This window comes from Agelaius tricolor, unplaced genomic scaffold (assembly GCF_023055355.1).
Source record: "Agelaius tricolor isolate 1412-34295 unplaced genomic scaffold, bAgeTri1.0.p SCAF_3, whole genome shotgun sequence".
Classification (NCBI taxonomy): Eukaryota; Metazoa; Chordata; class Aves; order Passeriformes; family Icteridae; genus Agelaius; species Agelaius tricolor.
The window spans coordinates 66,778,060-66,907,299 of NW_027269263.1; the positions used below are offsets into that span (position 1 = coordinate 66,778,060).

The 129,240-nt window shown below is 47.1% G+C and overlaps 8 protein-coding genes across 10 annotated transcripts in view; 1 reads left to right on the top strand and 7 right to left on the bottom strand.

Annotated features, from left to right (window-relative positions):
* Positions 1–11,989: 11,989 nt before the first annotated feature.
* Positions 11,990–24,734, bottom strand: RBM17 (RNA binding motif protein 17). 2 transcript variants are annotated; one of them, XM_071424163.1, is made up of 12 exons: positions 24,607–24,734; positions 22,831–22,971; positions 21,609–21,725; positions 20,588–20,754; positions 18,614–18,708; positions 18,034–18,090; positions 16,211–16,352; positions 15,149–15,300; positions 14,452–14,525; positions 14,007–14,105; positions 13,624–13,696; positions 11,990–13,478 (listed from the first exon to the last, which is right to left on the bottom strand). In XM_071424163.1, exons 2-12 carry the CDS (start codon positions 22,951–22,953, stop codon positions 13,375–13,377), a joined length of 1,203 nt encoding a protein of 400 aa, XP_071280264.1. In that variant the 5' UTR covers positions 22,954–22,971; positions 24,607–24,734; the 3' UTR covers positions 11,990–13,374. The 2 variants fall into 2 exon arrangements, with proteins under 2 accessions (XP_071280264.1, XP_071280263.1); XM_071424162.1 differs by having other exon boundaries at positions 18,614–18,711.
* Positions 24,735–43,624: 18,890 nt separating this feature from the next.
* On the top strand, positions 43,625–58,584 carry LOC139588580 (interleukin-2 receptor subunit alpha-like). Its single transcript, XM_071424164.1, has 7 exons — positions 43,625–43,889; positions 53,038–53,223; positions 53,442–53,564; positions 53,859–54,086; positions 55,839–55,892; positions 56,772–56,835; positions 58,075–58,584. The coding sequence occupies exons 1-6, from the start codon at positions 43,814–43,816 to the stop codon at positions 56,813–56,815; spliced, it is 711 nt and encodes a 236-aa protein (XP_071280265.1). The 5' UTR covers positions 43,625–43,813; the 3' UTR covers positions 56,816–56,835; positions 58,075–58,584.
* Positions 58,585–63,950: 5,366 nt separating this feature from the next.
* On the bottom strand, positions 63,951–69,349 carry LOC139588581 (endonuclease domain-containing 1 protein-like). The gene is made up of 3 exons (XM_071424165.1): positions 69,091–69,349; positions 66,720–67,041; positions 63,951–65,800 (listed from the first exon to the last, which is right to left on the bottom strand). Exons 2-3 carry the CDS (start codon positions 67,005–67,007, stop codon positions 65,255–65,257), a joined length of 834 nt encoding a protein of 277 aa, XP_071280266.1. The 5' UTR covers positions 67,008–67,041; positions 69,091–69,349; the 3' UTR covers positions 63,951–65,254.
* A 2,209-nt stretch (positions 69,350–71,558) lies between these two features.
* Positions 71,559–77,989, bottom strand: LOC139588582 (endonuclease domain-containing 1 protein-like). Of its 2 annotated transcripts, none has more exons than XM_071424166.1 (3): positions 77,725–77,989; positions 75,354–75,672; positions 71,559–73,382 (listed from the first exon to the last, which is right to left on the bottom strand). In XM_071424166.1, exons 2-3 carry the CDS (start codon positions 75,636–75,638, stop codon positions 72,840–72,842), a joined length of 828 nt encoding a protein of 275 aa, XP_071280267.1. In that variant the 5' UTR covers positions 75,639–75,672; positions 77,725–77,989; the 3' UTR covers positions 71,559–72,839. The 2 variants fall into 2 exon arrangements, with proteins under 2 accessions (XP_071280267.1, XP_071280269.1); XM_071424168.1 differs by lacking the exon at positions 77,725–77,989 and adding an exon at positions 77,225–77,361.
* Positions 77,990–85,285: 7,296 nt separating this feature from the next.
* LOC139587612 (endonuclease domain-containing 1 protein-like) lies at positions 85,286–91,578 on the bottom strand. Its single transcript, XM_071422010.1, has 3 exons — positions 91,488–91,578; positions 89,120–89,438; positions 85,286–87,128 (listed from the first exon to the last, which is right to left on the bottom strand). Exons 2-3 carry the CDS (start codon positions 89,402–89,404, stop codon positions 86,586–86,588), a joined length of 828 nt encoding a protein of 275 aa, XP_071278111.1. The 5' UTR covers positions 89,405–89,438; positions 91,488–91,578; the 3' UTR covers positions 85,286–86,585.
* Positions 91,579–99,238: 7,660 nt separating this feature from the next.
* On the bottom strand, positions 99,239–105,479 carry LOC139587613 (endonuclease domain-containing 1 protein-like). Its single transcript, XM_071422011.1, has 3 exons — positions 105,418–105,479; positions 103,048–103,366; positions 99,239–101,062 (listed from the first exon to the last, which is right to left on the bottom strand). The coding sequence occupies exons 2-3, from the start codon at positions 103,330–103,332 to the stop codon at positions 100,520–100,522; spliced, it is 828 nt and encodes a 275-aa protein (XP_071278112.1). The 5' UTR covers positions 103,333–103,366; positions 105,418–105,479; the 3' UTR covers positions 99,239–100,519.
* Positions 105,480–114,362: 8,883 nt separating this feature from the next.
* On the bottom strand, positions 114,363–119,386 carry LOC139587614 (endonuclease domain-containing 1 protein-like). The gene is made up of 3 exons (XM_071422012.1): positions 119,325–119,386; positions 116,955–117,273; positions 114,363–114,969 (listed from the first exon to the last, which is right to left on the bottom strand). Exons 2-3 carry the CDS (start codon positions 117,237–117,239, stop codon positions 114,427–114,429), a joined length of 828 nt encoding a protein of 275 aa, XP_071278113.1. The 5' UTR covers positions 117,240–117,273; positions 119,325–119,386; the 3' UTR covers positions 114,363–114,426.
* An 8,884-nt stretch (positions 119,387–128,270) lies between these two features.
* LOC139587616 (endonuclease domain-containing 1 protein-like) overlaps positions 128,271–129,240 on the bottom strand; it is a 5,272-nt gene continuing 4,302 nt past the window's right edge. The window contains exon 3 of the mRNA XM_071422013.1: positions 128,271–128,877. Coding sequence (XP_071278114.1) covers positions 128,335–128,877 — 543 coding nt within the window. The 3' untranslated portion in view covers positions 128,271–128,334. The remainder of the gene's footprint in view (positions 128,878–129,240) is intronic.

Sequence of the window (129,240 nt, forward strand, 5' to 3'; positions counted from 1 at the left end):
AGATCCTGCTGTGCTGGATCCTGAGGATGAGCAAATACCCCTTGGTGGCATCCCTGGGCTGGGCTGAGCCAGGAGCTTGGGAACAGCATCAGGGCAGTGTGTCCTCATCTCTGGAGCTCAGGTTGCAGCAGGAGGTGAAGGTGGAACATTTTAACCTGGCAGGGCTGTTTATTTGTACTGGGGTTCCTTTATGCCCTCCCTGGAGGTAGAAAGAGGCATTGGCTTGGGGGGAGCTCAAGAGAAACTCTTTGAACTGTGCAGGAGAGGACCTCATCTATTGTATTTGTGTTGCCTCCAGAAGAAGGAAGGAATGATGAATCTGAGTCCATGTTCTGAGAAGGCTCATTTATTATTTTATGATACTGTATTATATTAAACTAAACTACATTAAAGAATACAGAAAGGATACTTACAGAAGGCTAAAAAGATAATAATGAAAACTTGTGACTCTTTCCAGAGTCTTGACACAGCTTGGCCCTGATTGGCCAATGAGTCAAAATAAGTCACATGAAACCAATGAAACAATCACCTGTGGTAAACAATCTCCAAACACATTCCACATGTGAGCACAACACAGGAGAAGCAAATGAGATAAGAATTGTTTTCCTTTTCTCTGAGGCTCCTCAGCTTCCCAGGAGAGAAATTCTGGGCAAAGGGATTTTTCAGAAAATACTAATGCCACACCCATCCTTTCATCCTGGTGCTTGACAGCGATACCATGAGCTCCATGCTGTGCCTCTGCTCCCTGCAAAACTGCTTCTCCCTCCTGGAGCCAACAAGACTTTCCTCAAACCATCCCTGGGGTGCTCCAAAGCCTCCCCATCCATCTCCTGCAGGCTCCAGGGCATCCTCCCCAGGGCAAAGTCCACCAGGTTTGGCTTAACCCCCACTGAAGAAACCTGTTTGGGCCATGGGTGAGGAGCACTCCAAAAAAACATCCCCCAGGCTGTTTATGAGAGCTGTGACACCAACAGGAGTGGCAGGGACAGGGACATCAATGTCCTACATGGCTTTGCTGCCTCTGTCCTGCTCAGGGAGTGTTGGGTGCTGCAGGTGCAGCAAAAAGGTGAACAAAATTGTTCAAGATTTGGTGGCATGGGCTGCTGGGCTTCTTCCAGTGACTGGAACCTGTGACAGGAGCTGGTTTATGCCCTGCCCCTGGAAAACACAGCAGGACATGCTGGGAGTGTGCCCAAGCACACTGAGCAGGCAACCATTGCCTTGGGGAAAAAGCATCCCAACATGGAATTTCCCAGGATGTTTAGTAACCTCAAAGGACTGGGATGATTTAAGGCAGGTGGGTTGGACATCCATGTGCTGTTGCCTGACAGCCCAGAAGGTAAAGGGGAGTCCTCCTTCACTCCAGGTGGAAGGGAAGGACAGCCCAGCCATGCCCAAGGCCAGGGCAGCAGGACCCAGGAGTTCTTCTGGTCCACCTCAACTCCAGCCCAGTCCTCTGCTCTGGCAAACAAGTGAGATTCCTTGGAGTGATGAGCTTTCAAATCTCTACAAAACCAGATTTTTACAGTTTTATTTCCCAGGATAAGTGGGTTTAGCAGTTCATCTCCAGAAGGATATTTCCAGCACATGATTCCAAGGCTTAGGAAAAGAAACTTAATGCAATATACTCAGGGTTAAACCCAAAATGAGTGGTTTATGCATGAAAATCTATGTTTGGATGCTCATGTCCAAGTTTGCTGTCCATAACATCCTGCTGAGTGCCTGCACATCTTGGAAGGGGCTTAACTCCTCAGATGGTTTTTTCCAGCACTGATCCTGCCTGGACAATGCCACTTCAGCTCCAAAAGCTTCCCAGCAGGAGCATCCCAGAGTTGTGTAGTTGTGACCAGGTCCTGTACTAGAGGATGATGGTTCAGGTCCCCATTAAGGTGCTTCTGTCACCTGGTCCTTGCCCTGGGATTTGCTCCAGTTTTTATGTGCATTGACCTAGAAAGATCCCAGATGGGACCATCCTTAGTGTCCACACCAATGGATCTGCTTTCCATTTTCCAGAAAACTCCAGAATCCAGCTTCCAAGCTCCAGCCAAGGCCATCACAGCAGTCAGAGCATCATTCTCTAGATCAGATATTACTGAAAAGCAGAAAGCACCTCAGGCAATCTCAGTGGTGCCAGACAGTTTTAATAAGCAGAGAAGACTTCAAACATAGTCTGGGGATTTCTGGTGTATGAGGATCTTCACCCCTTACTCACAGCTCAACAGCATTTCTGTCTGGCATCTAGAAAGGACAACTTAAAAGTAAAAAAATAGTAATAATGTAAAAAAATGCTGAGAATCAAGCTGCTCCCAAAACAAGATTTAGATGAAACCAACCAAACTCTGGTCCAGCATGGTGAAATCAGAGCATCTCTCCTGGCAGAGCACAAATGCCAGAGAGGGTGGCAAGTGGCTCAGCATCACTTGAGGTTTTCAGAACATGTTGAGCAAACATGGTGGGAAGGGTTTCAGCCAGCACTGATTGTGCCCCAAGGCTGAGGGATGGTCTAGAGACTTCCTGAGATCTTCCCAAGCCCTGGTTTCTGTGGGAGAGGCACTTGGAGCCTCAGTGGTTGCTGCCAGCTTTCCCAGCTGTAGGAAGGGGTCTCCAAAGGAAGCAAAAGCTTGATTTAATTACTAATATATCAAGGGGGTTGTTTAGTTAGAGAATCCTTTTACCTGTCTCACAGGTTTGAAATCCTTGCATTTCATGGAAACATGGAAAAGTTTGGGTTGGAAAGGATCTTAAAGATAATCTAGTTCCAAATCCCCTGCCATGGGCAGGGACAACTTCCACTGTCCCAGGTTGCTCCAAGCCCTGTCCAGCCTGGCCTTGGGCACTTGCAGGGATCCAGAGGGAGCCACAGCTGCTCTGGATAACCTGTACCAGAGCCTGCCCACCCTCACAGGGAAGAATTTTCCCCTCAACTTCATCCTTAAGCTCAGAGAAACCTTTTTATCCAGGATGGAGGTTTAACTTGCCTTCCCCACCTTGCACAGCATCCATCAGTGTGCACAAGCAGGCTTTGCACCAAGGTGCAGGGGGATGCAATGAGCTGCCCTGCACATCCCTGCACATCCCCAGCCAGGAAATGAGTACTGAGCTGCTCTCCCTTTGCAGGCAGTGAGCTCATGGCTGGGAGCAGTGGGAGACAGGAATGTCAGTGCCTCCAGCCTGAGAAGCAGTCACAGGGATCTCCTTCACTGCAAGGCTTGTACTCTACAAGCAAATAAGAATGCAAAGAGCTCCTTTGAAATATTTATAACGTTTGGGATGACTTGCATGGCACAAACCCAAGGAAGAGGAGGGTGCTGGGAATTGCTGGGCACACCAGGGGACTTGCTTATGTGATTGATCCAGCTTGCAAAGTTCTGTTTGTCCTTTTATGAGATGTCTGAGTGCTCAGGCAGGCTCTCCTCCTCCTCCCCTGGGTTACACAGGTCCTGCTTTCCCTGTCAGCATCAGACCCCTTATCCCACTGCTCAGCTGCTCCTGGCTGAGCTGCTGTGGTCACACCTAAGCCAATCTTCAAGGTCACACCTCAGTGACCAGACAGTGACCATTGCACCTCTGCTTTCTGCCCATGCCCAGGTTTTCAGGGCCTTTGCTGAGCCCCCCACACTCAGCAGCCAGACACTGGTACCCAGCTGTTACTGTCATATTTTCTGGAAAAATCCCTTCACCAAGGTTTCTTCTCTTGGGAAGCTGAGAAGCCTCAGAGAAAAGGAAAACAATTCTTATCTCATTTGCTTCTCCTGTGTTTTGCTCACATGTGGAATGTGTTTGGAGATTGTTTATCCAACAGGTGGTTGTTTGATTGGTTTCATGTGAATTGTTTTAACTTAATGACCAATCAGGGTCAAGCTGATTTGTTCCTTTTCCTCCTTGACTCCAGACTCCATTATCCCAATAATCCTCGTCTCTGCAGAGTGTGAGTCTCCAGGAAGGCTGGAAGTGCTGAGACTTGAATCTCTCATGCAGGGAAGCAGAGAAATGGTCCTTTAGTGTGGGACTTGAGGGAATACAAGTTTTTTCCTGTGTTATTTGTATTCTTGGATGCAATTGTTTTATAAATCCACCATTTACTTGTGCTCTTCCTGAACTGCTTGTCCCCCTCCAAGAAAGAAATAATTGAAGAAATAATTTTCTGCTACATGAAAGATGTCTGATAGGAGGTAGAAATTGATATCTTGATCCTGGCTGTGCTTCCAGGTATTTATCAGTGATAATTTCTTCAACATTCTCTTGATTTGGGGAAAAAATAACCCTGTCTCTTCAGAAGTGAGGAGAATGAATGTTATCATACCATGAGATGAATGTAGATTTAAAATAGCAGCTGTGGGACTCTGGAGAGAGTCATGAGTTTTCATTATTCTCTTTTAGGCTTCTGTCTGTATCCTTTCTCTATTCCTTAGTATAGTTTAGTTTAGTATTCTTTAATATAACAATATACTAAAATAATAAATGAGCCTTCTGAGAACATGGAGTCAGATTCATCATTTCCTTCATGCCACGAGGACCCCAGAAAATACCACACCCAGCTCCCTTTCTCACAGCAGGCTCTCCTCATTCACATCTCCATTATATCATCTCCACACCTTTACAGAGCACCTAATCTCTGGGATACGAAGATGCCAGCACTAATACCAGAGGTTAACAAAAGTAATCTCTCTGGGTCACCCTAGGTAATCTCTCTAGATCTAGAAACTAATAAAAAATTAGCCTTCTGTAAATATCCTTTCTCTATTCTTTAGTATGGTTTAGTATAGCATTCTTTAATATAATAATATCATAAAATAATAAATTAGCCTTCTAAGAACATGGAGTCAGATTCATCATTTCCTTCCTGCCACGAGGACCCCAGAAAATACCCAGCTCCCTTTCTCACAGCAGGCTCTCCTCACTCATGTGCTCATCACCAGCCTGATGCTTCAGCCTTGAAAATTTAGCAGGGGAAAGTTGCAGAGGGGCCCCTGGCCTGGCCCTGCTGGAATGACAGACAGCACAACCAGGTCATCAGGGCTTCAGATGCAGAAGGGACTGGGAACAATCAGCTTTTGGAAAGTTTACAGCCAATCTCCCCCTTGTAGCCTGACCTAGAGAGATTACTTTTGTTAACCTCTGGTATTAGTGCTGGCATCTTCATATCACAGAGATTAGGTGCTCTATAAAGGTGTGGAGATGAGATTGGATTAGAGAGGTGCAGGTCAAAGACTTAGGACAAGGAGGAATGGCTTTAAACTGACAGAGGGCAGGGTTAGATTAGAGATTAGAAAAAAAAATCTTCTCTGGGAGGGTGGTGAGGCCCTGGCACAGGGTACCCAGAGAGGATGGCTGCCCCTGGATCCCTGGAGGTGTCCAAGGTCAGGTTGGATGGGGCTTGGAGCAACCTGGGACAGTGGAAGGTGTTGGAATGAGATGATCTGTAGGTCCCTTTCTAACCCAAATCATTTTGTCACCAGGTAGTCTTGGTCCCTTGCAGATCCCAGTCTCCTGTTTTGCACAATTTTCAGCTTTTGGGTTTTGGAGAGAAAGAACTGGACAGAGGTTCCCAGGAGTGATCTGCAGGCAGTAATTACTGCAGCTGTCAGGTAGAAACCTTCCCAGCTTCTCTGCTGCTGCCAGCTCCAGCAGGTTTCTAAATTTGATTTTGCTCTTTCCACGCAGAAAATTCACTTTCCCATCTCCTTTGATTTCTGTGGCTTTGAACTGCTACCACACACCCACCTTGCACTGAAGAGGAAATGTCATATTTGGAGAAACATCTGCATCCTTCTTCTGATGCATCAAGAGTGACAGATAATCAATTCCATTTCATACAGTCCAGGCTTGCTGAGGCAAATTCTTGCCGTGCAGTTAACTCCTCCTGGTTTTAAAACGGGGGGAAAAAAGGATGCATTGATTTTATTATGCCAGCACCATTATTTTTTAGCATAAATGCTGATAGCAGCCTCAAGTTTCCAGGCTTTTATGTTCCCCAACACTGCAGGAAAAATAAAAACCACCAGGCTTTGCCCATGAATAAATCAGCCTGCTGGACAGAAATAAAACAAAGCAAACTACTTGTAAATGATGAGGTAGAAATCCAAGTGAAGAAAGGGGAAGAAACTATGACTAGTATGCAATAGCTGAAGATATTTTCAAAACTTAATTTCCTTATTATCCCTAAATTCCTGGCTTCCTCAGAAGAGCTAAGTCCTTGCAGGTGAATGTGATACTTCTGGGACAGTGTCTTTGGGGGCAATGGTGTTGTGTCATAAGGGATGATGGGCAGGGCTCTAATGGTGCAGGGAGATGGATCTTCCTCTGAAATTTGTGCTTGAAGCAAATCTCTGAAGCCCAGTTTGAGTACACTTCATTGCCACAGGATTATTTTCCTTGAAAGGTCTTTAAATTTTGCTGTTCAAGTGCAACATCCCTTCTTGCAAAGATGGGATTTGCTCCAGCTCACATCCTGTCCCAGTGGTAACTGCATCCCTTCAGCTGCACAAACCCAAAACCACAAAACCCCACCAGTTTTCACTCTCCATCCTCCCAAGAGGAGCTCAGTGTGTTTTGCCAGAATATCATTTGAGTTCTGGTTCACAGTTGCTATACAAGTTTTACAAGTTGAAAGCAGAGAAGTCCAAAAGTTCTCCCCAGCTTTGTGCCTGCGGCAGAAGGTGGAGAAACCCAAGAGGAGTGGAAGACCTTTGTCTTGGCAGGACCATGTGGATTCCTGAGCTGTTGACTTGCTGCAAGCTCTCAAATGGAGGCCAGAGATCAACCCCATAAGAGACTGGGAGAGGAAAAACAACCCAAGAGCTGTGAAGTGGCAAGATGCTTAAAGGCTGCTTTGAAAAAACAACCCCATGCTCCTCCCAGAAGAGGACTAAGAAGCAGAAGGGAAGAAAGAAAAGGGTTAGGCATCTTCCTGGGAAAGATCTTGTTTGCCATAGAGCTGAGGGTGTCTTGGGCTTTAGGCATGTGCTGCAACTGCTGGGGCTGCCAAAGCAGGGCAGGGGGATGTCCTGCATGGGAGACAGGGCCTGCTGGGTGCAGGACATTTGTGCCCTATCCCCTGATTCCCACAGCTACAGGGCTGAAAGCTTGGGGTGGGTAAGGTTGTTTGGACACAAGACATAAGGCTGTGTTTTTACATTTCTGTACAAACAACCCTGTGCTCTGGGATTTCCTAATTTCCTGATGCTAAAAAGAGAAAAAGCCATAAAGCCACAACCATGACCTCAGCAGGAATCAGGGTGTGAGAGGAAACCTCTGCAGGAGCACACACAAACTACCCCTTCTTCAACTTACAAAATGTTTCCTTTGGCTTTCATTCCTGTTCTTCCATTGCACCTTTTCCTCTTCAATATCCATTTCCCCCCAGCCCCATTTAAACAAGACTTTGCTTACTAACATGGGAAGCTGTGTTTGCACCTGTGCACAAAAAGCCACCAGCAAGATCCAGCCCCACCTGACACAAACAGGCAGCAAGATCCCTAAAGGAGCACAGCTGGCAACAGGATCACTTTTGTATTTGTGGTCAGCTCTGGTTGAAGTACCAAACACAGGCACACAGACAGGGACTTTGTCATTCACTCCTGCAGACTTTACAGCATTTTTTCGAACTGGCTGAGTTGCACCTCGAGTGGCACAAAATATTTTTTGCAGTAAATAGGAGGTAAAATCACACTGGACATTCAAAGCAAGCAACACTTGTAACCCACTGACCTTCAGGAAGAGAAAGGCAATCTTACCAACCCAAGCACTCATTTAGGAAAAGTTTCAGAGTTAATAAATCCTTCAGTGAGGAGGAAAAAGGAGCAGTTACTCCTTTACTGCTCCTGACATCAGGCATGAGTATTTATGGTTACATCCAGGGCTGCCCAGGGGTTAAGGTCTGTCAGCTCTGGCTGATGTTATGAGCAACTCATATAATTACCAGTTTTTGCATCCTTAAAAAGTCCTGTCTTCCTCTGTGAAGCTGGAAATGTCACTTGAAGTCTTTTGAGGAAAAGGTTAATTTTTGAGCAATCTGGTCTAGTGGAAAGTGTCTCTTCCCATGGTAGGGGTTTGGAACTAGATGGTCTTTGAGATCCCTTACAATCCAAACCATACTATGATTTTATGATTCAAAACAAGGCAAAGCAGATGAATTCATCCTCTAAATTACATCACAGGTAAGAAAAAGCTGTGTTCACATATTAAACATAAAGTCAAGTGCCACATGCACTGCCAGGAGCTGCCTGATCCTCTCCAGCTGGACTTCAGAAGTACCTTCTACAGCCACAACCAGAAGCCAGTGGTGATGTGTGAGGATAAACCAAAGTGATGGATGAGAAAGGCACTGGGATGGCTCTTTAACTGCTCTGCAGCTTGAATAAAATCACAGCATCACAGGGCAAGAGGGAAGTCTTTTATCAAAAGTTCTGTCTACAGGACACACCAGGAAAATTCCCAAGCCCAGGTGCTACTTTCAAACCCATCTATGAAGAACCTGCATCTGCCCAGAGCAGCACAGCAGGAATCCAAATCTCCTGGCTGAGTCCTCTCATTGCTCAGCAGCAGCAAATGAACAGAGCACACACTGCTAGACACAATCAATCCCTGTTTGTCTTTAAGGATAACTCATCACCTAAAGGCAGGAATCCCCCTAAGAACTCATTCATTACAGTGCTGCACTTACTGTCACACAAAGTGCCTGTAAGTGACACCAAGTCCTCCATGACCACAAGCAGCTCCTGCTTTTTTGGGAACAGGAATGGGGTTAGTCTTGCACCCAACTAGGAGCACGTTACCAGTGCCAGATGCATCCATACATGGACCTCAGCTGTGTGGATGTTCTTGCTCTCTTCCAATTTTTTGAGAATTTAAAATAATTTCTACAATTCTGGGAGTAGCTAATCTAACAGTGTGTTTATGTTTATGAAGGATAAGAAAATCAGCAACAGTCAGCTTGGATTCACTGAGGGGAAGTCATGCTTGCCCAGCTTAACCTTCCACAATCAAAGACTGGCCTGGCAGGGGAGAGCTGTGGGTATTGTCTACCTGGATCTCTGTAGGAGTTCCAAACATTGTCACCTGTGAGATCCTCCTAACAAAGAAGCTCTTGAAGCTGCAGGAGCAGACACCAAAAGCTGCCTGAATGATCAGTGGCTCAGGGTCTGGCTGGAGGTCAGGAACTGTTGGTGAACTCCAGGGGTCAATGCTGGTCCAGACTTCTTTAACACCTTCATTAAAGCAAATTTGCAGATCACATGGACTGGGAGCAGTGGCAGCTCCCTCAGAAGGCCATGCTGCCACCCAGAGGGACCTGGGCAGGCTGGGAAGAGGCTGGCAGGAACATCATGGAACTCCATGAGAAGTGCCAAGCCCTGTAGCTAAGGAGAAGAAATCCCAGGCAGGAACATGGGATTAATTCAATGTAACACAAGGTGAAAATTACTCTTGCTCAAGGCCTCTTGCACCAAGTGCTGGGAGGACTGAAAGTTCTCACTCCCCCATTAGACTTCTGCTTGTGGAGCAAGAAGGATCTGAGAGTTTAAGATCCTCTTTGAAACCTCCCATATTTGTCTTTCTATCTTTAAGAGAACTGTATGATGTTACAACACATCTTTTCTCTTGCACAGAAGGGTAGAATACCTTGACATACTCAATCTCCTACAGGAGCCTCTCCTAAGGCAACCACTTACACAGACTGCAGCACATGAATTACATCTCCTTCTGAACTTGCTTCAGAATCCAAAGCTCAAGGCTAAGAGATTCTATTTTCTGTTGCCACAATAAAAAGCAGCTCCACCAGGAATGTGGGTTTTGGTTGCAGAGTTGCAAGCACAGGGGAATAGGGTGTAATCCCAACTCTCCAAACCACCTTCTGCATGTCCTTGGGCAAGATATTTCTTGTTCCTGCCTCTCTCCCTCCATGGCTATTTAGACAGAAAGTTCTTTGGGGCAACAACTCTCACCTTTCATGTCAGAGTGGCAAAGCAAACTTAAGATTTTGACAATAGTAATGTTAAAAATGTTCCCTGCAAGCTCCATCTCACATCAGATTTTAGTGACTTTACTGACCAGGCAAAGTGATAAACTGACAGTGAAATTCAACACAGGTTAAGTGCAGAACAGTGCAGGTGAGAAAATAAATCATAACCCATGTGCTTAATGATGGGCCCTGAAATAGCTGCTACAGCTCAAAAACACCTTGGGGTTTTAACAATTAGGAAGGTAATCAAGTCCCTAAATCCCCACTATTAATATAGTAGCCAGTGTTCTGAATTAAGAAGAGAACAAGGCAGTGATGCCACTGTGCAAATCCCTGTTCTTAAAACCTCAGGGTTGTTAATGCACCAGGTACCTCATTCAGCTCTGGGCTGACACGTCCTCCACGTCCCTCTCAGCCTCCTGCTGGCTTCAGGACACTCAGATCTCTCTAAGCAGGCATCTAATCTGAGTTCCCAGAAGCAATGAACTGTTCATCATACTTAGCCCAAGAGGAGATGCAGTTATCCAATGTATTAGAGAATCACAGCATTTACACAGGTGCTTAAACCAAGGAATTAAAGCTTAAATTTAGGAAATCATACCTGAAAAACACCCAGTGCTTCACATGAAGCACTATAACCAATCCTGCACTGCCAGCAAGGTAAATGTTCCTAACAGCTCATCATCCTCTTCACTTTCTGTGAAATCAGAACTTTATAGGGCACCGCACAAAAAGAGAAACAAATATATTATTATTGCTTCAGACCAGTCACCACAAAGGTACAGGACAGAATGAGGTGGGTGCACAATATCCAGGGTGTAAAGACAAACCACCAAATAAAACTTGGTAGCTGCAAAGAGCTCCAAATTAAGTGCTGCTGAGCCTTTGGAAAGGGCACTCACTGATGAAACAGAGGAGAAAACTGGATGTGTAAGCAGGAAAAGCTGGAGGTGTTGGATAAAAAGTTACTTGAGAAGCTACTAGAAATAGAAGTCAGTGGCAAGATTCCAGAGGAGGCCAATTCTCCAGCAGAGAAGTAAATTCAGAACCAAGTATTTCAAGGTATGCATGCCTGAGGAAGTCTGAGCCAACACACTGTGTTTAAAAACAGGGAGAAGTTGCATTTGCAAAAAATGCTTCCTGCTAAGGAGACAAAATCTGCCCACAGAGCTCAGTGAGTGTCTGAACATTTGCAGGTTTCCAGAGCTGTGCAGGTTTGGTTGCATCACCTGCTTACACACCTGGCTCCACTGTCACGTGTTTGTGCAGCCTCCACTACTCAGATGGAATTCAGGGGATGTAAATCTGCTCCAGGTTTGCTTGCTTCAGTGTCCCTATAAAAAACATCTCATTTATAGCATGAATCTCTACACAAAATACTAAATGAACAAACCCTCTCCCTTACATCTTCATGGATAAACTTTCCTCCTGTCTTCAACTACAGTAAGGATTCTCAGAATGAAATGGTTCAAAAGTTGCCAATAAAGCCATTCTCAGCAAATGGAAAACCTTCAAGTTATCAGACTGGAAGCTGAGAAGGTGGTGCTAAAAAGGAGAACAGCTGGTTAAAGGCACACAAACCAGGCTGTGTACCTCAGGAAATCCTTACTGCCTAGTCACCCAAGAGGCATTTGCAGAAATAAGAGCCATAAATATATCACATTGCTTAAAGCCAAGTCATACTTCAAGCTAAGTTCAGATCACACTCAATCTGCTACCAGTGGTTAAACTTTCTACAGCAGCCACCCAAATTATTTGAGTACTACAAGCAAACCTATGCTAATTCATACCAGGCTAATCTGTTTTACTACACAGCAGCAAAGGCCTTAAAGTGTTACTCAAAGAGAAAACAAAGAGCAGAGGCAGGAACAGAATCTAGATTCTGTTTTTGCCCCAAGTCCTGTGGTTTTGGTGTCATGGCAGTTCCTCACCTCTGCTGCAGTGAGGGTGGATCAGAGAAAATGCCCAACTCTGAGGGACTGCCCTGCACAAGACAAGAGCACAGTAAGGAAGCCAATGCACAGCAGGTAAAATACCAGGTTTTTTAAAAAATTGTGTTTTACAAGCAAATGTTTGTACAGAGGTAGGTGGAACACAAGCAGACAAAATAAGCAAAACACAAGACCCAAGGGTTTGTCATAGAAATCTGCAGCCAAAACTCAAAAGGGCAAGAACTGGAGATATTCACAGCATTGAGCTACAGGTCTGTCCCCCCTCCCCCCAGTCCATGTGTGTAACAGGAAAAAGACATCCAGCATCAGCTTTCAAACAGCTCAAATGCCCTCAGGGCTCACAGCCACTTCAGTATCTCCACAATTCTGGGTGCAATGGGGCACAGGGACAACTGCCACCATTGCAGAGTCCCCTCTTGGCAACTCTTTGTCACACACTGTTCCCAAACAAAAAGCAAACATAAAACCAGGAGCAGAGAGCTGTGTACTATTTCACATCAAGTTAAAACTAAAAGTAGTAGTGCTTAGTAGTTTGGTTTGTCAACTCTTCAGATTTTCATGAGAACTTCCCTCCATGGCCTCCTATTTTGAAAACTTCCACAAGCACTCCTTCCCAAAAGAAAGCCTAACTCTGATGGTATTTGACCTCAAATATAGAAATATAAACAGAAAGAGCAAATGGTTAAACAAAGTTAGTTGTCTATGTGTGAGTTAGAGAAGTGAGATTCTGACAGCTGGCCAGATACAGGAAGGAGTTTCCCTTCTCCCTGCTAATGACCTGCAATCAGTTATCCCTGGATATTCCCAGCACAGAGTTCCTGCTAAGAGTCCATTAAATTCCCTCTTTTCTCCATTTCCCTGGATTACAGATAGATTTTCTTTTGCTCTATGAAGACAGACTCAGTCCTTGTTATTTCAGTCTCCATTCTGGCACAGAAGCTTTGTCCTGGAGTCAGAACAAACCAGCTGCAACTGTCCAATGACCCAAATCACTGGTGTGCAGAGATGAGGACTCAGGAGAGCAAGGCTCTAACTCTAGGAGAGACCATCAGGGAAGAGCAGTTCACAGCACACAGTCCTTGTCCAAAGCTTCACACTTATTGTGGATCCAGCACAGGGACTCCATGATGAAGCACCAGAACAAAGAAAGCAGGAATACAGACAAAGCATCTCCTCAGCAGTGGGTTTTCAACAGAGCAAAGTCATCTGAAAGCTCAAAAAATAACCAGGATCCCCAGAGCAGAAAGCAGAAATGTGCAATTCAAAACTACACAGACGTGAATCTTACTTTCAAAGGGCTTTATATTACAAAAAACCATAAGTCACAACGAATGTGTAAAATCCATTCAATGAGGCCTGTTTCCAGTCTGCTAGGAAAGCTACTTTTCTCTTCTGAATTCCCAGCCTACTGCTGAAAACCTGATTGCCAAAACAATGACACCTCGAGCTAGATTTTTAAAATCAAACTTGCTCCGCCAGATCCAGCACTCTGAACTTGTCCAGGTTGTAGAAACAAGCCTTCACCACTCTGCCTCCAAAATATCTTCCATTTAGATCCACAACAGCTGGAATTGAAACAAAGAGCAGATCAGCAAGCAGCAATTCAATAAAATAAACATCTCTTTAACTAAACAGCCTGACCAGTGAGACTGTTTAATCTCTCTACAGAAGCTAGCTCTGAGCTGCATAGGACACAATTTAGGATCCTACCTTTGATGGCAGATTCAACCCGTTCAAACTCTAGAAATATTCTTACAGCTTCATCATCAGGGGCACCAGGGATCTGAAACAAAACAAAAACCCCAAACCACAAGTAATTAAAACAGCAGTGAGAACATTGTTTTCAACTGCTGTTCTTCACAAAGGCAGTGAAAGAACAAAATAAAAAGGTTCCAAAAACACAATACTCAAGTGTTTTTTACACAGTTGCTATTGTTAGAAGCTTGTATCTTACAGATACAGAAAATCCAGAATTGCAACACAGTAAAGGACCCTGAGAGATCTTCTATGTATGCCCCTCTTAGGCAGTAACACTCCAGTTGTGAGGGATGAGTGCCCAGAGAAGCCAAAAAGAGAGACAGATTATCTCTTACCTCAAAGATGACACATTTCCCAACCTTGCCATATTTCTCACATTCCTCCTTAGTTTCAACTTCAAGGTCTTCATCCACCTCCCCAGCACCAACCATGTTCTGAAAGTCAAAGAACAAACCCAACTCACTGGATGGAGTCTGTCAGGTGATTGTGTAGACAAATCACAGATGCTCTGTGAACTGTGACCACAAATACTTTAAAAGTTTAAGAGCTACAGGAGGACAGGAGGAGACAGTTCCTTGTCCCTAAGGCAAGGGAACTGCACAATTTAAAGCAGTGTTGATTTAAAATCACAGCTTGTACCCCAGGAAATCACATAATTTCTCCAGAACACAGAACACCATGGGTGCAGGCCAGAACCATTTGAACTGTGCAGAATTTTGTATCAGGAACAGAAGTTTAAACATTTCAACACCAAGACACATTCCCTTACTCCCAACTCACCCTCAGTAAGACCACTTTAGTTGGGCATTTCAGGATCTCAGTTAAGGGGTTGGAATCTGCCTTCTTGCCCGTTTCTGTTTGAAGACAAAACAGTGAATAATGGTATAATTTAAGATTAAAGCTCAATTAGGGACTTTTATCAGAATCTTATTGATCAAATGGAATAAAAGCTACAAAATGTACTTTCATATTGGTGAGGAATAGTTATTCACAATTTGTAGCTCCCTGGAATGACAGTAAGCAGAAAAATCAGTTCCAGTGGTGTGAATTAAGCAGTAACACTGACAATGTACTACTTCTTAGAGGGAAATAATTCCTAAGCTCAGAACTGTATTATAAGAACTACAAGACTCAAAGTATTCTGACTTCTGCCACTTGTGTTCAGAAGCCTGGATGTTGTCTCAAGATCAGACAGGAGCAGGGAAATGAGAGCAGTATCAACAGGATGTGACAGGGAAAAAAACATCAGGGCAGAGCAAGATCAGCCCTGGAAGTGAAGATGCTTCCCCAACACTACATGGCAGGATGAGCTAAAATAATGCATACAGGATTATTTTACAAAAAGAGAAAAATATATAAATTTCCTCAAGAACAAATATGAGTCATTTTTCCAACTCCAATGTTTTCAACAAGGACAGATGGCAAACAGAAACCCAGGAGCTTCATCTCTCACACACTTGGTGCAGGACATAATTACCTTTTTCTGTAGATTCACCAACAATGATCTTGCCACCCCTCTTGCTTGTTTTCTCTACTGACAGTGCTGTGCTGAGCCCCTGTTCATGTTTGCCCAGCCCCTGGCCCTCTCTGAATCCATACTTCTGCATGATTTTGTGAGCTACTGTCCCCCTGCAATGAAAAAAAAAAAAAAAATCAGTTCATAAAGGTTTCTTCCACAAAACATGAACACTGCATTTCTCCTGAGTGCTCAAATATCCTGCCTCCTAAAACTTCCTTACACAGGGGCAGAAAGTACAGGAGCTTCTACAAGTTACATCATTTTTTTTCTAAGTAAAAGGCTAAAAAATCTGGCTATGTAATGCTGAAAGATTAAAACACTAAGTCACAGAAGAAACAGTCAATTGTGTGGTCAGTAAGGCAGGTTAGGTCAGATTTTTAGCCCTTCCTTCAATGAAGTCAGGGTTCCATAGTACTACTAATTAAAGGTGGTAAAAATGCACAAGTTGGTCCAACAGTAGCAAGTTTGGTTATCTTTTCCTGGGCAATTAAAAAAAAAAAACCAACAAACACAAAAATGAGGTCTCTAAGCTGTTTTTAGCTATAAATTCACCTTAATTTGTTGCCACAGTTGTTAACACAAGATCACACACAAGGCAGGAAAGTAAATGGGCAGATTTGCAGCCACAGCTGCTACATTCATGCAAAATACACTCTGAATTTTTCAACAAAGCAGAGCTGAAATGATTTGAAATATCAATTTGCTGGTATGTAGCAAATTTAAGACAAACCTGGAAAAAAAATCTAGAAGAACTAACATGCCACCTGTGTTTTCAAGTACACTTCATTGCCATAAACACTTTATGCTGGAGTGTGGCTACAAAGCACAGCCTTGAATGCAACCACCTCAGGTGTGTTTTTCCCAATCCTGTCAATCCACATTTTTTCCTGTATCCTGCCAGTTTGGACTCTCTGAACTCAGACTGCTCTTCTCTCCTGACAAACTATTTCAAGCTTTTGGTTTCCACCACCTTCCAATGCCTTTTCCCACAAAATGTGCAGGGGTCACTCATTGATTTACCCCATGTTGGCAAGGAAGGAGTTGCTGGGTCCTGTGGGGGAACGAGGTCTCTCTGGCTCATCATACACTGGGGGAGGAATTGCTGCTTTGGAAGAAGGTGCTCGAGGTCTTGACTCTTCCTCATATGGGAATGATGCTACAGCTGGAGAAAACAGACATATTTGAGGTTTTTTCAGTAAAATCCTAACAGACTATGAGAAGGTTTTACACATAAATCCAAATCAGAAGAATGTTTCCTTTGCACATGCTGTTTTGACATCCTCTCACCTCCCTCTCTCTCTCTCTCTCTCAGAAACAACATCTGAGTTATTCTGGGTTTTCCTCATTGGATGTAATTTCCACAGCTCTAGAATGCATTTATTAACCTCTTATTAAATGGAGAAAAAGAACATTAAGAGACCACCTGCACTACAAAGAGATTATCCAGAGGACAAACTCCCATTCATCAGGAACAGAATTATGACAAAAATGGATCAATGCACACAACTCAAGGCCCAAGGACTGTAATAAAAATACACTGCACATTTGCAGAGAAATTAGTTCTATTAAAAAGAATGAATGCAACTCATCTCACTGGAAATTTCTGAACTGCAGCTATTCCTGGTGATGGAGATGGATCTGGATATCTCAATTACACTGGTTAGATTATTAAATCAGCTTCCACTGACAAGTCAAATAACAAAATGAAAATCAAAAAAGCCTACTAGAACACTAGAAAAAAAATTTTTGAATGGACTTATGGACTTTTATCAGACTGACCTGATTTTAGAATATTATCTTGTACACTAGCTCTTGTATCTTATCAAATAAAAGGTCAGACATGAATTTTGAGGATATAATATGAGGAAAAGTAATTCCTAGTTAAACAGCAGATGGACTGGACTATGGGACTTTTGCTACACCAATATTTTCTTGTTTTCTTCCAGCCTGGATTTGAGCACCAAGTAAGAAACAATACAAAGATTTCCTTGTCACATTTTAAAAACTCTCCCCTAAGGGTATTTCTACTATTTCCAACCTATATTTACTTTTCCTTGACACTGATCAATTGCTCTTAATTATTTACTCAAAACAATGTCTTTCTGTTTTGAATGTTTAAACATATCAAATGCTTTCACTGTATCATTCCCTTAAGTTCTGAGATACTTTCTACATTTTAATCTTGTCATAAATCCAAGGAAGACTCCCAAAGAAAATTTTGTGTGCGTAAGATTTTTTCTTCTTTGTATTTTTTAAAGTAGAAACATACTGGTAATTGCTTTAAATTTTAAAATTTACAACGGTTAGACATGGGAAAAAAAAAAAGGGAATGGTTTTGTTCCTATAGCAGGATGATGCCATCTTGTGGACAACTGAGATCCTCACACCAGCACTGCACACAAATCTCTTCAAGCTGAACTGCATCCTGGAAAAATTTATAAAATTCTGTCCCTAGTGCATAACTCTCGTAGAAAAGATATTCACTAAGTACCTCCTCAAGGAAAGAGCAATGGAAAAATTCCCTCTCCAGACTGTGGAGGTTTCTAGTGTACCCAGAGAACCCTGCCTGTGACATTTCTTTCACATCAGAAGTGAGTAGATGCACATGGCTGTAGTTTGCCAAGCCATTTGTCCAGCAATACATAAAGATTTCTTCAGAACAGAGATGTGAAGCAGGGCAGCATCACAGGTCCCCCACAGCCTACCCACATGAACAAAAAACTCCTTCATGTCCTGCTGCTACAAAGAATCCAGTAGGAAAAGCAGGAGGACTTAACTAAATAGAAAGTTGAGCAGGAAATGAACACTGCTGGGTTCAGAGAAGAGGATTTTGGAGTACTCACGTTCTTTGTCCTTCTCCACAAGAGAAGTGGGTGGTGCAATGGCAGCTCCTCCCATACCTATGAGCAAAATGGAACACAACACATTTGGAGGATACCACAACAGACTTGAATTATTTACTGTAACTTTGTTGCTGAAAGAGAATAAAGACTGATTTTGTTTATGCAAAGACATATTTCTGACCCACATCACCTGACAAGCCCTAAGGGCACTGATGGAACAAATGCAGGAATGAAAAGTTACAATAGTGAAAACTCAGTGATTCTTAGAGCCTGATTTTATGTCATGCCTCATCCCTTCCCTGGAACCTACACCATGCAGAAACTTACAACAGGTACCCAAACTAAGGTTAAACAGAGGTATTCCCACAAGTAATTTGGCTGCCACCTGCCTCCATGGAAAAATACCAGTATTCTACATTCTAATATGTTGCAATAAAATGCCAGATTTATTCTAAAGGCTCAGAATGAACAGTGTACTCATGTGAGGACAGAGAAATACAGAATCCATGAAATAGGACTGGGAATTCCCCTCCCTCTTTTTCTCCTCTTTCCACACCAGAACCATAAGCAGTTCCCTTACTTCTTTTCCGTCTCTCCCTTTCATAATCTTCATCTTCATCAGAATCTGGGTCTGGTCGTCTTGAAAACCCACTGGCTTCATGTCTGTCTTTACGCCTTCTAGGAGACACAGCAAGTTAGGATGAGAAACCATGGAAGTTAACTCTTGCTTTGAATTTGTGATCCCACCTCTGCAGGGTGAATTATTCTGCTCCATCCAACTGGCATTTAACACATTTCCCATGAAAGTGCAAGTTAACACCTTCACCATTTGTTTCTTTGCTTTTACCATCATGAGGCATTTTTGGTTAAACAGAAGATGGATCTAAGTCAAGATCATTTTTCACTTGCAAGTGAGCCAAGAAGAATGCATGGAAAGGAGGAAGCACCTGAATAAATCCTGTCAAAACAGACCAGAGTGACTGAATGAAATAGGTGTTGCATGGAACAGAGAGCAAGGTAACAGACATTAATTAATCAATCACCCTGCTTTGGACAGAATCCCTTTTACATTTCCCATCACACACTACACAGAGCAGTATCATTTGCTGAATAAAAAATATCCTCATGCTTAAACATCAGATTGTTGAGATGCTTGCTTGGCAATTAAAATAAGATTCAGGAATAATTTCTAATAAGAAGTAAGGAATGCTTCAAGATTTGTTTGCACTTCAGTTGTTCTCTGATGTGATCAGGAAAATTACTCATTTTAATACAACAAAAAGGAAAAGCACTTTTCCTCAAAAGTCAAGTGCACCACCTAGTGCACAAATCAAATCCCATTCCTAGCACAGCCACAAAAACTGTGCTAAAGGATGACAAAACCAGATCTACTGTGGAAGCATACAGAATTTCTGAATCTCTATCCTATGAAATCAAAACAAATGTCCAGCCTGAACTTCCAAAGAACACATCTGATGAAGGTTTGGCTGAGATTGTTTCCCCAGCTTAAAATTAGATTTTTTAATGCATTTTCCACTTATTTTCTCTAATGTTTATATGTATAAAGACTCTTGGCCCACACACAAGTCAAATACAACTAAAGAGCAGTCAATGCTGAAGCTGTGGGAATGACAACCCAGATTCCTGAGGTCTTGCATGCCAGCAGGACAGAGCCTCAGGCACTCCTTCTCCATCAAAACAACAAAGATATAACCAAGAGAAGACCCAGTGACTAGAGAGATAAATTTCCACAATCTAAACAGGGCAGCAGAACTGTAATTCCAGATGATTCATACTGTGATGAGGGCTGTTTATTCACTTCACTTGAAATGAGCAAATGTAATCTTCTGCTTGGCTGGCAGACATTTTACCACTTATAACAATCAGATACTGAATCTGCATTCAACTTCCTTACCATGATTACAGAGATCTCTTATTTCAGGGAATAGGCATTAAAAATAAAGCAGTATTTTCTTTTGTCCAGAGACAATAGATTAATAAACACATCATTAACTTACTTAATAATTAAATTACTGATTGCAGAGTATTAAAAAAGGACATGCAATTATGCCTCTCAAAGGCTGTACTAGCTACATTTAAAACTGAATGCATCCATGGATCAGTTTGTAGTTTTTAGAAGCAGAAAGGATGGTTCATCACCAAATATTGAAAAAGTTTTTCTGTAGTCAGGTGACAATGACATCAAATACTCTAAAACTCTTTGACCTGCAAGGTTAAAGTCTGCTAACGATGCATGATATACCCAAATATTGCTCCTATTATTGAAACAAAGTAAATTTAGAATCATTTTGACAAGGGTCTTTCACCCAAAGAGGCTGCAAAGTTGATAATTCTTATCATTTTTGCACTGTTTGGTGATTTTTCCCAAGAGCATTAAAACATATTAATTAAAACACTGCTCTTGTTTCTACAAGCACGCAGTATTCACAAACCCTCTAAGAACTTCCAAGAATGTAGAGAGATAAAATTTAACAAATTGACATGATTATTTAGGTAAGAGTCAATGTGTCAAGCCTCTAAACAAAAGCCTTACTTTTCTCTCTCTTCAATCTCCTTCTGCCTCTCCAGCTCCCGCTGCCGCTGCCGTTCCTCCCTCTGACGTTTCACCACCTTTTCGTAGTCATTTGGGAACATGGGGTCATACTCATCTGCCAGGGGAATCAACACATCTCCTGCAGAAAAACCACTAGGGACAGGATCCTGGAAAAAAGAGATTTTTTTTTTTTTTTAGCTGAGATCTGAAAACAACACCCAGTTGGAGAAGAAAAATTTTTAACACTTCTGATTCCTTCTGTAATGTGAGGTAATATCCTAATCCCACTGGTGCTGGAAGAAATCTTGGCTTTATTTAAACCTAACATTTAATCCAGTCTCTCATTACATGAAATTTTTCCCATGAAGAAAAACCACCCTCTCCCCTTGCAAAATGCAAAGCAGCAGCAAATCAGCATGGACAGGAATTTTTCAAACCCCACAAATGCACTATTAAAAGCTTTATTACATCTTGCTGCTGCAACCATCTGCCAGGGTCCTCCCACACAATCTCATCAGGGCTTTTATCAGCTGCTATTAATATAATACCAACAGAGGCACACAGACTGTTCTTTAATCTGAAAGAACCATTTCAGAACTTTTCCTTTGAAAAAGCTGCAGGGAGAGAAGTTTCTCTTGACTGCTTACCACGAGAAATTCATTTAAAAGGTTAAGTGGCTTTAGTTCTTTTATTTTTCAGTTGATTGTTATACAGGTCCAGTTCCAACACTGGTGCCAACACAATTACAGTCATTATTTAGCTGCCCAAATTGCTGTCTTTCCAAGTAATTTGAAGGATTCTAGGATTCTAAGATGTCCAGGATTCTAAGAACACTGTTTTATAACTGCACATTAACCATGGTAATTCCATGCTGTACCACACCTAAGTCTGAATAAAGTTGAAAGGTTAATTAATGAACTCTCAGCAGAGGAAGATATTCCCAGAAAATAATCAGGTTTTTGACCACTAGGAAAGATTCAACTTCCAAAACATTTGGAACTTTCAGCTGCCCTGGGCTTACCTTGAGCCCAGCTGCTACATGAGGGGGTGTGTCCACGATCTGTCTCTCATCAGAGGAGCTGCCTCGTTTCAGGTCAATCACTGGAGCAAGGACTGTGGTTTGTTTTGTTCTCTGACTCTGCAAAAACCACCAAAACACACAATGTCTAAAAAAGATCAAGCAGTTTTCCCAAAATCAGCTTGTTTGACATACTTTGCTGTGGTAGGTGAATGGTCCTAGGTTTTGACTGGGAGCAGAAACACTCATTAAAAATTCATCCTATCACTTCAGGTGAGTTTGAACTAGGTTAGTTTCTAAGAAGCTCAGATTTATTCCAAAGAGCTACTGTTCTTCCAATTTATCATCAGATAAAATATTTTAAACTCTTCTGAACTCTTGAGTTTTCTAATCCTACCCTATTCTTCTGCTGGGCTATGGATACACTGCACATCAGTCACATGGACAAAGAATATAACAAATACAGCAGTCAGTAAATTTAATCCATGCAGTTTGTTCCAATTATCAATTAAATCCTGCCCCCAATTTCAGCAGCATAAATCAGGAGTAATTTCAGTGAAAAAAATGCTGTGGTTACTTGAGTATCTGGCATCAGTGCTACTGCTTCTTCTTTTAATTAAATAATTTCACAACAGAACCTACACAGCCCAAAGAGCACCTGTGTCCTGCCTGATAAAAATATCAACATTGCTCAAAGAAAAAGGGTGAAATACAAAGAAGCAGCAATAAAAAGAGAAAATGGCCCTGTCACAGTCTAATAAGAATCAGCTGGCACTCCTCCTTTTCATCTACTCTGGAAATACTTGCTGTAAAATTTCTAATACATAATGATTAGCACCAACAGCCTTTAAATAACAACCATCAAATGATGTAAACATGTAAATAATTAATCACAGTGTGACCCCTACTTACATTAAAAAATAATTTTATAAAGCTGAATCTCATTATCTTTAAAGCTAAACTTGAATATCAGCTTTTGGCTCTGCAGTTAAAAAGTTCAGGGGTTTGCAGCACATACATCAGTGCTTCCCTCAGTTTTAATTTTGCAATGCTCTCTCTAAGAAAAATGAATTTTCCCTTTTTCCCCTTCAGCTTTGCCAGGCTCTTTGCTACAAACTCACAACAAATGCCAGCAAAATTACCTCATTATCATATCAGTATTCTGAGGTGACAAACACAATGCAATGAACATGAAAGAAGTCTGAAAAACAGGAAGGGACTGTACCTTTGCTTGTGTGAGAGCTGCTTTCTTCACCTGCAGCTGAGACTGCAGCAGTTTGAAATTCTTGGACCAGCCTTCTGTTTTGGAATCGCTGGTCTCAACCCCCAAGTCATCGTAAAGTGACATTTTCTCTTCAATTTAAAACTGAAAGACAAAAGGAAAAAAAAAACTCTAAATGACACCACAAACCTATTTCTAGGTTATTTGCTAATACTTTGCATATATGGGTACACCTCCTTTTATTTCACTTTTCTTACAGACAGAGAAAATTGATCTTTCCCTGGCTAGTGGTAAATATACATAACTAGAGCAAAGCTGTATAAATGTAACAGTTTGAAAGTTGACGAGAACTGCTCAAGAATTAATTTAATCCTGCAGTGGAATATGAAAAGTTAGGGCTCAACAGCAAGATGTTTACTGCAAAAAGAAAAGGTTTTGAAGATTATCTGGCCTTGGGATGAACACAGAGGTGGTTATAAAGGCACAGATAAGGACAGAGTGTTGTAGGAATTCCCACCTGCCACAGAGCAGTGGGATTTTGGTAGCAGGACTGATATATCCAGGGGGAGACAGCCTGCACTGGGGAATCACAGAATCAATCAAGGTGGAAAAGATCTCTGACATCATCGAGTCCAAATGGGTCTGAAGACCCAGACCAGAGAACTCAGTGCCACATCCATTTTCAACTTGGACACTTCCAGGGATGAGGACTTCACCACCTCCCTGAGCAGTCTGTTCCAAACCTTAACCACGCTTTGTGATAAGAAATTCTTCCTGACATCCAACCTGAACCTCCCCCAGCACAGCTTGATGCCATTTCCTCTTGCCCTATCGCTTGTTACCTGTGAGCAGAGCCTGACCCCCCCTCGGACTGTCCCCTCCTGTCAGGGACTTGTGGAGAGTGAGAAATTCCCCCCTGAGCCTCCTCTTCTCCAGGCTGAGCCCCTCCAGCCACTCCTCCTCAGAGCGGTGCCCAAGACCCTTTCCTGGACAACGGATGGAGGAAGGGAGGGAGGGAGGGATGGATGGAGCTGTTTTACAGAGATAATCAAAAACTCTACAACTTTGTGAAAGTTGTAAAGCCAGTATGTTTATTACAGCGCTGGACGCATGTGGAGATTACTGTCCTTGAAAGACATGCGTACCTCTGGGAACTTCAGGTCTCTTTTTATCCCCCTCTCAAATACATATCCATACAATTTCACAGTAGGTTCATACATATTCATTTTTACGAATTTCGCCGCTAGTTCTTCTTTATCAGAAAGAATTCTTAGGTCAGGTTGACTTGCTCTCAGCAGTCTCTCCGTCTCTCTTTATCACTTTCTGTCCCCCCCCTCCTTATCTCTGTCTTTCACTGAAGTAGTTTTTCTGAGCTTAGGCTTTGCAGTCAGGCTACATAGCTATGTTTTCTAACTACAGACTCAAAGATGTACATTTCACCTAAATCAAAATAGATTTCCACTTTAAAGAATTTCTACTCTGTTTCACAGGGATGGCACTGTCACCGCGGGGAAGGTTCAAGGCTGCGAGCCACAGGAGCTGTCCCCACGGTAAAAGGAAGGGCGCGCTGCGACCTCCGTCATTCTGAGAACAGAGGGGGCAAAGCAGGCCCTGACGCCCCCCCCCACCTTTCGCACAGGCCTAGACCCCTCCGAGGAGCCGCTGGCACACACACCCGCCCTGCCCTGCCCTGCCTTGCCCTGCCCTGACTCCCCACACCCCGCAGGGCCCGGAGCCGCCTCCCCACACGGCCGGGCCGGGCCCGGAGCCGCCGCTCACCCGTCCCGGCGCCGCCGCCGCCATGAGCCGGCGCTGAGCACGCCGGGAAGGGCCGCGCCTGCGCACTGCGCCCCGCGCCAGCGCCCCCCGGCGGCGGGAGGAGGGAGCGGCAGCGCCGCCATTGCCGCCCCTCACGGCCGTCCCAGTACGGAGCAGCGGGGATGGGAGGGCGGCACGGCAAATCCCGGGAATGGGAAGGCAGCACGGCAAATCCCGGGACTGGGAAGGCGGCACGGCAAATCCCGGGAATGGGAAGGCGGCTGGGAATGCAGGAGGCGGGAGGAATGCTGTCCCCGCCCCAGCTGCCCACGCGTAGCATAAGCCCGGGTTCCTTCGGGTTCTCACGGTGCACCTCGGTGTGATCTGCGCTTTCGGAGGTTTTATTTAATCATAGAATCCCTGAAACACGTCCGAAGGAGGCCACGGGGATGGGTTTGGAGAGGAAGCCTTGTTCAGTGCTCCTAAACATTGGCGTTGTTTAGGAGCAGTGAACAACCTCCCTGGCATCTTCAGCGTCCTCCCGAGAGCAGGCGGGCAGGCGCTGGTCTCTGGGTGACAGTGACCGGAGCCGAGGGCAGGGCTGGATTTATGCCCAGCACTGTTTGCTCTGGATGTTCTGTGTGAAAAATGCATGTATTTTATGATTGGCTTTTCGCAAGTATTAAAATGAATATTATATGTGGTGGGTTAGAAAGTAATGCTGTATTAATTCTCTTCAGTAGTGTGGTAAATACAGTTTTGGGTTATTAAAAAAATGTTAAAGTAGAAACTATGCTATGTAGGATACTTTTTTTAAAGAAAGGACTTGCAGCGAAATAGCAGCCACAGGACACCTGAATCTTTCAGAGAAAAAGAATTTATTGCCCTCTTATCAGAAGAAATGAACTTCTTTCTGCCTCCAAGGCGCTGTTAGAATTCGGAGGAAGATGTTGATGATGACCAGACAGAATCCTGTGTTTGAATGGAATTTATGCATCATGGATGAGGTGTATGAATATGCAACAGGTTATCGTTTTTAAGGGTTAACCCTCTGTTAACGTGGGTCCTTTTTCAGGCTCATGCTGCCCAGATAAAGGTACCCAAACTGTCCGTAATTCTTTGTTTCTATTGTCTCATATTGTCCTAATTCAAATTGTCCAAATTGTTAATTCTCTAATTGTATTACTATTTTTACAACCATTTTATTAATATTAAACTTTTAAAATTAAAAAAACCCAAGTGATTGGCGTTTTTCACATCAGTAAAACAGTCTCACTACTGTGAGTTCAGCAGCTTTTCATTAGAAGGCACAAAATGGCCAACAATCTCTTGGTACAAGGTCTTTTAAGACTAAACTATCCAATTAAGAACTGACACCTGGATTATTTTCCCTTTTAACCCAATAACTGATCCCAAAGAGCTGCAATGGGGCTTTTCTGCCCAATTACAAAATGCCACCCAAACCCATGAAGAAGAAGGGAGAAGAAGCATGAAGAAGAAACCCAGGATGACACCCTGTGCCCTCCATCTTGCTTCCATCCACAACACACTAAAAATCCCAAAACCTAAATTTCTCACCAAGTGATACACCTGCACTGCTCTCTATAATCTATTTCACACTTTTGTGGATTCCAGTCCATCTTGAAGTCTGGGAAACTTTCTCCATGAATGAGGGTCAAAGTCAGTGCTCCCCTGGGTCAGGGGACACCAAAGCAGACACAGAAATATTCCCTGTGCCTTGGGTTTCCACATCTGTGGTAGGTTATTCAGTGAGGAACCTGTCTCCACGGCCATTCAATATTTCCAGTTACTTACCAAGGGCACCTGAGATTTTGGTGGGGGGAAACAGAGACAGTGATATGAGACTCTTCTGAGTCTGGCAACACTGAGTTGTTCTCAGTTACACTGAGAAAGTTACAAAAACAGTAAACTTATTCCTCATCAAGTGTATTTCAAATAACTCTGTCTGTTATTCCAGCATGTTTGCTGCCATTTTACTGTGCCATCACTGCCATCACTGAGGTCGCTGGGTAATTGTTACTGCAAAATATTTGGCTATTAGAAGGTCTTGCTGCACTATGTCATTTGGGCCTGAAGTGGACTTGTTTGGTCTGCAGAGACAATTTTTGTTTTCTAAAGCAAACCTTAAAATTCTGCATCTGTCTGAGCCTGGAATTCACCCAACCATACCAATTCTCCAGCCCAATATCTTGCACTAATTATTTAATATCTTCTTTTTGACAGAGGTAAAAATGGATTTTCTTTTTTACTTACACTGGGCTGGTGTATCTCCAGCTCATACCAAGCACATGGAATAGATGAGCTGAGTTTTCTAAGAATTATGGCCCCTTGCACCACATGATGATGCAAATGAACATGCAAGACTGTCTGCAAAGCCAAACACAACCTCCAGCCCTGAAGCAGATAGATCTGGCACCTCAACCTCAACATTTTACAAGCACTATCTCTGTATTAATCAGAAAGTCTTTATCTCCAGCATTGCTTCTGACTGTGCTACTGTGCAGTTTATTTCCCTGTGGTTAGCTGAAAAAATAAATAAAATAAAGCTACTACTTCTTCTCCTACTTACGCTGCTTTCTATTAACCCAGTCTTTCTAAACACATTTACAGATATGTCTATTTTCATAATGACAGTGAAAGCTCCTTAAATAGAAGAAGAAATTATCTTAACTTTATTTTTAGAGGACCTCCTAAGCATCTTCCTATAGTTTTTTGCCTTAGCAATGCCTGCATTTTTTAAAGGAAGGATTGATGTAATTCCCACATCTGTAACCTCGTGGAAGGAAAAAAATATCAGCAAGACACTACTTTTACAGCATAAGCATCCCACTGAGAAAAGAACTATGTATCCTATGTTAAGGGAAGGAATTAAATAATTAATTGCATCAGAAGGTAGGGAGCGAAATCCCTGTGGGTTGAAATGTCACAGAGAAATATCACAGCATGACAGGCACTCAAAAGAAACTCAAAGGAGATTGAAGTCTGCAAAGGTGGAAAACACGAGAGCAATGGGAGATTTCCTCCTCAGAACAAGTCATAACAGGGAGGGTAAAGGTTGAATGATCAGACCTGTAAACAACTACCAATTTAAGCCAGGAAAATCAGATCACTCCCAAGGAGAGGAGCAGCTCGTGGTTAAGCCTGGAAAGTGCAGTAGGCACGGTCCAAAACTGATCCATTGCTGTAATAACAGCCACAGTGTATTTGTACACACCCCCTTAGGAGCAGAGGAGCCAAGAAAATCCTTCTCATTAAATCCAGGGAGGCTGCAGGCAGATAAAGAAACCTCACCCTGCTGCAAAGGTCCCAGACAGACTGGAAATAGAGGGGAAATATGTGAGCTCATCCCCAGCACTGTACATCTTGAAGGTGGGTTAGCTGTGGCTGAAATCTGCTTTTCCTCTGCAAAGGTGGGGAGCACTGGCCAGCTTTTTGCCTCCTACAGACCCTCACAGATGTTGAAGTCTGATCTTCCTGCTATTTTTATTTTTTTCCATTCATATTTCAAACCTTTCCATGGTGGTGCTTTTCCTCTTGAATCCCACCCATGATTTCTGGTGTCACCAGTTCTACCTCTCTACCTGCCTTTCTAATCTCTGCCTTTATGTTTTCTTGCAGCTCTTTTCTCCCAGCTTCACCATTTTCTCATCATTTTGAGATGAGTTTGATGGAGAGGAGAGGAGAGGAGAGGAGAGGAGAGGAGAGGAGAGGAGAGGAGAGGAGAGGAGAGGAGAGGAGAGGAGAGGAGAGGAGAGGAGAGGAGAGGAGAGGAGAGGAGGATTATGGAGATGAGATTAATTACAGGGAGGTCCAAAAAGCTGTGAATAAACCAATTTTCCCACTGTGAGAAGAGCCACCAGCCTTGCTTGGAACCCCTCATTGTACCAACAGGCCACCTGGAAAAGGTGAACAGCCAAGGTGGTGAAATCTGCTACAAATCCCATTTTTTTCAGAGTAATCAGCCAAAAGTTGGAAGCAAGAAGTTGCAGAAGGATGGCGTGGCACTGGCTGGGTGATGAGATGGCAGATGGGACCCAGTGTTAATGAATGCAAAGCAATGCACACAAGACAAAATAGCACTAACAGAACACACACAGCAGCAGCTCTAAATCAGCTGCTTCCATTAAGAAAAGAGATGCTGCATTCACTGGGGATAATTTTCCTGAAATGCCTACTTAGTGAAGGAAGGAAGCAGGAAAGCAAACAGGCTGCTGGGAAGCATTAAAGTCTTAAAAAAGGAGAAAGTATCCTCATAAATCCAACGTGCACATGCACGTTTGAGTGGCCACCTGCACTCCTGGGTATCTCATCCTCTCCAAAAAGCAGCAGTGCAATAAAAAACCTAAAGAAATCAGATGTGTTGAGTGAAAAGAGGCAGCTGAAGGGGACCCTGGAAGCATCAAGCACCCAAAATGGTCCAGAAAAGGTAAATTGGGAGTTCTCATTTTTCTCCCTGATGGTGATCTTTAAGAATGTGTAAAATAAAGCAGTGCTGAGGGGGGAAAAAGCAGCTATTAAATGTCTCATTTATGTCTCATTTCCCTAAAGCATTGATAGCAGTTTTTGGTGGATGTTGATGATTTGTTTTATGTTACAGATCTCCTCTGAGGGTGAGGGCTGCTAATATGCTAAAATGGCATTAGAGGGCAGTACATGGCAACCTAACTGGAGTTTTTTGGGGTGAGCTGTGAGAAACCACCCTTTAGAACCTCTGAGGATCGGGACAACAGAGCAGCTCCCACTCACACATGTGGGAAATGGTGGGGATCAGCACATGGCACAAAAGCAGAACATGAGGGCTGATCAGAGCAGTGTCAACCTGCTCAAAAAGCAATTAAAATCTCATTAAATGGTGGTTTCCAGCCAATGGTGGAGATCCCAAGCAGAGAACCAACCCTGCTACACACACCACACTTTTTGTGGTGACCCTGCCAGAACCTCCAAACCTTTCTGGATTTGATTTTCCTTTTTTCCTTTTTCCCAGAAAATGCTTGCTGTTGTCCTCCCAGTGATCTTCAGCTTTGCCCACAGGGCAAAATGAAATATGAAGAGGAAAGTCCCAGGGGAAAACTTGTCCTGGCTTGGGACGATCGGCTTAGGTTTGCTACCTTGGAAAAAACCAAAACCCAAACTTCAGGGAGTAGCAACCTGAAGGAATTGGAAATGGTTATAAAGGCATTTGAAATATTCTTTCTTCTACTAAGGGAACAGCTGAAAATGTGCCTGTGAAAGCAGTGAAGGAAACAGTGCCTTTTGCCATATATAGAATAACCCAAACCCCCAGAAAATTGTGGGGGTTTTTCCCTCTATTTTTTACTTGCTTCACAGTTTCACCTAGTTTCATACTTTGGCTGAGTTCCATAACTAAAATGAGTAAGAAATGTCTCAGAACAGAAACATTTCATCACAGATGAAGTTTCCAACACACATACTTCAATATTTTTGATGACAACTGAAAAAAACTCCATTGCTTTTGACACTGCAAAGGGAGTGTTTTTGTTTGGCCAGCCATGGGAAAAAAAAATCCATGCTTTAAATGAGGAAATGACCATTTTGTCCTACCACCATGGTCTCAAACTTGTTTGAAGAAGTGAGAAAACGTCAAAAACACAGCAGTGAAAATATTTCACATGACTAGACTCAGTACAGATGGGATATCTGCCATCACTGAGGAAAAAAAGGGTTGTGCTGCTCTGCTAGAGGAAGGATTTGGATAAGAAATTATTCAGAACTCCCCCGTGTTAGCCACAGTGGGTTTCTGTGCCAAAAATGCAGGTTTCTTACATGCTGAAAATCCCACTGCCTGAGAAACTGGAGGGATTTCAGGAGGTTTGTCTTTTTGGAATTCTAGAAGATCCTGAGTTGAAATGGACCAACAAAGATCTGGATTAAGAACCTTTGCTACGAGTTGGACTCAGTCACCCCTGTGTGTCACTTCCAGCTGAAAATGTTCTATGATTCTGTGATTTTATGAAAATGAGGGGGATGGAGGAGTTAAATCTCTGTTGCATTGGTCACCAGTTTTAAAACTAATAACTGAGAAAGACACTAAGCCAAGGCAAACAGTGAAGGAGGGTTTGAAAGAGGAGAAGAAAGTCAGCTTTACAAACATCTGAATGAAAGCTCTATCCAAATTTACAGGTAATCTTTTTGGACTGAAATAAAATTCTGGATGTGAGATTAAATTCTAAGAACTGTGGGTTGTTATCGAGCGGAGTGACAATGCTCTGGAAATGCCTCTGCTCTGATGATTCACAGATAGGTGAGGTTACCCTTCCTCTTGCTCAAGATTCATATCAAGTTCTTATGAACCACTGTTTTCAGCCCAATACAGCTGAGTCCAAGAACCTGAAGTTCAAAGAGAATTCTCTGATGTCCTGTCATGGTGGCTGTCATGACATTCTTGGTATAAACAGAATTATTTGGTGTTAGAAGCACATTAATGTGCTCTGAGATGCTCATGGACAGTAACAGATTGCCCAGAGAGGTTGTGCAGGTTCCATCCTTGGAGGTTTGCAAGGCCAAAGTGAATAAATCCAGGTGGGATCTCATTACCAGCCTTGTCTCCAATCTGAACTGTTTGATGAATCTGGGATTATTTCTATGGCTTTGTTTCTTGCTGTACTTCTCCAGAGAGATGGAGAAGAAGATTTAGCAGCCAGACTTGCTCTGGATTTACTCTCCAAGTGCTCTTACCACTGGGAAAATGTCAAAAGGAGTTCTCCTCCATTAGGGATCCCCAGCTTTTAAACAGAAATTCAGCTTCTTTTCCATGCAGAATTTTGTGCTGGGACATGGTCTTGTCTTCTTGTGTGGATTTCTTCCCATGTGGGTCAAGTGCAGCATCCTGGGCCCTGAAGCGTGTCCAGTGGCATTGATATTCCAGGTGAATTTTTGAAGCCAAGACAGATGTTCAGAATCTGTTGAATCAAGAAATGCTGGTTTAGGGTTGTTGTAGAGGACTTACATGCCAACCCTTCCAAATGGATTTTTCCACAGAGGTGTGTGATGCCAACAGAGACAGGAACACTGGAGCATCCTCATCCCTGACCAGTCTGGTCTAAGGGATAGGACTCTGATTTAGGATTTGGAACTTCTTCAAACACCAAGCAGCATTTTCCTGCTGTTTAGAAGTTATACTTTCCATCTCACAAGAGGACCATATATATGGATATATATATATATAGGGATGTTGTCTTATACAATTAGAATATAATTAATCTCATCAATTTTTATCTTTCTAAAATTGAGATGCCTAATATGTTTTCAGGCTGTGGCCAGGTAGTCAATCATCTCTAGAACACAATCCTTGGATCAGCACTTTCCTAATTTACTGAGACACTTTCCATATTCCACTTTATATCCTAGGGCTTATTTTTGGTCACAGTTTTAATTTTATGAAAATACATAATTGTTTGCCATGCAGTTTTTGATAACTCTAAAATTCACAAGACGCTGCTCGAGTAAGAAACAAAGAGCTGTGTGTTTATTCTGAGTCTGAATCTCATTCAGCACAGAAAAACTTTCCTAAGTTATAAAACAACCTAATGACTGGAAGTTAAAACAAGATTAGGAACAAAGGCTGATTATTCTGCATTTTTCTGGGCAGGATTTCTTGCCTCTTCCTTCAGAAATATTATCCTGATTCCTGAAAAAGGCCTGATACTGAACTACCCTGATGGGTAATGCAGCCCAGCCTGTTAACTCTTCTATTTCTTAAAAAAATAAAAGCAGTGTAGCCAGAGATAAAGGACTCTAAAGCCCTTGATGATCTGATCCCATCATGGATCTGATCAGTGTATTCTGGAAGGCAAATGATGGAAATTGAACACTGAGCTTTCATCTTTTTCAACCTGACAATGTTCACCATGTGCCTTGTTTTAGCTCCTACACTCATTCCAATGCCTTAACCATAAACGAGCAATGGCCAGGTGTGAGCATTGTCCTCCCTTCTGTTCCTGAAAAACAAAGAAGACATAAAAAAAAAACACCCCAAACCTACTCTTCAGGTAAACAGCATTATCTCCACCATCAGACCAGACCACATGCACGTAAAAGGATGTGTTATCAAAAATATCTGTAATGGTGACCTTAAAAAAGTACAAGCAGTGCTAATGAATTTCTTGTTATTTTAGAAAGGGACTTTCTTCTCCGTTGGTGCAGAGAGTTTCCTGAAGCAAAAACAAAAGAAGCTTTTCTCTCTTTCTTTTTAAATGTAAGGTAGAAACATTTTGACTAAAGTTCTGCTCTGTTGTTTTCTAGTTATTCAGAATTATGAGGAGATGTTTTCAAAGATCCTTCAGCCTGGAAAAGAGAAGGGTCTGGGGAGAACTTAGACACCTTCCAGAACCTAAGCAGCCTCCAAGAGAGCTGGAAAGGGACTTTGTATGAGGGCATGGAGTGACAGGAGCAGGGGGGATGGCTTTAGCCTGACAGAGGACAGCATTAGATTGGGTATCAGGAAGAAATTCTTTACTGTGTGTATAGTGAGCTCTGACACAGATTGCCCAGAGAAGCTGTGGCTGCCCCATCCCTGGAAATGTTCAAGGCCAGGTTGGGCAGGGCTTGGAGCAACCTGGGATAGTGGAAGGTGTCCCTGCCCATGGCAGGGGGGTGGAACAAAGTGATCTCTAAGGTCTCTGCCAACCCAAATGATTCTGTGATTCTAAGACAGAGTCCTGTCTTAGCTCAAAGACTGCTCATGGCATCAAGCAGGAGAACATAGAGACATCTCTGCAGTTAACATGAAGGTTTTTATCAAGAATTTATTGTAATCAAGAGTTTGCCTGTGTTGGGCAAGGGGAAAGGCAAGGAAGTGACTTGCCCAATCCACATTTGGAGTTAGTGGAGGAGCCAAAATTAGAACGAGGTGCTCTTAGCTGTCTCCTCAGATGGTAAGAGTTATTGATTAGTGCAAGATGGTAGGAGCAATTAACAAAATTACAGAGGAACATACACCCAGTGGTAGCCAATGCCTCTACCCTTTTGACCACACTCATGGATGAATTAGGGTGGTTTACTGTTGTAGACCTGAAGGATGCCTTTTTCAGCATTCCTGTGCACAAAAACAGCCAAGATATAAACCAACATATAAAGTGTTAGCAAATTCTCCTCACAGTTTAGTTAGACAAAACAGTCATTTTCCAGCCTGAGAACCAAGGACACCTTTGCAGCTTCAGGCCCAAAAAGTGTAAACAACAGGGAATTAAGGAGAGCAATCTGGGAGGATGGGATTTGATAACCTGGAGCTGTAATTAGACAATTAACCCCAATATGGAAATGCACCAAAACTTATTAAATTGTGAAAACTTTTGTCCAGTTGTCCATCTTGGGTGTAGCCACTGCCAGGCTCTTGTACTGCTCAAGATGTATCATTTGAAGGCCTTTTTCATAAATACCTACTTTATTCTTTTAACTCTCTCTAGCCCCTGTTCCAGGCAGCCTCTCAAGGCATCATGGGCTCCTTCTGATGCTTGTTGCCTTTGGCAGCCAGTCCTTCTCATGAAGCTCTCCCTCTCTTAGCTCTTCTGGTTTCCCATGTATTGGGAATTCTCATTTGTTGGTTTTGATTTCTCATTTCAAAGCTCCACACTGGAGCTGGATGTTGCCAGAATGGAGCATTCCAAGGGCAGAGCCAGGCTGTGCCACCATGGGGAGCCCACAGCAATGCCTGTGACAATCAGTGAGTGCCAGCAGCTCTGCTCAGACAATGTCACTTTTTGGGGAGTGTGAGAAGCTAAGGCTTGGCTGTGCATGGACATTTGAGATACCACAGCAACCAGGATGCAAACCCAGTTGCATTAAAATGAGTGCAGTTACTGTCTTTGTGTAAATATTTAATTTTTTAATTTTCTTGATCCCACTAAAGAGAAATGATACAGATGTAATCATCCTGGTGAATACTGAACAGCCAAGCAGGTGGATACTATCATTGTATTATGAATTTTTTTTCCATTTTATCTTTCATCTATTCTTTTATAATCTAAGCTGCACATATCTGGCAGAGCATCTGGAGTGCTTTCCACTTCTAACTTTGAATGACCTGACAAAAACACTCCAAATTGAGGAAGCTCAGTGTCTGGCTTTTATTAGTCACATCACATATTCAGGTTTTCCACTTGCTCCCCGTGAAAACGGCTAATGAGGCGTTTTTTGAGTGCCACTTTTTGTATCATGCAGGTGACAGATAAAATGAAGATGGTCAAGAGGGCATCTGAGCGAGGGGCAGTCTGGCTGATAGGAAGTAAATCAGCCCTGGAAATTGTCCTCTCTTTGTTCCTTCAACACAAGTGACATCAGCCTCTGTGGGACATGGGGACATGTGAAACTCTACCCAAAATATTCTCACTTCCAAAGGCTTATTTAATAATTCCCTATATTAAAAGTAAGCTGCAGGTCAAACTCAAGATGAGGGAATGCTGATCTCTGGGAACTAGAAATAAAGAAAATTAGGAGTTGGAACCGTCCACCTGAGGACAGAGCCTAAAATTATAAGATTGTTTCATGCTTTCTTCAGAGGACTGCATAGGGTTATGGTTATTGCCATGCAGGGATCAAAATAGACAGGACTTCAGAAGGGCTGAACTGTGATGATCAGAGGTATCAATAGAGAAGAGGGTAAGTGTACATCCAGAAGAGATATAAAAGATCTCACATGTTGGTTTTTTATCTGATCTCCTGCCTGCAGTGTCACTGTACCCTTTCAAAGCACAAGATCATCCCACACATGATGGAATTCTGCTGGATGAAGGTGACCTCCAGCAAAATCTGCACATTTTGTGCAGTTGGTAAATACCATCAGATTCTAAGCCAATTGCACTCACTGTGTGAGCTCAGCATTTTGGGGTGAGGACCCCTTTTCAGCACTGAATGTCCTTAAGCTACAATGAGCTTTGTCCTGATCTCTGGGAGAAAGCTTGAGGCCATTTGGCCCACATGAATGATTCCTCTGCAACTTCCAAAGCCAACCACCAGGCAGTTCCCTCAGTTGGATGGATGCAGGTGATGAAATAAGGTCTGGCTGGAAAACGTGGACAGTTTCATTCCTTAGGGTCAGAGGAGAACTTCCTCAGGGTAAGGGTACTTGTGAACAGCCTGATAAATTGCTGCTGTTTTCTTGGAAGAACAGCTCCAGGGCATGAAATATGAACTGCTTTATGGAAATAACTCCTGTATTTCATTAGCATGCTTTACTGTCTAGCTTGCCTTCCTCTTTCCTTTTCCTCCCAACAGTAGAGAGGCATTGACCATCAGAGGCCCTGAACAGAACAGGTGTTTGGACTCATGTGGACATCATGGACCTTTCCATAGTACAGATTTGCCAGCTGCAGTCCATTGCTTTCACCTTTAATTGCATTACCCTTCAAGAGTGAAACTGTCTAGAATCCAGCCCCAAACCTGCTGTGCTCCAGCATTTATAACCTGTGCACAAGAATCAGAAAGATGGTGAGGGTCTGGATCCAGGACAATTGACAAATTTCTAGCTCATCTGATTGAAGAGATTAAACCTGGTGGTAGGAAAGTTGTTTTTGCACTGGGAGGCTGTTATGGACACCAAGGCAACGCAGGACAATGTTTGGTGCTAATTATAGCAGGCAGAGTTTGTTCGTGCTAGTTGAATGCCAGGTGGGAGGTTTGGTGGGTATCCTCAAACCAAATGTGACATCTGCAGCATTTGGGTGCTCACAGCTCCACTTCACAGTGGAGCTCATTTCACCCTAATGCAGGCATCAGAAATAGGTCATCTGAGCTGCTGCTTCTCCTCCTCTCCTCTCACTGTGACAGCAGACGGGTGACTAACTCAAAAGTCTGGGTGTACACCTGTCTGGTTGGCTGTCTGTCTCTGTCCAGACACACATAGGGTGGTTCTGGGGTGGCCCAGCTTCAAAGGACGAGTCTGGACTCTTCAGTTTTTCGGTCTTCAGATTGTTTATTATTTCTTGTCTGCAGAATTTTCTTTGTGCCCAGCAGAGGTCTGATCTGCAAGGCAGCCAAGGGCACTCTGACCACCCACGGGGCGGTTGTGTCTTTTTATACTAAAAACTACATACATGATATTTACCTTTATTTCCCAATACCTTTCACCCATGTTAGCAAGTGCACCTTCACCATGGACCAATCCCCAAGTGCCAACATCACCACAGAAAATGGATGACAAGAAGAAGAAAGAAGAAGGATGAGACACGCCCTGATCCCTCCATCTTGTCTCCATAACCCCCCCTGTACCAAAACCCAAAATCTATATCTCACCCTGTAAATACATCATTCCTGCACCATTCATTCCCCAAGTGACTCTCATGTCCTCAAACAGGTGGCACATCCCTAGAGGGATCAAAGTCAAGCCACCAGATGCTCCTGGCAACATTCCAGGATTTCGGAGCCCCCCAAGGGTTCTGTCAGTAACTCTGGACATCCAGAGTGATGTGCTGAGTTCCCACATACACCAACATCTCATTAACTGACAAAATGTGAAAACCACCTTGTGGATCCAAAATTCTTTTCTCATCTTGTCTCAGCAGTTGAGCTCCCTCAGGAGAAAGACACAAAGTGCCCTGGGATCCTCCACAGGCCTGTCAAGTTACTCAGAGCTTTGCACCTCAAACATCCATCATCTCTTGGTCAGGGACACCTTAGAGCAGCATTCCAGTATCTAAAGGAGGCTCACAAGAGGGCTGGAAAGGCACTTCTGACAAGGGCATGGAGTGATAGGACAAGGGGAAATGGCCTTAAGCCAAAAGACAGTAGGGTTGGATTAGATATTAGGAAGAATTTCTTTACTGTGAGGGTGGTGAGGCACTGGAACAGGTTTCCCAGAGAGACTGTTGACTCTCCATCCCTGGAAGTGTTCAAGGCCCAGCTGGACAGGGCTTGGAACAACCTGGGGTAGTGGAAGGTTGCACTACCCACAACAGGGAGGTAGAAACTGGATGATCTTTAAGGCCCTTCCAACCCAAACCATTCTGTGACCCTATAATTGTATGATTTGATAATCCAAAGATCCCATCCCAACCCCACCCTTTTCCACTGCACAAACAGCTCTCAGTCAATGAAAATGGTTTTAGGTTAACTGCACCAAAACAGGCCATGGAGATCTGACTCAGTGGAAAGGGTACCCACCAGTGAGCTATTTATTTAATATCTCACCCATAATTTTCTGTCTTCAAGTGTCTGGCTCTGCTGAACATCAGTGCTCCCTCATTAATTCATAATTGTTCCATTTTAGTTTGCCTCATCTCCAACTGCTTGAATACTGGTGTCATTGGAGTATTTGAGAACCACTGAATGTGCATCAGAAAAATGCCCTACAAAAAATCCTACAGCAATCACAGGAAATCATGGTTTCAAAATTCTGTCCCAAATCATCAGGTCTGACTTCTGTAACAAATCTCAGCCTGAGTTACTCTGGCAAAAATTGGAAGGATTGTACTTAATTCTGTAAGAAGAGGGTTTGGGATTCATCACAAAGATGTTGGACAAAGTCCTGAGCCTCATTAGAAGCAAGGAAACAAGGCATGTACCTTATTCTGCACTGAATGAAAGGGACAGATTTAATAGTTTCTATTCAAGATGGAAAAACTCCTATTATTTTCTGTTTCTTCAGCCTGGCTGAAGCAAAATGCATTCTGAGCTTTCTACACAGCTTTTCATTTTCTCACTCTGAACTTGTTTCCTGAGTACCACACAAATTTTTACACTTGAACACCAACTTTTCTTGGTTAGTGGTTAAATATGGAATTTTTCCGAGTTACTCAAGCTGAAGAACTTCTCTAAATAGTTCCCACTACTATTTGCATTTAGAACTTCTAATTTTTTGCATTTGTATAAGTAATCCTTAAAATCCATCCAGTTCAGAAGGTTTTTTTCACTCCCAGGGTAAGGCACTACATTAGGGTCTAGGACCTGAAATGAAACTGTTTGCTTTTCATTTCTGTGGCAGAGAATTTAGCCCCAGTTCTTGGAACATCTACATCAGCTTCCTACAAAGTGGTAAATTCAGAGCTGACTCAACAAAATTCATGAAGACAAGATTATCTGTGCTTTTACTGAGCTAAAGGAAGGCACTGAGCTCTGCCTTTCTAAACAGAAGCACCTACCCTGCCCATGAAGGTAAAGAAAATGCAGAAAGGTGCCTTCTGACATGCAGCAGAAAGATTTCTAATGGTGATCTTCAACCATGGGAAGTTCACTTGGCAATTTAAGGGCCAAAGGTGAGATGGCAATAGTGGGATGTGCCAAACTGAGCATTGAAACTTGCTCACATTTGTCTCTCTTGATTTTAGATGCCTCTAATGGAGGGGATGTGCCCTATTTAAATAGTCCCAGTAGACTCCAGTGCTGGAAGGAGATTTGAGGGCTCATCTAGTCCATGCCTAGATGAGCTCCATCACCACTGCCAAGGCTCTTACATTGTCCCCTTCTCCATCATCATTCCTCAGACAGCTTCAAGTTGTTTGGCTCTTTCTTTTGGAAAATGTCTTCTAGACCTTTTTTCATTCCCATTGTTGCTCCATGCTTTTCTCAGTGTGCAGTGCCCACAAGTAGGGGCAGCACCCTGTCCATGGCTTCACTGTCACAGCACAAAACAAGGGATTTCTTTGCATGTGCTGTACAGTCCAGGGTTAGATTTAAGTTTTTCATGTGTGACATTGCCAGCTGGCCTTCATCATCCAGGGAACTGCTGGAAATAGTGAATAACCAAAGACTCACCTGAGCACCACTTCTGAGTGTATCCTTCTCTTCTGGTAGTTAATCAGTGCCTCTCAATATGGCCTTCCATTTGACACAGTTTTGAACCATTTTAAGGGCACTTTTCTTTTTGGAGTTTTTCCAATAAATCTCATACTCACCTCATAATTCATCTAGGTTATATTTCCATAACTTTATAGATAATATAAAAAAATATTACTGAAATAAAGCGAAGAAATGGCATCTTGGGTAAGAAGCTCACTTCAGGGTGCACTTGTGCATTTTACAGGATTAAATAGACTTGATTCACTATAACTTCCTGGTAAGAAAAAGGAGAGAAGGAGAAAATATGGTCATGCAATATTACACTTCATTTACCAGTTCCTCAATTTTTGTTTTTGCTCAGGCCAAGGGAATGATGACTGCAAATAAGAATAGGAAGGAAGTTATCTGTACTATTCAGCTGTATTTGCATGGGGAAGTATTAAGGAACCCAGTCGAGGCATTGGTGTGTTAAGAACATTGTGGCAGTACTCACTACATGGAAACTAAATCTATCCAAGAATTTTTAATGTTCCTCACATATTTATCTCAGCATCAAAGAAAGGAACAGTTCATATGAGCCATGATGACCCATATCCAGGATGTTTGGCAGAAAAGACTGTTCTCAGTCACTAAACAATCAATTTAAATTCCATTTTCAAACCCAGTGTGGATATTCAGGATGGATTTGTCTCATCCAGCGGGGGCTACCTAAAAGAACTGTTGTGCTGGTTTAACAGTTGTGTGCAGATGGAAGGGAGAGAGGGAGAGAAGATAAGAGTGACTCATCTGGTGGATGTAGATGTTCAGAAGAGGAGGTGAATCACTCTCTAGATGCCTTTATTGACTCTCCACTGACTAAAGGAGGAACTTTAACAGCTGTGCTGACCATACAGCTCTCTCTTGAGTTGAACCCTCTATGGACATGGTAAAGATGCTCCACTTAAGGTGTGAGATCTGTGTGCCTCGTGTCAGCTCCATTTCACTTCTATGGGAGATAAAAAGCGATTAAAACCTGTTTGACCTTTATAGACAGTTAGGTTGGATGAAAATGTTCTGATGGTAATTTTGAGGGGGTGGTATAGCTCGGGCTTCCCCAAACCTCTGCCCTGCAGCAGGGCTGGATGCTGCTGTGGAGGTTGGGAAGGGCCCTTGTGGGTGCACAACGTGAGTTCACAACCAGCATTACTGTAATTTTAAGGATGCATAAGCAATATGCTGATTAACAGAGTTTAGGTAGCTGCTAGAGCCACCCCCACACCCTCCCTGGGAAGGTCCATGTGAAACATTATTCCCTTGAATACAGGACTTGTGTAAGAGTGATTAACAACAGAAAAGTTGAGTAAAACACAAAGCTTGCTTATTTCTGTGAGTTACATAGATGTTTTCAACTACTTTGAACTGGGAAGGGCTGCAGTAAGATCACAGTGTTGCCTTTTCTTCAAGCTGGCTGAGAGACCAGTTTAAGGAAAGGACACTCCTCCAGACCAAATGAGTTTGTGCAGAAGTTTTAAGAGCACTTACAGGATTTCAAAAAGCCCTTGTTAAACCTAGACATAAGAAGGCTGTAGCTGTGTTTGTGGTTTACTCCATGGCAACTCCATTTCTATACTTGTGGTCTTGTGATATTGAATAAAAATAATCTTTATGATCTTGTCTGTGGTGGCCTGAGCTACATGACTGCCTCTTTTCCTCCCAGCTCTCTGCTGAAACAGAGGGACTTACCTGAGCAGCAAAACTCTGCTAATCAAAGGAGGAAAATCAAGGAGCAACAGATATCCTTAATTCTCAAGATGCCTTTTTTCTTTTTTCTTTTTCTCCACCACTTCCCAGATACCCACTGAGTTTTCACAGCACCTTCTGTCCTTTATTGTCACTCCTAATTCTGTTGCTAACATCTCATGTTGATCATCTAAATTATAATGCTAGTTATATTTTTTTCCTCATAAATCCCAATTTTTATCTGTGCCTGGGTGCCTTCCCCCCTTGCTGGGTCTCTCTGCTCTCACTCTCCCCTTCTCTACCTTGCTCTACTTTGGGTCTGTTGCTTGCAGAATCTGCTCTGGTTTGTGTTTTTTTGTTTTGTTTTGTTTTTTGTTTGTTTGTTGGTTTGGTTTGGTTTTTTGTTTTCTTTTTCTTTTTTTTTTTTTCATAGAATCATTCAGCAAACTGACCTATTTCCAAAGCTGATCTGGCTAATTCCTCTCACAAACCATAACCGTTTTTTCTCTGACCTTTAAGAGGTGTAAATGCTGACTTACAGGCCTTTCTCATGCAATCTGTGTTTGTAGCAATGAGCCACCTGAAGTCACCATTCATTCCAGTACAACTGACTGTGCTTTCCATTTATTCCTGGATAAAACCTCACCTTTTCTGATAAAACCTTAGTGGCTGTTACTCACCTGTGCTGAGGTTTGCTACCTGAAAACAAATGGCTGCATGAAAGGTTGAGCTGGATGGAGAACTGCAGAAAACATCCCTCATCTCTGTGTCCATCATTGAAATAGCTGTGGAATTAAATAGTTAGACCAAGCAATAAATTGAAGCAGATGTTGGCAAGTGAATCCCTTCACCTCAAAAGAACAGACCCTGTATTTTGTAAGGAAAGGATAAAAAGTTTGAGATTTTTTTCCGGGCAATATAATAAATAAGTTTTACCAGCCCAGGGTTCAGGCAGTTACATATCTCCAGGCATCTTGGAAAAAGGTGAAGGATTGGGTTCTAAGACTTTCAGACAGATTTTTCAGGAGTGAAACTCTCTAAGTCCTTCAGAGGGCTTTGGCTTGAGCTTTTCCTGTTGCACTGTTAAATACAGAAGATGATTTGATACTGAAGCAAAGGCAAATAATGAAGCAAATACTGGGGAGCATGAAGCAGCCCCAGGGTGAGCAGAGCGTTGTACCCACAGCAGTTGCTTCAGAAATCTTACTTGTTCTCCATGTCCTGTTGCATTTGGATTTGAGAAGTAATCTCCTGGCAAAGCCTCACAGCTGGCAAACCCTGCAGGAGGATTTGTCACCTGCATCACAAAGCTGCACAAAATCTCTCATGGAAAGAGCAAAGGGAGATTTATCAGGAGAAAGGTGGCAGAGTGATGGACACTGCCACAGCAGCAGTTAAAAATGTATCATATCTATTTCTTAGCTTGCCTATTCAGAAGATTTAATTCAGTGAGGATTTATAAAGGAGAAATAAATGACCAGCAGGTAATAATCATGATAGAATACCACAGATAGTTTAAATCTGGTTTTTTTCTATAGTCTATCCCAATTAATTCTCTAGTTACTAAGAGAAAATAATTTCTGTGTAAATGGCTGAAGAAAAACTGCATAAAGCATGATACTTCCTTGGTAATATCCAGTTTTCCTCTGGCATTTGCAAAAATTTCACTGAAGCATGTCACACCCAGACAATTTAGGGAAGGGAAACCTTTTCCAAACTTGGCAGCCTCACCCTTATATTTTTTGGTTGTTTTTTTTTAATCAAGCTGTCCATCCTTCAGAAACTCAGCTGTGGTTCAGAGAAACTGCACACATGCTTCCATCAAAACCAAATGCAGAATGGCTTTATCATCACTAACAGAAGACCTCTGAAAAACCAAAAGGGTGAGCCATGGAACCTTTTCTTTGCAGGTAGAGCCTGAGATCCATTGTCACACACCAGACATGTATGCCACAGCCCTGATCCATCTCTAACACCTGTCCAGCCACAGATTTGGGGCTGAGGGCCTGAACAAACCTATAAAAATCTTCCTGCTCCTACTGACCTCAGCTGTAGTGAAATGTGAAAGAGCTGTGGAGCCAGGAGCTCTGATGTGTCAAACCGTCGCAGGCATCTTTCATGAAAAATCCTTTCTTAGGATTTTCCCTTGTGAGAAGCTGCAGTTTCAGCAACCAAAAGTAACCAATGGTTATCTGCTGCTGTGGAATGCAACAGGTAGTCCTGTGATTGGTCTCCTGTGGATGTTTGGATTTCCTGACCACTCATGGCAGAGCTGGCTCTTGCTCTCTGTCTGAGACACAGATCTTTGTTATTCATTCTTGTCTATTCTTAGCTTACCTAGCTTCTGAAGAAACCTTTTCCTTTCTATTGCTTTTTAGTATAGTCTTAATGTAACATATATCATAAAATAATACATCAAACCTTCTGATCATAAAGTCAACATTCTTGTCTCTTCTTCATCCTGAAAACCCTTGTGACCATAGTCACATCAAACCACTTCCTACAGACGATGGCACGCTCTGCCACGCCGAGCACTGACTTTGGTTTCCTGGAGTACAGACTAATACTTGAACAGAAAGCAGCCTTTGTTCTTTCCTGTGGAGCCAGCAAAACGATGATTTGCTGACCAAAGCCCTCTCTGCACACGTGGGTGATGCTCCCAGCCAGCCTCAGCAGGCAGTAATCAGCTCCTTGGCTTGGCTGGCAACAGCTCATCCCTTCTGAGAAACTTCACCATCCTCAGAGGTGTGGAGAAAAGATGGGGACAAGTCCCAAGGAGCACAAGTGGCTTTTGATGTGGCTCTTGTTTGGATTCATGAAGGGGAACAGGACAGGTAAAAGACTTTTTTTGCCTTTCGGGGAGGGAAAAAATGATTTTGGTTTTTTGGTGGCTGTTAGAACCACCAAAACTTAGTCAGAACATCCTGACTCCTTTCAGCAAAGGAAAGATGTTAAGGAGCTTAAGGAATTTATTATTCTAAAGAAATGAGAGAAATGGGTTCTGTGCCCACAAAATGTCAACTGCAGAAAATCCAGAGCTTTAGAGGATATTTTTTTGTTTGACTAATATATGTATCCTCCAACCCATCACTGGAACAGTGGGCAGATCAAAGCAGCCTGAGGCAGCCCTTTGAATTTCCTTTTTCCATTTTGCTTGTAACTTTAGGAAACAAAAATAGACACTGAAATGCCAGCACCCCTGTAGGTAAAATTTATGTCAATGCTATTATTTAAAAGATACCATCCAAATTTGCTATGGATACTATAGAAATGAAATATTTTTTCAGCCATGCCTTTCAATCAGCAGTGCCTATAAACTGTGAATGGAGACAGCTAATCCAATTCAGCATAATTTTACACATTTATAAATGGTGACACTGCTTAGATTTGGCTTATTTATTGTGACAAGTGGGTGCATTGAGAAATGGTCTGGTGATGCATTAGTGTATTTAAATTTAAACTGCTTTGTTCAAAGGCAGGGGGAAAAAAAAATCCCTTCCATTCTCAGCGCTCCATAAATGTGATATTTCTTTCTGTGTCTGATGAAGATGTCCAGGCTGAGAGGTATGAACAGACACAGCCTAAGGCAGGCTCTCAGATATGCTGGTGCTGTAACTGCTGATGGATCATCCTTAGCAGGGCTGGGAATTTTCCTCAGGGCTGGCCATCTCAAGGGAAGAGTGTGTTGCTAATGACTGAACTGATTAATGCAGGAAGGACCTTCAGGAAGGTTTGAAGCCCCAGGTGATTTTATTCTCACTATTTTGCCAGTGAATGCTGCACCTTCTCCTTTCACTGCCAGGTGAGGAACCAGAGGCCAGGAGGGGAAGTGTTTGGTGCTGCGTGCAGGAGCAGCACCACGAGCTGCTCAGCCAGAGATGTGTCAGTGGGATCACTTCTGGGATGAGTCAAGTTCCCCAGATCACACTTTCTGAATTACTCTGCCTGGAACATGTAATGAAATTTCTTTCTGGCAGTTCTCGTTTATCAGAAACCGTTCTGGTTTTCTGGAAAAAAATCAAGGGGTTTCAGAGCAGTTGCATTTTGTGCTATTTCATGTAATTTTATTCACCACTGAATGAATTAATGCACAGGATTGCATTCCCCACTGTATTTCTAAGCTTTTATTTCCTCAGCTTCCTATACTTATTTTCAATGTCTTTCCCAATGTTTAAACATAATATTTATATATATATTTGCAATTTCTCCCTGCAAATAATATGCTAAGGTAGAAACACCACCCTTTCACCAATTTAGGGGTTTTTAATCATGGAGACACTAAGGCATTGTGGCTGTAAGACCTGTTGATTTAATTCCTTAAGGGGATCAACAAAGAGACCTGGGAATAGACATAAGCAAAGGGAAAGGGGCTGGGTCAAACTGGTCAAAAATCAACCAGGCCAGCACATACAGTACTTTATTATTTTGCCTCAGTATTTTCAGCTTGTCCCAGCACTGCAAATTCAGTTTTGTAAATACATCCAGCCCTAGATGGTGTTTGTAAAAATGCACTATCAGGAATAAATATAATTAGAGGGAAAAGGAAATAAAAAACACTTTGTTTTACAGAACAGTTTCACTGACAGTTCCCAAAGAGTTTTATGAGGGAAAAGTCCTGGGGGACTGGGGAAGCTCAGGCATGGGATGATCATTCATTTAATAAAAATTAAACTACACCTTAGTGCCAAAAAGAAGAGAAATGCTGGTTTTCCTGTGAAGAGCATCACATTTATCTCCTTTATCCTGCACAGCAGCAGTGCCTGGAAGCTGCAGGCATGGGTGAAGCCTGAAGTGAGGGTCACACACAGGGTAAAAGCTGGTCTGTGCTCCTACAACCATTCCATCTTGCTGTTCATCATACAGGGATACACTGAACAGATTTGCAACCTAAACTTGGAAAGGATTAAAACTCACAAAAGAAAGAAATTCATTCATGTGAATTTCATTCACACAAGATGGGTACCAGATCTCAGTCATGTAAATGAGAGGAATTTCTTTCCCATTATACTTGCATATTAGTGCTGGCTCCCATGGATTTGAAAAGCAATGCAGAATACATTAAAGTTGTCAGACACAGACAAGTGATTATTGTAAGGTCAACTAGAGAGCAAATACCTTCATAAACCTTTCAGCTACTGTGGCCTTCAGCAACAAAGGGCTCAATATGCAGCTACAAGTAAAAAAAAGTAAAAAAAAAGTTTTAAAAGTGTGATCCTACTGAGGAAAAGCAGATATTACAGACAGAGATCCTGCAGTACCTGCTTCTTCAGCTGGGGGAATCGTTTTCCCACCTCATCAGAGGTGAGATCTAATGTCCTTTTTCCTTTTATTGCGGAAGAAAATCCAGATTTTAGATACTTCTAGAGAGCCACTGCTCCTGACTTTGCTCACTGTTGCCTTCAGATTGTTGTCATTTTAGTCTCCCTATCTCCTCAACATTCAGCTTTGTCTGCCCTGTTCTCCCTGTTGTATTAATGCTATTTCAAAGCCCAGCTTCTGGGTATTTTCTACCCACGGATTCCATTCCCTGACCTTGGTCCTGAATTTTGGAACAACGTGGCTCACTGAGTATTTGCTCCATCTCCTCCAATGCTTCTCCCAAAACTCACATTTCCAAAGCTCTTCCATGATTTTCCTCACTTGATTCCCTGTTCCTCAGCCCTGCCAGGGGAGCAGCACTCTGTCACCTGCTCCTTTTTCTTGGTGTTCTTATTTTGTAAAGTGTGAGCCTTCACATAAAGAATATATAACCCTCTCTATGTGGAAAAACACTTCATGCATGACATCAGAAAAATCATGTTCGTGTGCAGAAAACTTTCACTTTTGAGATATCTAGGGCAAAGTTCCATGACCATGCTAAGTCCCTAAGTCAGGTGAGATGAGTCCTTAGCACATATTTGAAATCAAAATTTCCCCACTAGACCTCTTTTTTTTTCACTTTTCCAAGACTGGGACACACACTTGTCAGATCATTCAATTATTTTCAGAGAGGATATTCTCTACTGCCCTTTCAGCCCTACAAAAAGCAAGACTGAGAAAATTCCAGACAAAGGAAAGAATCTGTATCTCTGCTGTTGTTTAAAAAGACAATTTTTGTTTCTTTTTAGATGAAAATATCAAAGACATGTGGGTTACTGAGATTATCTATTTAAGCAGAAGTGTCACACACCAAAACAAGGCTTTCATGTATGAGATTCTCAAAACTTGGCTCTGTGTTCTGCTACAAAACCATGTGCCGTGGTTACATTCAGAGTCTGAGCTCTGTGGCTTTACCACAGAACCAAGGATGTTATAAACACCCAGAAACAAAAACAAAAGTTCCCCATTCTTTACTTGGTGCATTTTCTATGCAGCACCCTGTGCCCAGGCTAGTTTTCCTTCCTCTTCCTTCTTTGCTAATGTTCCCTCTTCCACATTTTGAGTTCAAGTCCCCAGCCCAGCCTCTCTGCTAGGGCAGGTGTGAGATCTATCAATACATCAGGTAAACCCTCTGATTATCAATATGAGCATGGAAGAAGGTTCTTCCACCACTGCAGCTGATAAAAAGAAAGAAGCACCTTAAAGCTTTGCTTTGGAGAAGGTAAATTAGGTGTCTCTGGAGAGGTTTGCCCAGCTCCACTTCTCACAGAAGGAGCTAAGAAGGCACATTCCTGAGGAGAAATTATGCTTAGCATGACAAAGCTGAGTCCACTGTGCAACCTGCTCTAGCCTTGCTGTATATGGGATTTTTTTTGCTTTAGATTCCACTGTCTAGGTCAATGCAAACAGATGGTCAGCAAGATTAAGCCAAGAGGTAAGAGAAGTGCATTTCTCCCAAACCCAGTTTTCTGTGGTCCCAGTTCATATTCTACTTTATTTTACATTGTTTTTTGAACAGAGATATCTGGCACAGCAAACTCAGCAGGGACTGAACTGCCAGATCCTTAGAACAGGAGATTCTTGTTCTCCACTGCTGGGAATATTCAAACCCACCCCATCCCTCTAAGCCTGGTCTCTCCTCCATTGCTCTTTGTATTAAAACTTGTGCCTGGTCATTTTATCTGCATTGTATTTCTGTCACATACTGCAGACTCACTATTACTCAAATTATTTTTAAGATAATCTCTCTATAATCTAATGAACAGTTAATTATAATCTCACAGGCAAGTTACTATAAAATTGGGGTCTGTACCCCAACCCCACATCTGGGATCTATTCCCATCTTACAAATTCACTTAAGCAATAAATGACATTAATGAGGGAAAGAATCCTGGAGAGCTGAGGCTTGCTTGTTAAAGGATCCTTTGGGAATAAGTTTTGAAGTAAGAAAAAGTTCATTACCATTTCAGTCCTGTTGTTGGTATCAATTTCTTCGCTTTGCCTGTATCGGTTTCATCTTCATGAGACTGCACCATTTAGAGAGCCCAGTTTCTCACAGCACATAAATCCCCAGGGCTGATTTAGCTTTTCAGGCACAGCTGGGGAAGTATCTTCATTTTCACCTGGTTTGATTTGTTGTTGTCTCTGGGGAGAGGTGCTCTTCATCTCTGAACTGGGCAGGTGTGTGCAGTGCCTGGTTTCTTCCACTGCTTCTGCCCAAAACTTCAGTTTCCTACCAATCCCATCCTACTGCCTTTGTAGTAAGGGGAAAATTGACCTATTTTTGCACCTTGCTGCTTTAACTTGAGATCAGAATAGTGTCACTGCTGGTGACACACAGCCACGTGACAGAGGAAGTTCTGAGTTTAGGTTAGTGTGGCGTGACTCACTCTCTGTGTTTTACCTAGCACTAAAAATACCTGTTACGAATTTTCCGCACTCACGTCTTGTGGACTAAAGGTGTTGCTTTAGAGCCTCATCTATCACTGCTCTGCCAGCTCAGACATGGAAGAGAAACAGGAGAGAGGGTTTCATGAAGCCTGGTACTGCCAGCTCACCCACCAAGAGTACTTTTGTGGTTGGGTGGGTAACATAGGTGACTGGGAAATGTGAGGGAAGAAATCTGAAAGAGCTGATGCTGATTTAGATACTGGGTTTCTCTCCCTCCAGCATCTCCTGTCTGATATCTGACAGCTCATGTGGAAATCCCAGATGCCCTGAGGCATCTCAAATGGCATCAGACACCCCAGCTCACACCTGTCTGTTGGCTCAGATGACAAGGCTTGCAGGTCTCAAAAAACTTTTCAAACTTAATTTAGGGAGCGCTTCAGCAGATAACTACCTATTGTCTCAGTACACAATTCCAAGGGTTTGTCTCCATCCACTCCATCATAATAATTGAAACCACCTCCAGAACTTCCACAAATGGTGTAGGCACCAAAAATCCGTGAATATGGGGAGGAACAGAAATTCCCATCTGCCTTAGGAGAGCTAAGTGTTCTCATAATTCTGCAACTGACAGAAAGGCTAAATCCCAGTGAACACAATCACACCAACCTCTCTGTTTGGCCCATTTACTACCTCCAAGTGCAGAGAAATGGAGTCCCAGGACACTTTTGGGGTGTGGGAAGTGAGAATAATTGGTAGGGGCTGATGAATTTTGTGAATGAATGAATGAGAGAACAGTGGACATCAGACAGCAAGAGAAGGAAAAAGTGGCACACAACACCTTGTCATGGGGATGAAAAATTGGAATATGTGCAGAGGGAAAATGAGGAGGCAAACAAAACATCAAGACATCTCAAGGTAATGTGAGAGCAGCATTTCAAACCAGTAATAGCAGGATTGCAACCCTGGAGAAGATGAGAAGGGATGCAGAATCCAGAGAAAGCTGAGCTGTGGAAAACACCACAGGCTGTGAGGCAGGTTATGCCCAGATGAGCTGGCCTTTGAAAAGATTGACATTTTCATATCATGCCAACTCAAACAAGTTGATTGACTAATTACCAGCAAGGTGCAAAACAACAAAAAAAACCCCCAAAACCAAAACTAATCTTTCCTAAAAATGTAAAAAAGTCAGAAATCTGGTAAGAAAAAATGCCCTTGTCCCTGGGTTCTGCCATGCCCTTCTCCCTGGATTCTTCCAATCCCTTGGCTATTTTACCACTCACACAGCAAGGATGTTGATTTTTTTAGGGGCAAACCATGTATTTTCCTTGGGCACAAAGATGGAATGAAGTTTTAGGCATAATTCATTCCAGAGGTCATTATGGCCCTGACCTCACCAGGTCTGCATCCTCTCTGCAGTCTTCCTAAACTATTCCAGGAGGTGCCATGACATGAAACCAAAGAAAGACATGGAGATGCTGGAACAGGTCCAGAGAAGGGTAGTGGAGCTGGGGAAGGGTCTGGAGCACAGGTCAGATGAGGAGAAGCTGAGGGATCTGGGGGAGCTCAGCCTGGAGAAAAGGAGGCTCAGGGAGGATCTTTTCACTCCCTAAAACTGCCTGGCAGGAGGGTGCATGGATTACATGCCAAGTGCCTACTTTTTCTAGAAAGAGGAGTAAAAACCACATAAAGAGAAGCACTTCTGAAGATATATAAGATATTTGGAGACAATTAAGAGCAATCGTGGCAAAGGATATTTTGCAACATCTGTATTCATTCACAGCTCCTCCCAGTGTGAGGACTGGTGCAACAATAAACCCAAAAATTCACAACTTTGATCAAGCACATTGGTGAGAAGTATGGGAGGAGAAGCCAGTGTTTTAAAAGGTTATGATGGTTGCAAAGGAGACGGTTCTTGAAAATGGGAGCAAAGTATTTTATGTGACAATGAAGCAGTTAAAAGTCAAAGGGAGGCAGGCACAAGGTCACAACAAGACCTGGGAAATTCCCCTTCCAAAATTCTTTCTGAATCAGAGAAAGGAATATGGTTGTAAAGGTCAAAGAAGATACTGCAGTTATTTAGGTGTAAAAAGACAAGAACTTGAGTAATGTGGATGAAATGAAAAGGCTGGATCCAAGAAAGGCTGTGTGTGATCCAGCTGCAATGTGGATGTTCGCCTTCTCTCAAGTGCACCATTTCTGCACAATCCCTGTCTGATGTGTGCAAGTTCAGAAGAACCCAACATCTGATCATCAATTAAAAGAATGTTTGCCCTTTATGATGAGTTGGTTAAATGTTGTGGGTTTTCTTAAGAAGAGACTAATGAGTTGTAGGTTGGAGTGCCTTATGCTGAGATTCAGATCTGCAATCTGCTTCAAAGAGGCTTTTGAAGTCTTGAGGGAAACAAGCTTTTAGCTTTCAGGGAAAGTGAGAGTATATGATCTCAACTTGCTGCTGATCTGATAACTCTTTAATTTTAATCACCCTGACAGTCTGTGGTAAAACATGTGGTTAACTATTTCGGGTGCAGTCGTTTCTCTCAAAGCCACAGTCTGATGTCGTTTACAAGGCGAATCCTTCGATAACACAAAGGTACAAGGGGATTAAAACAACCCTTATGCAGATTAGCTGTTAAACTGCTCACATACCTTTCGTTGTTGCCTTCTTCAAACTTTGTGACTTACTAAACAGCAAGACAAAATAAAGTGAAAAGGGCAGAAAATATCGAAGAGAGGAAATGAAAGAAAAGGGCACTGCAGGGCTGGGACTGGGAGTCACAGGTTGAGTTGCTGTTGGTCTTTCAAGGAGAAAGCACTTTGGGAGTCAAGGGCAGACACCAAATGATGAACAGCTATCGGGGACTCGAGGGCCTTTGACAGTCATTCCTGCCAAAGGCTGCATTAATTATGGCTGCAGAAAATGTGAGAATATGATGACCAAGAAATTTCAGTCCTGATAGCTGTTGCTGTTGTGCATAAGCATAAAGGACCACGGATCATGCACCCAAAGATCCAGAGTGCCAGGCCTGGTGCAACTAGACTATTTGATTTTTTAATTTCTCAGCCTTTAGACCTTAAATAATCATTAAGTAGTGCCTTTATTGACCTCTGGGTCCCCAGCTCAGCTTGAGCAGGCTTTTCAAGTGCACTGAAATGATCTAACTTAATTCGTTCCAACTGATTGAGAAGTATATTTCGATATGATTTGCTGATGACACAACATTTCACATCCTTGTTTTGGGACAAGTTATATTTAGGTTTGCAAACTTATTTCACAGTAATCTGTTCTTTGGTGTCCTCAGACAGAACTGAAAGTCTATGTCCATTCCCAATGTTTGCTTATAGACAATTGCAACTTTTAATTGCTTACTTTTGTCTATTGTGTCTCACTCCATAGACTGAGAGCTGCATACTCTGGTGGTGGTAGCTGCTTTCCAAAACAATTCTTAACAGCTTCATTAAGAAAATGTTGACAATAATGATTCTTCATTAAGAAAATGTTTCATGTTGTCCATCTAGGGGACATGTCTGGTATTGAGAATAGGGCAGCTCTTGATTCATAAAGTAAAATGCCAGGCTGTCCTGATTCTCAGGCTTTCTACTTGCAGGTGTATGCCTGTCCTAGGGTGACGTTATGATGCTTGTATCCCCATTCATGTGTTCTGTTAATGTTGGATATTATGTTCTGTACCTTTCAGACCGGCTCTGAAGAGGGAAAGTTTTGTTCTGGTTTTCTTATCAGCCTGGCGGGACACAGAGACTGCAGCTTTTGCTTTTTCTGCTTTTGCTTTTCACTTTGCTCTCTCTCGCTCTTGCTTGCTTTGCTTCTGCTTGCTTTTGCTCTTTAGCTAGTTTAGCTAAACTGTCCAATTTCTTCCTGGACTGTTTCTCCTTTCCTTTTTCTGACCATTTCGAACCTGCTCCAGACTGGGACCTGGGAAACACCAAGAGTCTGCACCTTGTGGCTGCAGCAGCTGCCCCAGCGCCGGAGGGACTGAGAACAGAGTGACCACCCCCCCAAGAGAGACTTTCTGAATTTGTCATCTTTTTCAGAGCGGTGTCATCTGGTATTGTTCATTTTGTGTGCTGGGGGTGCTGTGCTTGTTAAATAAACAGGTTCTTTCCACTTCTCTCCGAGGAATCCTTCCCAAAGCAGTAGGAGGGAGGGGCCGTGTGGGTTTGCTTACTGGAGGGGCCCTAATTTGGAAATTCTCCTCCAAATTTGCCCTAAACCAGGACAATGCCCACGCCTTCCAGAGCCTGAATTTGCTGATGTTACTGCTGACACGTATCCACCAGAGACCAAACTGTACTATATGTGTGACCCTGGCTATGACAGAGAAGCTAGTACATACCCAGGAATTCAGTGCAAGATTGAACAGCAGGGTGCTGTTTGGATATACAAACGATTTAAATGCTTAGGTGAGTGAGTGTTGGTTTTTTTCTATACATAGAGGTGTTTCTCCTCCATGTGTAATTTGGTATAAAACAAATCTGGGCATTAACAAAAGACCTTTTGTGCTTATTTTTCTAAGTTAGAACTTGAAACAGTTTTATCCAACCTCTAGAAGCTTGGGTGCTCTGGCAATTTGTTCTGATATTTGTCCTGCTGTAACTCAACAAATGTAACTTCTCCACAGATAAGAAAAATTTGTCATCAGTGACTCCCATGACCGAGTTGGAACTTACACAGAAGCCAGAATTAGAACCAATGAGCACTGCACCCCAGAAGCAAGAAGACCTTTCAGAGTCCAAACAAAAAGGTAAATAAGAGCTCATTCAATACTTCTCCTGGTGATTTCCATGGAAGTAGTGTAAAAATGGTGAATAATATTTAATTATTTTGCAGACAGAGGGAAAGAAACGATTTCTCTAATATCTTGGATGAGTAACATGATACAGTATAAGCAAATGAGTATTTGACATCCTAACCAAGAATTAGAAAGGCTTGCTATATCCTGCCTGTCTATATTTTCTAAGAACACAAGATTTTCAGGAACAAAAGCAGCATGCAAAATCTGTCTGCTTTAACCATGTGCTGCCTTGTGCTCCCACAGGTTTCTGTAGTCCTCCCAAGACTATTCCACATGCCTCCATAAGGCTGCCCCAACAGCATTACGTGGGACAAGTCTTACATTTCAAATGCCAGACAGGTTATGATAAGAGACCCCCCACCTTTGGCAGCAGGACGTGCAAGGAGGTGAATGGAGAAACCTTCTGGACCCCCCTTGATATGAGATGCACCAATGACAGCACCCAGTGGCCACCACAGACCATTGAGCCAGGTAAGACGGTTGTGATTACACCACAGCAATGTCCTGACCTGCTCATGTGGAGTTCAGACCCCCCAGCTGTCATGGGGAGAGTGGGAGCTTCAAAAAATTTACTAAAGAAGTTCTGCCACTGAGGGGAAGAAAGAACTCCCTTGTGTATTTAAACACCTTCACAGAAAGGGGTTGAAATGAAGGCAAATCCTTCCTTAGCCTCAGATTTCATCAACAGTTTAAATTTAAGGAATCACTCTGTCCTGCAAGTTCTGTTGATGGCAAATCAAATATATTGATATAAAAAGGAATTGTTTACTAAGACAAATGAACAGGAGGTAACAGACAAAAGACTTTCATGAGAATTACTTACTACACAGTATAAAATTTAAATAACTACTAGCAAATCATAACAATATAAAACTGTATTAAGATACCTATATTAAAGCCAACAAAAGAAACAGTATTGATTAGGAGTAAAATATAACTTACCACTGATATTATGATAATGTACACAGACATTAGAGTGAAGATTCCTTCACTCAATCCCTTGGGAAGTAACCATGAAATAGGTGTCCCTACTCATGGGAGAAACTCCACACATTTCCAGGAAAATGTACAGATTTCTGCTTTGTGAACGTTTGCTGTGGCTTTTATATCTGTAAAATGAATGGCTGTCAGTGAGAAATTCAGCCCATTTTGTCATTCCAGCCCTTGTGACCATACCAGACCACTGCACACACTGTTTCAGCATCAGCCCAGCACTTTCTCCTCTATTTCATAGATCTGTTTCTTTGTGGTGCCTGGTTCAGAGTGCTCCTGGTACAGAAGTCACATTTTGGTGTCTGGTCTTTCCTCTTCCATCACGACACCATTGAAAATTTCACTTGGTGCTATCCAGATAAAAGAATTTCTTGCTTTGATAGATACAACCACCCTTCAACAAACCAGTCCTAGAAAATAATACAGCCTATTGGAATTACATCTATTTAAAAATTGCAAATATTTTAGAATTTTTAAACTGGGATTGTGAAAAACATGGGACTGGACAATAGAAGAAGCCCCCTTAGCCTTTAATTTAATGAAACAGTAATTCCAGTTTCCTGCAAAATGCTCCCAAACCTCAGCAAGGTCGGGTCCTTGCAAACAAAGCACCAAATATTTATTCCCCTAAAGTGTTGCCTTTGTATTTGTTATGATCTGATGTCTGTAATGAAGCTGGAACTTTCTCAGTTCTCCTTCAGCATTCAGCACAAAAAATTTATTGAGAAACCACTATTACAGGACACCTTGTTAAAAATCTTGCCCCATATTAGGGCAAGTTTAGACCTTCCTTTTCTGGATAAGAGAGAAATTCAATTAATTTCTTGCACCAGGGAAGGTTTAGCTTACATTTCTGGACAAAACCAGGTCCTGGTTGAAACCATGTTTTCAAGTACTAGCTTGACACCTTGAAAGTCATCCTTCCAGTCTGATATGAAGTAAAGATCTTAGATGGATCCCATTCCACTTCACTTCATGCCCAACATTAACAGGTATCAGGTCAGCAGATATGTTGGTGTCCAGGCTGGAAAGATCTGTTGATGGCCAAGAAACAAACATGGCAATTTTAAAGTGTTCTGTGCAGAGGGCAAGCTGTCAGACTCCACCCTTGGAACTGCTTTGGTGCTGGAATGAGCTGGCTCTGCCTGACTCTGCCCTCATCACTGCTCTGGTGCTCTTCATCAGAAGTGCAAATTGATACAAAAATAAAGAATTTCTCTCTCTCCATAGGTTTGAATCTTCTGTCCTCTTTCCCTTCCTCATCAGGGACACTGCCAGTGACAGGTATGCCATTTTATTAAAGACTTCACCACCCAGAGCACCTAGTTGGTCTTTCAGTTTGGTGTTCTATTCCAAAGAGATCCCTTTCTGTTAGAAGAGCTACTAAATATGCTGCAAGACAAATGTATACCCATGTATTGTGTGAGAAGTTAGTAAAGACAGTATAAACAGATTTTCTAAGCACTTAGGCTTTTGTAAAGAAGTTTTCAAATATTTGTAAGGAATGTAAAAAACAATAGATCAACCAAAAGTCTGGTTTTTTAAATGGAGCCATTTTCAGATTTTTCTCTGAGACTTTCTGTGAATTCAGTGAATCACTATAACTGGAAAAAAAGCAGAAAAAATGTAAATATTTAAATGCTGAGGTTTTTTCACCTTTTCCAAGGAACAAAAAAGGTGGGCAAATAGAACATTTCTTCACAGCTACACCAGTGCATTTAGATCAGTCTGAAGAGATTTTCTTCTCCCCCTTCCCCATTTTCCACTCAGCCATTAGCTGATGAAATAGAAATTAAGTAAGTCTGACTGTGCACATGCTCAAGACTTTACACAAGGGCTCTTGATTCCAGCTGGAGTCTGTTGAAAACTGTAGTGCACATTATGGTGAGAAGGAATAATGGAGTGAGATGAAGGAAGGGAAGGAGGAGTTTTGCAAACTACTCCAGAGACCACAGCATCCACAGTGCCTGGTTATTTGACTCTGGTCAATCTCTAGTTGATTGGGTCCTGGGAGCAATGGGGAAACATGGAAAAATTCCTGCCTCTGGGCAGAGGGGCAAGATGAGACCCTATCCCTAATCTTGCCTGTTTGTCCCAGATGGAGTAAATGTAATAACAAAGATAACTCCAGGTGCTAACCATATTGATTTTCTGGTTTTACAGCTATCTGGTTTGTTCTGCTTATCGTTCCCACTGCCTTTGTGTGACTCACCAAGTAGCCAATAAGGTAAGTGGGACAGAATGAGGAAAATGTGAAATCTAACCCAAAAATCCCTAGAGGTGGAAGAGTTATCAACTGGATCAGCCTTTCCCTATTGCACTCCTTAGATTTCTGGACATAGTCTTTGATGTTAAATATGAGCCAGGATTTTGGGATTGTCTGATTCAGCTGTTAAATACTGGCACAAGAAGAGGAGGAATCAGAGCTTTTGAAATAAAAAAATCTTAGAACAAGTTGCCCAGAGAGATTGTGGACTCATCCTTGGAAGTGTCCAAGGCCAGGTTGGATGGAGTTTGGAGCAACCTGGGATAGTGGAAGGTGTCCCTGCCCATGGCAAGGGGATGGAATGAGATGGACTTCAAGATCCCTTCCAACCCAAATCATTCTGTGATTCTGTAATTCTAAAAAGCAATCTTTGTCCCAGCCATTGTGGAACTGAGGGTGGCAGTTCAAATAATGGGTGGGAGATTATTCTGTGGGAAAATTAAGGTTAACTATGCAAATACATTGTTTCAGATAGATTATGCAATCAGTTTTTTCTCTCTGGCCAAACTGTGGGAAGTGTGGGGGAGCATCTGCCACCACAACCACGTAATTCTGTTAACTTCATCCCCCTAATTTCAGACTTGTGTCATGACAACTTTGTGCTTCAGATTTATTTCAGTCTGGCCTCCTCCCTGTTCCTGTTACTACACTGAGATGCACCAAGGCTGTTCCTGTTCACAGGCTCCCCTGCCTAGTTAAGCCAAGATGTTCATTTGGGAATTCTCTTCTGCTCTCTCTTTGCTAATCCTTTCTCTTCATGTTCCTTACTAATCACTGCTGCTTCTTAGCTGAATGGGGATTTTTCTTGAAAAGTGGGAAGGGAGGATCTTGTGAAACCACACTAGAAGTGGATTTTTGTCAATTCATGGCTGGATAAAGCCATATAAAGTATAGATAATGCTTTGAAGCATGCTTTAGTGAAGATAGCCAACCATGGTGCAGATTGCCTGGGCCATTATAGGATTTCTGAAAATATGCTAGGTGACAAAGTATCAAGAATGATCTACATTGTACTGGCTCTGTGGTGGAACAAAGGTGAAATAGCCAATGCGAGATGAAAGAATAACTGACGAATGAAAGAGTAACACCCTAAATGGTGTCTTCTGCAAAAAATACTCTGTTTTTTTCATAGTAAATATAAAAGAAGCCATAGAAAACCTGCTTCTTCCCACCTGTAATAAAGTGTTTTTCCTGTTGTAGGGAAGACTTCTCAGGGATTTGTGGCATTCAGATGCAAATTTGTGAAAATAATGACTTGCCACAGAAGAAACCAGATTGTACCAGTGACCCCAAGACCAGCAGTGGCAAATGAGGAGGAAGCCTGGACACTCAAATCCAACGTGTGCAGGTGGCAGAAGATGTTACAGCTCAACTCTCATGGGGACAGCATGACTTCCCACCTACAGTGTGGGATTCACATTCTCTGAACCTGAGAGAAGCAGTGAGAGAAGCAGAGGAAAGAATGATCAAAACAATTCTTATCTCATTTGCTATGGCTGTCTTGTGCCAAAGTAGAATGCAATGTGGAGATTGTTTACCCAGAGTGATGGTGTTTTGTTTCCCTGGCCTGTGTGCCCACTGTGGGTCAGCAGACAGGCATGAGCTGCTGGGCAGTTGAGTTGAGTGCTTTGCACAGATTCAGTTGAGATGTAGTGTAATGTAATATAGAATGATATAGTATAATAAAGTCATTAATTAGCCTTCTGATAAGATGGAGTTCTCCTCATCATTTCTCCCGGACATTGGGCAAAAATATCGCCGATACTACAGAAGAGGACTGCATCTCATCACTGACTGCTGGGGAAAGAGCCCTGCCTGAAACTGCTTCCCAAACCCACTTCTCCTCCTCCTACCACGCAGCAGATGTGTTTCTAATATAACTGCAGCCCCTCCCAAGCCACCAGGAGCACATATGGACCATTCTCCCAAGCACACTAAATGGTGCCACTGTCATTTCAGCCCACTCACCATCCTCCCCACAAACAGAGCAGCTTTGCTGGACACCTGGTGTGCCCCTGTCTCTTCCCCACCCAGGTGGGTCAAGCATAGGCACAATTTTCTCCTCAAATTGTTCCCCTTGGAAATTAAACCCCTTCACCCCCTGCACTGAGCTGAAAATCTGACTGGATTCCCTTATGGCTTACTATATACATGCATTCCTCATCACTCCCCTCTTCCCAATTATTTTGGATTTGTGCCTTCCACGACAGTTCCTCCATCATTCCTCCAGCTCAGACAAGGGTGATGCAGATCGTGGCAGCCAATTAATTTGACAGCTCCTTTTGTAGCTGCAGAGAGTGAGAGAGCCTAGCATAAAGGCATCTGAGGACAGGCTCAAGCACACATAATACTTGACATGTTCTTGTATTATTGGGAATTTGCAATGTCTGGATATTCTTCTGCCTCTTTTTAGCCACAGTCAGCTGGGTAAGATGGGTTTCACCTGGATGAATGCACGTATCTGTGTCTCAGGCAGGCACTGGGGAGGAACAAGTCCCTTTGGAGAGCAGTTCTTCTCACCCTACGGGTGAGACAGAATTTGGACATAGGCATGAAGTGACAGGACAAGGGGGAATGGTTTCCCACTGCCAGAGAGCAGGGTTAGATGGGATATTAGGGGTAAATTCTTAACTGTGGGGGTGGTGAGGCCCTGGCACAGGCTGCCCAGAGCAGCTGTGGCTGCCCCTGGATCCCTGGAAGTGTCCAAGGCCAGTTTCAACAGGGCATGGAGCAACCTGGGATAGTGGAAGGTGTCCCTGCTCATGACAGGGAGTTGGAACTGGATGATGTTTCATGTCCCTTCTGGGTTTTTTTCTGGGATAAACAATTCCATAAATCAATGAAGCCCCAGGAAGTGTTTTTCCCCTTTTCCTATAGCAGTACAGCTGCTTATAACAAGTTTTTTGCAGCTGTTAGAAGAAAAGGATGTGATGTGTTAACCTGGAGTATCTGCATGTGTATTTACAAGAGCTGGCTTATACATTCCCAAACCATGTGGTCAATGGCTCATGTTCTGCCTTCCTCTCCTGTGCTCACTGATAATCACAATCTGTCTGATACTCTTAAACTGCTGTTTTCTGAAGACTTCTCATGCTTGAAACTGGACTTAGCAGCCAAACCTTCTCCTCATTTTTTAAAAAATTTTCCTTTTTTCCTCTCAAAAATCAAGATAAAAACACTTGCTTTTAAATCTTTTTTCATATCTAAGATCCAGAGTTTACCTAGACACAAAGTGTAGCCAGAGTGGGTAGCCATAGTCAATAAATTTCACCTGCATATAAACCAGCAAGGGAAGGGCAGAGATAAATCACTGCTCCTAGAATTTACTCCCTGAAGGAGGGAGGCAGTGCAACCTGTTTATTTCCAGCTCAGAACCACGGGTTCAGCTTTCTTGAGCTTGCAGGTTTTTCTATCATATTTATATCACACAGTTTCATTTGCTTTGGGGCTTTGAATATTTTCTGAAGGCAGTGGGGGAAAATGTAACTTCATGTGAAAAGAAAAACAAAAAGGATGCCAACTTGCACTCCCAAGGTACAGTACTGCCGTTGAACGGTGTTGGCATTTTCTGGACTTCTTCAGCAGCTGATGTAAAACCCCTCAAACCCACTGGCACAGCAGAACCATGCATCCAGCACTTGAGACAGATCAGGCTGATCTTGAGTGTATTTTCTCTCTTTGATATATGAATCTGCCTTCTTGGAAGGTTCTTTAGATTATGAATCATTTTGAGGCTCTGAGTTTACAACGAATCACAAATTAGCAGGTCCTTAAAATAATATCAAGTAAAATCAGACTTCTTTTGTTGTTATTTTCAGAGGAAATGTGAATGTGACATGGATTCTCAGAAGCAGCTCATGTTGTGGCCTTTGAGTATTCCTTGGAATGGATCTGATGTTTACATAAATAATCACCTGGATAATTTTGCTGAGCCACTCTTAAATGGAGTGCCATCCACCAAGGGAAGGATATATCTGAAAGTGCAAAAAGACTTTATATGTATGGGTTTTGTTGTTGGCTGTTGGAGTTCCAATATTTGCACAGTCGCTGTGTGAAAACTGAATTTGTAAATCCCATTGAAGGAGAACCCAGACAATAACCAAGAGCAACAGTAAAAAAACCCAACCAAACAAAAAAAAAAATTATGGAAGCTTTACTACTGTGTAATTAGTTTGAACAGGTTTGGTGGTTCTTGTGTACATGGAGTGTAACTTCACAGGATTCCATCCAGGTACACAAGAGATGGTAGTTCCTCAGAAATCAAAGGAGGTTTAATCTTATTACATCTTTCATAATAGGAAAGTGTGGCCTTTGTATCCAGAGGCTAAGATGGTTAAGCAAACATCTAATATGGACTTAATGTCTTAATCTGACTTTGGATGTGAAAATAACACGTGAGAATAAATATTTGGGTGTTGATAAATTTAACTGTCCTCTCTTCTAAAAGCTCCCAGCAAGATAAAGCACTTAGACTAGTGAAAGTAGTCTTATCTTTCCTTTTTCTAGATAAGCATTTAATTTAAGACATGAAACTCCCAGCAGGATCTCCTGTGAGACTCAGGAATGACCCTCATGCCTTTGGTCATCAGTTGCCAGGAAAAAGCCTCTCCCTGCAGGGTGAGATGAAGAGCTGGGCATTTTCCCTTGAAAAGCAGCTGGAGATTGACCTGGCCAGTGCCACAAACAGAACATGTTTCATGCAGAACCACACACAGTACATTTGCTGCCTACATGAGAGAGATCTGGTAGCTCCTGTGTGTCCAACCCAGGAGAGGGAGATGGAATCTGCTTTGCCCAGGGGATGGCAAAGCACCAGGAAGCAACTCCCAGGCTGCCTTCCCAATGAGCAGCCACAGATACTCCTGGGTGGACCAAAGGAGTTTTGCCCAGCAGAGGCCAGGTTATGCAAATGTCTTCATTTTCTTGTTTCCTTCTCCTCCAGAACAGCACTTGACAAATGGAAAGTTCATTTAATGCAATCTGAGCCCTTGGTGTTACTGGAAAAGGGCTAAGCCAGCAGCATGATCAACACTGTGCAGTGAAGCGGGTTGAGGTGGCAGTGTCTCCTCACAATTCCCAGCAAAAATAATTTTTCCTTCGTGACTAAAATCCCTGTGACACACTGGAGTCCAGAGCTCTCCCCAAAGATGGACAGACACAGAGCAAACTGCAAAATTACCCTGCCATGGCAGTGCAGCTGCACCTTCCCAGGGAACTCAGGTGCTTCCCACCTCACCGTGGGCATGGAGCAGCTCTGGGCTCAGCAAAGGGCTCCCTCCCTACTGCCCAGTCACAGCAGGCTCAGCAGAAAGCAGAGGCCATGCCAGATGAAAGGTGCCTGGCAGCATGCTTGTGGAGCTGGGGCAGCCCTCTGCTCAGCTCCAAGCTGGCTTCCTGGGAGAAGCACCTCTAAAGCCTGGGGGAACACAGCAACCAGGCTGATGCTTTATTTTGTGTTTTCCAAGTATTTCACCTCCTGCTGTGGAAGGCAGGGCATTTCTGCCAGAGCGGCAGAGGACTCTCTAATGCCTCTGCTGCAGTCTGACAATGGTTATTTTTGGAGGATCTCCAGGAAGGAAGATGAGTGGGATTTCCCAAATAGGGTTTTGCCTGAGTTTGTCCAGGAGCTATGCCAGTATTTGTGTTTGTCCAGAGGAAATTTGCACTGTCTGGGAGGGGTTGTGGTATTCAAAATGCTAGCAGGCCCTTCTAATTAAATTTTTGAGGTTAGTTCTCAAGGTGACTAGGCTGAAATTTTTTCCCCAAAAAATAAATCAAGTGAATGCAGGGAAACGTAAACTCTGTTGTGATTGCAGTACTGGAGAAAGGGGATTTTGAAGTGACTCGGATGACTCCTTTCTCTCTTGGGCTTTCCAAGTGTTTCAAATGCTTCCTGTGAAGCATTTCTGGGTACTGCCAAGGGTAAAGGTCCTGGAAAAAGCCATGGAAGTTAATAAAGGAGAGACTGATGGAGACGATCAAGCAGCCACTGGTTCCAGAGCCTGGAAAGTGTGGGCAGTGAGGCATGGCACGAGTAATGGTGAGGATGAGTGTGGTCCCAAGCCCCAGCCAGTGTGCAGAGGTGGGTGAGCAAGTCAGAGGGAGCCATAGCCTGAGGTACAGCAGAGGTGTCTGCTCAGGGGCCTCAGCCTGAAATCACTCTGATGCTTTCATCCCAGCAGGGGCTGTGGCAGCATTTGATCCCAGCAGAAAAAATCCATCCAGGCAGAGGAGCTGGCACGGCAGGAGCTGTCCAGCAAAGGCAGTGAGAGTGATGTGCTCACTTTGCTCTCCTAAAAGCAAGATCTTCTCCTAGGGGTGTGTGCAGCCCTGCTGGCACAAGGCAGGGCTCTTGCTGCTGTGCCCATGGCAGCTGGAGGCAAGAGGAGCAGAACTCCATGGTGCTCCCAGGCCGTGCCCCGTGTCTGCCCTGGCATCTGGTGCCTGTGCTCAGCTGTGCAGAGCCCCCAGAGCTGCCCCTGGGGAATGGGCCTGGCCTCTGGCTGCTGGCCCAGCTGGGGGTGCCTGTTGCCCAGGATCCTGCAGCACATCAGCCAGCCCCAGTGGGGCTCTCCAAAGCTCAGGGCAGCTGCAGGGGCCCAGGCTGCAGCTCTTGATGCAGCTGAGGCAGGCCTGGAGCTCTGCTGGCTGCCGTCACAGCTGGGACACCAGCACACCTGGAGACACCTGCATGGGGCTGCCTCACTCTGCACACCCACCAGAACCTGTGTCTGACTGCAGCCCCCAAACAGGTTGGTCCTGGCTGAGCAGTGAGACCCAGCAGGACAATGAACAACAGCTCCTGAGCTGAGATGTCCAGCCCCAAGCTGGCACCTCTGAAAGTGGCACAGCTTGCACGAGCTGTTGGCAGCCTGGCCCACTAAGTTCATGCCATTCACAGGAGAATAACTGGTGTCTGATGCTGACACTTGTCTGGGTCTTCCGGCATCCTCTGATTGCATTGGCACACCCAATGTCCTGCAAGGATGCTCTGGGCACTCTGACTTTACTGCTGGATGTAGAAATGTCAGTGGGAAGCAACCTGTGGTTTGTAGAAGACATGACTGCAATCCAGCACTGCTGCAAATCCCTTTTATTGTAAGCTCTTGCAAAATCCATGATGGGGCACACATTGATCTTTGACAACCATTGAATACATTTCCCCAAATCACTTTCCCATCAAGCTGCAGAAAAGCTTCAGAAGCAGAGCGGAGCATGAAGGTGTCCAAGGAGTGCAGCACAGGAATTCAGCTTTGGCTGCTCCAAGCTCTCTATGGATCTGATGCCAAAGCCTGCCTGTCTGATACAACAGCTGCGGCTCTCAAGGTGCAGTTTCAAAAGCAAGCAAACAAAAGCATGTGCCAGGATCACAGAATCACTGAATTGTTGTGTTCTGGAGGGACTTCTCGGGACCTTCTAGTCCAGACTCCAGGCTGCAGCAGGATCAGCTAGAGCAGGTTGTCCAGAATCATGTATTGTTGGGCTTTGGGTATCTCCAGACATGGAGATCTCCAGGCAGGATCTCTGGGCACCCTGAGGCGCCCTGGTGCCACAGCTTTGCTAAGGAGGTGAGGGACAAGTCAGCTGCACACTCTTGGGGCCAGCTGAGGAGGAGAGGACTCGTTCCTCAGAGCTCTCTCCTGACATGGGCAGCAAAGCAGCTGCAGGCTCTGCCCACATCTTGTGCCTTTGAGCAGAGCAGGAGGTGCCCTGAGGGACACAGCTGGAAACACAGCAGAGAAGGAAGCAGCACAGCCTCTGCCCAGGACATTTGTCCCCCTCTCCTCTGCTCTGCTCAGACCCCACCTGCACTGCTGCCTCCAGCTCTGGGCCCACAGCACAAGAAGGATACAAAGCCGTTGGAGTGGAGTCCAGTGGAGGCCATGAAGGTGCTCCAAGGGCTGGAGCAGGTCTGCTCTGGAGAGAGGCTGAGAGAGCTGGGCATGTTCAGCCTGGACAAGACTGCTGAGGGCCCAGTACCTCAAGGATCTCCAGGAGGGCTGGAGAGGGTCTTTGGACAAGGGTATGGAGGGACAGGACAAGAGGGAATGGTTTCACACTGATGGAGGGCAGGGTTAGATGGGATATTATAAAGAAGTGAATCACCCTGAGCAGGCTGTGCTATGAGTAAAAGTTACCCAGAGCTGTTTTGACTGCCCCATCCCTGGAGGGCTTCAAGGCCAGGCTGGGGAGGGCTTGGAACAAGCTGGTGTAGTGGAAGGTGTCCCTGCCCATGGCAGGCAGGTGAGAATGAGATGATCTTTAAGGCTTTAAGGTCCCATCAAAACCAACCCACTCTGTGATTCTGTGATTCTGTGATTCTGTGATTCTGTGACTTGTGGGAAAAGCCACCGAGCCTATTCTAATGAGGATATGAGGCTTATTGCCGGGGACATGCTTTGTCAAACAGAGTAACCGTTCTACCGTAGTGGTCAGTCAACTTCTCCTCCAGCTCCCCCAGCGTCATGGTCTTTACCTCATCCTTGTTGTTCTCAGCAATGGCCCCCCAAGCCTTCATGGGCTTTGTGCTCACCAGACAGCAGGCAGCTGACCAGATGTGGCTGGGTCTGTTCACCCTCCCTTCAGCAATGTCAGTGTTCCCAGGCACAGCACCCGTGATCACGTAGGTGCTTGTACAGCCCTCGTTATGCTGGGGCATTGTTTTAGACTCGTAGATGCTCCACTGGCCCTTGTTGAGAGCGCTGTCCTGGGGCACTACGTTGGTCAGAGTGAAGGTGGCCATCTTGCTCTCTAGACTCTCCATATGGACACTGGGACTCAAAAGGCCATGGTTCAAATCCTGCAGTCCTTTGTAGTCATCAAAGACAGCCTGGCTCTCTTCGATTTGTTCTAAGGTGAAACTATGTTGATCAATGAGGTCCGACTGTGTTTCCATCTCTTTAAGACTTACATTCTTATCTATGAGCTGGATAGGAAAAAAGAAAGAGGTGTCAGAATGGGGAGTAATGGAGATCTCCCTGGAGCAGAAGTCTCTGATGGTCAGTATACCATTTTTTGTCATCTCAGTGCAGGAAAATGTATGAATCTGAGAGAATTCATACCCATGCCTCTCCTGCTTGAATGCAAGAGCTTTAAAGAGAAAGTAGCTCAGAATATGACTGCTTTCAGTTTGAGTTCTGATTTTTTTGTTCCAGCCTGCAGCCTGTGCTGGGAGCATGGATACACACGTGAGACAAGGAGCATTTCCCACTCCTAGGACTGAAAGATGACTTTGGTGAGACATCATCTCCCCTGCCAAATCTGCTTCCCCTTCCTCCTGTCTCCACAGCCCAAATCTGCCCAATGGTCTCCCTGGATCACCTCACACCGCACTGTGATTCTATGATTCTGTGATTCTGTGATTCTGTGATTCTGTGATTTTATGTGTGGTTGCTACAGGTGTACCCCAGTCCTGGAACACCAGAGCTTGCCTCCTGTAACCCCATACCCAGGCAGATGTGTCAGGAAATCAGTCCTGGAGCTGAGGTTTCCCTGGGAGGGCTACAGTTCATTCAAGGAGGAACAGTTTTGCTCAGGAAGCAAAAAGATCTCACTGTGAATGGAATCTGTTCCAGCAGTGCTGGGAATGTGTCTCAGAGCTGATCTGGGCCAGGGAGAATTTTCTGCAGCATCACTGCAAAGAAGTTACAAATGATCAGCCTCTGAGAGAGGCCTGTAATCCCAAAAGAGTCCTGGAGAAAATAATTATCCAAAAGTGCCTTTGGAGAAAGTTAATAAACTGAAAGATATTTTGGGTGGCCTGGGTCCAAGGTGCAGGAGAAGCGGTAATTCAAATGCTCATCTCTGAGTGGCTGGAGGGTGATGTGTGCAAGAGGGAGACTCACCTGAGGCTCAACCATCCACCACTCTGGAGGTTTCTCGGTAGCTCGGGGCTGGTATTTGTAAGCAGAGTACACTGGAATTCTCCCATCTCTGTCGTACAGGGTGGCATAGCGATACGCGTTCCTGAAGCGCTGACAGATCCAGGCTGGGTTCCTTGGGTTCAGGGCATTATTTGGAGGAGTCCCCGCATAGAAGAACTGAGGACAAGTCACAAAGGGTGTCTCCACCTCGCTGTGTCCCAGCCAGAGGCAGCTGGCCAACACCTGCAGCAGCAGCAGCAGCCCCAGCATGGTGGCAGGATTTCAGTGAAGGGCTCTTGCTCCCCTGGAAGGCAAATGCAGAGGGACACTCAGCTGGGAGAGAGCAGGTCATGGCCTGCAGCCTTTGGTACAGGGGGACACAGCTGGCAGAGGAGAGGATTGTGAGAGACCAGGAAAGGAGTAATTTCTGTCCTCCTCCATATGGAAAAACCACAAGGGCAATAAGGGTGAAACATAAAACAGGGTTTAGGTGCCCAGAGGAGGCAGCAGTGGGAGCACTCAGCCTGTAGGAGGAAGGAGCCAAACCCAGCAGGACTGCAATCAGCTCTCACAGCCAAGTGATCTTGTAACTGAGGCACAGCCCTGGGACAAGGTCACCTTTGCCCACCTCCCTCCTGCTCTGAGCTCCTTCCCACAGCAGACACCTGCACCTGGGCATGGACTCTGCTCAGCCCCCTGCCATGCTGAGCTGGGCTTTAATCTCATGGGGCATTGGGCAGGCAAAGAACAGCAGTGCTGCACTTCCTGCAGCTCTCTGGGCCCATCCAGGTTCCCACAGACACTCAGCTCTTCCACTCAGACCCAAAACTGAACCCCAAATCATCCACCTGGGCTCCTGCCTCTCAGCTGACATTGGGCCACGGCTGTCCTGCTGCTCACCTTGCATTTCCACCTTATCCAAGCCCAGACTCTGAACTTGCAGACACATGCAGAGAGCAAAGGAAGGGGCCAAGCAGATGGCAGCAGCAAGCATGAGGGATAACACCTCTATCTTACCAGCACAATGGCTGCTGCAGTGCAAGCCCTGAGGGGCAGCTCTTGCCCTGCTTGCTTGGGATTCCTGCTGGTGCCCAACTTCAGCTTTGCTGATTGATTTCCCTGTACAGGCAAAGGCAGCATGGCAGGAATTTCTTGGACAGCAACCTGTCCTGTTTTGTCTTTCTCAGTGCTGATGTGATTTTCAGCAGTCAGTAAGCTCATTCCTTTATGAGAAAACTGCTGACAAGCTCCCTGGGATGATGGAAAGCAAGCAAGGGGCGCCTTTGTCTCCTTCCAGAGGCAGCTCAGGTTTGGGAGAGCAGGGATGCTTCCCCTTGCATTGCCAGACACTCCTTGGAGAGATTTAATATCATCAGCATTTGCAATAAGGCAGCTGGGACAGGCAGTTCAAAGGGTTCCTGGCAGACAAAGCTGCCACAGCCTCTAAAGCACAAAGCCCACCTTGGGCTGGCAAGGGGCTGAGCTCAGGACAGATGAAGGCTTCACAAGTCACCTTGCACATTTGCCCTTGTCTTCTTCTTCTCCCTGCCCCTCATCTCTCCATTTCCACTGGATTCAGGATGCTGGGCTGCACACAGCCCTGCTCTGACCCAAGATATCTGGTCTTTTTTCTCTTTTCCAGCCCTGGATCAGGAACGTGGTGACCAATGAGCTGGAAACTGAGAACTGCAACTACAAGTTGGCACTTTTTACAGTGCTCTGCTGAGCATTCCCAAAGCTGCCCCAAGTCAAGCAGAGAAGGGTCTGAAATGTCCTTCTGCATGACCCACTCCCTGAGAATAAAACAGATCTAACTAAGGTAATATCTAAATTAAGAGATACATAGAAAACAGCCTACCTTGAGAAGGAGTGTCTGCTCACAGCCCCAAAGTGGCAGAGGAGTCTCAAATGCCTCTGCTGCAGTCTCAAGACTGTCTAGGTTTATATACTCTCTAGGAAGAGGCAGTTGCTGGATTTCCCAAGCAGGGTTCAGAGTAAATTTTCCCAGGTGTTCAGACCACACCTGTGTTTGTCCAGAGGCTTTTTGCAAGGTCATGGCTGGAGTTTTAGTACTCAATAAATTCCTCCTTCCTTCCTATTCAACAGTTTGATGTTAATTTTCAGGTAAGTTGGCTTGAGTTTCTTTCCCAAATCTTTCCTTCTGTCCTTGCCCTGCTGACTGACAGAAAACACTAAATGGCTGCAAAATTAAAGTGCATATATGAGCTCTGATTGCTCCTTGGAGCTCAGCAACTCCAGCCTAGCCTTTGTCCATATATGTATATTTATTCCAGAAAAATCAGGAAAGATTTTTAATATTGGAATCAATGGTGAGGAAGGAGAAGGAGCTTACCTTCAAGCAGAGTCTCAGAACAGGCAGCTGAACTGTCCCTTCTGTCTTCTCCCAGGAGAAAGAGGTGTTTGAATCCTCAGGAGTGCACCTGCAATATATACCCTTTCAAAAATTTGCCCCTTGTTATAAACAAGGAATTCTAGAGAATAGAGAAGTTTTCTATTTTTATTCAGGGGGTATGTGCACACCCACCCTGAAATGTGCTGACTGTTGTTTGTCATAGTTTCCCCAGAATTTCTCCTAACGTTGCTGACTTGCAGCATGGTATGTCAGGATCAGTTAACTATCCACCCAGTCATGAAGTTGCCCTTTCTTGTAAACAGTGAATTCCAGAGAAAAGAGAAGTTTTCTATTTTTATTTAGGGATTTGTTCACACCCACTCTGAAAGATGTTGACATTGTTTTAGTTTCCTCAGAATTTCTCCCAAATTTGCTGCCTTGCAGCATGGCATGTCAGGGTCAGCTAACAGGGTCTGGTGGCTTCCTTGATCATTTCCTCAATGCCACCAGCTGCAGCTGCTGCTGCTGCAGCACCTACACGTGTTTCTGCTCCCCACAGAACAGCTCTGGGGACATTGGATGGACTGGCCTGACTCTGATACACTCAGATATTCACACTCTGTCCTTCTGCAGCCTCCCAGAACATCATGCCCATGGCCAGGCTACACCTACTCTCTTGCCTGGTTGCCATGGCTGTGTGACAGCTCCATCCCAGCAGCCTGGGAAGGAGAAGGCTCTGGGGATACCTCAGAGCACCTGCCAGTACTTTAGGAGTCTACAGGAGAGCTGCAGACAGACTTTGCACAAGGGTTTGGAGCTGATAGGTGGGCTGGGTTCAGGGTTAATGTTTTTGACAGTGGCAGGTGTGGGGCTGTGTTTGGGAGTTGTGCTGAACACAGAGTTGGTAACACAGAGATGTTTCTGGTATTGCTGGGCAGAGCTTCCACAGGCCAAGGCCTTTTGTGCTTTTTGTACTGCCAGGCTGGCAAGGAGGCTGGGGGTACTTGGGAAGTTGGGAGGAGACACAGCCAGGACAGGTGAGCCCAACTGACCAGAGCATATTCCAGAGCATGGGACATCATGCTGAGGATATAAAGTGAGGGGAAGGAGGAGGAAGGAGGAGGCATTTGGAGTGGTGGGTTTTGTAGCTGGGTTTTGTCTTCCCAGGTAGCTGGTAGCTGGGATGGGGCCCTGCTCCCCTGGAGGTGGCTGAAGACCTTTCTATCCATGGGAAATGGTGAAGGAATTCCTTGATGTGCTTTGCTTGTGTGCACAGCCTTTGCTTTCCCTGTTAAACTGTCTCTATCTCCACCCAGGAGTGTTCCAGCTTTTCCCCTTCCAGTTCTCTCCCTGCTCCCGGTGGTCGGGGAGGGAGGGAGCGGCTGCATGGGGCGTGGCTGCTGCCTGGGGTTAAACCACACCTTTGGGACAAGCTGAAAGGGCTTGGAATGGAAGGAGTGAAGGTTTAGACTGGATATTAGGAAGGTATTTGTGACTGTGGGGAGGTGATGCCCCAGCACAGGTTGCCCACAGAAGCTGAGCCTGCCCCATGCCTGCAAGTGTCCATGGCCAGGCTGGCTGGGGCTTGGAGCAACCTGGGATAGTGGAAGGTGTCCCTGCCTATGGGAGGGCATGGATTTAGCTGGCCATGAAGGTCCTTTCCAACCTAAAATATTCTGTGTTTCAATGACCATTCATTCATTTACAGCTAAACTGGACTCATTTTCTTCTGTTTCCAAAAGTCCAGGAATAATAGAATGGCGAGTTGGTTGTTACAACCAGAAATATCCAGAAGAATTGTGTGTGACCAAAGTTGGTTTAAAGAAACTGGTTGAGCCCTGTGGTTTCTTTTGTCTCTGTTAACCTGAGACTGATGTCTTAAACAAAGTGGGGTTTAGTCAGAATGAGGGAGAAGGCCAAGAAGAAGCAGATCTGCTGGAGGTGGGGCAAATCCCTCCTTTCTGATGGGGCCCAACTGACAGAACCAAGCAGGGCCCAACAGTGGTCACATCATTAGAAGGGGCCATAAACCATCAAAGACCCACAAAGTGTCCCCCAGCTCCACAGTGCTGCATGACCCAGTGTAAAACCACTCCCAGGGCAAAAGTGGGGCAATGCCACATAATCCTGAACTCACAGAACCCATTGAACTCTTCATGAAAAGTCCCCTACCACCAAAGGGTCAAGAGTGAATACATCAATGTTGGAAGTCTTGTTCCTGGATACGTGGGAATATCTATGAGCTGTTGGCAGGCTGGCCCACTTTGTTCATGCCATTCACAGGAGAATAACTGGTGTCTGATGCTGACACTTGGCTGGGTCTTCCGGCATCCTCTGATTGCATTTGCACACCCAATGTCCTGCAAGGATGCTCTGGGCACTCTGACTTTACTGCTGGATGTAGAAATTTCAGTGGGTAGCAACCTGTGGTTTATAGAAGATGTGACCCTGCAATCCAGCACTGCTGCAAATCCCTTTTATTGTAAGCTCTTGCAAACTCCATGATGGGGCACACATTGATCTTTGACAACCATTGAATACATTTCCCCAAATCACTTTCCCATCAAGCTGCAGAAAAGCTTCAGAAGCAGAGCAGAGCATGAAGGTGTCCAAGGAGTGCAGCACAGGAATTCAGCTTTGGCTGCTCCAAGCTCTCTATGGATCTGATGCCAAAGCCTGCCTGTCTGATACAACAGCTGCCGCTCTCAAGGTGCAGTTTCAAAAGCAAGCAAACAAAAGCATGTGCCAGGATCACAGAATCACTGAATTGTTGTGTTTTGGAGGGACTTCTCGGGACCTTCTAGTCCAGACTCCAGGCTGCAGCAGGATCAGCTAGAGCAGGTTGTCCAGAATCATGTATTGTTGGGCTTTGGGCATCTCCAGACATGGAGATCTCCAGGCAGGATCTCTGGGCACCCTGAGGTGCCCTGGTGCCACAGCTTTGCTAAGGAGGTGAGGGACAAGTCAGCTGCACACTCTTGGGGCCAGCTGAGGAGGAGAGGACTCGTTCCTCAGAGCTCTCTCCTGACATGGGCAGCAAAGCAGCTGCAGGCTCTGCCCACATCTTTGTGCCTTTGAGCAGAGCAGGAGGTGCCCTGAGGGACACAGCTGGAAACACAGCAGAGAAGGAAGCAGCACAGCCTCTGCCCAGGACATTTGTCCCCCTCTCCTCTGCTCTGCTCAGACCCCACCTGCACTGCTGCCTCCAGCTCTGGGCCCACAGCACAAGAAGGATACAAAGCTGGTGGAGTGGTGTCCAGTGGAGGCCATGAAGGTGCTCCAAGGGCTGGAGCAGGTCTGCTCTGGAGAGAGGCTGAGAGAGCTGGGCATGTTCAGCCTGGACAAGACTGCTGAGGGTCCAGTACCTCAAGGATCTCCAAGAGGGCTGGAGAGGGTCTTTGGACAAGGGTATGGAGGGACAGGACAAGAGGGAATGGTTTCACACTGATGGAGGGCAGGGTTAGATGGGATATTATAAAGAAGTGAATCACCCTGAGCAGGCTGTGCTATGAGTAAAAGTTACCCAGAGCTGTTTTGACTGCCCCATCCCTGGAGGGCTTCAAGGCCACACTGGGGAGGGCTTGGAACAAGCTGGTGTAGTGGAAGGTGTCCCTGCCCATGGCAGACAGGTGAGAATGAGATGATCTTTAAGGCTTTAAGGTCCCATCAAAACCAACCCCTTCTGTGATTCTGTGATTCTGTGACTTGTGGGAAAAGCCACCGAGCCTATTCTAATGACGATGTGAGGCTTATTGCCGGGGACAGGTGTTGTTGAACAAGATAACCGTTTTACCATAGTGCTCAGTCAACTTCTCCTCCAGCTTCCCCAGGCTCAGCTCCTCCACCTGGTTCTTGTCGTTCTCAGCAATGGCCCCCCAAGCCTTTGCGGGCTTTTCGTTCTCCAGGCAGCAGGCAGCTGACCAGATGTGGCTGGGTCTGTTCACCCTCCCGTTGGACACGGAAGTCTTCCCAGGCACAGCACCCGTGATCACGTAGGTGGTTGTACAGCCCTTGGTCTTTTCAATCATTTTTATATCCTCGTAGACCCTCCACTGGCTATCGTTGAGATCGCTGTCCTGGGGCACTACGTTGGTCAGGGTGAAGGTGGCCATTTTACTCTCATCGTTATCCATATGGCCACTGGGATTCAAATGGCCACGGTCCAAACCCTTCAGTTCTCTGTAGTCATCGCATACAGCCTGGCTCTCTTTGATATCTTCTGCAGAGATTTTGTATTGATCTATGAGGCGTTTCTCTGATTCCATCTCTTTGAGATTACTTTTACCTGTGAGCTGGACAGGGAAAAAGAAAGAGGTGTTAGAATGGGGAATGGGAGTAATGGAGCAAGTTCCCCTGGAGGAGAAGTCTCTGAGGGTCAAGATCCCATTTTTTCTCATCTCAGTGTATGAAAATATATGAATCTGAGAGAAATCATACACATGGACCAACCCACATGAACACAAAAGCTTTAAAGAAGAAGTAGGTCAGATTCGGACTGCTCTCAGTTTGACTTGTGACCTTTGTGATCCAGCCTGCAGCCCGTGCTGGGAGCATGGTTGGATGCACGAGACAAGGAGCATTTCCCACTCCTAGGATTGAAAGGTGACTTTGGTGATTCAAATCTACTTCCCTTTCCTCCTGCCTCCAGAGCCCAAATCTGCCCTGGGCTCTCCCTGGATCCCCTCACACCACACTGTGATTCTGTGATTTTATGTGGGGTTGCTACAGGTGTACCCCAGTCCTGGAACACCAGAGCTTGCCTCCTGTAACCCCATACACAAGGAGAAGTGTCAGGAAATCAGTCCTGGACCTGAGGTTTCCCTGGGAGGGCTACAGTTCATTCAAGGAGGAACAGTTTTGCTCAGGAAGCAAAAAGATCTCACTGTGAATGGAATCTGTTCCAGCAGTGCTGGGAATGTGTCTCAGAGCTGATCTGGGCCAGGGAGAATTTTCTGCAGCATCACTGCAAAGAAGTTACAAATGGTCAGCCTCTGAGAGGAGCCTGTAATCCCAAAAGAGTCCTGGGGAAAGGAAATTCTCCAAAAAGGGCTCAGGAGAAAATCTGGTTTTTTTGAAGGCCAGGGTCCAAGGTCCAGGAGGAAAATGGCAGGTTGGATAGGCCTTGGAGCATGCTGGTCTAATGGCAAGTGGCCTGGCCCATGCAGGGGAGCTGGACTGAGATGGTCTTTAAGGTTCCTTCCAACACAAACCATTCTATGATGCTCCAAAAAGAGAGAATGTGGAGGCTGCAGTGGTGCAACACCAGATTAGCTGCTTGAGTTCCTATGCATAAGATGAAAAGATGATTGTTTTCATAACTTTAACAACATTTGGTTCATCTTTAGAGAAACATATTTAGCCTTCCTTTGGACTAGGGCATGTGGCTTCCTTCTCTGGCTCACCTTCCTCCAATGCTGTCCTGCTACTCTGTCCTTACCAATGACAGGAATTGCTTCTTTTTCTCTTCTGCAATTGGCCTGTTCTGCTGAAGTTTGTCTGAAGGACATTTGTGAGGGCTCTAGAGCTTGTGCAGTTCTGCCTGTCTGCTGGATCCTTCTGGAGCAAGCCTGAGCCAAAGGTGCTCGGGGTCACTGCCCATGCATGGAGATCACACCCTTGTGACTGGACCAACACTGATGCTCCTCACTTTGCAGTGCCAGAAATGTCACTCCAGAAATCCCTGCACAGTTAACCTGGCCCTCACATCTCCAGTGCCTTTTCCCTCCAGGCTTTGTCCCTGGGCCAACTCACCCCCTTCTGAGCTTCTCATATTTCTTCTCCAATACCAATCACAAAGCCTGTTTAACACTTCACTGGGAGCAGATAAGCTCTGTCAGGGATGCAGAACTGCTAGGGCAAAGTGGGGATCAGATCCCAGCAGGACTGTTGGTCCCTCAAGTTTAGCCTCTCCTGGAAGCCTTTTCCCCATCACTTGGGCACCCAGCACAGCAGGGCACAGGCAGGGGAAGCATTTGACTTTGTCATGTCATGCCAAGTAATGGGATTTGCTGTTCCTGTCAGGTGAAGGCAGAGAGCTGGGCACCTTTGGGATGTGATTCATCTCATGCTCCTGCTGATGTCTCAGGGGCATCAGAGGAACCATGTGGTGCATGGGTTTGAAGTAAAATGAGGACATTCCCATCTGTGTGTCCATTCGCGTGTGTTTAGAGGGGTAGAAGGAAATAGGAGTGGTTATTTAAATGCTACAGCTCATCCCTGAGTGGCTGGAGGATGATGTGATGTGGTGTAAGAGAGACACCCACCTGAGGCTCAACAAACCACGATTTAGGTCTTTTGCCTTGAGCAGGGTGGTAGATGTAAGCAGAGTAGACAGGGATTCTCCCGTCTCTGTCGTACAGGGTGGCATAGTGATACGCGTTCCTGAAGCGCTGACAGATCCAGGCTGGGTTCTTTGGGTTCAGGGCATCATTTGGAATGGTCCCCGCATAGAAGAACTGAGGACAACTATCAAAGGAGTTCAGCACCTCGCTGTGTCCCAGCCAGAGGCAGCTGGCCAACACCTGCAGCAGCAGCAGCAGCCCCAGCATGGTGGCAGGATTTCAGTGAAGGGCTCTTGCTCCCCTGGAAGGCAAATGCAGAGGGACACTCAGCTGGGAGAGAGCAGGTCATGGCCTGCAGCCTTTGGTACAGGGGGACACAGCTGGCAGAGGAGAGGATTGTGAGAGACCAGGAAAGGAGTAATTTCTGTCCTCCTCCATATGGAAAAACCACAAGGGCAATAAGGGTGAAACATAAAACAGGGTTTAGGTGCCCAGAGGAGGCAGCAGTGGGAGCACTCAGCCTGTAGGAGGAAGGAGCCAAACCCAGCAGGACTGCAATCAGCTCTCACAGCCAAGTGATCTTGTAACTGAGGCACAGCCCTGGGACAAGGTCACCTTTGCCCACCTCCCTCCTGCTCTGAGCTCCTTCCCACAGCAGACACCTGCACCTGGGCATGGACTCTGCTCAGCCCCTGCCATGCTGAGCTGGGCTTTAATCTCATGGGGCATTGGGCAGGCAAAGAACAGCAGTGCTGCACTTCCTGCAGCTCTCTGGGCCCATCCAGGTTCCCACAGACACTCAGCTCTTCCACTCAGACCCAAAACTGAACCCCAAATCATCCACCTGGGCTCCTGCCTCTCAGCTGACATTGGGCCATGGCTGTCCTGCTGCTCACCTTGCATTTCCACCTTATCCAAGCCCAGACTCTGAACTTGCAGACACATGCAGAGAGCAAAGGAAGGGGCCAAGCAGATGGCAGCAGCAAGCATGAGGGATAACACCTCTATCTTAGCAGCACAATGGCTGCTGCAGTGCAAGCCCTGAGGGGCAGCCCTTGCCCTGCTTGCTTGGGATTCCTGCTGGTGCCCAGCTTCAGCTTTGCTGATTGATTTCCCTGTACAGGTAAAGGCAGCATGGCAGGAATTTCTTGGACAGCAACCTGTCTTGTTTTGTCTTTCTCAGTGCTGATGTGATTTTCAGCAGTCAGTAAGCTCATTCCTTTATGAGAAAACTGCTGAAAAGCTCCCTGGGATGATGGCAAGCAAGCAAGGGGTGGCTTTGTCTTGCTCCAGAGGCAGCTGAGGTTTGGGAGAGCAGGGATGCTTCCCCTTGCATTGCCAGACACTCCTTGGAGAGATTTAATATCATCAGCATTTGCAATAAGGCAGCTGGGACAGGCAGTTCAAAGGGTTCCTGGCAGACAAAGCTGCCACAGCCTCTAAAGCACAAAGCCCACCTTGGGCTGGCAAGGGGCTGAGCTCAGGACAGATGAAGGCTTCACAAGTCACCTTGCACATTTGCCCTTGTCTTCTTCTTCTCCCTGCCCCTCATTTCTCCATTTCCACTGCATTCAGGATGCTGAGCTGCACACAGCCCTGCTCTCACCCAAGATATCTGGTCCTTTTTCTCTTTTCCAGCCCTGGATCAGGAATGTGGTGACCAATGAGCTGGAAACTGAGAACTGCAACTACAAGTCAGGAATTTTACAGTGCTCTGCAGAGCATTCCCAAAGCTGCCCCAAATCAAGCAGAGAAGGGTCTGAAAAGTCCTTCTGCATGACCCACTCCATGAGATTGAAATAAATCTAACTAAGGTAATATCTAATATAACAGATTCATAGAAAACAGCCTACCTTGAGAAGGAGTGGCACAGGATTCTGCTCACAGCCCCAAAGTGGCAGAGGAGTCTCAAATGCCTCTGCTGCAGTCTCAGACTCTCTGGGTTTATATACTCTCTAGGAAGAGGCAGGTAGATTTCCCAAGAAGCCTTTTGAGTAAATTTTCCTGGGAATTCAGACCACACCTCTGTTTGTCCAGAGTTTCTTTGCAAGGTCATGGGTGGAGTTTCCGTACTGAATAGTCTCCCCCATTCTTCTTATTCAACCCTTTGTTAGTTTTCAGATTAATTTTCAGATTAATTCAAAAGTTGTTAATTTTCAGGTGAGCTGGATTGATTTTCTTTCCCAAATCATTTCCTCTGTCCTTGCCCTCCTGAATTCAGTGCATGCATAAGCTCTGATTGCTCTTGGAGCTCAGCAACTCCAGGCTAGGGTTTGCCTATGTGTATTTATTCCAAAACTCAGGAAAGACTTTGAATATTGGAGGCATTGTTGAGGAAGGAGCAAGCCCTTACCTTGAAGCAGGGTCCCAGAAGAGGCAGCTGAACCATTCCTTCTGTCTTCTCCCTGGAGAAAGGAGAGTTGGAATCCTCAGGAGAGCCACTGAATGTACAACCAGGCATAAATTTGCTCCTTGTTTTAAATAGGGAATTCCACAAAAAGGAGAAGTTTTCCATTTTTATTTACAGAGTTTGTTCGTACTCCCCCTGAAAGTGCTTGACATTGTTTTAGTTTCCCCAGACTTCCTCTCAAATTTGCTGCCTTGCAGCATGATGTGTCAGGGTCAGCTAACAGGGTCTGGTGGCTTCCTTGATCATTTCCTCAATGCCACCAGCTGCAGCTGCTGCTGCTCCAGCACCTACACGTGTTTCTGCTCCCAACAGAACAGCTCTGGGGACATTGGATGGACTGGCCTGACTCTGATACACTCAGATATTCACACTCTGTCCTTCTGCAGCCTCCCAGAACATCATGCCCATGGCCAGGCTACACCTACTCTCTTGCCTGGTTGCCATGGCTGTGTGACAGCTCCATCCCAGCAGCCTGGGAAGGAGAAGGCTCTGGGGATACCTCAGAGCACCTGCCAGTACTTTAGGAGTCTACAGGAGAGCTGCAGACAGACTTTGCACAAGGGCTTGGAGCTGATAGGTGGGCTGGGTTCAGGATTTATGTTTTTGACAGTGGCAGGTGTGGGGCTGTGTTTTGGAGTTGTGCTGAACACAGAGTTGATAACACAGAGATGTTTCTGGTATTGCTGGGCAGAGCTTTCACAGGCCAAGGCCTTTTGTGCTTTTTGTACTGCCAGGCTGGCAAGGAGGCTGGGGGTACTTGGGAGCTTGGGAGGAGACACAGCCAGGACAGGTGAGCCCAACTGACCAGAGCATATTCCAGAGCATGGGACATCATGCTGAGAATATAAAGTGAGGGGAAGGAGGAGGAAGGAGGGGGCATTTGGAGTGGTGGGTTTTGTAGCTGGGTTTTGTCTTCCCAGGTAGCTGGTAGCTGGGATGGGGCCCTGCTCCCCTGGAGGTGGCTGAAGACCTTTCTATCCATGGGAAATGGTGAAGGAATTCCTTGATGTGCTTTGCTTGTGTGCACAGCCTTTGCTTTCCCTGTTAAACTGTCTCTATCTCCACCCAGGAGTGTTCCAGCTTTTCCCCTTCCAGTTCTCTCCCTGTTCCCAGTGGTCGGGGAGGGAGGGAGCGGCTGCGTGGGGCGTGGCTGCTGCCTGGGGTTAAACCACACCTTTGGGACAAGCTGAAAGGGCTTGGAATGGAAGGAGTGAAGGTTTAGACTGGATATTAGGATGGTATTTGTGACTGTGGGGAGGTGATGCCCCAGCACAGGTTGCCCACAGAAGCTGAGCCTGCCCCATGCCTGCAAGTGTCCATGGCCAGGCTGGCTGGGGCTTGGAGCAACCTGGGATAGTGGAAGGTGTTCCTGCCTATGGGAGGGCATGGATGTAGGCTGGTCATTAAGGTCCTTTCCAAACCAAAATATTCTGTGTTTCAATGGCCATTCATTCATTTACAGCTAAACTGGACTCATTTTCTTCTGTTTCCAAAAGTCCAGGAATAATAGAATGACGAGTTGGTTGTTACAACCAGAAATATCCAGAAGAATTGTGTGTGACCAAAGTTGGTTTAAAGAAACTGGTTGAATCCTGTGGTTTCTTTTGTCTTTGTTAACCTGAGACTGATGTCTTAAACAAAGTGGGGTTTAGTCAGAATGAGGGAGAAGGCCAAGAAGAAGCAGATCAGCTGGAGGTGGGGCAAATCCCTCCTTTCTGATGGGGCCCAACTGACAGAACCAAGCAGGGCCCAACAGTGGTCACATCATTAGAAGGGGCCATAAACCATCAAAGACCCACAAAGTGTCCCCAAGCTCCACACTGCTGCATGACCCAGTGTAAAACCACTCCCAGGGCAAAAGTGGGGCAATGCCACATAATCTTGACTTCACAGAACCCATTGAACTGTTCAATGCAATGACCCCAACCCCCAAAGGATCATCAAAGTTTGGGACATCAAAGTTGGGAATCTTGTTCCTGGATCAATGGAGGTGTCTCATAAGAGCTGTTGGCAGGCTGGCCCACTTTGTTCATGCCATTCACAGGAGAATAACTGGTGTCTGATGCTGACACTTGGCTGGGTGTTCTGGCATCCTCTGATTGCATTTGCACACCCAATGTCCTGCAAGGATGCTCTGGGCACTCTGACTTTACTGGTGGTTGTAGAAATTTCAGTGGGAAGCAATTTGTGGTTTATAGAAGATGTGACCCTGCAATCCAGCACTGCAGCAAATCCCTTTTATTGTAAGCTCTTGCAAACTCCATGATGGGGCACACATTGATCTTTGACAACCATTGAATACATTTCCCCAAATCAGTTTCCCATCAAGCTGCAGAAAAGCTTCAGAAGCAGAGCAGAGCATGAAGGTGTCCAAGGAGTGCAGCACAGGAATTCAGCTTTGGCTGCTCCAAGCTCTCCATGGATCTGATGCCAAAGCCTGCCTGTCTGATACAACAGCTGCGGCTCTCAAGGTGCAGTTTCAAAAGCCACCAAACAAAAGCATGTGCCAGGATCACAGAATCACTGAATTGTTGTGGTTTGGAGGGACTTCTCGGGACCTTCTAGCCCAGACTCCAGGCTGCAGCAGGATCAGCTAGAGCAGGTTGTCCAGAATGTTCTCTGCAGCATCTTCACGTGTGTGGCACAGCACTTGTGCAGCAGCATTCCTGAACACCTCCTGACCTGACCCCCAGGGCTTCTTGGCTGATATTCCTGTGCCAAAGTGCTGTTGCCCATCAGCAAGGGACATTTTGCCCAGGTACAGGAAGTGAGGACCTCATTACAGGGAGTGTAAACAGAAACACATCCAGATATACAACAGATAAGCAGTTCCCCAGAAATCAGAGCTGTAACTTTATAATGTAACTTCATAAAAGTTGCCAAATAGGAAAGTCTGTTTCCTGGATGGACCAAGGGATCTTTGCCCAGCTGCTCTCTCAAGCTGAGTTCAAAAAATGCCACTGTCTTTATTGTCCTGTTTCCTTCTCTTTTGGGACAGCACATGGCAACATGCTCAGTCCACAGAATGTGAATCCTTGATGTTAATGGAGAAGATCTAAGCCAGCTGCCTTATCCAACACTTTGCATTTAAGTGGCTTGAGTTCACAATGTCTCCTCACTATTCCCAGCAAAAATAATTTTTCCCGAGTGACAGAAATCCCTGTGACACATTGGATCCCAGTGCTGTCCCCAAAGATGCACAGACACAGAGCAAACTGCAAAATTACCCTGCCATGGCAGTGCAGCTGCACCTTCCCAGGGAACTCAGGTGCTTCCCACCTCACCGTGGGCATGGAGCAGCTCTGGGCTCAGAAAAGGGCTCCGTCCCTACTGCCCAGTCACAGCAGGCTCAGCAGAAAGCAGAGGCCATGCCAGATGAAAGGTGCCTGGCAGCATGCTTGTGGAGCTGGGGCAGCCCTCTGCTCAGCTCCAAGCTGGCTTCCTGGGAGAAGCACAGAATTCTTTCTCTTGGAAAAGGCCTCTGGGATCGTGGAGTCCAACCTTTGAGCAAACACCACCTGCTCAAGAGGACCATGCCACTGAGTGCCACATCCAGTCTCCAGGAACTGGGATTCCACCACATCCACAGGCAGTCCATTGCAATCTTGAATCACCCTTTATGTGAAGAAATTCCTCCTGATGTGCCACCAGAATCTCCCCTGCTGCAGCTTGAGGCCTTGCCCTCTCATTGTCTCGCTGGCTGTCCAGCAGAAAAGGCTGATCCCCACCTGGCTACACCCCCTTTTTCAGGGAGCTGCAGAGAGAAATGATCTCTCAGAGCCCCCATGTCTGGGCTAAAGAAGCCCAGCTGCCTCAGCTGCTCCTCACAGGCCTTTCCCTGCAGGGCCTTCAGCAGCTCCATGGCCTTGCTCTGCACTGCCTGCAGAGGTGGCCTTGGCCCGTGGATCCAGCCTGTCCAGATCCCTCTGCAGAGCCTTCCTGCCCTCCAGCAACTGAGTCTCCCACCAAACTTGGCATCATCCGTGATCTTGTTGAGAGTTCACTGCATCCCCTCATCCAGATCGTCAGGAAAGATCTTCAACGGGACCGGGCCCCACACGGGTCCCTGGGGACAGCGCTTGTGGCCGGACGCCAGCTGGATGTGGCACTGTTCACCAAGGCTCTCTGGGCATGGACATGCAGACAGCTCCTGAGGCAGCCAGGAGAGCACCTCTGCAAGGCCTGGGCTGGCAGCTTTTCCAGGACAATGCTGTGGGACACTGTGCCAGAGGCTTTGGTGAAGTCCAGGCAGACACTTCCACAGCCTCCCCCCTCATCCGCTGGGCCGGTCATCTGGTCATCAAAGGAGATCAGGTTTGCTATTGTGTTCTTATTTTCTTTTCTTTATTGTTAGGATCAGGGTGAAAGGAGCAGGAGAAAGTGTTTCTTGTGTTTGCTGTTCAGTGTTTATTAATTCTTATCTGTGTTACAGTCTTACAAATTGTGAGTCCTGTGGCATTGAAATTACAAGATCCAAAGTGACTCCCTATATTTCTCCTCCAAGTCTTTTAAGGCTAAACTATCCAATTGAGAAATGATACCCAAATTATTTTTGCTTTTAACTGAATAGCTAATGACTGAAATTCCACAATGCAGTCTTTTCTAACAAATTACATAAAACTACCCAAAGCCATGTGAAGAAGATAGTGAAGAACAACTAGCCAGCACCCTAAGACGTCCCTTTTGCTTTATATATATATTGCTGTATTCAAAAATGTTAAATCCTAAGTTTTTCAACCTTTGCAATTACATACTTCGATTCAAATTACACACCTGCAATTTCAGGGCTATCAATCAATTCTGGAAGCCTTGTGCAATTCCTCAGGTCAAATGCAGCATTCCCTGGAGGGTCTGTGCCTTTCAACACAGAAAGTTTAAAATTCTCAGCATCCAGGCTTCCAACAGTTCACTAGGCAGGACCTGCCTTTCCTAAAGCCCTGCTGGCTGGCTGGGACTGATGCCTTGGTTCTCCTGGATGTGCCCTGTGATCCCACTCAGGACAATCTCCTCCAAAACCCTTCTGGGAAGCCAGGTCAGGAGGACACACCTGTAATTCCCCAGATTCTCCTTCCCGCCCTTCTTGTGCATGGGTGTCACAATGGCCAAACTCCAGGCAGCTGGCACCTCCCCCGTGGCCACCACTGATAGACCTGATGGAAAGCAACAGTCCTCATGAATGAAAGAAGGCAGAGTCCAAGCTGATCCTTTTCTCTCTTGGGCTTCCCATGTATTTCACAAGCTTGCTGGGGATGGCAGGGCATTTCTGCTTACTGCCAGGGGTGAAGGTCCTGGGAAGGGCCTGGGAAGTTGACAGAGGTGGCACTGATGGGCTTGGTGTGTTGCTTTTGCACAGCTGGGTTTTTGCAAATGGGGGGACCACATAGGTGGCTTCTGTGAGAAGCTGCTTCCACCATTGTCCAGCAGGCCCAATCTGTGGTGGCTCTGTAGATGGACATGCTGCTGGCCCCAGCTGGGCCATTTAGGGATGTTGGTGACACCTGTGCAATAACATATTTAAGAAGAAAATGAAAACACAGTGGAGCGTGCAGTTGGAATTTCAGCCAGAGATTAGGAGGAGGTGAGAACATGTGAGGGAAACAACATGGAGACACCAAGGTCAGTGGAGAAGGAGGGGGAGGAGGTGCTCCAGGTGCTGGAGCCAAGGTTCCTATGTAGGCCATGCTGAAGCAGCTGTGCCCCTGCAGCCCATGGGAATCCACGAGGGATTCAGAGATCCACCCACAGCCCATGGGGGATGTGCCCAGTCTGAGGCAGGTGGATGCCTGGAGGAGGCTGTGATCCACTGGGAGACCTGGTGAAGAGAGGGCTCCCCTGCTCCCCCACTGAAGCAGCCTGTCCATGGAGAAATGCACCCTATGGGAGGATGACCCAGGCCAGGGCAGTTTTGGGAGGATGTGTGCCTGTGGGGGGGACTCCTGTTGCAGCAGTTTTGCTTGGACTGCTGCCAGTGAGAGTGGAGCCACTCTGGAGAAGTTCAAGGAGAACTGTCTCCTGTGGGAGGGACCCCACGGTGCAGAAGGGCAGGGACTCCTCTCCCTGAGCATAGGAAGAGAACCTTGGGTGATGAACTGACCAGGCCCCCCTCACTCTGTCTCCCTGTGCTGTTGGTGGGGAGGAGGGAAAGACTGGGGGAAGAAAAGGTGTTTTTAAAAGGGCTATTTTACTTTTCATTGTCCTCTGATTTCATTAGTAACAAACATCAAGTTCTCTCTCTAAATTGAACAAGTTTGCCCTTGGCAGTGTGTACTCCCAGTCCTTACCTCAACTCATAAATACTTTATTAATTTTTTCTCTCTCCTCTTTCCAGTTGTGACAGGGGACGCTGAGTGAGCAGCTTATGTGGATGCCTGGTGTTTGACCAGTGTCAAACCACAACAGTTGGTCAAGCAGCCACTGGTTCCAGAGCCTGGAAATCAAGAGCAGTGAGGCATGGCACGAGTAATGGTGAGGATGAGTGTGGTCCCAAGCCCCAGCCAGTGTGCAGAGGTGGGTGAGCAAGTCAGAGGGAGCCATAGCCTGAGGTACAGCAGAGGTGTCTGCACAGGGGCCTCAGCCTGAAATCACTCTGATGCTTTCATCCCAGCAGGGGCTGTGGCAGCATTTGATCCCAGCAGAAAAAATCCATCCAGGCAGAGGAGCTGGCACGGCAGGAGCTGTCCAGCAAAGGCAGTGAGAGTGATGTGCTCACTTTGCTCTCCTAAAAGCAAGATCTTCTCCTAGGGGTGTGTGCAGCCCCGCTGGCACAAGGCAGGGCTCTTGCTGCTGTGCCCATGGCACTGGAGGCAAGAGGAGCAGAACTCCATGGTGCTCCCAGGCCGTGCCCCGTGTCTGCCCTGGCATCTGGTGCCTGTGCTCAGCTGTGCAGAGCCCCCAGAGCTGCCCCTGGCGAATGGGCCTGGCCTCTGGCTGCTGGCCCAGCTGGGGGTGCCTGTTGCCCAGCATCCTGCAGCACATCAGCCAGCCCCAGTGGGGCTCTCCAAAGCTCAGGGCAGCTGCAGGGGCCCAGGCTGCAGCTCTTGATGCAGCTGAGGCAGGCCTGGAGCTCTGCTGGCTGCCGTCACAGCTGGGACACCAGCACACCTGGAGACACCTGCATGGGGCTGCCTCACTCTGCACACCCACCAGAACCTGTGTCTGACTGCAGCCCCCAAACAGGTTGGTCCTGGCTGAGCAGTGAGACCCAGCAGGACAATGAACAACAGCTCCTGAGCTGAGATGTCCAGCCCCAAGCTGGCACCTCTGAAAGTGACACAGCTTGCACGAGCTGTTGGCAGCCTGGCCCACTTTGTTCATGCCATTCACAGGAGAATAACTGGTGTCTGATGCTGACACTTGTCTGGATGTTCTGGCATCCTCTGATTGCATTTGCACACCCAATGTCCTGCAAGGATGCTCTGGGCACTCTGACTTTACTGCTGGATGTAGAAATTTCAATGGGAAGCAACCTGTGGTTTATAGAAGACATGACCCTGCAATCCAGCACTGCTGCAAATCCCTTTTATTGTAAGCTCTTGCAAACTCCATGATGGGGCACACATTGATCTTTGACAACCATTGAATACATTTCCCCAAATCAGTTTCCCATCAAGCTGCAGAAAAGCTTCAGAAGCAGAGCAGAGCATGAAGGTGTCCAAGGAGAGCAGCACAGGAATTCAGCTTTGGCTGCTCCAAGCTCTCTATGGATCTGATGCCAAAGCCTGCCTGTCTGATACAACAGCTGCTGCTCTCAAGGTGCAGTTTCAAAAGCCACCAAACAAAAGCATGTGCCAGGATCACAGAATCACTGAATTGTTGTGTTTTGGAGGGACTTCTCGGGACCTTCTAGTCCAGACTCCAGGCTGCAGCAGGATCAGCTAGAGCAGGTTGTCCAGAATCATGTATTGTTGGGCTTTGGGTATCTCCAGACATGGAGATCTCCAGGCAGGATCTCTGGGCACCCTGAGGCGCCCTGGTGCCACAGCTTTGCTAAGGTGGTGAGGGACAAGTCAGCTGCACACTCTTGGGGCCAGCTGAGGAGGAGAGGACTCGTTCCTCAGAGCTCTCTCCTGACATGGGCAGCAAAGCAAAGCAGCTGCAGGCTCTGCCCACATCTTTGTGCCTTTGAGCAGAGCAGGAGGTGCCCTGAGGGACACAGCTGGAAACACACCAGAGAAGGAAGCAGCACAGCCTCTGCCCAGGACATTTGTCCCCCTCTCCTCTGCTCTGCTCAGACCCCACCTGCACTGCTGCCTCCAGCTCTGGGCCCACAGCACAAGAAGGATACAAAGCCGGTGGAGTGGTGTCCAGTGGAGGCCATGAAGGTGCTCCAAGGGCTGGAGCAGGTCTGCTCTGGAGAGAGGCTGAGAGAGCTGGGCATGTTCAGCCTGGACAAGACTGCTGAGGGTCCAGTACCTCAAGGATCTCCAAGAGGGCTGGAGAGGGTCTTTGGACAAGGGTATGGAGGGACAGGACAAGAGGGAATTGTTTCACACTGATGGAGGGCAGGGTTAGATGGGATATTATAAAGAAGTGAATCACCCTGAGCAGGCTGTGCTATGAGTAAAAGTTACCCAGAGCTGTTTTGACTGCCCCATCCCTGGAGGGCTTCAAGGACACGCTGGGGAGGGCTTGGAACAAGCTGGTGTAGTGGAAGGTGTCCCTGCCCATGGCAGGCAGGTGAGAATGAGATGATCTTTAAGGCTTTAAGGTCCCATCAAAACCAACCCACTCTGTGATTCTGTGATTCTGTGATTCTGTGACTTGTGGGAAAAGCCACCGAGCCTATTCTAATGACGATGTGAGGCTTATTGCCGGGGACAGGCGTTGTTGAACAAGATAACCGTTTTACCATAGAGCTCAGTCAACTTCTCCTCCAGCTTCCCCAGGCTCAGCTCCTCCACCTGGTTCTTGTCGTTCTCAGCAATGGCCCCCCAAGCCTTTGCGGGCTCTTCATCCTCCAGGCAGCAGGCAGCTGACCAGATGTGGCTGGGTCTGTTCACCCTCCCGTTGGACACGGAAGTCTTCCCAGGCACAGCACCCGTGATCACGTAGGTGCTTGTACAGCCCGTGGTCTTTCCAATCATTTTTATATCCTCGTAGACCCTCCACTGGCTATCGTTGAGATCGCTGTCCTGGGGCACTACGTTGGTCAGGGTGAAGGTGGCCATTTTACTCTCATCGTTATCCATATGGCCACTGGGATTCAAATGGCCACGGTCCAAACCCTTCAGTCCTCTGTAGTCATCGTATACAGCCTGGCTCTTTTTGATATCTTCTGCAGAGATTTTGTATTGATCTATGAGGCGTTTCTCTGATTCCATCTCTTTCAGATTACTTTTACCTGTGAGCTGGACAGGGAAAAAGAAAAAGGTGTTAGAATGGGGAATGGGAGTAATGGCGAAAGTTCCCCTGGAGGAGAAGTCTCTGAGGGTCAAGATCCCATTTTTTCTCAACTGAGTGTATGAAAATATATGAATCTGAGAGAAATCATACACATGATCAACCCACATGAACACAAAAGCTTTAAAGAGGAAGTAGGTCAGATTCGGACTGCTCTCAGTTTGACTTGTGACCTTTGTGATCCAGCCTGCAGCCCGTGCTGGGAGCATGGTTGGATGCACGAGACAAGGAGCATTTCCCACTCCTAGGATTGAAAGGTGACTTTGGTGATTCAAATCTACTTCCCTTTCCTCCTGCCACCACAGCCCAAATCTGCCCTGGGCTCTCCCTGGATCCCCTCACACCACACTGTGATTCTGTGATTTTATGTGGGGTTGCTACAGGTGTACCCCAGTCCTGGAACACCAGAGCTTGCCTCCTGTAACCCCATACACAGGGAGATGTGTCAGGAAATCAGTCCTGGAGCTGAGGTTTCCCTGGGAGGGCTACAGTTCATTCAAGGAGGAACAGTTTTGCTCGGTAAGCAAAAAGATCTCACTGTGAATGGAATCTGTTCCAGCAGTGCTGGGAATGTGTCTCAGAGCTGATCTGGGCCAGGGAGAGTTTTCAGCATCACTGCAAAGAAGTTACAAATGATCAGCCTCTGAGAGGAGCCTGTAATCCCAAAAGAGTCCTGGGGGAAGTAAATTCTCCAAAAAGGGCTCAGGAGAAAATCAACAAAATCCAAGATTTTTTGGAAGGCCAGGGTCCAAGGTCCAGGAGGAAAATGGCAGGTTGGATAGGCCTTGGAGCATGCTGGTCTAATGGCAAGTGGCCTGGCCCATGCAGGGGAGCTGGACTGAGATGGTCTTTAAGGTTCCTTCCAACACAAACCATTCTATGATGCTCCAAAAAGAGAGAATGTGGAGGCTGCAGTGGTGCAACACCAGATTAGCTGCTTGAGTTCCTATGCATAAGATGAAAAGATGATTCTTTTCATAACTTTAACAACATTTGGTTCATCTTTAGAGAAACATATTTAGCCTTCCTTTGGACTAGGGCATGTGGCTTCCTTCTCTGGCTCACCTTCCTCCAATGCTGTCCTGCTACTCTGTCCTTACCAATGACAGGAATTGCTTCTTTTTCTCTTCTGCAATTGGCCTGTTCTGCTGAAGTTTGTCTGAAGGACATTTGTGAGGGCTCTAGAGCTTGTGCAGTTCTGTCTGTCTGCTGGATCCTTCTGGAGCAAGCCTGAGCCAAAGGTGCTCGGGGTCACTGCCCATGCATGGAGATCACACCCTTGTGACTGGACCAACACTGATGCTCCTCACTTTGCAGTGCCAGAAATGTCACTCCAGAAATCCCTGCACAGTTAACCTGGCCCTCTCATCTCCAGTGCCTTTTCCCTCCAGGCTTTGTCCCTGGGCCAACTCACTCCCTTCTGAGTTTCTCATATTTCTTCTCAAATACCAATCACAAAGCCTTTTTAACTCTTCACTGGGAGCAGATAGGGTTAGGGTTCTGCCAGGGATGCAGAACAGCTCAGGGCAAAGTGGGGATCAGATCCCAGCAGGACTGTTGGTCCCTCAAGTTTAGCCTCTCCTGGAAGCCTTTTCCCCATCACTTGGGCACCCAGCACAGCAGGGCACAGGCAGGGGAAGCATTTGACTTTGTCATGTCATGCCAAGTAATGGGATTTGCTGTTCCTGTCAGGTGAAGGCAGAGAGCTGGGCACCTTGGGGATGTGATTCATCTCATGCTCCTGCTGATGTCTCAGGGGCATCAGAGGAACCATGTGGTGCAGGTGTTTGAAGTAAAATGAGGACATTCCCATCTGTGTGTCCATTCGCGTGTGTTTAGAGGGGTAGTAGGAAATAGGAGTGGTTATTTAAATGCTGCAGCTCATCTCTGAGTGGCTGGAGGGTGATGTGATGTGATGTGGTGTAAGAGAGACACCCACCTGAGGCTCAACAAACCACGATTTAGGTCTTTTGCCTTGAGCAGGGTGGTAGATGTAAGCAGAGTAGACAGGGATTCTCCTGTCTCTGTCGTACAGGGTGGCATAGTGATACGCGTTCCTGAAGCGCTGACAGATCCAGGCTGGGTTCTTTGGGTTCAGGGCATCATTTGGAATGGTCCCCGCATAGAAGAACTGAGGACAACTATCAAAGGAGTTCAGCACCTCGCTGTGTCCCAGCCAGAGGCAGCTGGCCAACACCTGCAGCAGCAGCAGCAGCCCCAGCATGGTGGCAGGATTTCAGTGAAGGGCTCTTGCTCCCCTGGAAGGCAAATGCAGAGGGACACTCAGCTGGGAGAGAGCAGATCATGGCCTGCAGCCTTTGGTGCAGATGGACAGAGCTGGCAGAGGAGAGGATTGTGAGAGACCAGGAAAGGAGTAATTTCTGTCCTCCTCCATATGGAAAAACCACAAGGGCAATAAGGGTGAAACATAAAACAGGGTTTAGGTGCCCAGAGGAGGCAGCAGTGGGAGCACTCAGCCTGTAGGAGGAAGGAGCCAAAGCCAGCAGGACTGCAATCAGCTCTCACAGCCAAGTGATCTTGTAACTGAGGCACAGCCCTGAGACAAGGTCACCTTTGCCCACCTCCCTCCTGCTCTCAGCACCTTCCCCCAGCAGACACCTGCACCTGGGCACAGACTCTGCTCAGCCCCTGCCATGCTGAGCTGGGCTTTAATCTCATGGGGCATTGGGCAGGCAAAGAACAGCAGTGCTGCACTTCCTGCAGCTCTCTGGGCCCATCCAGGTTCACACAGACACTCAGCTCTTCCACTCAGACCCAATACTGAACCCCAAATCATCCACCTGGGCTCCTGCCTCTCAGCTGACATTGGGCCACGGCTGTCCTGCTGCTCACCTTGCATTTCCACCTTATCCAAGCCCAGACTCTGAACTTGCAGACACATGCAGAGAGCAAATGAAGGGGACAAGCAGATGGCAGCAGCAAGCATGAGGGATAACACCTCTATCTTAGCAGCACAATGGCTGCTGCAGTGCAAGCCCTGAGGGGCAGCTCTTGCCCTGCTTGCTTGGGATTCCTGCTGGTGCCCAACTTCAGCTTTGCTGATTGATTTCCCTGTACAGGCAAAGGCAGCATGGCAGGAATTTCTTGGACAGCAACCTGTCCTGTTTTGTCTTTCTCAGTGCTGATGTGATTTTCAGCAGTCAGTAAGCTCATTCCTTTATGAGAAAACTGCTGACAAGCTCCCTGGGATGATGGAAAGCAAGCAAGGGGCGCCTTTGTCTCCATCCAGAGGCAGCTTCAGGTTTGGGAGAGCAGGGATGCTTCCCCTTGCATTGCCAGACACTCCTTGGAGAGATTTAATATCATCAGCATTTGCAATAAGGCAGCTGGGACAGGCAGTTCAAAGGGTTCCTGGCAGACAAAGCTGCCACAGCCTCTAAAGCACAAAGCCCACCTTGGGCTGGCAAGGGGCTGAGCTCAGGACAGATGAAGGCTTCACAAGTCACCTTGCACATTTGCCCTTGTCTTGGTCTTCTCCCTGCCCCTCATTTCTCCATTTCCACTGCATTCAGGATGCTGAGCTGCACACAGCCCTGCTCTGACCCAAGATATCTGGTCCTTTTTCTCTTTTCCAGCCCTGGATCAGGAATGTGGTGACCAATGAGCTGGAAACTGAGAACTGCAACTACAAGTCGGGACTTTATACAGTGCTCTGCTGAGCATTCCCAAAGCTGCTCCAAATCAAGCAGAGAAGGGTCTGAAAAGTCTTTCTGCATGACCCACTCCATGAGATTGAAATAAATCTAACTAAGATAATACCTAATATAACAGATTCATAGAAAATAGCCTACCTTGAGAAGGAGTGTCTGCTCACAGCCCCAAAGTGGCAGAGGAGTCTCAAATGCCTCTGCTGCAGTCTCAAGACTGTCTAGGTTTATATACTCTCTAGGAAGAGGCAGTTGCTGGATTTCCCAAGCAGGGTTCAGAGTAAATTTTCCCAGGTGTTCAGACCACACCTGTGTTTGTCCAGAGGCTTTTTGCAAGGTCATGGCTGGAGTTTTAGTACTCAATAAGTTCCTCCTTCCTTCCTATTCAACAGTTTGATGTTAATTTTCAGGTAAGTTGGCTTGAGTTTCTTTCCCAAATCTTTCCTTCTGTCCTTGCCCTCCTGACTGACAGAAAATACTAAATGGCTGCAAAATTAAAGTGCATATATGAGCTCTGATTGCTCCTTGGAGCTCAGCAACTCCAGCCTAGCCTTTGTCCATATATGTATATTTATTCCAGAAAAATCAGGAAAGATTTTTAATATTGGAATCAATGGTGAGGAAGGAGAAGGAGCTTACCTTCAAGCAGAGTCTCAGAACAGGCAGCTGAACTGTTCCTTCTGTCTTCTCCCAGGAGAAAGAGGTGTTTGAATCCTCAGGAGTGCACCTGCAATATATACCCTTTCAAAAATTTGCCCCTTGTTATAAACAAGGAATTCTAGAGAATAGAGAAGTTTTCCATTTTTATTCAGGGGGTATGTGCACACCCACCCTGAAATGTGCTGACTGTTGTTTGTCATAGTTTCCCCAGAATTTCTCCCAACTTTGCTGACTTGCAGCATGGTATGTCAGGATCAGTTAATTATCCACCCAGTCATGAAGTTGCCCTTTCTTGTAAACAGTGAATTCCAGAGAAAAGAGAACTTTTCTATTTTTATTTAGGGATTTGTTCACACCCGCTCTGAAAGATGTTGACATTCTTTTAGTTTCCTCAGAATTTCTCCCAAATTTGCTGCCTTGCAGCATGACATGTCAGGGTCAGCTAACAGGGTCTGGTGGCTTCCTTGATCATTTCCTCAATGCCACCAGCTGCAGCAGCTGCTGCTGCAGCACCTACACGTGTTTCTGCTCCCCACAGAACAGCTCTGGGGACATTGGATGGACTGGCCTGACTCTGATACACTCAGATATTCACACTCTGTCCTTCTGCAGCCTCCCAGAACATCATGCCCATGGCCAGGCTACACCTACTCTCTTGCCTGGTTGCCATGGCTGTGTGACAGCTCCATCCCAGCAGCCTGGGAAGGAGAAGGCTCTGGGGATACCTCAGAGCACCTGCCAGTACTTTAGGAGTCTACAGGAGAGCTGCAGACAGACTTTGCACAAGGGCTTGGAGCTGATAGGTGGGCTGGGTTCAGGGTTAATGTTTTTGACAGTGGCAGGTGTGGGGCTGTGTTTGGGAGTTGTGCTGAACACAGAGTTGATAACACAGAGATGTTTCTGGTATTGCTGGGCAGAGCTTCCACAGGCCAAGGCCTTTTGTGCTTTTTGTACTGCCAGGCTGGCAAGGAGGCTGGGGGTACTTGGGAAGTTGGGAGGAGACACAGCCAGGACAGGTGAGCCCAACTGACCAGAGCATATTCCAGAGCATGGGACATCATGCTGAGGATATAAAGTGAGGGGAAGGAGGAGGAAGGAGGGGGCATTTGGAGCGGTGGGTTTTGTAGCTGGGTTTTGTCTTCCCAGGTAAGTGTGAGGGGCCCTGCTCTCCTGGAGGTGGCTGAAGACCTTTCTATCCATGGGAAATGGTGAAGGAATTCCTTGATGTGCTTTGCTTGTGTGCACAGCCTTTGCTTTCCCTGTTAAACTGTCTCTATCTCCACCCAGGAGTGTTCCAGCTTTTCCCCTTCCAGTTCTCTCCCTGCTCCCGGTGGTCGGGGAGGGAGGGAGCGGCTGCGTGGGGTGTGGCTGCTGCCTGGGGTTAAACCACACCTTTGGGACAAGCTGAAAGGGCTTGGAATGGAAGGAGTGAAGGTTTAGACTGGATATTAGGATGGTATTTGTGACTGTGGGGAGGTGATGCCCCAGCACAGGTTGCCCACAGAAGCTGAGCCTGCCCCATGCCTGCAAGTGTCCATGGCCAGGCTGGCTGGGGCTTGGAGCAACCTGGGATAGTGGAAGGTGTCCCTGCCTATGGGAGGGCATGGATGTAGGCTGGTCATTAAGGTCCTTTCCAAACCAAAATATTCTGTGTTTCAATGACCATTCACTCAAAACTACATTGGACAAATTTTCTTCTGTTTCCAGAAGTCCAGGAATAACAGAATGACAAGTTGTTTGTTACAACCAGAAGTATCCAGAAGAAATGTGTGAGACCAAAGGTTTTTTTAAACAGACTGGTTGAGCCCTGTAGTTTCTTTTGTCTCTGTTAACCTGAGACTGATGTCTTAAACAAAGTGGGGTTTAGTCAGAATGGGGGAGAAGGTCAAGAAGAAGCAGATCTGTTGGAAGTGGGGCAAATTCCTCCTTTCTGATGGGGCCCAACTGACAGAACCAAGCAGCGCCCAACAGTGGTCACATCATTAGAAGGGGCCATAAACCATCAAAGACCCACAAAGTGTCCCCAAGCTCCACAGTGCTGCATGACCCAGTGTAAAACCACTCCCAGGGCAAAAGTGGGCCAATGTCCCATAATCCTGACCTCACAGAACCCATTGAACTGTTCAAGGCAAAGACCCAACCCCCACAGGATCATCAAAGTTTGGGACATCAAAGTTGGGAATCTTGTTCCTGGATCCATGGAGGTGTCTCATAAGAGCTGTTGGCAGGCTGGCCCACTTTGTTCATGCCATTCACAGGAGAATAACTGGTGTCTGATGCTGACACTTGGCTGGGTGTTCTGGCATCCTCTGATTGCATTTGCACACCCAATGTCCTGCAAGGATGCTCTGGGCACTCTGACTTTACTGCTGGATGTAGAAATTTCAGTGAGAAGCAACCTGTGGTTTATAGAAGATGTGACCCTGCAATCCAGCACTGCAGCAAATCCCTTTTATTATAAGCTCTTGCAAACTCCATGATGGGCCACACATTGATTTTTGACAACCATTGAATATATTTCCCCAAATCACTTTCCCATCAAGCTGCAGAAAAGCTTCAGAGGCAGAGCAGAGCATGAAGGTGTCCAAGGAGTGCAGCACAGGAATTCAGCTTTGGCTGCTCCAAGCTCTCTATGGATCTGATGCCAAAGCCTGCCTGTCTGATACAACAGCTGCCGCTCTCAAGGTGCAGTTTCAAAAGCCACCAAACAAAAGCATGTGCCAGGATCACAGAAACACTGAATTGTTGTGTTTTGGAGGGACTTCTCGGGACCTTCTAGTCCAGACTCCAGGCTGCAGCAGGATCAGCTAGAGCAGGTTGTCCAGAATGTTCTCTGCAGCATCTTCATGTGTGTGGCACAGCACTTGTGCAACAGCATTCCTGAACACCTCCTGACCTGACCCCCAGGGGTTCCTGACTGATGTTCCTGTGCCAAAGTGCTGTTGCATACAAGCAAGGGACATTTTCCTCAGGCACACAAAGTGAGGACCTCATTGTAGGGAGTGTAAGAGAAACCAACCCAGATATACAACAGATAAGCAGGTCCTCAGAAATCAGAGGTGCAAGCTTACAACGCAAACTTATAAAAGTTCCCTAACAGGACGGTTTGGTTTCTGAATGGACCAAGGGATCTTTGTTTAGCTGCTCACTCAAGCAAAGTTTAGAAAATGCCACTGTCTTGATTCTCTTGTTTCCTTCTCTTTTGGGACAGCACATGGCAACATGCTTAGTCCACAGAAAGTGAACCCTTGGTGTTAATGGGGAAGGTCTCAACCAACTGCCTGATCCAACACTTTGCAGTAAAGTGGCTTGAGGTCACAATGTCTCCTCACAATTCCCAGCAAAAATAATTTTTCCGTAGTGACTAAAATCCCTGTGACACACTGGAGCCCAGAGCTCTCCCCAAAGATGGACAGACACAGAGCAACCTGCAAAATTACCCTGCCATGGCAGTGCAGCTGCACCTTCCCAGGGAACTCAGGTGCTTCCCACCTCACCGTGGGCATGGAGCAGCTCTGGGCTCAGCAAAGGGCTCCGTCCCTACTGCCCAGTCACAGCAGGCTCAGCAGAAAGCAGAGGCCATGCCAGATGAAAGGTGCCTGGCAGCATGCTTGTGGAGCTGGGGCAGCCCTCTGCTCAGCTCCAAGCTGGCTTCCTGGGAGAAACACAGAATTCTTTCTCTTGGAAAAGGCCTCTGGGATCGTGGAGTCCAACCTTTGAGCAATCACCACCTGCTCAAGAGGACCATGCCACTGAGTGCCACATCCAGTCTCCAGCAACTGGGATTCCACCACATCCACAGGCAGTCCATTCCAATCTTGAATCACCCTTTATGTGAGGAAATTCCTCCTGATGTGCCACCAGAATCTCCCCTGCTGCAGCTTGAGGCCTTGCCCTCTCGTTGTCTCCCTGGCTGTCCAGCAGAAAAGGCTGATCCCCACCTGGCTACACCCCCTTTTTCAGGGAGATGGAGAGAGAAATGATCTCTCAGAGCCCCCATGTCTGGGCTAAAGAAGCCCAGCTGCCTCAGCTGCTCCTCACAGGCCTTTCCCTGCAGGGCCTTCAGCAGCTCCATGGCCTTGCTCTGCACTGCCTGCAGAGGTGGCCTTGGCCCGTGGATCCAGCCTGTCCAGATCCCTCTGCAGAGCCTTCCTGCCCTCCAGCAACTGAGTCTCCCACCAAACTTGGCATCATGCGTGATCTTGCTGAGAGTTCACTGCATCCCCTCATCCAGATCGTCAGGAAAGATCTTCAACGGGACCGGGCCCCACACGGGTCCCTGGGGACAGCGCTTGTGGCCGGACGCCAGCTGGATGTGGCACTGTTCACCAAGGCTCTCTGGGCCTGGACATGCAGACAGCTCCTGAGGCAGCCAGGAGAGCACCTCTGCAAGGCCTGGGCTGGCAGCTTTTCCAGGACAATGCTGTGGGACACTGTGCCAGAGGCTTTGGTGAAGTCCTGGCAGACACTTCCACAGCCTCCCCCCCCATCCACTGGGCCGGTCATCTGGTCATCAAAGGAGATCAGGTTTGCTATTGTGTTCTTATTTTCTTTTCTTTATTGTTAGGATCAGGGTGAAAGGAGCAGGAGAAAGTGTTTCTTGTGTTTGCTGTTCTGTGTTTATTAATTCTTCTCTGTGTTACAGTCTTACAAATTGTGAGTTCTGTGGCATTCAACTAACAAGCTACAAAATGGCCCACTATCTTTCTCCACCAAGTCTTTTAAGGCTAAACTATCCAATTGAGAAATGAAACCCAAATTATTTTTGCTTTTAACTGAATAGCTAATGACTGAAATTCCACAATGCAGTCTTTTCTAACAAATTACATAAAATTATCCAAAGCCATGTGAAGAAGATAGTGAAGAACAACTAGCCAGCACCCTAAGACGTCCCTTTTGCTTTATATATATATTGCTGTATTCAAAAATGTTAAATCCTAAGTTTTTCAACCTTTTATATTACATACTTCAAATTACACACCTGCAATTTCAGGGCTATCAGTCACTTCTGGAAGCCTTGTCCAAGTCCTCAGGTCAAATGCAGCATTCCCTGGAGGGTCTGTGCCTTTCAACACAGAAAGTTTAAAATTCTCAGCATCCAGGCTTCCAACAGTTCACTAGGCAGGACCTGCCTTTCCTAAAGCCCTGCTGGCTGGCTGGGACTGATGCCTTGGTTCTCCTGGATGTGCCCTGTGATCCCACTCAGGACAATCTCCTCCAAAACCCTTCTGGGAAGCCAGGTCAGGAGGACACACCTGTAATTCCCCAGATTCTCCTTCCCGCCCTTCTTGTGCATGGGTGTCACAATGGCCAAACTCCAGGCAGCTGGCACCTCCCCCGTGGCCACCACTGATAGACCTGATGGAAAGCAACAGTCCTCATGAATGAAAGAAGGCAGAGTCCAAGCTGATCCTTTTCTCTCTTGGGCTTCCCATGTATTTCACAAGCTTGCTGGGGATGGCAGGGCATTTCTGCTTACTGCCAGGGGTGAAGGTCCTGGGAAGGGCCTGGGAAGTTGACAGAGGTGGCACTGATGGGCTTGGTGTGTTGCTTTTGCACAGCTGGGTTTTTGCAAATGGGGGGACCACATAGGTGGCTTCTGTGAGAAGCTGCTTCCACCATTGTCCAGCAGGCCCAATCTGTGGTGGCTCTGTAGATGGACATGCTGCTGGCCCCAGCTGGGCCATTTAGGGATGTTGGTGACACCTGTGCAATAACATATTTAAGAAGAAAATGAAAACACAGTGGAGCGTGCAGTTGGAATTTCAGCCAGAGATTAGGAGGAGGTGAGAACATGTGAGGGAAACAACATGGAGACACCAAGGTCAGTGGAGAAGGAGGGGGAGGAGGTGCTCCAGGTGCTGGAGCCAAGGTTCCTCTGTAGGCCATGCTGAAGCAGCTGTGCCCCTGCAGCCCATGGGAATCCACGAGGGATTCAGAGATCCACCCACAGCCCATGGGGGATGTGCCCAGTCTGAGGCAGGTGGATGCCTGGAGGAGGCTGTGATGCACTGGGAGACCTGGTGAAGAGAGGGCTCCCCTGCTCCCCCACTGAAGCAGCCTGTCCATGGAGAAAAGCACCCTATGGGAGGATGACCCAGGCCAGGGCAGTTTTGGGAGGATGTGTGCCTGTGGGGGGGACTCCTGTTGCAGCAGTTTTGCTTGGACTGCTGCCAGTGAGAGTGGAGCCACTCTGGAGAAGTTCAAGGAGAACTGTCTCCTGTGGGAGGGACCCCACGGTGCAGAAGGGCAGGGACTCCTCTCCCTGAGCATAGGAAGAGAACCTTGGGTGATGAACTGACCAGGCCCCCCTCACTCTGTCTCCCTGTGCTGTTGGTGGGGAGGAGGGAAAGACTGGGGGAAGAAAAGGTGTTTTTAAAAGGGCTATTTTACTTTTCATTGTCCTCTGATTTCATTAGTAACAAACATCAAGTTCTCTCTCTAAATTGAACAAGTTTGCCCTTGGCAGTGTGTACTCCCAGTCCTTACCTCAACTCATAAATACTTTATTAATTTTTTCTCTCTCCTCTTTCCAGTTGTGACAGGGGACGCTGAGTGAGCAGCTTATGTGGATGCCTGGTGTTTGACCAGTGTCAAACCACAACAGTTGGTCAAGCAGCCACTGGTTCCAGAGCCTGGAAATCAAGAGCAGTGAGGCATGGCACGAGTAATGGTGAGGATGAGTGTGGTCCCAAGCCCCAGCCAGTGTGCAGAGGTGGGTGAGCAAGTCAGAGGGAGCCATAGCCTGAGGTACAGCAGAGGTGTCTGCACAGGGGCCTCAGCCTGAAATCACTCTGATGCTTTCATCCCAGCAGGGGCTGTGGCAGCATTTGATCCCAGCAGAAAAAATCCATCCAGGCAGAGGAGCTGGCACGGCAGGAGCTGTCCAGCAAAGGCAGTGAGAGTGATGTGCTCACTTTGCTCTCCTAAAAGCAAGATCTTCTCCTAGGGGTGTGTGCAGCCCCGCTGGCACAAGGCAGGGCTCTTGCTGCTGTGCCCATGGCACTGGAGGCAAGAGGAGCAGAACTCCATGGTGCTCCCAGGCCGTGCCCCGTGTCTGCCCTGGCATCTGGTGCCTGTGCTCAGCTGTGCAGAGCCCCCAGAGCTGCCCCTGGCGAATGGGCCTGGCCTCTGGCTGCTGGCCCAGCTGGGGGTGCCTGTTGCCCAGCATCCTGCAGCACATCAGCCAGCCCCAGTGGGGCTCTCCAAAGCTCAGGGCAGCTGCAGGGGCCCAGGCTGCAGCTCTTGATGCAGCTGAGGCAGGCCTGGAGCTCTGCTGGCTGCCGTCACAGCTGGGACACCAGCACACCTGGAGACACCTGCATGGGGCTGCCTCACTCTGCACACCCACCAGAACCTGTGTCTGACTGCAGCCCCCAAACAGGTTGGTCCTGGCTGAGCAGTGAGACCCAGCAGGACAATGAACAACAGCTCCTGAGCTGAGATGTCCAGCCCCAAGCTGGCACCTCTGAAAGTGACACAGCTTGCACGAGCTGTTGGCAGCCTGGCCCACTTTGTTCATGCCATTCACAGGAGAATAACTGGTGTCTGATGCTGACACTTGTCTGGATGTTCTGGCATCCTCTGATTGCATTTGCACACCCAATGTCCTGCAAGGATGCTCTGGGCACTCTGACTTTACTGCTGGATGTAGAAATTTCAATGGGAAGCAACCTGTGGTTTATAGAAGATGTGACCCTGCAATCCAGCACTGCTGCAAATCCCTTTTATTGTAAGCTATTGCAAACTCCATGATGGGGCACACATTGATCTTTGACAACCATTGAATACATTTCCCCAAATCACTTTCCCATCAAGCTGCAGAAAAGCTTCAGAGGCAGAGCAGAGCATGAAGGTGTCCAAGGAGTGCAGCACAGGAATTCAGCTTTGGCTGCTCCAAGCTCTCTATGGATCTGATGCGAAAGCCTGCCTGTCTGATACAACAGCTGCTGCTCTCAAGGTGCAGTTTCAAAAGCCACCAAACAAAAGCATGTGCCAGGATCACAGAATCACTGAATTGTTGTGTTCTGGAGGGACTTCTCGGGACCTTCTAGTCCAGACTCCAGGCTGCAGCAGGATCAGCTAGAGCAGGTTGTCCAGAATCATGTATTGTTGGGCTTTGGGTATCTCCAGACATGGAGATCTCCAGGCAGGATCTCTGGGCACCCTGAGGCGCCCTGGTGCCACAGCTTTGCTAAGGAGGTGTGGGACAAGTCAGCTGCACACTCTTGGGGCCAGCTGAGGAGGAGAGGACTCGTTCCTCAGAGCTCTCTCCTGACATGGGCAGCAAAGCAAAGCAGCTGCAGGCTCTGCCCACATCTTGTGCCTTTGAGCAGAGCAGGAGGTGCCCTGAGGGACACAGCTGGAAACACAGCAGAGAAGGAAGCAGCACAGCCTCTGCCCAGGACATTTGTCCCCCTCTCCTCTGCTCTGCTCAGACCCCACCTGCACTGCTGCCTCCAGCTCTGGGCCCACAGCACAAGAAGGATACAAAGCTGGTGGAGTGGTGTCCAGTGGAGGCCATGAAGGTGCTCCAAGGGCTGGAGCAGGTCTGCTCTGGAGAGAGGCTGAGAGAGCTGGGCATGTTCAGCCTGGACAAGACTGCTGAGGGTCCAGTACCTCAAGGATCTCCAAGAGGGCTGGAGAGGGTCTTTGGACAAGGGTATGGAGGGACAGGACAAGAGGGAATGGTTTCACACTGATGGAGGGCAGGGTTAGATGGGATATTATAAAGAAGTGAATCACCCTGAGCAGGCTGTGCTATGAGTAAAAGTTACCCAGAGCTGTTTTGACTGCCCCATCCCTGGAGGGGTTCAAGGCCACGCTGGGGAGGGCTTGGAACAAGCCGGTGTAGTGGAAGGTGTCCCTGCCCATGGCAAGGAGGTGAGAATGAGATGATCTTTAAGGCTTTAAGGTCCCATCAAAACCAACCCACTCTGTGATTCTGTGATTCTGTGATTCTGTGACTTGTGGGAAAAGCCACCGAGCCTATTCTAATGACGATGTGAGGCTTATTGCCGGGGACAGGCGTTGTTGAACAAGATAACCGTTTTACCATAGAGCTCAGTCAACTTCTCCTCCAGCTTCCCCAGGCTCAGCTCCTCCACCTGGTTCTTGTCGTTCTCAGCAATGGCCCCCCAAGCCTTTGCGGGCTCTTCATCCTCCAGGCAGCAGGCAGCTGACCAGATGTGGCTGGGTCTGTTCACCCTCCCGTTGGACACGGAAGTCTTCCCAGGCACAGCACCCGTGATCACGTAGGTGCTTGTACAGCCCATGGTCTTTCCAATCATTTTTATATCCTCGTAGACCCTCCACTGGCTATCGTTGAGATCGCTGTCCTGGGGCACTACGTTGGTCAGGGTGAAGGTGGCCATTTTACTCTCATCTTTATCCATATGGCCACTGGGATTCAAATGGCCACGGTCCAAACCCTTCAGTCCTCTGTAGTCATCGTATACAGCCTGGCTCTTTTTGATATCTTCTGCAGAGATTTTGTATTGTTCTATGAGGCGTTTCTCTGATTCCATCTCTTTGAGATTACTTTTACCTGTGAGCTGGACAGGGAAAAAGAAAAAGGTGTTAGAATGGGGAATGGGAGTAATGGCGAAAGTTCCCCTGGAGGAGAAGTCTCTGAGAGTCAAGATCCCATTTTTTCTCAACTGAGTGTATGAAAATATATGAATCTGAGAGAAATCATACACATGATCAACCCACATGAACACAAAAGCTTTAAAGAGGAAGTAGGTCAGATTCGGACTGCTCTCAGTTTGACTTGTGACCTTTGTGATCCAGCCTGCAGCCCGTGCTGGGAGCATGGTTGGATGCACGAGACAAGGAGCATTTCCCACTCCTAGGATTGAAAGGTGACTTTGGTGATTCAAATCTACTTCCCTTTCCTCCTGCCTCCACAGCCCAAATCTGCCCTGGCCTCTCCCTGGATCCCCTCACACCACACTGTGATTCTGTGATTTTATGTGTGGTTGCTACAGGTGTACCCCAGTCCTGGAACACCAGAGCTTGCCTCCTGTAACCCCATACCCAGGGAGAAGTGTCAGGAAATCAGTCCTGGAGCTGAGGTTTCCCTGGGAGGGCTACAGTTCATTCAAGGAGGAACAGTTTTGCTCAGGAAGCAAAAAGATCTCACTGTGAATGGAATCTGTTCCAGCAGTGCTGGGAATGTGTCTCAGAGCTGATCTGGGCCAGGGAGAGTTTTCAACATCATTGCAAAGAAGTTACAAATGATCAGCCTCTGAGAGGAGCCTGTAATCCCAAAAGAGTCCTGGGGGAAGTAAATTCTCCAAAAAGGGCTCAGGAGAAAATCAACAAAATCCAAGATTTTTTGGAAGGCCAGGGTCCAAGGTCCAGGAGGAAAATGGCAGGTTGGATAGGCCTTGGAGCATGCTGGTCTAATGGCAAGTGGCCTGGCCCATGCAGGGGAGCTGGACTGAGATGGTCTTTAAGGTTCCGTCCAACACAAACCATTCTATGATTCTCCAAAAAGAGAGAATGTGGAGGATGCAGTGGTGTAACACCAGATTAGCTGGTGAGTTCCTATGCATAAGATGAAAAGATGATTCTTTTCATAACTTTAACAACATTTGGTTCATCTTTAGAGAAACATATTTAGCCTTCCTTTGGAGTAGGGCATGTGGCTTCCTTCTCTGGCTCACCTTCCCCCAATGCTGTCCTGCTACTCTGTCCTTACCAATGACAGGAATTGCTTCTTTTTCTCTTCTGCAATTGGCCTGTTCTGCTCAAGTTTTTCTGAAGGACATTTGTGAGGGCTCTAGAGCTTGTGCAGTTCTGTCTGTCTGCTGGATCCTTCTGGAGCAAGCCTGAGCCAAAGGTGCTCGGGGTCACTGCCCATGCATGGAGATCACACCCTTGTGACTGGACCAACACTGATGCTCCTCACTTTGCAGTGCCAGAAATGTCACTCCAGAAATCCCTGCACAGTTAACCTGGCCCTCTCATCTCCAGTGCCTTTTCCCTCCAGGCTTTGTCCCTGGGCCAACTCACTCCCTTCTGAGCTTCTCATATTTCTTCTCAAATACCAATCACAAAGCCTTTTTAACTCTTCACTGGGAGCAGATAGGGTTAGGGTTCTGCCAGGGATGCAGAACAGCTCAGGGCAAAGTGGGGATCAGATCCCAGCAGGACTGTTGGTCCCTCAAGTTTAGCCTCTCCTGGAAGCCTTTTCCCCATCACTTGGGCACCCAGCACAGCAGGGCACAGGCAGGGGAAGCATTTGACTTTGTCATGTCATGCCAAGTAATGGGATTTGCTGTTCCTGTCAGGTGAAGGCAGAGAGCTGGGCACCTTGGGGATGTGATTCATCTCATGCTCCTGCTGATGTCTCAGGGGCATCAGAGGAACCATGTGGTGCAGGTGTTTGAAGTAAAATGAGGACATTCCCATCTGTGTGTCCATTCGCGTGTGTTTAGAGGGGTAGTAGGAAATAGGAGTGGTTATTTAAATGCTACAGCTCATCCCTGAGTGGTTGGAGGGTGATGTGATGTGGTGTAAGAGAGACACCCACCTGAGGCTCAACAAACCACGATTTAGGTCTTTTGCCTTGAGCAGGGTGGTAGATGTAAGCAGAGTAGACAGGGATTCTCCTGTCTTTGTCGTACAGGGTGGCATAGTGATACACGTTCCTGAAGCGCTGACAGATCCAGGCTGGGTTCTTTGGGTTCAGGGCATCATTTGGAATGGTCCCCGCATAGAAGAACTGAGGACAACTATCAAAGGAGTTCAGCACCTCGCTGTGTCCCAGCCACAGGCAGCTGGCCAACACCTGCAGCAGCAGCAGCAGCCCCAGCATGGTGGCAGGATTTCAGTGAAGGGCTCTTGCTCCCCTGGAAAGCAAATGCAGAGGGACACTCAGCTGGGAGAGAGCAGATCATGGCCTGCAGCCTTTGGTGCAGATGGATAGAGCTGGCAGAAGAGGGGATTATGAGAGACCACGAAAGGAGTAATTTCTGTCCTCCTCCATATGGAAAAATCACAAGGGCAATAAGGGTGAAACATAAAACAGGGTTTAGGTGCCCAGAGGAGGCAGCAGTGGGAGCACTCAGCCTGTAGGAGGAAGGAGCCAAAGCCAGCAGGACTGCAATCAGCTCTCACAGCCAAGTGATCTTGTAACTGAGGCACAGCCCTGGGACAAGGTCACCTTTGCCCACCTCCCTCCTGCTCTGAGCTCCTTCCCACAGCAGACACCTGCACCTGGGCACAGACTCTGCTCAGCCCCTGCCATGCTGAGCTGGGCTTTAATCTCATGGGGCATTGGGCAGGCAAAGAACAGCAGTGCTGCACTTCCTGCAGCTCTCTGGGCCCATCCAGGTTCCCACAGACACTCAGCTCTTCCACTCAGACCCAATACTGAACCCCAAATCATCCACCTGGGCTCCTGCCTCTCAGCTGACATTGGGCCACGGCTGTCCTGCTGCTCACCTTGCATTTCCACCTTATCCAAGCCCAGACTCTGAACTTGCAGACACATGCAGAGAGCAAAGGAAGGGGCCAAGCAGATGGCAGCAGCAAGCATGAGGGATAACACCTCTATCTTAACAGCACAATGGCTGCTGCAGTGCAAGCCCTGAGGGGCAGCTCTTGCCCTGCTTGCTTGGGATTCCTGCTGGTGCCCAACTTCAGCTTGGCTGATTGATTTCCCTGTACAGGCAAAGGCAGCATGGCAGGATTTCTTGGACAGCAACCTGTCCTGTTTTGTCTTTCTCAGTGCTGATGTGATTTTCAGCAGTCAGTAAGGTCATTCCTTTATTAGAAAACTGCTGACAAGCTCCCTGGGATGATGGAAAGCAAGCAAGGGGCGCCTTTGTCTCCATCCAGAGGCAGCTCAGGTTTGGGAGAGCAGGGATGCTTCCCCTTGCATTGCCAGACACTCCTTGGGGAGATTTAATATCATCAGCATTTGCAATAAGGCAGCTGGGACAGGCAGTTCAAAGGGTTCCTGGCAGACAAAGCTGCCACAGCCTCTAAAGCACAAAGCCCACCTTGGGCTGGCAAGGGGCTGGGCTCAGGACAGATGAAGGCTTCACAAGTCACCTTGCACATTTGCCCTTGTCTTGGTCTTCTCCCTGCCCCTCATTTCTCCATTTCCACTGCATTCAGGATGCTGAGCTGCACACAGCCCTGCTCTGACCCAAGATATCTGGTCCTTTTTCTCTTTTCCAGCCCTGGATCAGGAATGTGGTGACCAATGAGCTGGAAACTGAGAACTGCAACTACAAGTCGGGACTTTATACAGTGCTCTGCTGAGCATTCCCAAAGCTGCTCCAAATCAAGCAGAGAAGGGTCTGAAAAGTCTTTCTGCATGACCCACTCCATGAGATTGAAATAAATCTAACTAAGGTAATAGCTAATATAACAGATTCATAGAAAACAGCCTACCTTGAGAAGGAGTGTCTGCTCGCAGCCCCAAAGTGGCAGAGGAGTCTCAAATGCCTCTGCTGCAGTCTCAAGACTGTCTAGGTTTATATACTCTCTAGGAAGAGGCAGTTGCTGGATTTCCCAAGCAGGGTTCAGAGTAAATTTTCCCAGGTGTTCAGACCACAGCTGTGTTTGTCCAGAGGCTTTTTGCAAGGTCATGGCTGGAGTTTTAGTACTCAATAAGTTCCTCCTTCCTTCCTTCCTATTCAACAGTTTGATGTTAATTTTCAGGTAAGTTGGCTTGAGTTTCTTTCCCAAATCTTTCCTTCTGTCCTTGCCCTCCTGACTGACAGAAAATACTAAATGGCTGCAAAATTAAAGTGCATATATGAGCTCTGATTGCTCCTTGGAGCTCAGCAACTCCAGCCTAGCCTTTGTCCATATATGTATATTTATTCCAGAAAAATCAGGAAAGATTTTTAATATTGGAATCAATGGTGAGGAAGGAGAAGGAGCTTACCTTCAAGCAGAGTCTCAGAACAGGCAGCTGAACTGTCCCTTCTGTCTTCTCCCAGGAGAAAGAGGTGTTTGAATCCTCAGGAGTGCACCTGCAATATATACCCTTTCAAAAATTTGCCCCTTGTTATAAACAAGGAATTCTAGAGAATAGAGAAGTTTTCCATTTTTATTCAGGGGGTATGTGCACACCCACCCTGAAATGTGCTGACTGTTGTTTGTCATAGTTTCCCCAGAATTTCTCCCAACTTTGCTGACTTGCAGCATGGCATGTCAGGATCAGTTAACTATCCACCCAGTCATGAAGTTGCCCTTTCTTGTAAACAGTGAATTCCAGAGAAAAGAGAACTTTTCTATTTTTATTTAGGGATTTGTTCACACCCACTCTGAAAGATGTTGACATTGTTTTAGTTTCCTCAGAATTTCTCCCAAATTTGCTGCCTTGCAGCATGGCATGTCAGGGTCAGCTAACAGGGTCTGGTGGCTTCCTTGATCATTTCCTCAATGCCACCAGCTGCAGCTGCTGCTGCTGCAGCACCTACACGTGTTTCTGCTCCCCACAGAACAGCTCTGGGGACATTGGATGGACTGGCCTGACTCTGATACACTCAGATATTCACACTCTGTCCTTCTGCAGCCTCCCAGAACATCATGCCCATGGCCAGGCTACACCTACTCTCTTGCCTGGTTGCCATGGCTGTGTGACAGCTCCATCCCAGCAGCCTGGGAAGGAGAAGGCTCTGGGGATACCTCAGAGCACCTGCCAGTACTTTAGGAGTCTACAGGAGAGCTGCAGACAGACTTTGCACAAGGGCTTGGAGCTGATAGGTGGGCTGGGTTCAGGGTTAATGTTTTTGTCAGTGGCAAGAGTGGGGCTGTGTTTTGGAGTTGTGCTGAACACAGAGTTGATAACACAGAGATGTTTCTGGTATTGCTGGGCAGAGCTTTCACAGGCCAAGGCCTTTTGTGCTTTTTGTACTGCCAGGCTGGCAAGGAGGCTGGGGGTACTTGGGAAGTTGGGAGGAGACACAGCCAGGACAGGTGAGCCCAACTGACCAGAGCATATTCCAGAGCATGGGACATCATGCTGAGGATATAAAGTGAGGGGAAGGAGGAGGAAGGAGGGGGCATTTGGAGCGGTGGGTTTTGTAGCTGGGTTTTGTCTTCCCAGGTAAGTGTGTGGGGCCCTGCTCTCCTGGAGGTGGCTGAAGACCTTTCTATCCATGGGAAATGGTGAAGGAATTCCTTGATGTGCTTTGCTTGTGTGCACAGCCTTTGCTTTCCCTGTTAAACTGTCTCTATCTCCACCCAGGAGTGTTCCAGCTTTTCCCCTTCCAGTTCTCTCCCTGCTCCCGGTGGTCGGGGAGGGAGGGAGCGGCTGCGTGGGGCGTGGCTGCTGCCTGGGGTTAAACCACACCTTTGGGACAAGCTGAAAGGGCTTGGAATGGAAGGAGTGAAGGTTTAGACTGGATATTAGGACGGTATTTGTGACTGTGGGGAGGTGATGCCCCAGCACAGGTTGCCCACAGAAGCTGAGCCTGCCCCATGCCTGCAAGTGTCCATGGCCAGGCTGGCTGGGGCTTGGAGCAACCTGGGATAGTGGAAGGTGTTCCTGCCTATGGGAGGGCATGGATGTAGGCTGGTCATTAAGGTGTTTCAATGACCATTCGTTCATTTACAGCTAAACTGGACTAATTTTCTTCTGTTTCCAGAAGTCCAGGAATAATAGAAGGATGAGTTGTTTGTTACAATCAGAAATATCCAGAAGAATTGTGTGTGACCAAAGTTGGTTTAAAGAAACTGGTTGAATCCTGTGGTTTCTTTTGTCTCTGTTAACCTGAGACTGATGTCTTAAACAAATTGAGGTTTAGTCAGAATGAGGGAGAAGGTCAAGAAGAAGCAGATCTGTTGGAAGTGGGGCAAATCCCTCCTTTCTGATGGGGCCCAACTGACAGAACCAAGCAGCGCCCAACAGTGGTCACATCATTAGAAGGGGCTATAAACCATCAAAGACCCCCAAAGTGTCCCCCAACTCCACAGTGCTGCATGACCCAGTGTAAAACCACTCCCAGGGGAAAAGTGGGCCAATGTCCCATAATCCTGACCTCACAGAACCCATTGAACTGTTCAAGGCAAAGACCCAACCCCCACAGGATCATCAATGTTTGGGACATCAAAGTTGGGAGTCTTGTTCCTGGATCAATGGAGGTGTCTGGTAAGAGATGTTGGCAGGCTGGCCCACTTTGTTCATGCCATTCACAGGAGAATAACTGGTGTCTGATGCTGACACTTGGCTGGGTCTTCCGGCATCCTCTGATTGCATTTGCACACCCAATGTCCTGCAAGGATGCTCTGGGCACTCTGACTTTACTGCTGGATGTAGAAATTTCAGTGGGAAGCAATTTGTGGTTTATAGAAGATGTGACCCTGCAATCCAGCACTGCTGCAAATCCCTTTTATTATAAGCTCTTGCAAACTCCATGATGGGCCACACATTGATCTTTGACAACCATTGAATACATTTCCCCAAATCAGTTTCCCATCAAGCTGCAGAAAAGCTTCAGAGGCAGAGCAGAGCATGAAGGTGTCCAAGGAGTGCAGCACAGGAATTCAGCTTTGGCTGCTCCAAGCTCTCTATGGATCTGATGCCAAAGCCTGCCTGTCTGATACAACAGCTGCTGCTCTCAAGGTGCAGTTTCAAAAGCCACCAAACAAAAGCCTGTGCCAGGATCACAGAATCACTGAATTGTTGTGTTTTGGAGGGACTTCTCGGGACCATCCAGCCCAGACTCCAGGCTGCAGCAGGATCAGCTAGAGCAGGTTGTCCAGAATGTTCTCTGCAGCATCTTCACCTGTGTGGCACAGCACTTGTGCAACAGCATTCCTGAACACCTCCTGACCTGACCCCCAGGGGTTCCTGACTGATATTTCTGTGCCAAAGTGCTGTTGCATACAAGCAAGGGACATTTTCCTCAGGCACACAAAGTGAGGACCTCATTGTAGGGAGTGTAAGAGAAACCAACCCAGATATACAACAGATAAGCAGTTCCTCAGAAATCAGAGGGGTAAGCTTACAATGCAAACTTATAAAAGTTGCCTAACAGGAAGGTTTGGTTTCTGGATGGACCAAGGGATCTTTGCTTAGCTGCTCACTCAAGCAAAGTTTAGAAAATGCCACTGTCTTGATTCTCTTGTTTCCTTCTCTTTTGGGACAGCACATGGCAACATGCTCAGTCCACAGAATGTGAATCCTTGGTGTTAATGGGGAAGGTCTCAACCAACTGCCTGATCCAACACTTTGCAGTAAAGTGGCTTGAGGTCACAATGTCTCCTCACAATTCCCAGCAAAAATAATTTTTCCGTAGTGACTAAAATCCCTGTGACACACTGGAGTCCAGAGCTCTCCCCAAAGATGGGTAGACACAGAGCAAACTGCAAAATTACCCTGCCATGGCAGTGCAGCTGCACCTTCCCAGGGAACTCAGGTGCTTCCCACCTCACCGTGGGCATGGAGCAGCTCTGGGCTCAGCAAAGGGCTCCATCCCTACTGCCCAGTCACAGCAGGCTCAGCAGAAAGCAGAGGCAATGCCAGATGAAAGGTGCCTGGCAGCATGCTTGTGGAGCTGGGGCAGCCCTCTGCTCAGCTCCAAGCTGGCTTCCTGGGAGAAGCACAGAATTCTTTCTCTTGGAAAAGGCCTCTGGGATCGTGGAGTCCAACCTTTGAGCAATCACCACCTGCTCAAGAGGACCATGCCACTGAGTGCCACATCCAGTCTCCAGGAACTGGGATTCCACCACATCCACAGGCAGTCCATTCCAATCTTGAATCACCCTTTATGTGAAGAAATTCCTCCTGATGTGCCACCAGAATCTCCCCTGCTGCAGCTTGAGGCCTTGCCCTCTCGTTGTCTCCCTGGCTGTCCAGCAGAAAAGGCTGATCCCCACCTGGCTACACCCCCTTTTTCAGGGAGACGGAGAGAGAAATGATCTCTCAGAGCCCCCATGTCTGGGCTAAAGAAGCCCAGCTGCCTCAGCTGCTCCTCACAGGCCTTTCCCTGCAGGGCCTTCAGCAGCTCCATGGCCTTGCTCTGCACTGCCTGCAGAGGTGGCCTCGGCCCGTGGATCCAGCCTGTCCAGATCCCTCTGCAGAGCCTTCCTGCCCTCCAGCAACTGAGTCTCCCACCAAACTTGGCATCATGCGTGATCTTGCTGAGAGTTCACTGCATCCCCTCATCCAGATCGTCAGGAAAGATCTTCAACGGGACCGGGCCCCACACGGGTCCCTGGGGACAGCGCTTGTGGCCGGACGCCAGCTGGATGTGGCACTGTTCACCAAGGCTCTCTGGGCCTGGACATGCAGACAGCTCCTGAGGCAGCCAGGAGAGCACCTCTGCAAGGCCTGGGCTGGCAGCTTTTCCAGGACAATGCTGTGGGAGACTGTGCCAGAGGCTTTGGTGAAGTCCAGGCAGACACTTCCACAGCCTCCCCTCTCATCCACTGGGCCGGTCATCTGGTCAGCAAAGGAGATCAGGTTTGCTATTGTGTTCTTACTTTCTTTTCTTTATTGTTAGGATCAGGGTGAAAGGAGCAGGAGAGAGTGTTTCTCAAGTTTGCTGTTCAGTGTTCATTAATTCTTATCTGTGTTACAATCTTACAAATTGTGAGTCCTGTGGCATTGAAATTACAAGATCCAAAGTGACTCCCTATATTTCTCCACCAAGGCTTCTAAGGCTAAACTATCCAAATGAGAAATGATACCCAAATTATTTTTGCTTTTAACTGAAAAGCTAATGACTGAAATTCCACAATGCAGTCTTTTCTAACAAATTACATAAAACTACCCAAAGCCATGTGAAGAAGATAGTGAAGAATAACTAGCCAGCACCCTAAGATCTTCCCCTTGCTTTATATATATTGCTGTATTCAAAAATGTTAAATCCTAAGTTTTTCAACCTTTTATATTACATACTTCAAATTACACACCTGCAATTTCAGGGCTATCAGTCACTTCTGGAAGCCTTTTCCAAGGCATCAGGTCAAATGCAGCATTCACTGGAGGGTCTGTGCCTTTCAACACAGAAAGTTTAAAATTCTCAGCATCCAGGCTTCCAACAGTTCACTAGGCAGGACCTGCCTTTCCTAAAGCCCTGCTGGCTGGCTGGGACTGATGCCTTGGTTCTCCTGGATGTGCCCTGTGATCCCACTCAGGACAATCTCCTCCAAAACCCTTCTGGGAAGCCAGGTCAGGAGGACACACCTGTAATTCCCCAGATTCTCCTTCCCGCCCTTCTTGTGCATGGGTGTCACAATGGCCAAACTCCAGGCAGCTGGCACCTCCCCCGTGGCCACCACTGATAGACCTGATGGAAAGCAACAGTCCTCATGAATGAAAGAAGGCAGAGTCCAAGCTGATCCTTTTCTCTCTTGGGCTTCCCATGTATTTCACAAGCTTGCTGGGGATGGCAGGGCATTTCTGCTTACTGCCAGGGGTGAAGGTCCTGGGAAGGGCCTGGGAAGTTGACAGAGGTGGCACTGATGGGCTTGGTGTGTTGCTTTTGCACAGCTGGGTTTTTGCAAATGGGGGGACCACATAGGTGGCTTCTGTGAGAAGCTGCTTCCACCATTGTCCAGCAGGCCCAATCTGTGGTGGCTCTGTAGATGGACATGCTGCTGGCCCCAGCTGGGCCATTTAGGGATGTTGGTGACACCTGTGCAATAACATATTTAAGAAGAAAATGAAAACACAGTGGAGCGTGCAGTTGGAATTTCAGCCAGAGATTAGGAGGAGGTGAGAACATGTGAGGGAAACAACATGGAGACACCAAGGTCAGTGGAGAAGGAGGGGGAGGAGGTGCTCCAGGTGCTGGAGCCAAGGTTCCTCTGTAGGCCATGCTGAAGCAGCTGTGCCCCTGCAGCCCATGGGAATCCACGAGGGATTCAGAGATCCACCCACAGCCCATGGGGGATGTGCCCAGTCTGAGGCAGGTGGATGCCTGGAGGAGGCTGTGATCCACTGGGAGACCTGGTGAAGAGAGGGCTCCCCTGCTCCCCCACTGAAGCAGCCTGTCCTTAGAGAAAAGCACCCTATGGGAGGATGACCCAGGCCAGGGCAGTTTTGGGAGGATGTGTTCCTGTGGGAGGGACTCCTGTTGCAGCAGTTTTGCTTGGAGTGCTGCCAGTGAGAGTGGAGCCACTCTGGAGAAGTTCAAGGAGAACTGTCTCCTGTGGGAGGGACCCCACGGTGCAGAAGGGCAGGGACTCCTCTCCCTGAGCATAGGAAGAGAACCTTGGGTGATGAACTGACCAGGCCCCCCTCACTCTGTCTCCCTGTGCTGTTGGTGGGGAGGAGGGAAAGACTGGGGGAAGAAAAGGTGTTTTTAAAAGGGCTATTTTACTTTTCATTGTCCTCTGATTTCATTAGTAACAAACATCAAGTTCTCTCTCTAAATTGAACAAGTTTGCCCTTGGCAGTGTGTACTCCCAGTCCTTACCTCAACTCATAAATACTTTATTAATTTTTTCTCTCTCCTCTTTCCAGTTGTGACAGGGGAGGCTGAGTGAGCAGCTTATGTGGATGCCTGGTGTTTGACCAGTGTCAAACCAAAACAGTTGGTCAAGCAGCCACTGGTTCCAGAGCCTGGAAAGTGTGGGCAGTGAGGCATGGCACGAGTAATGGTGAGGATGAGTGTGGTCCCAAGCCCCAGCCAGTGTGCAGAGGTGGGTGAGCAAGTCAGAGGGAGCCATAGCCTGAGGTACAGCAGAGGTGTCTGCTCAGGGGCCTCAGCCTGAAATCACTCTGATGCTTTCATCCCAGCAGGGGCTGTGGCAGCATTTGATCCCAGCAGAAAAAATCCATCCAGGCAGAGGAGCTGGCACGGCAGGAGCTGTCCAGCAAAGGCAGTGAGAGTGATGTGCTCACTTTGCTCTCCTGAAAGCAAGATCTTCTCCTAGGGGTGTGTGCAGCCCTGCTGGCACAAGGCAGGGCTCTTGCTGCTGTGCCCATGGCACTGGAGGCAAGAGGAGCAGAACTCCATGGTGCTCCCAGGCCGTGCCCCGTGTCTGCCCTGGCATCTGGTGCCTGTGCTCAGCTGTGCAGAGCCCCCAGAGCTGCCCCTGGCGAATGGGCCTGGCCTCTGGCTGCTGGCCCAGCTGGGGGTGCCTGTTGCCCAGGATCCTGCAGCACATCAGCCAGCCCCAGTGGGGCTCTCCAAAGCTCAGGGCAGCTGCAGGGGCCCAGGCTGCAGCTCTTGATGCAGCTGAGGCAGGCCTGGAGCTCTGCTGGCTGCCGTCACAGCTGGGACACCAGCACACCTGGAGACACCTGCATGGGGCTGCCTCACTCTGCACACCCACCAGAACCTGTGTCTGACTGCAGCCCCCAAACAGGTTGGTCCTGGCTGAGCAGTGAGACCCAGCAGGACAATGAACAACAGCTCCTGAGCTGAGATGTCCAGCCCCAAGCTGGCACCTCTGAAAGTGGCACAGCTTGCACGAGCTGTTGGCAGCCTGGCCCACTTTGTTCATGCCATTCACAGGAGAATAACTGGTGTCTGATGCTGACACTTGGCTGGGTCTTCCGGCATCCTCTGATTGCATTGGCACACCCAATGTCCTGCAAGGATGCTCTGGGAACCCTGACTTTACTGCTGGATGTAGAAATTTCAGTGGGAAGCAACCTGTGGTTTATAGAAGATGTGACTCTGCAATCCAGCACTGCTGCAAATCACTTTTATTGCAAGCTCTTGCAAATTCCATGATGGGGCACACATTGATCTTTGACAACCATTGAATACATTTCCCCAAATCAGTTTCCCATCAAGCTGCAGAAAAGCTTCAGAGGCAGAGCAGAGCATGAAGGTGTCCAAGGAGAGCAGCACAGGAATTCAGCTTTGGCTGCTCCAAGCTCTCTATGGATCTGATGCGAAAGCCTGCCTGTCTGATACAACAGCTGCTGCTCTCAAGGTGCAGTTTCAAAAGCCACCAAACAAAAGCATGTGCCAGGATCACAGAATCACTGAATTGTTGTGTTCTGGAGGGACTTCTCGGGACCTTCTAGTCCAGACTCCGGGCTGCAGCAGGATCAGCTAGAGCAGGTTGTCCAGAATCATGTATTGTTGGGCTTTGGGTATCTCCAGACATGGAGATCTCCAGGCAGGAACTCTGGGCACCCTGAGGCGCCCTGGTGCCACAGCTTTGCTAAGGAGGTGAGGGACAAGTCAGCTGCACACTCTTGGGGCCAGCTGAGGAGGAGAGGACTCGTTCCTCAGAGCTCTCTCCTGACATGGGCAGCAAAGCAAAGCAGCTGCAGGCTCTGCCCACATCTTGTGCCTTTGAGCAGAGCAGGAGGTGCCCTGAGGGACACAGCTGGAAACACAGCAGAGAAGGAAGCAGCACAGCCTCTGCCCAGGACATTTGTCCCCCTCTCCTCTGCTCTGCTCAGACCCCACCTGCACTGCTGCCTCCAGCTCTGGGCCCACAGCACAAGAAGGATACAAAGCTGGTGGAGTGGTGTCCAGTGGAGGCCATGAAGGTGCTCCAAGGGCTGGAGCAGGTCTGCTCTGGAGAGAGGCTGAGAGAGCTGGGCATGTTCAGCCTGGACAAGACTGCTGAGGGTCCAGTACCTCAAGGATCTCCAAGAGGGCTGGAGAGGGTCTTTGGACAAGGGTATGGAGGGACAGGACAAGAGGGAATGGTTTCACACTGATGGAGGGCAGGGTTAGATGGGATATTATAAAGAAGTGAATCACCCTGAGCAGGCTGTGCTATGAGTAAAAGTTACCCAGAGCTGTTTTGACTGCCCCATCCCTGGAGGGCTTCAAGGCCACGCTGGGGAGGGCTTGGAACAAGCCGGTGTAGTGGAAGGTGTCCCTGCCCATGGCAAGGAGGTGAGAATGAGATGATCTTTAAGGCTTTAAGGTCCCATCAAAACCAACCCACTCTGTGATTCTGTGATTCTGTGATTCTGTGACTTGTGGGAAAAGCCACCGAGCCTATTCTAATGACGATGTGAGGCTTATTGCCGGGGACAGGCGTTGTTGAACAAGATAACCGTTTTACCATAGAGCTCAGTCAACTTCTCCTCCAGCTTCCCCAGGCTCAGCTCCTCCACCTGGTTCTTGTCGTTCTCAGCAATGGCCCCCCAAGCCTTTGCGGGCTCTTCATCCTCCAGGCAGCAGGCAGCTGACCAGATGTGGCTGGGTCTGTTCACCCTCCCGTTGGACACGGAAGTCTTCCCAGGCACAGCACCCGTGATCACGTAGGTGCTTGTACAGCCCATGGTCTTTCCAATCATTTTTATATCCTCGTAGACCCTCCACTGGCTATCGTTGAGATCGCTGTCCTGGGGCACTACGTTGGTCAGGGTGAAGGTGGCCATTTTACTCTCATCTTTATCCATATGGCCACTGGGATTCAAATGGCCACGGTCCAAACCCTTCAGTCCTCTGTAGTCATCGTATACAGCCTGGCTCTTTTTGATATCTTCTGCAGAGATTTTGTATTGTTCTATGAGGCGTTTCTCTGATTCCATCTCTTTGAGATTACTTTTACCTGTGAGCTGGACAGGGAAAAAGAAAAAGGTGTTAGAATGGGGAATGGGAGTAATGGCGAAAGTTCCCCTGGAGGAGAAGTCTCTGAGAGTCAAGATCCCATTTTTTCTCAACTGAGTGTATGAAAATATATGAATCTGAGAGAAATCATACACATGATCAACCCACATGAACACAAAAGCTTTAAAGAGGAAGTAGGTCAGATTCGGACTGCTCTCAGTTTGACTTGTGACCTTTGTGATCCAGCCTGCAGCCCGTGCTGGGAGCATGGTTGGATGCACGAGACAAGGAGCATTTCCCACTCCTAGGATTGAAAGGTGACTTTGGTGATTCAAATCTACTTCCCTTTCCTCCTGCCTCCACAGCCCAAATCTGCCCTGGCCTCTCCCTGGATCCCCTCACACCACACTGTGATTCTGTGATTTTATGTGTGGTTGCTACAGGTGTACCCCAGTCCTGGAACACCAGAGCTTGCCTCCTGTAACCCCATACCCAGGGAGAAGTGTCAGGAAATCAGTCCTGGAGCTGAGGTTTCCCTGGGAGGGCTACAGTTCATTCAAGGAGGAACAGTTTTGCTCAGGAAGCAAAAAGATCTCACTGTGAATGGAATCTGTTCCAGCAGTGCTGGGAATGTGTCTCAGAGCTGATCTGGGCCAGGGAGAGTTTTCAACATCATTGCAAAGAAGTTACAAATGATCAGCCTCTGAGAGGAGCCTGTAATCCCAAAAGAGTCCTGGGGGAAGTAAATTCTCCAAAAAGGGCTCAGGAGAAAATCAACAAAATCCAAGATTTTTTGGAAGGCCAGGGTCCAAGGTCCAGGAGGAAAATGGCAGGTTGGATAGGCCTTGGAGCATGCTGGTCTAATGGCAAGTGGCCTGGCCCATGCAGGGGAGCTGGACTGAGATGGTCTTTAAGGTTCCGTCCAACACAAACCATTCTATGATTCTCCAAAAAGAGAGAATGTGGAGGATGCAGTGGTGTAACACCAGATTAGCTGGTGAGTTCCTATGCATAAGATGAAAAGATGATTCTTTTCATAACTTTAACAACATTTGGTTCATCTTTAGAGAAACATATTTAGCCTTCCTTTGGAGTAGGGCATGTGGCTTCCTTCTCTGGCTCACCTTCCCCCAATGCTGTCCTGCTACTCTGTCCTTACCAATGACAGGAATTGCTTCTTTTTCTCTTCTGCAATTGGCCTGTTCTGCTCAAGTTTTTCTGAAGGACATTTGTGAGGGCTCTAGAGCTTGTGCAGTTCTGTCTGTCTGCTGGATCCTTCTGGAGCAAGCCTGAGCCAAAGGTGCTCGGGGTCACTGCCCATGCATGGAGATCACACCCTTGTGACTGGACCAACACTGATGCTCCTCACTTTGCAGTGCCAGAAATGTCACTCCAGAAATCCCTGCACAGTTAACCTGGCCCTCTCATCTCCAGTGCCTTTTCCCTCCAGGCTTTGTCCCTGGGCCAACTCACTCCCTTCTGAGCTTCTCATATTTCTTCTCAAATACCAATCACAAAGCCTTTTTAACTCTTCACTGGGAGCAGATAGGGTTAGGGTTCTGCCAGGGATGCAGAACAGCTCAGGGCAAAGTGGGGATCAGATCCCAGCAGGACTGTTGGTCCCTCAAGTTTAGCCTCTCCTGGAAGCCTTTTCCCCATCACTTGGGCACCCAGCACAGCAGGGCACAGGCAGGGGAAGCATTTGACTTTGTCATGTCATGCCAAGTAATGGGATTTGCTGTTCCTGTCAGGTGAAGGCAGAGAGCTGGGCACCTTGGGGATGTGATTCATCTCATGCTCCTGCTGATGTCTCAGGGGCATCAGAGGAACCATGTGGTGCAGGTGTTTGAAGTAAAATGAGGACATTCCCATCTGTGTGTCCATTCGCGTGTGTTTAGAGGGGTAGTAGGAAATAGGAGTGGTTATTTAAATGCTACAGCTCATCCCTGAGTGGTTGGAGGGTGATGTGATGTGGTGTAAGAGAGACACCCACCTGAGGCTCAACAAACCACGATTTAGGTCTTTTGCCTTGAGCAGGGTGGTAGATGTAAGCAGAGTAGACAGGGATTCTCCTGTCTTTGTCGTACAGGGTGGCATAGTGATACACGTTCCTGAAGCGCTGACAGATCCAGGCTGGGTTCTTTGGGTTCAGGGCATCATTTGGAATGGTCCCCGCATAGAAGAACTGAGGACAACTATCAAAGGAGTTCAGCACCTCGCTGTGTCCCAGCCACAGGCAGCTGGCCAACACCTGCAGCAGCAGCAGCAGCCCCAGCATGGTGGCAGGATTTCAGTGAAGGGCTCTTGCTCCCCTGGAAAGCAAATGCAGAGGGACACTCAGCTGGGAGAGAGCAGATCATGGCCTGCAGCCTTTGGTGCAGATGGATAGAGCTGGCAGAAGAGGGGATTATGAGAGACCACGAAAGGAGTAATTTCTGTCCTCCTCCATATGGAAAAATCACAAGGGCAATAAGGGTGAAACATAAAACAGGGTTTAGGTGCCCAGAGGAGGCAGCAGTGGGAGCACTCAGCCTGTAGGAGGAAGGAGCCAAAGCCAGCAGGACTGCAATCAGCTCTCACAGCCAAGTGATCTTGTAACTGAGGCACAGCCCTGGGACAAGGTCACCTTTGCCCACCTCCCTCCTGCTCTGAGCTCCTTCCCACAGCAGACACCTGCACCTGGGCACAGACTCTGCTCAGCCCCTGCCATGCTGAGCTGGGCTTTAATCTCATGGGGCATTGGGCAGGCAAAGAACAGCAGTGCTGCACTTCCTGCAGCTCTCTGGGCCCATCCAGGTTCCCACAGACACTCAGCTCTTCCACTCAGACCCAATACTGAACCCCAAATCATCCACCTGGGCTCCTGCCTCTCAGCTGACATTGGGCCACGGCTGTCCTGCTGCTCACCTTGCATTTCCACCTTATCCAAGCCCAGACTCTGAACTTGCAGACACATGCAGAGAGCAAAGGAAGGGGCCAAGCAGATGGCAGCAGCAAGCATGAGGGATAACACCTCTATCTTAACAGCACAATGGCTGCTGCAGTGCAAGCCCTGAGGGGCAGCTCTTGCCCTGCTTGCTTGGGATTCCTGCTGGTGCCCAACTTCAGCTTGGCTGATTGATTTCCCTGTACAGGCAAAGGCAGCATGGCAGGATTTCTTGGACAGCAACCTGTCCTGTTTTGTCTTTCTCAGTGCTGATGTGATTTTCAGCAGTCAGTAAGGTCATTCCTTTATTAGAAAACTGCTGACAAGCTCCCTGGGATGATGGAAAGCAAGCAAGGGGCGCCTTTGTCTCCATCCAGAGGCAGCTCAGGTTTGGGAGAGCAGGGATGCTTCCCCTTGCATTGCCAGACACTCCTTGGGGAGATTTAATATCATCAGCATTTGCAATAAGGCAGCTGGGACAGGCAGTTCAAAGGGTTCCTGGCAGACAAAGCTGCCACAGCCTCTAAAGCACAAAGCCCACCTTGGGCTGGCAAGGGGCTGGGCTCAGGACAGATGAAGGCTTCACAAGTCACCTTGCACATTTGCCCTTGTCTTGGTCTTCTCCCTGCCCCTCATTTCTCCATTTCCACTGCATTCAGGATGCTGAGCTGCACACAGCCCTGCTCTGACCCAAGATATCTGGTCCTTTTTCTCTTTTCCAGCCCTGGATCAGGAATGTGGTGACCAATGAGCTGGAAACTGAGAACTGCAACTACAAGTCGGGACTTTATACAGTGCTCTGCTGAGCATTCCCAAAGCTGCTCCAAATCAAGCAGAGAAGGGTCTGAAAAGTCTTTCTGCATGACCCACTCCATGAGATTGAAATAAATCTAACTAAGGTAATAGCTAATATAACAGATTCATAGAAAACAGCCTACCTTGAGAAGGAGTGTCTGCTCGCAGCCCCAAAGTGGCAGAGGAGTCTCAAATGCCTCTGCTGCAGTCTCAAGACTGTCTAGGTTTATATACTCTCTAGGAAGAGGCAGTTGCTGGATTTCCCAAGCAGGGTTCAGAGTAAATTTTCCCAGGTGTTCAGACCACAGCTGTGTTTGTCCAGAGGCTTTTTGCAAGGTCATGGCTGGAGTTTTAGTACTCAATAAGTTCCTCCTTCCTTCCTTCCTATTCAACAGTTTGATGTTAATTTTCAGGTAAGTTGGCTTGAGTTTCTTTCCCAAATCTTTCCTTCTGTCCTTGCCCTCCTGACTGACAGAAAATACTAAATGGCTGCAAAATTAAAGTGCATATATGAGCTCTGATTGCTCCTTGGAGCTCAGCAACTCCAGCCTAGCCTTTGTCCATATATGTATATTTATTCCAGAAAAATCAGGAAAGATTTTTAATATTGGAATCAATGGTGAGGAAGGAGAAGGAGCTTACCTTCAAGCAGAGTCTCAGAACAGGCAGCTGAACTGTCCCTTCTGTCTTCTCCCAGGAGAAAGAGGTGTTTGAATCCTCAGGAGTGCACCTGCAATATATACCCTTTCAAAAATTTGCCCCTTGTTATAAACAAGGAATTCTAGAGAATAGAGAAGTTTTCCATTTTTATTCAGGGGGTATGTGCACACCCACCCTGAAATGTGCTGACTGTTGTTTGTCATAGTTTCCCCAGAATTTCTCCCAACTTTGCTGACTTGCAGCATGGCATGTCAGGATCAGTTAACTATCCACCCAGTCATGAAGTTGCCCTTTCTTGTAAACAGTGAATTCCAGAGAAAAGAGAACTTTTCTATTTTTATTTAGGGATTTGTTCACACCCACTCTGAAAGATGTTGACATTGTTTTAGTTTCCTCAGAATTTCTCCCAAATTTGCTGCCTTGCAGCATGGCATGTCAGGGTCAGCTAACAGGGTCTGGTGGCTTCCTTGATCATTTCCTCAATGCCACCAGCTGCAGCTGCTGCTGCTGCAGCACCTACACGTGTTTCTGCTCCCCACAGAACAGCTCTGGGGACATTGGATGGACTGGCCTGACTCTGATACACTCAGATATTCACACTCTGTCCTTCTGCAGCCTCCCAGAACATCATGCCCATGGCCAGGCTACACCTACTCTCTTGCCTGGTTGCCATGGCTGTGTGACAGCTCCATCCCAGCAGCCTGGGAAGGAGAAGGCTCTGGGGATACCTCAGAGCACCTGCCAGTACTTTAGGAGTCTACAGGAGAGCTGCAGACAGACTTTGCACAAGGGCTTGGAGCTGATAGGTGGGCTGGGTTCAGGGTTAATGTTTTTGTCAGTGGCAAGAGTGGGGCTGTGTTTTGGAGTTGTGCTGAACACAGAGTTGATAACACAGAGATGTTTCTGGTATTGCTGGGCAGAGCTTTCACAGGCCAAGGCCTTTTGTGCTTTTTGTACTGCCAGGCTGGCAAGGAGGCTGGGGGTACTTGGGAAGTTGGGAGGAGACACAGCCAGGACAGGTGAGCCCAACTGACCAGAGCATATTCCAGAGCATGGGACATCATGCTGAGGATATAAAGTGAGGGGAAGGAGGAGGAAGGAGGGGGCATTTGGAGCGGTGGGTTTTGTAGCTGGGTTTTGTCTTCCCAGGTAAGTGTGTGGGGCCCTGCTCTCCTGGAGGTGGCTGAAGACCTTTCTATCCATGGGAAATGGTGAAGGAATTCCTTGATGTGCTTTGCTTGTGTGCACAGCCTTTGCTTTCCCTGTTAAACTGTCTCTATCTCCACCCAGGAGTGTTCCAGCTTTTCCCCTTCCAGTTCTCTCCCTGCTCCCGGTGGTCGGGGAGGGAGGGAGCGGCTGCGTGGGGCGTGGCTGCTGCCTGGGGTTAAACCACACCTTTGGGACAAGCTGAAAGGGCTTGGAATGGAAGGAGTGAAGGTTTAGACTGGATATTAGGACGGTATTTGTGACTGTGGGGAGGTGATGCCCCAGCACAGGTTGCCCACAGAAGCTGAGCCTGCCCCATGCCTGCAAGTGTCCATGGCCAGGCTGGCTGGGGCTTGGAGCAACCTGGGATAGTGGAAGGTGTTCCTGCCTATGGGAGGGCATGGATGTAGGCTGGTCATTAAGGTGTTTCAATGACCATTCGTTCATTTACAGCTAAACTGGACTAATTTTCTTCTGTTTCCAGAAGTCCAGGAATAATAGAAGGATGAGTTGTTTGTTACAATCAGAAATATCCAGAAGAATTGTGTGTGACCAAAGTTGGTTTAAAGAAACTGGTTGAATCCTGTGGTTTCTTTTGTCTCTGTTAACCTGAGACTGATGTCTTAAACAAATTGAGGTTTAGTCAGAATGAGGGAGAAGGTCAAGAAGAAGCAGATCTGTTGGAAGTGGGGCAAATCCCTCCTTTCTGATGGGGCCCAACTGACAGAACCAAGCAGCGCCCAACAGTGGTCACATCATTAGAAGGGGCTATAAACCATCAAAGACCCCCAAAGTGTCCCCCAACTCCACAGTGCTGCATGACCCAGTGTAAAACCACTCCCAGGGGAAAAGTGGGCCAATGTCCCATAATCCTGACCTCACAGAACCCATTGAACTGTTCAAGGCAAAGACCCAACCCCCACAGGATCATCAATGTTTGGGACATCAAAGTTGGGAGTCTTGTTCCTGGATCAATGGAGGTGTCTGGTAAGAGATGTTGGCAGGCTGGCCCACTTTGTTCATGCCATTCACAGGAGAATAACTGGTGTCTGATGCTGACACTTGGCTGGGTCTTCCGGCATCCTCTGATTGCATTTGCACACCCAATGTCCTGCAAGGATGCTCTGGGCACTCTGACTTTACTGCTGGATGTAGAAATTTCAGTGGGAAGCAATTTGTGGTTTATAGAAGATGTGACCCTGCAATCCAGCACTGCTGCAAATCCCTTTTATTATAAGCTCTTGCAAACTCCATGATGGGCCACACATTGATCTTTGACAACCATTGAATACATTTCCCCAAATCAGTTTCCCATCAAGCTGCAGAAAAGCTTCAGAGGCAGAGCAGAGCATGAAGGTGTCCAAGGAGTGCAGCACAGGAATTCAGCTTTGGCTGCTCCAAGCTCTCTATGGATCTGATGCCAAAGCCTGCCTGTCTGATACAACAGCTGCTGCTCTCAAGGTGCAGTTTCAAAAGCCACCAAACAAAAGCCTGTGCCAGGATCACAGAATCACTGAATTGTTGTGTTTTGGAGGGACTTCTCGGGACCATCCAGCCCAGACTCCAGGCTGCAGCAGGATCAGCTAGAGCAGGTTGTCCAGAATGTTCTCTGCAGCATCTTCACCTGTGTGGCACAGCACTTGTGCAACAGCATTCCTGAACACCTCCTGACCTGACCCCCAGGGGTTCCTGACTGATATTTCTGTGCCAAAGTGCTGTTGCATACAAGCAAGGGACATTTTCCTCAGGCACACAAAGTGAGGACCTCATTGTAGGGAGTGTAAGAGAAACCAACCCAGATATACAACAGATAAGCAGTTCCTCAGAAATCAGAGGGGTAAGCTTACAATGCAAACTTATAAAAGTTGCCTAACAGGAAGGTTTGGTTTCTGGATGGACCAAGGGATCTTTGCTTAGCTGCTCACTCAAGCAAAGTTTAGAAAATGCCACTGTCTTGATTCTCTTGTTTCCTTCTCTTTTGGGACAGCACATGGCAACATGCTCAGTCCACAGAATGTGAATCCTTGGTGTTAATGGGGAAGGTCTCAACCAACTGCCTGATCCAACACTTTGCAGTAAAGTGGCTTGAGGTCACAATGTCTCCTCACAATTCCCAGCAAAAATAATTTTTCCGTAGTGACTAAAATCCCTGTGACACACTGGAGTCCAGAGCTCTCCCCAAAGATGGGTAGACACAGAGCAAACTGCAAAATTACCCTGCCATGGCAGTGCAGCTGCACCTTCCCAGGGAACTCAGGTGCTTCCCACCTCACCGTGGGCATGGAGCAGCTCTGGGCTCAGCAAAGGGCTCCATCCCTACTGCCCAGTCACAGCAGGCTCAGCAGAAAGCAGAGGCAATGCCAGATGAAAGGTGCCTGGCAGCATGCTTGTGGAGCTGGGGCAGCCCTCTGCTCAGCTCCAAGCTGGCTTCCTGGGAGAAGCACAGAATTCTTTCTCTTGGAAAAGGCCTCTGGGATCGTGGAGTCCAACCTTTGAGCAATCACCACCTGCTCAAGAGGACCATGCCACTGAGTGCCACATCCAGTCTCCAGGAACTGGGATTCCACCACATCCACAGGCAGTCCATTCCAATCTTGAATCACCCTTTATGTGAAGAAATTCCTCCTGATGTGCCACCAGAATCTCCCCTGCTGCAGCTTGAGGCCTTGCCCTCTCGTTGTCTCCCTGGCTGTCCAGCAGAAAAGGCTGATCCCCACCTGGCTACACCCCCTTTTTCAGGGAGACGGAGAGAGAAATGATCTCTCAGAGCCCCCATGTCTGGGCTAAAGAAGCCCAGCTGCCTCAGCTGCTCCTCACAGGCCTTTCCCTGCAGGGCCTTCAGCAGCTCCATGGCCTTGCTCTGCACTGCCTGCAGAGGTGGCCTCGGCCCGTGGATCCAGCCTGTCCAGATCCCTCTGCAGAGCCTTCCTGCCCTCCAGCAACTGAGTCTCCCACCAAACTTGGCATCATGCGTGATCTTGCTGAGAGTTCACTGCATCCCCTCATCCAGATCGTCAGGAAAGATCTTCAACGGGACCGGGCCCCACACGGGTCCCTGGGGACAGCGCTTGTGGCCGGACGCCAGCTGGATGTGGCACTGTTCACCAAGGCTCTCTGGGCCTGGACATGCAGACAGCTCCTGAGGCAGCCAGGAGAGCACCTCTGCAAGGCCTGGGCTGGCAGCTTTTCCAGGACAATGCTGTGGGAGACTGTGCCAGAGGCTTTGGTGAAGTCCAGGCAGACACTTCCACAGCCTCCCCTCTCATCCACTGGGCCGGTCATCTGGTCAGCAAAGGAGATCAGGTTTGCTATTGTGTTCTTACTTTCTTTTCTTTATTGTTAGGATCAGGGTGAAAGGAGCAGGAGAGAGTGTTTCTCAAGTTTGCTGTTCAGTGTTCATTAATTCTTATCTGTGTTACAATCTTACAAATTGTGAGTCCTGTGGCATTGAAATTACAAGATCCAAAGTGACTCCCTATATTTCTCCACCAAGGCTTCTAAGGCTAAACTATCCAAATGAGAAATGATACCCAAATTATTTTTGCTTTTAACTGAAAAGCTAATGACTGAAATTCCACAATGCAGTCTTTTCTAACAAATTACATAAAACTACCCAAAGCCATGTGAAGAAGATAGTGAAGAATAACTAGCCAGCACCCTAAGATCTTCCCCTTGCTTTATATATATTGCTGTATTCAAAAATGTTAAATCCTAAGTTTTTCAACCTTTTATATTACATACTTCAAATTACACACCTGCAATTTCAGGGCTATCAGTCACTTCTGGAAGCCTTTTCCAAGGCATCAGGTCAAATGCAGCATTCACTGGAGGGTCTGTGCCTTTCAACACAGAAAGTTTAAAATTCTCAGCATCCAGGCTTCCAACAGTTCACTAGGCAGGACCTGCCTTTCCTAAAGCCCTGCTGGCTGGCTGGGACTGATGCCTTGGTTCTCCTGGATGTGCCCTGTGATCCCACTCAGGACAATCTCCTCCAAAACCCTTCTGGGAAGCCAGGTCAGGAGGACACACCTGTAATTCCCCAGATTCTCCTTCCCGCCCTTCTTGTGCATGGGTGTCACAATGGCCAAACTCCAGGCAGCTGGCACCTCCCCCGTGGCCACCACTGATAGACCTGATGGAAAGCAACAGTCCTCATGAATGAAAGAAGGCAGAGTCCAAGCTGATCCTTTTCTCTCTTGGGCTTCCCATGTATTTCACAAGCTTGCTGGGGATGGCAGGGCATTTCTGCTTACTGCCAGGGGTGAAGGTCCTGGGAAGGGCCTGGGAAGTTGACAGAGGTGGCACTGATGGGCTTGGTGTGTTGCTTTTGCACAGCTGGGTTTTTGCAAATGGGGGGACCACATAGGTGGCTTCTGTGAGAAGCTGCTTCCACCATTGTCCAGCAGGCCCAATCTGTGGTGGCTCTGTAGATGGACATGCTGCTGGCCCCAGCTGGGCCATTTAGGGATGTTGGTGACACCTGTGCAATAACATATTTAAGAAGAAAATGAAAACACAGTGGAGCGTGCAGTTGGAATTTCAGCCAGAGATTAGGAGGAGGTGAGAACATGTGAGGGAAACAACATGGAGACACCAAGGTCAGTGGAGAAGGAGGGGGAGGAGGTGCTCCAGGTGCTGGAGCCAAGGTTCCTCTGTAGGCCATGCTGAAGCAGCTGTGCCCCTGCAGCCCATGGGAATCCACGAGGGATTCAGAGATCCACCCACAGCCCATGGGGGATGTGCCCAGTCTGAGGCAGGTGGATGCCTGGAGGAGGCTGTGATCCACTGGGAGACCTGGTGAAGAGAGGGCTCCCCTGCTCCCCCACTGAAGCAGCCTGTCCTTAGAGAAAAGCACCCTATGGGAGGATGACCCAGGCCAGGGCAGTTTTGGGAGGATGTGTTCCTGTGGGAGGGACTCCTGTTGCAGCAGTTTTGCTTGGAGTGCTGCCAGTGAGAGTGGAGCCACTCTGGAGAAGTTCAAGGAGAACTGTCTCCTGTGGGAGGGACCCCACGGTGCAGAAGGGCAGGGACTCCTCTCCCTGAGCATAGGAAGAGAACCTTGGGTGATGAACTGACCAGGCCCCCCTCACTCTGTCTCCCTGTGCTGTTGGTGGGGAGGAGGGAAAGACTGGGGGAAGAAAAGGTGTTTTTAAAAGGGCTATTTTACTTTTCATTGTCCTCTGATTTCATTAGTAACAAACATCAAGTTCTCTCTCTAAATTGAACAAGTTTGCCCTTGGCAGTGTGTACTCCCAGTCCTTACCTCAACTCATAAATACTTTATTAATTTTTTCTCTCTCCTCTTTCCAGTTGTGACAGGGGAGGCTGAGTGAGCAGCTTATGTGGATGCCTGGTGTTTGACCAGTGTCAAACCAAAACAGTTGGTCAAGCAGCCACTGGTTCCAGAGCCTGGAAAGTGTGGGCAGTGAGGCATGGCACGAGTAATGGTGAGGATGAGTGTGGTCCCAAGCCCCAGCCAGTGTGCAGAGGTGGGTGAGCAAGTCAGAGGGAGCCATAGCCTGAGGTACAGCAGAGGTGTCTGCTCAGGGGCCTCAGCCTGAAATCACTCTGATGCTTTCATCCCAGCAGGGGCTGTGGCAGCATTTGATCCCAGCAGAAAAAATCCATCCAGGCAGAGGAGCTGGCACGGCAGGAGCTGTCCAGCAAAGGCAGTGAGAGTGATGTGCTCACTTTGCTCTCCTGAAAGCAAGATCTTCTCCTAGGGGTGTGTGCAGCCCTGCTGGCACAAGGCAGGGCTCTTGCTGCTGTGCCCATGGCACTGGAGGCAAGAGGAGCAGAACTCCATGGTGCTCCCAGGCCGTGCCCCGTGTCTGCCCTGGCATCTGGTGCCTGTGCTCAGCTGTGCAGAGCCCCCAGAGCTGCCCCTGGCGAATGGGCCTGGCCTCTGGCTGCTGGCCCAGCTGGGGGTGCCTGTTGCCCAGCATCCTGCAGCACATCAGCCAGCCCCAGTGGGGCTCTCCAAAGCTCAGGGCAGCTGCAGGGGCCCAGGCTGCAGCTCTTGATGCAGCTGAGGCAGGCCTGGAGCTCTGCTGGCTGCCGTCACAGCTGGGACACCAGCACACCTGGAGACACCTGCATGGGGCTGCCTCACTCTGCACACCCACCAGAACCTGTGTCTGACTGCAGCCCCCAAACAGGTTGGTCCTGGCTGAGCAGTGAGACCCAGCAGGACAATGAACAACAGCTCCTGAGCTGAGATGTCCAGCCCCAAGCTGGCACCTCTGAAAGTGGCACAGCTTGCACGAGCTGTTGGCAGCCTGGCCCACTTTGTTCATGCCATTCACAGGAGAATAACTGGTGTCTGATGCTGACACTTGGCTGGGTCTTCCGGCATCCTCTGATTGCATTGGCACACCCAATGTCCTGCAAGGATGCTCTGGGAACCCTGACTTTACTGCTGGATGTAGAAATTTCAGTGGGAAGCAACCTGTGGTTTATAGAAGATGTGACTCTGCAATCCAGCACTGCTGCAAATCACTTTTATTGCAAGCTCTTGCAAATTCCATGATGGGGCACACATTGATCTTTGACAACCATTGAATACATTTCCCCAAATCAGTTTCCCATCAAGCTGCAGAAAAGCTTCAGAGGCAGAGCAGAGCATGAAGGTGTCCAAGGAGAGCAGCACAGGAATTCAGCTTTGGCTGCTCCAAGCTCTCTATGGATCTGATGCGAAAGCCTGCCTGTCTGATACAACAGCTGCTGCTCTCAAGGTGCAGTTTCAAAAGCCACCAAACAAAAGCATGTGCCAGGATCACAGAATCACTGAATTGTTGTGTTCTGGAGGGACTTCTTGGGACCTTCTAGTCCAGACTCCGGGCTGCAGCAGGATCAGCTAGAGCAGGTTGTCCAGAATCATGTATTGTTGGGATTTGGGTATCTCCAGACATGGAGATCTCCAGGCAGGATCTCTGGGCACCCTGAGGCGCCCTGGTGCCACAGCTTTGCTAAGGAGGTGAGGGACAAGTCAGCTGCACACTCTTGGGGCCAGCTGAGGAGGAGAGGACTCGTTCCTCAGAGCTCTCTCCTGACATGGGCAGCAAAGCAAAGCAGCTGCAGGCTCTGCCCACATCTTTGTGCCTTTGAGCAGAGCAGGAGGTGCCCTGAGGGACACAGCTGGAAACACAGCAGAGAAGGAAGCAGCACAGCCTCTGCCCAGGACATTTGTCCCCCTCTCCTCTGCTCTGCTCAGACCCCACCTGCACTGCTGCCTCCAGCTCTGGGCCCACAGCACAAGAAGGATACAAAGCCGTTGGAGTGGAGTCCAGTGGAGGCCATGAAGGTGCTCCAAGGGCTGGAGCAGGTCTGCTCTGGAGAGAGGCTGAGAGAGCTGGGCATGTTCAGCCTGGACAAGACTGCTGAGGGTCCAGTACCTCAAGGATCTCCAAGAGGGCTGGAGAGGGTCTTTGGACAAGGGTATGGAGGGACAGGACAAGAGGGAATGGTTTCACACTGATGGAGGGCAGGGTTAGATGGGATATTATAAAGAAGTGAATCACCCTGAGCAGGCTGTGCTATGAGTAAAAGTTACCCAGAGCTGTTTTGACTGCCCCATCCCTGGAGGGGTTCAAGGCCACGCTGGGGAGGGCTTGGAACAAGCTGGTGTAGTGGAAGGTGTCCCTGCCCATGGCAAGGAGGTGAGAATGAGATGATCTTTAAGGCTTTAAGGTCCCATCAAAACCAACCCACTCTGTGATTCTGTGATTCTGTGATTCTGTGACTTGTGGGAAAAGCCACCGAGCCTATTCTAATGACGATGTGAGGCTTATTGCCGGGGACAGGCGTTGTTGAACAAGATAACCGTTTTACCATAGTGCTCAGTCAACTTCTCCTCCAGCTTCCCCAGGCTCAGCTCCTCCACCTGGTTCTTGTCGTTCTCAGCAATGGCCCCCCAAGCCTTTGCGGGCTCTTCATCCTCCAGGCAGCAGGCAGCTGACCAGATGTGGCTGGGTCTGTTCACCCTCCCGTTGGACACGGAAGTCTTCCCAGGCACAGCACCCGTGATCACGTAGGTGCTTGTACAGCCCTTGGTCTTTCCAATCATTTTTATATCCTCGTAGACCCTCCACTGGCTATCGTTGAGATCGCTGTCCTGGGGCACTACGTTGGTCAGGGTGAAGGTGGCCATTTTACTCTCATCGTTATCCATATGGCCACTGGGATTCAAATGGCCACGGTCCAAACCCTTCAGTCCTCTGTAGTCATCGTATACAGCCTGGCTCTTTTTGATATCTTCTGCAGAGATTTTGTATTGTTCTATGAGGCGTTTCTCTGATTCCATCTCTTTGAGATTACTTTTACCTGTGAGCTGGACAGGGAAAAAGAAAAAGGTGTTAGAATGGGGAATGGGAGTAATGGCGAAAGTTCCCCTGGAGGAGAAGTCTCTGAGAGTCAAGATCCCATTTTTTCTCAACTGAGTGTATGAAAATATATGAATCTGAGAGAAATCATACACATGGACCAACCCACATGAACACAAAAGCTTTAAAGAGGAAGTAGGTCAGATTCGGACTGCTCTCAGTTTGACTTGTGACCTTTGTGATCCAGCCTGCAGCCCGTGCTGGGAGCATGGTTGGATGCACGAGACAAGGAGCATTTCCCACTCCTAGGATTGAAAGGTGACTTTGGTGATTCACCTCCCCTGCCAAATCTACTTCCCTTTCCTCCTGCC

Bases quoted from the DNA above. Each gene is read 5' to 3' on its own strand.
- RBM17 (XM_071424162.1), bottom strand. From the start codon at position 22,953: ATGTCACTTTACGATGACTTGGGGGTTGAGACCAGCGATTCCAAAACA. The intron at 20,755-21,608 runs GTAAGCCCAGGG...TCTTTTTTCCAG, and splicing joins ATGTAGCAGCTGGGCTCAAG to GATCCTGTCCCTAGTGGTTT. The intron at 18,091-18,613 runs GTAAGGGAACTG...TTTTGCTCATAG, and splicing joins AAGGGAGAGACGGAAAAGAA to GTATGGGAGGAGCTGCCATT.
- LOC139588580 (XM_071424164.1), top strand. From the start codon at position 43,814: ATGGGGACAAGTCCCAAGGAGCACAAGTGGCTTTTGATGTGGCTCTTG. The intron at 43,890-53,037 runs GTAAAAGACTTT...GCCCTAAACCAG, and splicing joins CATGAAGGGGAACAGGACAG to GACAATGCCCACGCCTTCCA. The intron at 55,893-56,771 runs GTATGCCATTTT...CTGGTTTTACAG, and splicing joins AGGGACACTGCCAGTGACAG to CTATCTGGTTTGTTCTGCTT.
- LOC139588581 (XM_071424165.1), bottom strand. From the start codon at position 67,007: ATGCTGGGGCTGCTGCTGCTGCTGCAGGTGTTGGCCAGCTGCCTCTGG. The intron at 65,801-66,719 runs GTGAGTCTCCCT...TTTCCTATCCAG, and splicing joins GGTGGATGGTTGAGCCTCAG to CTCATAGATAAGAATGTAAG.
- LOC139588582 (XM_071424166.1), bottom strand. From the start codon at position 75,638: ATGCTGGGGCTGCTGCTGCTGCTGCAGGTGTTGGCCAGCTGCCTCTGG. The intron at 73,383-75,353 runs GTGGGTGTCTCT...TTCCCTGTCCAG, and splicing joins CGTGGTTTGTTGAGCCTCAG to CTCACAGGTAAAAGTAATCT.
- LOC139587612 (XM_071422010.1), bottom strand. From the start codon at position 89,404: ATGCTGGGGCTGCTGCTGCTGCTGCAGGTGTTGGCCAGCTGCCTCTGG. The intron at 87,129-89,119 runs GTGGGTGTCTCT...TTCCCTGTCCAG, and splicing joins CGTGGTTTGTTGAGCCTCAG to CTCACAGGTAAAAGTAATCT.
- LOC139587613 (XM_071422011.1), bottom strand. From the start codon at position 103,332: ATGCTGGGGCTGCTGCTGCTGCTGCAGGTGTTGGCCAGCTGCCTGTGG. The intron at 101,063-103,047 runs GTGGGTGTCTCT...TTCCCTGTCCAG, and splicing joins CGTGGTTTGTTGAGCCTCAG to CTCACAGGTAAAAGTAATCT.
- LOC139587614 (XM_071422012.1), bottom strand. From the start codon at position 117,239: ATGCTGGGGCTGCTGCTGCTGCTGCAGGTGTTGGCCAGCTGCCTGTGG. The intron at 114,970-116,954 runs GTGGGTGTCTCT...TTCCCTGTCCAG, and splicing joins CGTGGTTTGTTGAGCCTCAG to CTCACAGGTAAAAGTAATCT.